Raw genomic sequence first — 118,076 nt, 5'->3', positions numbered from 1 at the left:
GCATCCTTAGCCTGGGATGGCCTACATTTCCCCAGGTGCCGAGGTCACCCCCAGGCACAGCCCTGGAGCAGCTGCCGACCCAGCGGCAGTCCCAGGAACGGTCAGGCACACCGGTGCCTTCTCCTGGAGCCTGGTCTCATCAGATCAACCTTGAACACACAGATCTCGGGGCTCCCCGGAGGTGGACAGGTGCGCTGAGACACCAGGGTACCTGCCATGGTCACCCGTCTGGTGCTGTTTCTCTCAAAGCCTTCATGCTTCCCCCCGTGGGTGTTGCAGGAATTAGATGAGGTCCTGTCCTGAGAGCGGTTTGTCAACTCCAGCTGTCCTGCCCGGGCAAGGGTCACTGGGGGTTGACAGGGGCTGTCAGGGGTCAGCGAGGGCTGTGTGTCACCTCTGGGGATGGCAGCCTGGGCCCTGCCCATAGGAGGCTTCTGGCTGTGGATGACAAGGTCCCAGGGCATCTTTTCCCAGCTTGGGGATGCTGGGGTGCTTTCCAACGAGGCAAGCGCCTGCACACGGCCAGGCTGCTGGGCCATCTGCTGGTTCGCTGGGGCCACCGGCAGGGGTCCTGCCTCCTTCTGTCCCGGCAGAGCCTCTCCTGCCTGGCCTGAGTGAGTGTGAGCCCACGTGTGCATGTGTCTGTGTGCAAAATTAGCTCTCAAAGGTCCCACGGGGCCTGCGGTGGACTTTGCCTCCACTCTGCAGCCAGCCGCATCACCTGCCACCCTTGATCCTGCAACTATCAGGGCCTATGTCTGGGACACACGAGGTTTGCATCTCCAGTTCTTCCTTTACAACAGATTTCCAGAAGTGGAATGATGAGACCCAAAGACTTTGGATGCATATCGTCACCTTGCTTTCTAGAAGGTGGTCCCGGCCGCACCTCCCCCCAATCCCGTCCCAGGACAGGGTGACTGGATACCATGGCGGCCTGGAAGCCTGGCGCTGGCCTGACCCTGGGACGGTGAATTCACAATGCCAGGCTCTGTGGCCCGCCGGGGGGGCCCCAATCTCAGTCTTTGAGTAAAAGGCAAAGAAGACTGTGGAGGGCAGGCTCAGCAAGGTGGAGGCACCACACCCAGTTCGTGTCCTGACACCCGTGGCTGGGCGTGGACAGGCTCCCGCCTGGGCGGACAGACAAGGGGCTCAGCCAAGCAGCTGGGGACCTGTCTCGCTCTGTCCCTGTGTCTCCCCGTGATGCTTGTAGTTAACTATGGCTTGCTTGTGGCTAAAACAGCGCCCACACACAGCCCCCACGGAGTGGCATTGCCATGGTGACCGTGGTTTCGGGTGTGGCCTCCTCAGACGCATGTCAGGCTTGCTTGGGGTTTAAATATAATCTCAGGCAGCTGAAGGGATCGAAAGCGGGACAGACTCCATTTTCCAGGAGGGGAAGTGCCTTTCCCCTCCGTGGCTTGTCCTGAGCCCCAAGGAGAGGAGCTCCACCCTGGACATACCCAGCAGGAAAGAGGGAGATGTGGAGAGTGTCCCCGTGGGCCCGGGCAATCCCGGCCCTGCACCTTGCCAGCCCTGCCACCCCGGACGAAGCACTGGGCCACCCAGACCCTCAGTGTCCTCATTCAGAGAATGGGCTTATGATGCCCACATCCTAGGGATCCTGCCAGGGGCAGGGGTGCTGGTGCCTCACCGTCCTCGCTCGCACAATGGGACAATGGCAACCGCAGGCCTCCCTGTGACAGCCAGTTGAATGCGGGAAGCTGCTGGCACACCAGCATCCAGTCTTCTGAGCAGCCAGTGTCCCGTGTGGTTGTTTCCGCCCTCCGTGCTTCCTGCCCCTGCCAGACAAGGCCTCTCCCAGCACCTGTTCCAATGCGTGCACACAGAAACACGATACGCAAAGGCGCACATGCAACACGCACGGGAACCCCGCCGGGACGCCACACGGACACGCGCTCCTGCGCAAGCAGACCCGACCCACCCGGGTCCAGCCAGGGATTTGGAGCAGGGACCATTTAATATAACGGGCGATTGAGCTGTGGACAGTGACCGCAGGTAGAAGACAGGCCGGACACCCTGGGGCTGAGGGGGAGCTTCAGCCCAGGCTGGAGTTGGGGTGCCTCCTGGGCGGGGGGTGGGGGACGCCAAGATGCCCACAGCCCACAGCCCACAGCGCCGCCCACCTGGGCTCTCTACCGCGAGCGGCGCCCCTCCTCCAGCCGTGTCCCTCCGGCGCCCTCTGCTGGGAAAGCGCAGCACTGCGCTGACGCGGGAGGGCAGGCGCTCCGGGCTCCCCGCACAGGTGCCCAGACACCTGCCGTGCAGAGGCTCGCCGCGCTGTGATGAATGATCTGCGCAAGTGTCAGCAGTGCCTAGAGCGAGAACCCCCCCCCCCCGTCCTGCAGGAATGCCATCCATACTCACAGGTAGGAAACGGTGACTGTGGAGCAGAGAGGGAATACGTTGCTCACTGGCACACAGATGAAGGCGAATGCCTCAGACACATCAACACGGAGACACACAAGCACGAGATTCAGACACCGCATTAGGGTACTCACACAGTGTACACACACAGACACACACGGAGACGGATGCACACCCCGGCCCAGAAGCCCACGGAGAGGAAGACATACCTCTCTCCCTTGCCCTCTGGGCAGGATCTTGCCCAGGGAATGGAGCAACCTTTTCTGGAAGCTCCCAGGGCCCTGTCACTGGCTCCCCACCCTCCTCAACATGGCCCTGGAGGCCCCTTGGGGTCTGATCCAGCAGCTTCTGCAGCCTCTCCCAACACCTCCAGACAACCCTGCTCCCTGGGGCCACAGAGCCTTTGCAGGAGCCACCCAACCTGCCCGTCCTGCTCTCCTGCTTCACCGCACACATCCCCGTCCCATCACCAGACGCTCTCCCAGGGACCTGGTCGGACCCGGCTCTCTCCAACAAACTGCCATGTCTGTGTGACCAATGACAGTGGCCCATCTCCCCACTGGTGTGCGGTTTCCATGACAGAGCCACATGTCTGGCTGAATCCCCACTGTATCCTGGCACCCAGTAGGCCCTTGGTCGACACCCGTTGAACAAATTAATGAGCGAGTGAAGTGGATGTTGTCTCTTGAACCAGTTTTTCCAAATCCCGTGATCTATGACAAAGAAAGGAAACACCTGCTGCCCCGCCCCTCCCCCAACAATGTGCCCAGCACACGCCCTGGGCTTCCTGACACTCTGCTGTGGTCCTCACAGCCTGGGGCAGTCCTGCACCTGGCAGGAGGACCGGGGCCCCCCACCCCCCAGGCTGCCGGAGATGCCAGCCCCTGACAGCCACTTCTTTCTGGGCAGCACCAAGCTGGCATGAATGCTGTCCGTGAGGTCTGGTGAGGAAGACAGCCCCCTGGGTGCGGTTCTGCAGGAAGGTCTCATTGGGAGGAACCCCCATGGAGGCCTTCGCTTGTGTCTGATGAATGTCATGGAGCATAAAGTCCTCCTGGCTTTCACCCTCCCCTAAAGCATCTTGACATCATTTGAGAGCATCCTCATAAAGAACACTCATGGAAGGAAATCAGAGGGTGAGCTAGGTGGGGCCTGGCCATCCTCCCCCCAACCAGTTCTGCACCTGCTCTGGGGTCCCAAGTGACAGGAGAGGGACACCCTCCCAGTGGGGTTTGTCGGGAGATGAGGGAGGCAGGGCAGCAGCGTTCCCTTCTCCCGACACCCTCCTGTGATATTGAGATTTACAGCAAGCCTCTGTCACTTTCATAAACCCTTTTAAAAAGCCCACACCCTTGTATTTTTTCATTCTGGAAATAAGTGTCATCATGAAAGCACGTGAGGTGTTTGCAGGGAGAGTTGGGAAACACAGAAGCAGCTGAGAGGTGGAAGGGACCTGCCCTCAGCCCCAGGGCCTTTGGCAGGTCTGTCCTTGGGCGACCAAGGGCACCTCCCCGCCCCACCCTCCCCAGCCCCCTTACTTGGCAGACTGGAGAGGCAGGAGCCCCTCCCAGTGCCCCCCAGCGCGGGGCCTGGTGCCGCCAATACTGAGGGTGTCCACTTACTCACTCCCTTCCTCATTCATTCCACGATGTGCCAGACACCCGGACACCATGGGGACATGGCAGTGGCCTATGCTGACTGGGTCCCAACCCCTGTCACGTGTGGGGTGGGGAGTGGTTGGAAAATTTGGGAACAAACGCCCTGTGCCTGTTGTCAGGACGCAGGTGCCGCCCGCCTGCCTGTCAGGACTATGCCCTCTATCCTTGAGGCCTTAAGGGTTGGGGGGGTGCTCAGCGCAGGTGGCTGCCCACACTCTGGAGACTGTCCACAGGCCTGGTGGGCAGGGGGATCTGCTGTTGTGCAGAGCTGTTTGGTGGGGGGTAGGATACAAAAGCCAAAGGCCTCCACACTCGAGTGCAGTCCTGGGAGGCCTCAGGTAAGTTTTCTGGGCGCTGCAGATGACCCCTGTGCCCTCGCCCTGGCCTGAGACAGGATGTGTAAGAGACTCAGGGTGGAGCCTTCCCCTGGCCCTCCTCCTGGAATAGGCCTCTCCCCCTCCCCCAACCCTAATGGAGAACACAGCCCCCCCCCCCCCAAGCTGTGCGGCTTCAGGCTCTCTTCCCGACTCCCCTCCCTAGGACTGGGGGCGCAGCAGTACAGACGCCGGTGCCAGTTTCCAGGACAGAGGTTCCGCATGTCAGCTCAGATTCACGGGTGAGGTCAGTCCCCACAAGGGTACCAGGACACTCGAATCTCCCACCCCAGCAAGGGCTGCCCTGGTTAGAAAGGGCTCAGGGGCCAGACTCGGGCTGTTGTGTCTGGTGAGACATGTCAGAGAAATGGCAATACAGTGGGATGGACATCCGCCGGCCCATCCTGCCCTGCAGTGGGCAGAGGGCATCAGGAACTGGACTCGCTGCCTCCTTCCCCATCTTTGAGGCAGGGAATGAGAATGCTAGGGAGATGCTGTGGGGGGGGGTCAGGGACCCCCCCCTCCATACGGAGATGGCCTGTGTCCACTGAGACGCAACCTCGCTCTTCTCCACCAGTCAGGACCGCCTGAGGCCATGTGCCGGGCTGGGGTCTGGACGGTCAAGGGGACAAGGCCACAGTGCCGCCCACGGGCTGGTCGAGGGGCCTCACACAGGGAGAGGTGCATCCCACACACTGCCTCCTTGGTGCTGCTCACCTGGCAGACTCCCGCTCATCCCTACGGGCACCAGGCTGCTCCCCCGGCCTAGCAAACGCTCGTACCCCCTCCCCTTCATGCCCAACTGACAGCCACAGAGCTCTATGTGCCCATGCTGGGGCCATGGAGGAATCACCTACAGGGTGGAGTGGGGGAGCAGAGGAACACAGGCATGATATTAAATGGAAACTCAAAGGAAGTGTGGGTCTGCGCAAAGGTGCTTCTGGGAGAGGGATGCCAGCATGTGCAAAGGCCCTGAGGCAAGGGGAAGCAAAGTGGCCAGGTATCTGGAGGGGAGTGAGGCAGGATGAGGACAGTGGGAGATGAAGACAGAAAGGAATGGGGCCCCAGATCCCATAGGACCTATGGGCTTTTCCTGAGAATAGTGGGCATCACTGGGGGTTTTGAACACCAGATCGATGGACATGGACCGACTTATGTTTTTAAGGAAATTGGAGGCTGCTGCAAAAACCCACACACAGAGGATGTGGCTGGGACCAGTGGTAGCAACAGAGGTGGTGGGATGTGGTAGGAGTCTGGAAATATGCTGAAGGTGGAGCCGCCAGGATTTGCAGACGGAGGCGTGTGGGGTATAAGAGGGAAAGGAGGTTTTTGAGCTGAGAGAGATCTGCTAGGATGGGAGGTGTGTGTGGTGGGGGGAGGAGTTCAGAGGAGCGATTTAGCTCAGGTTGGTGTTTGGAGCCCTAAGTGGAAATGAGATGCTGGGGTGGGAGGGGGGCATTTAAGAGTGAGACCAGGAGGAAGCAGCAGAGGGAGATGCAGGGGAGAGTAGCAGGAGAGGCAGAGAGCACCGCCCTAGGGTAAGAGCTTCTAGGAGGGGCCAGACCACTGCCAAGGGTCAATCAAGAAAAAGTCCGAGAACTGACCATAGTAGTCAAAACATAGGAGTTGGTGATGAGAGTGCAGGTGTGTGTGTGGGGGGGGGGGGGTGCTCAAGAGAAAGTAGCAGGAGGTAGAGCCGGGATGAAGGCTGCAGACTCCGGCGGTTTGGTTGTAAAGAGGAGCAGAGAAACGGATGGGTGTGAGGGGCAAGCCTTTTGTTGTTTTACCAAGGGACAGCTGACAGCCTTTTAAGTAGGTGAGAGGTGGGCTTCCAACAGGTTTCTCTGGGTCCATCTCTAGGGAGAATATGAGTTCCGTGACCATGACTGTCCACTTGGTTCTCCAGGCTCACCCCAGGGCCTGGTTCCCAGGAAGCATCTGGGGATGAGAATGTGACCTGTACAGGAAGCCCTTCCCATTGTCCAGGTGAGGCCTGAAGGCTTGGCCAGGCCTGGAGTCCCGGGTCAGAGGTTGCCAGCTGGGTGGTGTGGGGAGGGGGCGGACAAGTGGAGTGCAGACCTCAGTCTTCGGTGCCCACCTGGTACCCAGGTGAGGTCCTACAAACGCAGATCTGGGCCCCGTTGATGCAACCAGCATGTGGCCCCTGGGGGCCGTGGAGGGTGTTCAGAGGCCGCTGTCCAGATCAAGTTATTAAGACCCACGGAGTTCGGGAATTCAGAAATGAAGGTCACGGGCGACATGGGCAAATGCAGTGTCCCTGTCCGGGCCGAGGAGTGAACTGGAACAGAGGGACCCGCCAGCTAGTGTAGACAATACTTCCGTGCAATAGGATCTTGGGTTCTGCAAGGGGAGGAGGGCAGCTGAGACGGACGTCCCCGTGATTTTGGTTGAGTGCTCTGCTCCCGCCCCTCAAGTCACCGGCGACCCTTTCCCACTGTCCCCTAGACCAGCGGCTCTCGGACTCGCGTTCACCTCCGAAATACCCAGGGCTTGTTCGCACAGACTGCTGGAGTTTCGATTCCGTGAATGTGGGCTGGGGCACCCGAGATAGCTTGCATTTTCAACAGGTTCTCGGGGCGCTGCAGCGCAGGGGCCCCACCTGGGAAGCACGGTCCCCGGGGGCCCACTCCACCCAGGGGCCTGCGCTCTGGGCCGACCCGGCACCGCCTCTGGTTGCCGGGCAGAGCCGGGCCGCGCGCGCCTCCATTGGCCGCAGGTGGGCCGTGCCCCGCCCGACAGGTAGTCCGCCCCGCGCGGAGCCATTGGGTCGCCGCCGCGGGGACCCCCGGGGATTGGCCCAGGTAGTGGCCCCGCCTCGCCCTCATTGGCCGCAGGTGCCACCGCCCCCGCCCCGGGACCGCCCGTCCCGCCGATTGGCCGCCCGCTGGGCCTCGGGTCGGCCATGTTCGGACCACCCCCCCGCACCCCCGCCCCCAGGCCTGACACCGGGACTCCGTGCGCGCCCCTCGCGCGTCCCCGCTGGCCGTGTCCCCTGTCCCGCCCAGCCCGCCACCCAAGTTCCGCGGAGTTGGCCGGACCCACGCCTCTGAGTCCCGGCGCCGCGTGCGCCCTTCCGCGTTGCGCCGCCGGCCCCACCTGGCGCCCCGGCCGGCCGCTGGGTCCCCGCGCCATGGCCCGAGCGCCCAGGGCGCGGCGCTGACGGCGGCCGGCGGAGCTCGCCATGCCCAGCAGGACCGGCCCCAAGATGGACGGGAGCGGCTGCCGCGTCCGCCTGAAGGCGCACTACAGCGGGTGAGCGCGTTGCGCCCGACGGCGGGGCCGGCGGGCCGCGGGCAGAGCCGGGCGCGGGGAGACGGCCCGGACCGCGCCTGCCGTCGGGGACCGTGTCGCCGCCACTGCGGCGCGGGAGGGAGGGGACGGCGAGGCCCCTCCGGGCCCAGGGGCGCCCCGGGAGGTCCTGACGCGCCGTTGCCGTAGAGGCGGCCCGGGACGCGGCGGGCGCTCCAGGCGCCCTGGAACGTCACTCGCGGGAAAGCTCGCGGGGAGGGTGGAGTCGCTGGGTCCTCTGGCGCCCAGGCTCGGAGCGCTGCGGTTGCTAGCGGCTGCGCCGGTCCCTCCCCGCCCCGGCGGGGTTTTCCTCGGCTCGGACCCGCCGGAAGGGCGTTGCGGCTCGGGAGGCGCCCACAGCCTGGGGCACAGGACGGAGATATTGCCGGCAAAGTGGGCTGGACGTTAGGGCCACAGACCTGCAAGGGCTGAAGTTTTTGCCAAATGAAAACTGCCGGCAGAGTTTTAAAAATCAGGGTTTCCTAAACTTTTCCCAATTTACCCGGATAGAGGTTTCCATTTAAGAAAAGTTTAACGACCCAGGAGAAGGTTAGGTGCAGTGAGCAGCCCGCCGTTGCGCGAAGTGGGGCGGGGTGGGGGGGGGGGGTCCTTGTAAATCTTGGGACCGGGTCTTTCGGACTCTGATCAGCTCACGTCCGCGCGCGGCGCCCTGGACTCGACCTGCTCGCTGTAAAATGGGGCGAGCGGGCACCTCACAGGGGTCAGAGGCCGGGAGCGCTTGGCCCCACCCGGGGAGCACCGGGCACTTGGCTGCCGCGGGGCCGCCCGGCTGATGGTGGGGCGGTGCCCCGAGGCAGGATCCTGCCTCCGCCCTGAGCGCCGTGTAGACGTCTCTGCTGCTGCTTCTTTACCGGTGGTCTCCCCAGAGGTGCATCTCCTGGTGCATCCTCCAAGCTGAGGAGAGGCTTGGGGCTCTTGTCTTGGGGGGGGGGCACTTTGTTTGGGGTCTCAGGTCGGAACTGCCCTGTCCCTTCTGCCATCCTCATCTGGGTCACCTGGGAGCAGGATATGTGTGGGAGAGTTGGTGACCAGGCTCTAGGGAGGAATGATTTCTGGGGGAGGGACGGCCAGCCCACCAGAAGAGGTCTCGGAGTTCCGTCTTCTGGCCCAGAAGGGTGGTTTGCCTATGTAAAACCAGTTCTCAGAGTCATCAGAGGGCCAGAACATCTTGGCTTGCTGGTCGGTGAACTGTGTGGAAGGCCTGTCACCATATCAGAGACAGTCCTCTTCCCATCCAGGAATCGTGGGATTGAGCAATAAGCCACTTTGTGAAAAATCAGAGTTGATCCTCAGAGGAAGTCCACACCCCAGCAGCCCAGGTTGGGTGGGGACTGGATCCCCGCCCCCCAGCCTGCCCCCAGACTGGGTTCAAGTAGGCACCTTCAGGCACTGAGGGGAGGGATGGAGGCAGGCAAGACGGGACTTGGGCAGAGTTCACTGGAGCCCTTGGGAGTTCTGGACTGAGCCACCGATGCCCCCGTCCCCGCCCCTGACTTTGGCCCCTGGAGAGTGCTTTGGTTACCGCCAGTAATGTGACCTCTTGAGTCTAGTTTCCCCTGGCTGATGAGGCCCCCACTCATCCTGTTCCTCCCATTCCCTACCTCCTCTCCTCTCTCTCCCCTTCCCTCCACCCCTTTCCCCCTTCCTTTCATTCTCCTCTCCCCACCCTTCCCCTGCCCCTTCCCCTCTTCCTCCTCTTCCTCCCACACTCTTCCTTTGTCCCAATGTGGTACTGTCCTCTTTTCTGCCTCAGGCCGCACTGAGGTTCCTGCCCTGCCCCAGCTCCTCACTCCCTCCCACTGCCTCTGCCCTGGTCCCTCTCCCATGCGACTTCAAACCTCGCCCTCTGAGTGGGGAGGGGTGGGCCTCAGTGCAGCCATGATGTTGGTTCTGGAAAGCACCCACCAAGATCAGAGCCCGAGTATCCAAACCACAAGGGCCCAGGTGGAATTCTGTCTCCGGATGGGGCTGTGCTGCCGCCTGGCCGCTGGGAGGTGGCTCTCAGGCAGCAGGGCTGCAGCTGAGGGTCAGGCCCATTGCAGTGCCATTCTGAGAAATAGGGGGCCCCCAGCTTGACCTTTGGAGGATGTGCTGACACTGGGGTCTAGCTAGGTCCCCACGGCGTCCAGCAGCACCTGTGTTTTGAGGGGATTTCTGGGTGATGCACACTGGAGTTAGAGACCCCACTTTGCCAGGTTGAGTCCCAGATGCCCACTTCTCTGAGCTCACGTCACAACCATGCGGGGTCTTGCCTCCCTCCAGCTCAGGCCTGGGCTACTGTTCGCACCGTCAGCTTTGGCGGGAAGGTCTGATGAGCCAGCGGGCTGATCTGAACACACCGTCCACCCGCCCTGCAGCCCTCCTATGTGACCTTTTGAATTTGAACCTGGTGCCTGAGCAAGTGCTCGCCCGGCTTCCACTGTCCCTTTCTGATATCCCTGCCTCATTCTTACCTGCCCCCCCCCCCCATTTAGGCACATCCAGGTGCAGGATAGATCTTTCCTTTCTGTGCAGGGGCATTCATGGTAGTCATTAAAAAACAAGACTGTGGTCAGTGGTTCTGTGGGGGGGGGGGGTGTAATATTTTGTTTGGGAAAATTTTCATTTATGTAATCAATAACTCAGTTAATCAGTATTTAATTTGATTTAAATGTGCTCCTTGGTGAAACATGTGCATCCTCTTTGCCCAGGGACATCCTGATCACCAGCCTAGACGCAGCGATGACCTTCGAGGAGCTCTGTAAGGAAGTGAGAGAGATGTGCAGTCTCCACCAGGGGCACCCGCTCACCCTGAAGTGGGTGGACAGTGAAGGTAGCGCCCTTGGTCTTATGTCCGGCGGACTGTAAATCTCTAAGTCTTCCGTGTGCAGGAAGTTAGATCAGCCCCTCCGTGGGGAGATTTAAAACTAGGGGATTAAGCTAGTTAATAGCCATCGTCCCCCGCAGGGATGCTGGAAATCACTTCCTCAAGAGGCCGGTCAAAAAGGAAGCTGGGTTTGGGGGTTGGGGAAGGGCAGACTGGGAGGGGGCTGCAGGGGTCTCCCTGTCCCCACCTGGGGCCAGCCCTTGCCCTCCTTCCCTGTTCTTCCTCTCTCCTGTTCTGGGCTTTCCAGTGGGTGATTTGGAAGGATAAGTTCTTTTTTATTTTCATCTTCTCAGGGAGAGCTGGAGGGTAAGTAGCTAGGGCCCCATAGTGTCCTTCCCCCTCCCGTTCCTTCCCCGTCTCCATCCTTCTCTCTCTCAGTCAGACACACATCTGAGAAAGCTGGGGGGTGGGGATGCAGTCCAGCTGCCAGCTGAGGACACAGGGGAGCAGCAGCGTCAGCCCCCTGGGGCATTGGTGCTGTGCGGTTCTATATTCCTATCCAGGATGGGGGCAGGGAGCCTTTTCTTTCATCTAGGACTAACCTAGGAAGAATGTCCTTAATCCTGTCCAAGCCATGAGAGTTAGCACGGTTTACATCTGCAGGTGGACTTCTCAGGGCTCATTCTGGGGAGCTGCCGGTTCTGATGTGGGCCCCTGGTCCTGCTCGCTATTCTTGGGTCTCCCAGCTCTGCAAGGGGTGGCTGGACAGGAGCAGCCAGGCTTTGCCCTTCCCAACCTGAGTTGGACCACTTTGCCTCAGGCCTGCGGTGGCCTCAGTGATGTCTCTTGCCCCACCTAGGTGACCCCTGCACCGTGTCCTCCCAGATGGAGCTGGAGGAGGCCTTCCGCCTGGCCTGTCAGCGCAGGGATGAAGGGCTCATCATTCACGGTCAGTGGCAGTTGGAGGGGTGGGGTGGTCCCACTGTGGTCTGGGGAGACGGAAGCCTAGCATGGTTTCCAGACAGCCTAGGGGACTAGAAAACATGAAGGATCATGGTTTAAAATCTTGGGATTCCAGAGAATTTAAGGATGTTGAATACAGTGCAGTTTGGGTTTGTTTTTTCTTTTACATCTTATTAACCCAAATAAAAATTGCCGTAGCTGGTAAAGAGTCATAAAAGCCCTTTCTCACTGGACACAGGGGCCTGGGTTCTGGTTGCCGGTCCTCATTGTCCCCGTTCCCGGGAGGCCGACATCACTGGGTGCATCAGAAGCCTGGGCTCTCTCACCGGTCTCCACCTTTTTGGAAGCTGAAAGGGTCCCGGCCCAGAGCGTATAAGGGCAGGTGGAAGGGGGGCCGTGCATAGTACAGTCAGGGTGGACGAGACCTGCCCTGTACCTGTCTCCTGGCTCACAGCTGTCCTCAGCTTGAAGCTCGGAGCTGTGTTATAGATTGAGTCACGGGAAATACGAATTATTACGATTTCAATATAGTCTGAATTGGGGGTTTCAGGCTGCCCCCCAACACTCTTGGGGTCCTGTGGGGTGTCTGAGCATGGTTCCGACCAGCCCCGTCTGCATTCTCTCTGTGCGGCCTAGACTCTCAGCCGGGCGGGTGGGCAGGGACGGCGGGGCCCAAGCTTGACGCCGCTGGGACCGGAGCTCCCAACCAGCGGTGTTCTGTGGGACAGTCGTTGTCCCTGGTGCGGGGCTAGGAGCCGGTTGCAGGGTCCAGCTTCTGCAGCTCTGTGTGTGAACGGGGTTTGCAGCGAGAGCCCCGGCCCTGCCGGCGTCTGATCACGGTGCCGAGCCTCTCAACACTGCCGGCTGCTTTCAAAAGCCGGTGTTGTTTTCTAGATAAGGAAGTGGTTTCTTCAGCTAAGTTGTAATACTTTTTAAGCTTCTTTTTTAATAATCTGTGAGGGAAACCCAGGGTCTATTTTAAGATATTTAATTTTGAACTCCACCTTGAGTGCGAAATAGAATCCGGTGTTTCGAAGTCCATTTCGAAGCAGGCGCAGCTCCTAACTTTCTGTGTTAATTTACGGCTGCGAGTCAGGAGGGTTCCTGGGGCAGCTGTTGTCTAGGCCCCCACACTGCTTTGCCCCCCAGAGTTTTTTAGTGCACTTGGAAGTCCTTTAGAAGTCCATTTTGACGTTGGTGTCCTTGGGCTTCCGTGCTTTTGCCACAGTGGGTGTCTCGTCGGGGTAGGTTGGTCAGCAGCGTGGGCTTCGTGTGAAAGCTCGTCTGGTCAGCCTGACTCGGCGCAGGACCTTCCACAGGACGCGCTGAGTGACCGACTGCTCTTTCTCTCCCTCTGTCCAGTGTTCCCCAGCATCCCCGAGCAGCCAGGCATGCCTTGTCCGGGAGAAGACAGTGAGTACTGCCGTTTTCCTATGACGCGTGTTGCACGTTGCCGCTTGAGTTCTTGATCCTTGCTGTCAGGACGGTGGAGACGGGTGCCTTTTGTGGGCCACGGCTTAGGAACGGTTATCCTCGCGAAGCGACTAAAGGCAGAGTGAGTGGTTGATGTGCCCTCATGTGGGGTTTTCGCGGGTGCGCCCGCCTTGGCCTGTGTGTGTTCCGGCTGGCAGGTGCTGCCCTCAGACGCTGCTGGGTCCATTGGCGCCGTAAGGGGAAGTGCAGGAAGTGCCTTGATCTCCCCAAGTAGGGAGGGCCCGGCTGGGACAGCTGGAGACCTGGTCGTTTACGCTCTCCGCAGTCCTAGTGGCCCCCAGGGATGCCGTGGGAGCATCCTTTTCATCTCCCCGTGGGTCTGTTGAGATGGGATGAAGTCCCAGGAGCAGTGGGTCCAGAACAGAGCTTCTGATCTTGTCCCGGGGACCGTCGGAGCCCGAGCAGGTCAGAGCCGTTCTGCTCACTCTGTCCTTGAGGGCAGAGCACCCATGTGGGGCATAAATTGCTCACCAGCCACCCAGACCCTCCTCTGGCCTGGGGCTGTGCCGTCTCGGGCAGAGGCCGTGCCAAGATCGTGTCACTCACTGGGCCCCTGGGGAGATGGTAAGTGGGCAGCTGTGTGCATCAGTCTTGGGTTTAGGAAAGCAGGGGGGCTGAAGATAGATTTGGGGGCCCTTAGCATATAGGAGAGGGTGGCTGGGAGTGGCCTGGCCTTGTAGCTCCCAAGGAACACACGGACCCTGAAGGAACAGCCAGCAAGGCCGTGGGGCCATGTAGACCGTGGCGTCCTGGCCACAGTGAAGCAGGTGGTCTGATGAGGCCAGAACGCCGGGGCTGCCTGCATCTGCCGCCACGGCCAGCTGATAGGGCGGTGGACACGAGGGGGGTTTCGGGGAGAGTGCAAGGAGGCACATATCCTTCACTTAGTCCTGCTTGTGCCTCCGCACAAGGCAGTGCTTGGGCTCGGTACCCCCCACCCAGCCCCAGGACGTCCTAGCTGGGAGGCAGATGACAGGCCAGATAAATACGTAAATGCTCCGAGTCAGACAGTGATCAGTGTCGCCCAGGTAGCCATGTAGCCCGAGGTGGGGGGGGGGGGTGGAGGCTGGGAGGGGCCTGCTGGTGGACAGTTGGAGGCCAGGAAGCTGCACTGAGGGGCTGTCCCGTGGGAAAGAACGTTCTAGCAGTGGCCCTTCCGGGGAAGTGGAGGCCAGTGGGGCCCACCCGGGCGAGGGCAGAGGACGCTTGTGTGCTTGTATGGCTTTGCTGAGCGTGGGACTTGGGAGCTGCCGGGATGTGGGTCGGGAGAGGTTTATGAGGTGGGACATGCAGGGTCCCTGCCACAGGTGGAAGTGGGAGTGGCTGGCCAGTGATGGTGTCACTGTGGGGGAATGTAGGGAATGTGAACTTCAAGAAAGCACCGTCCTGGGCTGTTCCGCTGCCGGCGGGTCCTCGAGATGCTTACCAGGGGCGGCTCTGTGGCTTTGAAGACCACTCAGAGAGTTGTTGATCATTCCACCAGCCCTTGGGAGCGCCAGGTCCCAGGGAGGGGCTGAGGGTGGTTGACGTGTCTCTCCCTGCCCACGATCCCTGCTCCACACGTCGGCACCCGAACACCAGGCACACAGGAGAAGGGCGGCCTCATCTCTCTGGCCAGGGGTGTGTGAGGAGAACGCCTGCCTCACGAGGGGCCTCCGGGGTTCCTGGGCTCTTGGAGTGTAGGTGTTTTCCCCTGTATTTTACTCTTCTGCTTAATTTTAACGTCCCCACGGTGGACAGGGTGTGCTGTGTGTTTTTGGTGCCTGTGTGGGCATTCATGTTCAAGTTTTCTTGGCCTCGAGCAGCATGCCTGATGCCAGGGGAGCAAGAAGGGTCGGACAGGTGCCATGTGAATGGCGCCCTTGAGCTGTGTCAGGACCGCATGAAGCGGGCCGGATGGACTGGCAGACTGTGGCCAGAGATGGACAGGCAGCAGGAATGCGGTCCCGTGGTGGCACCTGGGCACATCCAGCTGGAAGGGCCACCTTACACCACCTGGACCCGTGTCCCCTTTCAGTTGAACACCTTCTAGCACCTTCTGTTCAGGTCGTGAATCTGGATTTCATCGGTTCTATAGACCGATTGTGTAAAGTGGGGCACATGGGCGGCTCCGTCAGTTGAGCGTCTGACTCTTGATTTCGTCTTAGGTCATGATTTTGGGGTCATGGGATCGAGCCCCAAGACAGGCTCTGTGCTCAGCGGGGAGTCTGCTTGGGATTCTCCCTCTGCCCCTCCCCCGTGTGCATGTGCACATGTGTGCACGCTTGCATGTGTGCGCATTCTCTCTCTCTCTGGAATAAATAAATAAATCTTTAAACAAATTGTGTAAAGTACAGGTAACATAAAATGTGCTATTTTAACCACTATGTGGTGAATGATTCTGTGGCATTTAGTATACTCGGTGCTGTGCAAGCCCTCTACCTACTTCCGGAACCGTTCCGGAAGGTCAGCAGCCATCCCCACTCATCCTCCGCCCAGCCCCCGACCGTCCCTGTGGATTTACCTGGTTGGACTCTATCACAGAATCATGCGGCATGTGGTATTTTGTAATTGGGTTCTTTTACTCAGCACGATGTTTTCGAAGTTCATGCCTGTTACAGCGTGTGTCAAAACGACATTCCTTTCTTTTCCCAATTTTTTACTGTGGTAAATTACATACAACGTAAAACTTACCATCTTGACCATTTTTGAGTGTGCGGTTCACTGATGTGAATACGTTCACGTTGTCGTTCAGCCGCGACCATCCGCCTCCTGAACCTTTCTCATCTTATGAAATCGCAGCTCTGTCCCCATTCAACAGGAACCCCCAGCCCCTGGCTCCCACCCTTCCACTTTCTGTTCGGTGATTCTGACTTCTCTGAGTGCTTCTGAGTACCTCGTATAAACGGAATTGAACAGGATTTGTCTTTTGTGACTGGTTGTTTTACTCAGCATGCTGTCCTCCAGGCTCATCGGTGTCGAAGTGGACGTCGGGGTTTCCTTGTTTCTAAGGCTGAGTAGTAAGTATTCCGTTGTATGGACAGATCGCATTTGGTTTGTGCTGCCGTGAACATGGGTGTGCAGATATCTCTTCGAGAGCTGCCTTCCACTTTTGGGGGGTGTAGACTCACAAGTGCATCCGCTGCACTGTATGTAACTCTGTTTGACTTTTCAAGGAGCCTCCGCACTGTCTCCCATAGTGGCTGCTCCAGTTTGCATTCCTACCAACAGTGCGTGGGGTTCCCGATTTCCCCACATCCTCGTCTACACCTGTAGTTTTCCTGCCATCCCCGTGGGTGTGAGGCGGTCTCCCATTGTAGTGCTGATTTGCATCTCCCTGATGCTCCTTGAGCGTCTTTTCCCAGGCTTATTCCATTGTTATGTCTTCTTTGGAGAAATGTCTGTTCAAGTCCTTCACCCATTTTTGAGTTGGGTTGTTAATTTTTTTGTTGCTGGGTTTTGGGAGTCTTCTTTCTACCCAGGGTTTTAGTCCCTTATCAGCTATATGGTTTGCAAATATTTTCTCTCATCCTGTGGGTTGCTGTTTTCCTCTGTGGATCGTGTCCCTTGATGCACAGAATTTTTAAATTTTCATGTGGTCCAATTTGTGTGTTTTTGTTTTTGTTGCCTGTGGTGTCACATCTAGGAAATCACTGTCAAATACAATGTGGTCAAGTTTTATCCTGTATTTTCTTCTAAGAGTTTTATAATTTTAGGCTTTACATTTAGGTTTTTGATGCATTTTGGGTTAATTTTTGTATATGGTGTGAGGTAAGGGTCCAACTTCATTCTTTTGCATGTGGATATCAAGTTTTCCCAGCGCCGTTTGTTGAAAAAACCAACCTTTCACTATCAAATGATCTTAGCCCTCTTGTCAAGAGTCATCAGACACCACGGGAGGGTTGGTTTCTGGGCTCTCTATTCTCTTGGACTTCATGTCTGTTTTTATGCCAACATCACATTTTTTTGGTTACTGTAGTAAGTTTTGAAATGAGGGAGTGTGAGGCCTCCAGTTTTGTTCTTTTTCAATATGGTTTGGCTGTTCTGGGTCCCTTGAGATGGTTTTTAGGATGGGTATTTCTATTTCTGCAAAACATGTCATTGGGATTTTGATAAGGATTGCATGGAATGTGTAGGTTGGTTTGGGTGGTATTAACATGATGACAGCATTAAGCATTCTAACCCATACACATGGGACGTCTTAATTTTGTCACATTTAATTTCTTTCAGCACTGTTTTGTAGTTTTCAGTGTGCAAGTCTTTCACCTCCTTGGTAGGCTTATTCTTAAGTATTTTATTCTTGATGCTATTATAAAATGGAACTGTTTTTTTTTTTTAAGATTTTATTTATTTATTTGACAGAGAGAGAGTGAGAGAGGGAACACAAGCAGGGGGAGTGGGAGAGGGAGAAACAGGCTTCCCGCCGAGCAGGGAGCTTGATATGGGGCTGAATCCCAGGACCCTGGGATCACAACCTGAGCCAAAGGCAGACCCTTAACGACTGATCCACCCAGGCGTCCCCAGACCTGTTTTCTTAATTTCTTTTTTGGATTGTTCATTGCTTGTGTATAAAAATGCAACTGAGTTTTGTGTGTTGGCTTTACATCCCATTTTACTGAACTTGTTGATTAGTTCTGACAGCTTTTTTGTGAAATTATTAGGGGTTTCTCTATCGTCTGCAAACAGAGATCATGTTACTTACCCCTTTCCAATTTATGTGCTCTGATTATTTTTTTTCTTGCCTAATTGCTCCTGCTAAGACTTCCACTACTGTGTTGAATAGAAGAGTGGGCGTCCTTGTGTTGTTCATGATCTTGGAGGACGAGCTTTCAATCTTTCACCACCCCGTGAGATGTTTGCTGGGGGTTTTTCATATTTGGCTTTTACTCTGTTGAGGTAGTTTTCATCTGTGTTATAATGAGACATGTATATGGTGTTTGTCCCCGGTTTCTGTCAAAGCTCCTAAATCCCTTTAAGTCTCCTGAGTGGTGGGAGTGTCTTTTATCATTCATTGAAAGTTCCTCTGGCATACACTTGATTTATGCTAATGAGGTGATTTAGGGTGGGGCCTCTGGATAGCCTCAGGATGGGGTGGTGACAAGAAAGACCTTGTGGCTGGAGGATTGGAGTTTCCAACCCTCCCCTCCGACCTCTGGGGAGGAGAGAGGGGCTGCAGGTTGAATCAATCAGGTCTATGAAACGAACCTCCATAAAACCCCAAAAGGAGGGTTCACAGAGCTTCTGGGTTCATGAACACATGGAGATGCGGGGAGAGTGGCTTGCCCAGGGAGCGCGAAAGCCCCATGCCCTTCCCCCATACCTTTCCCTAGGCGTCTCTTCCATCTGTCCCTGAGTTAATCCGGCCACTCTAGCAAATTAATCACACCCAGGAGGGGATTGTGGGGATGTCCAGTCTATAGCCATTCGGCCAGAAGCACAGGTGACAGTCTGGATTGGTGACTGGTATCTGAAGTGGGGGAGGAGGGTGGTCTTGTAGGACTGAGCCCTTCACCTGTGGGATCTGATGCTATCTTCAGGTAGATGCTGTCAGAACTGAGTTAATTGCGTGGTGGTATGGGGAGAAGGAGACGCATGGTGACTTATGTGCCTTGTTTGTTGAGTATTTTGTTTGTTTGGTTTGAAAGTTGAGGGACGCCTCCATTGGTTGAGCATCTGCCTTCGGCTCAGGTCATGATCCTGGGGTCCTGAGATCGAATCCTGCATCTGGCTCCCTGCTTCGTGGGGAGCCTGCTTCTCCCTTTCCCTCTGCCCCCTGCTTGTGCTCTCTCTCTCTGACAAATAAATAAATAAAATCTTAAAAAAAAAAAAGTCGAGTAACTTTTTGTCAAAAGGATGTGGAACTCAGTTGTAGTCGGAAACTCTGTCATTTAGAAATTCTGCAGCAACTTTTGCCTTAGCTCTTCTAACACTTTTAGGCCTAAATAAAAACTGCCTATTTGTGTGTTTGTTTTTATTTTGATCTTTTTTTTTAAGACTTTATTTAAATAATCTGTCATAGAGAGAGAGCGCGCTCGCACAAACGGGGCAGAGGGAGAGAGAGAGAAGCAGGCTCCCTGCTGAGCAAGGATCCCTATGTGGGACTTGATCCAAGGACCCTGGGAGCATGACCTGAGCCAAAGGCAGCCGCTCAACGGACTGAGCCACCCAGGCGCCCGTGCTTGTCTGTTTTTAGAGAGAGCACACTCATATGAGCAGTGTGGAGGGACGGAGGGAGAGGAAGAGAGAATCCCAAGCAGGCTTCATGCCCAGTGCAGAGCCCGACTTGGGGCTTGATGTCATGACCCTGAGATCAAGACCTGAGCTGAAATCCAGAGTCGGACGCCCAACCGAATGAGGCACCTGGGCCCCAAAAACTTCCTATTTAGATTGGAAACAGGAGTGTCCATTTCTGTAATGTGAACCTGTCTCAACCCAGACAACTAGTCTGGTCTCCAATGGCTAGAACTTCACGTGTGCCTAACAGAGACTGGAGAGGTTCAGTGTTTAGCTGGAAGTCAGGCTGTGTGAAAGGCCCAGGTCGCTCGAGGAATTCGTTACATGGTTCCAGTGTCCCCACAGCTCCATCAGCAACCCTTTGTCAGCCAGCATTTCCTCTGTCCTCCCTTCTTCTCTGGCTCCTCACCCTCCGCCATGTTGGTCTCCCCCTTGTTTAGTGCGTGTTTTTATCATGAAAGGATTTTCAACTTCTCAGATACCTTTTTGGCGATGACGTGTGGTTTTCTCCTCCATTCTGCTCATGTGTATTGCATTGAGGGGTTGTCGTCTTGGGGCCATGTTTGCATTCCAGGGGGCAGATCCGGGTTGGTCCTGGGGTGGATCAGTTCTCACTTTGGCATCAGCGATCATAGGACTATTGGTCTATCGATAGTTTTCCCTTCCTGTGTTGTCTCTACCTCGCTTTGGTATCGGGTTATGCTGGCCTCCTAGAACGAGTGAGGAGAGTTCCCTCCTCTTCAGTGTTTTGGAAAAGTTTGAGAAGGATGATGTTAGTTCTTTAAACGTTTGGTAGAATTCGCCAGTGAAACCGTCTGGTCGGTGATTTTCTTTCTCGGGAGATCTTTGATTACTGATTCAATCTCTACTAATTATAGGTCTGTTTATATTTCCTATTTCTTCGTAATTTAGGCTGGGCAGGTTTTGTGTTTCTGGGAGTTTGCTCATTCCCCCTAGGCTGTCCAGTGTGTTGGCGGGCAGTTCACAAGCTGTCTTGCAATCCTTTTATTTCTATGGAATCAGTGGTAGGAATTGTACCACTTTAATTTCTGAGTTCAGTAATTTGAGTCTTTTTTCTTTCTTAGTCCGTGTGGCTAAAAGTTTGTCCATTTTCTTGATCTTTTCAAATAACTAACTTTTGGTTTCATTGATTTTCCCCCCTCTGCTTCTATATTTCCCGTTTTGTGGATCTCTGCTCTAACCCTGATGTCTCCTGCCTCCTGCTGGCTTTGGGTTAGTCTGTTCTACTTTCCCAGTCCTTAGGTCACGGAGTTGGCTGGCTGGCCACCGGTAGTGGTTGAGGTCGTGGTTCACAGGTTGGCTGTCACAGCCGCGTGGCCCCACACCCCATGTCTCTGAGTGTTCTATCTCCCTTGTGATTTCTCCTTGGATCCATTGGTTGTTCAAGACTCGTTTAATTTGTAGACGTTGGTGACTTGTCCAGTTTTCCTTCTGTGATTCATGTCTAACTTCATCCTGCTGTGGTCAGAGAAGACACTTTGTATGTTTCTCTTTTAAAATCCCCTGAGACTTGCAGCCACAGTGTGCCCTGTCCTGGAGGATGTCTGGTGAGCTCCCGGGAAGAACGCACACGCGTGCGGCTGTCGGGCGGGGTGTCCCGCGTGCGGCTGTCGGGCGGTGTGTCCCGCGTGGCTCCGTCGGGTGGTGTCGGTTTATTGTGCAAAGCCCTCTCTTTCCTTAGTCTCTTCTGTCTGGTCGTTCCTTCCTGTTTATGACTGAATCCTATTTCATTGCGTGGCTTTCCTGCAGTTTCTTATCCCTTTGTGTGCGGATGGACACGTGGCGTTTCCACCTTCTGGCCTTGGTGACTCATGCTGCTGTGGCGATCACGTGCAGGTTCTGGGGTTCGAAGGTACTAAACCGGGAGTCTTGTTCTGGCCACACCACTAACCAGTTTTATATGTTGAGGCATCATCCGAGTAAACTGTCAGCAGGGCCCCATGAGGGTCACGCCTTCAAAGGGAGCCTGACTTCAGTCCAGTTCTGGGCCCTGTGCGGGCTGCCCTCCGTGGGCCGCGTGTTGCCTGTCAGGTGCGAGTGGCAGAGGTGAACGTGCTGTAGAGGTTTGGCTGGGAGGCCGGGCTCCCTGCTGTCATCAGCAAGGGCCCCATAGGAGCCGAGAGATGGAGGAGGGTCTCTCCCACCACGTGGCAGCATATTTCTAGGGTGTTCCCGGGACAGGTATGTGGCATGATAAGGAATTGACAGTCCTGGCGGTTTGGTGGGCCACGGCTCTGTGGGGAAAGGTGGGCTGGCCGCTGAGGTCCCTGTGGGGACCCGCAGTGTGGCAAGCCTGTGGTGGCTCCAAGCGTAGGAATAACGTGGCGGCTCTGGTCTGAGGGAGGCGTGTCTGCTGGCTGCCGGCAGAGTGCACCAGGCAGCCCAAGGCCCAGAGCAGCATGGACGGCAGCACAGAAGGGCTCTGTGGCCTCACGGTCGCCTCCAGGCCACGGGTGCCTTGGGCCTTAACTCCCTGTGTTTCTCCCCGTGTGCTCGGTCGGCCACCCCCATCCTCATGCTGGACTGGCTCTGTGGGGGCACCGGTGCCGGCTGTGGGCATCTTCCAAACCCTCCTCTGTCACGTGCCTTTTCGTGCCTCTGGTCACACGGAAACGTTAATCTTTGAGTTTTGCATGTTCAAATCTGTTGATATTTTCCTTTCTGGCTACCCCAAAGGGTAGAAAAATTTTGTTTCTTGCATTTTGGTCTTTGATGCATCTGGAATGTGAGTCTGTGTCTGGGATAGTGTTGGCCTGGGTGTCTGGTGGGACACGTATCTGTCGTGAGTGGTCAGCGCTCTTGGGCTGCAGTCGCAGCAAAGCCAGGTCTTCGTGCTCGGCCGGAGGTTCCGGGAGCCTGAGTTTCTTCACCTGTAAGATGCAGCAGGTGCCTTACTTGCGGGCGGTGGGGACGTCAATCATGCACTGCACATGCCTGGGCCATGGCTCCTGAGCAGTCCCCATCACCGGGGTGTCACCAGGTGGAGGGGGTGGGGCTGGTCCAGGGAGGGAGGGGCGCAGGGAGAGGCAGCAGTCTGAGCGTGAGGCGTCTGTCCTCCGAGAGAGGATGCCTTCCGACTCTGCTCCTGGTGGTGGACGCAGGCCCGTGTTGGCACTTCCCTCCAACTCCACTCCTCTGTCTTCACACAGCTCCTCCCCCGTGTGTGTCTGTGACTCCCTTTCTTGCCTGTAAAATGGGGTTAATGGGACCGTATATAAAGTAGTGTTTGCAAGGGGCTCCTGGGGGGCCCAGTCGGTTCAGCGTCCAACTCTTGATTTCAGCTCAGGTCATGATCTCAGGGTTGTGAGATCGAGCCCTGTGTCAGGCTCCATGCTCAGCGTAGAGTCTGCTGGAGATTCTCTGTGTCTGTCCCTCCCCAGTGCCCTCTCCCCACCACTCATGCGTGTGTGCTCATTCTCTCTCTCTCTCTCAAATAAATAAAATAAAATAAAATAAAATAAAATAAAATAAAATAAAATAAAGTAAACCCTAAAAAGCTCACAGTGTTTACAAAAGCGCCGAGCACCAGCCCTTCTACGGAGCAGGTGGCTAGTAAGGGGCTGCTGGTGGCACTAACAGGGTGGCAGACTTCAACACGATTAATAAGACGGGTCCCCACCTTGGCAGTGAGAGCAGCTCCTGCTACCTGGTGCTTCTAAGTGGGGCTTCCTGGAGGAGGAGGAGTCTCGCAGGACTTGCCACATGGAGCTGGACCCTGCAGCCACTCTCCGTCGTCAGGCAGGGGTGTCTCTGCCATGCCGCCCACAGGCTCTGGGGACCCTTGTGTGTGGCTGCTGGCCCTGGCAGTGTGCGTCTGGGCAGGGGCCCCAGTGGGACAGGGTGGTCCCGAGAGCTGGTTCCCACCGGGTCAGGCCCCCTTGGCCTCCCTGTGGCCTGTGGCGGAGACCCGGGCCACCTGCCCGGGAAAGGGTGATTGCACTAAGGCTGAGCAGGGGCAGAGTGGAGCTGGTCCTGATTCGGCTGGACTTCTGGGTCCTGAGGGTCCATGGAGAATATACAAATCTGGGGGTTTCGGTAGCAGAAGACCCTGTCTTCAAAGCCAGCAGTGTCCCACAAGGCCACTGAGACCTGGCACACCCTGTGCTCTGTCACTGATCCTGGCCTGTCACGCACCTGAGATGTCCCTGGATAGGCCACTGGCTGAGGGGGCGGCACCCGCTGCAGCCTGCCCCCTGGGGAGAGGCGTCCCACGTTCTGAGGAGCTGGCAACACCAGCACTCCACGGTGGCCTGTCTTGTCACCCAGGGTGGCTGTGGTGGTGGGTTCTGGGGCTGGACCCCCTGTGGTCAGAGGGAGGTTGTCCCTGGGTGAGGACCCCGAGAAGTGGGCCCCTGTCCGGCTGTGTGGTGTCAGGCAGGTGGGTGTGGCCCCCTGTGCTTCCTTTCCCTGTGAAGGGGTCTATAGTAATGGCCACCTCTCAGGGTTGCGTGAGCATTCACAGAGCGTAAGGGCTCCAGGAACACGCTAAGTAAGGCCCAGTAAGGCCAGCTCGCCCCCACCCCCAGCTGGTCAGGAGTGCTGAAGCCCCCGAGTTGTCATCTGCAGGAGGGGGAGGAAGTAAGCAGAGCCCCGGGGGGTGTGGGCTCTGGATTGACCAGTTGGTGGAGCAAGGACTTGGGGGCCAAAGCCCTCGGGAGCATCCTCCAGGCCCCAGGTGGGCGGGTTACTTCGGAATCCTTCTGAAATACATCTGTTTGCCCCTCGTGTTTATAGGTATGTCCGTTGTCTTATTAAAAATCCAGTTTCATTCAGCTTTGTCTCAAATTACTTGCAACAAACTGGAAAAGCTAGTTATCCACCGAAAATAGGCTTCCATTAAAATTAGCAGTCTGCCAGTGGAGCCTGGGTTTTCTAGAGTTCTCTGAAGCTGGGTGTCTTGGTCTGGATTGGAAGCGCACATGCTTGGCTGGAGGACGAGGGCTGTACCATGAAGCTGTGGGCTGAGGGTGAGGTTGTGGGTGAGTCTTGACAGTGGACTTGGGAGACGTTTGCATTTCCCATTGAGCCCACTGTAGACATGGTGGTTGAGTTATTTCATGATTCCGTAGTCTTAGTCAGGGGTCTGCAGGCTTCCTGGAAAGGCTCAGGTGGTAAATGTGAGGTCCGTGCTGTGGCAGCCTGGCTACCGTAGTCAAACAAATGAGCCGTGATGGACTTTATTTACGGGCGCTGAAATTTGTGAAATTTGTGTTGCGTGTGATTTCCACGTGTCTCGAGAAATTACAAGCCATCCTTACCGTGTTGCTCTGAGCACTGAGCCCTGCTATTCACCAGCCTCTTTTCCAGTGGCAGACACTTGGGCCATTGGCCTCGAGTGGCACCTCTAAGTGTTAAGTTCACGAGGCACACAGTGGATGAAATGTCCGGGCACGGCTGGTTGGCTGCCGGGTGATTGGAGCTCCAAAGTGACTTCAGGCCCCACCTGAACACCTGAAGGAGCTGGGGTTCGAACCCAGAGTTTTGGCCCCGAGTCTGTGACATGCACAGGAGTGAGTATGGATCTGGGAGCCTGGTGTCTGCTGAGAAGTGATGGGCGGGGGTGGCTCAGGCCAGGAGTGGGCGTCTCCCAGGCCCACGGTGTGCTGATCTCAGTGTGTGTTTGCTGGAGGGGGGGGAGAGGTTTGCCTGACTTCCCAGGCCCCCTGGACCTCTTCGGGTCAGTGCAGGTCTGGCACCTCCAGGGAGCCTGGATGAACTCCCCGGCCTAGGCTGCTGGCATCTTTTTCCTGGGTGTTTTTTGAAATTGGAGGGAATTGGGGTTGGGCTCCCATCTAGCCACAATGGCCCGATCCATGGCTTCTGCCCTCCCTCCCCTCCCAGGCCACGGCACCCAGGCCTCGGAGCCCCTGAGCATTCGCACGGGAGCCTTCACGGCCTCTGTGGACACGGGCCGGAGGTCACTTGCAGTCAGGTGGCTGCGCGTCCTCGCACCCCGCCCGGGGGCCTGATCGGGGGGCCCGGCCAGCTGGGCTCCGTCCCCACGGACGCTGCCTTCGAGAGGCTCTCGGGCTGAGCCGTCCTCCTTTGGGCCGCTGCCCCGCGTTCTCTTTCAGGACCGTCCTAATGCAGAGATGCTTGTTTTCATGTGACGTCAGCTCCTTGGTATCCAGGCCGTGTTTTAGTTGGTGCCTCAGCTGCCGGCTCCAGCTTCCCAGGGGAGCCGGGTACCACCCGGCCTGGAGACATGAGGAGGCAGGGATGTGAGAGGCGGGGGACGGGCCGGCCAGCCTTCCTTTAAATATCTGCTCCTCGCCTGTGAGCGCACCCTGCCCATTGTGGGTCCGCGGGGAGCGGAGGGCAGCGTTGGCGCACTGAAGGGAAGGAAGATGCCTCCCTTCACGCCCACCGCTCCGTAGAGCATAAAGAACCCTGTGCTGAGCAGGCGGGAGAAGAAAGCCCGGTGAGTAATGCACATCGCTCGTGCCTTCCCGGCGCTGCAGGCCGTGTGCACGGCGGTGCTGCCCGGCGGCTGGGTCCGGGGCAGCGGCCTGGCCCGCAGCCTCGGCGCTGCACAGATGTTCCAGGCACGGGCGCCCGTGCGGCCAGCCTGGGGCAGGGATGCGACCGCGAGGCTCTGAGCCGCGGAGGGGGGTGGGGGCAGAGCAGAGAGAGGCTCTTGTTTCTGAGGTGACAGATTTTTAGCAAAACAGGCCCCGGAGGAGCACGCCCCACGAGCGGTGCGGCCGATGCGGGGGTGCCGGAAGGAAATGCATCCCCGGACAGCGAGGCCTGTCAGCGCGGCCGGGCAGCCCCGGGACAGACGGTCTCCTGCTGCTCCGGCAGCCCGGCGTGGGGGCTCTGGCGGAGGGCAGTGTGGCTGCGGCGCGTGCTGGTACGGGGGGAATGTGCGGTCCACCGCGGCCCGCGTGAACGTGCGTGTGCCCTGCTCGCTCCTCAGTCTGCATTGCTGCGAGCCGGGGGTCCGTGATGCTGGAGGCTGGAGCCCCCGGCCACGAGGCTGGCGGTGGCGGCCAGCACCTGCTTCCCTGCACCGAGCTCCGCAGAGCTGCTCCCGCTCTGCGTGCCTCTGCCAGTCCTGGCCCCGTGTTTGCGTTGACGACAGCGTCGTGTCGGAGTCTGGGTGGCACGGCCGGTGTTGACGTGCCCAGCTCACTCTGCCGGGGTCCTCGGGTGTCGGCGATGAGCGTGGTGCCGGCGTCCGGTTTTCCGTTCTGAGATGGTCGGAGGTAGACCCAGATGCGCCTGGGGGCTGCTCGGTGGCTGGTGGGGATGTGGGAACGTGGGTGTTTTCTGACATCCATTTTGCAAGGTGTTTTTGTAAAAAACAACCCCAGCAGGCACCCCCCAGCCCCAGGCTGGCGGGGAGCTGATGGCCTGGGTGGACGGGCTGCTGGGGAGGATGGCCCCTTGTGTGGATGGTGCTGGGGTGACGGGGAGGCCTCGGAGGAGCCTGCCCCTCCCCCAGGAGCAGGAGGGACCGTCGGCCGCTCAGTGCCGCCAGCCCGGGTCGCAGGGGTAACTCGTTAGTTTTGGATCCTAGAATTATGAAATTCAGGGTGTGTTGATGGGTGCGTGGGAGAGGAGAGAAGCAGGGGTGTTGGCTCACGTGTGTGCTTGCCAATGAGGAGAAATTAGCTGTGTCATAGTTTCTTGGGATGTCTGGGACATCTTGGCCTCTTTCCTTCCGTGTGGTCACGCGCTGCCGGTGAGCGGCCGATGTGAACCCTCCCGGGGCTGCTACGCTGCCAGGGGGACCCGACGAGCGGGCCGGAGCAGGTGCTCCTGGGCCCCGGGACCTCGGCGGGGTAGAGTCAGAGCCACGAGTGGGGTCAGCTGGGGGAGCGCATCCCCCAAAAAGCCCCACGGTGTGTTGCTGCTGTCAGGTGGGGCTGTGGCCCTGTGTCACCCACGTCTGTGTCCCAGTCGGATCCGCGTGCAGTCTCCTGTTCCTCCCGTGTTGGTGCATCAGCCACCAGCACGGTGCCTCACAAAGTTCAGAGCCGCTGACGGTTACGTAAGGAGTTCTAGGTGCTGTGTGCCCAACTCTGAGGTCCTGCTAACCTTCCAGACATCACCCCCAGGGCTGCCTGTTAACCGGTCGGTCACACAGAGCCGCTAAGAGCCTTGGGTGGTTCCGTCCTCCTGTGGACGCCACCGTCACCCTGTCCGTCGGTGTCAACGTGGTGGGGACTTGGGGGTGTCTGTGGTTGCAGGGGAGACTCCCTGCTCCAGAAGCCCCCCCACATTTCTGTCTCGTTCCCTCTGCTGTTTGGGTGGTGGCGAGGGCTACATCTTGTCTGCTGGGTGTTTCTGACCACCCAGATGTTACAGAGCAGAGCCGTGGAGGTCAAACCATTGGGTCGAAGCTCAGGTCAGCAGGTGCCTGCGGTCAGGCTCCAAAGTCCTGAGGATCCAAAGATGAGGCAGCAGCTGTTTCCTTTACTGACCGGGAGCCGTTTCGGGGAGGCGCTGAGCCGGAGGCTGTGCTGGGGTGAGGGGGTCAGCCCCGAAGGCTGCTCTCCAGAGCCAGGCCAGGCCCACTGAGGGCAAACCTCCATTCCAGGTCTGATGTGTCTTTGGTGTTTATACTCAGAGGATGTAACCTTCTGTGGCTCCCCGTCCTCGCTTGTGGCAAAAGAGGAGTTGAGGGGCTGGGGTCTGGGCAGGTCTGGTCTGTCTTGCCGAATCCCTGCTGCCACTGGGCCTTTGCTTGTGCTGTTTCCTTTGCTCTTGCGGGGTAAATGGCCCTTGGGGTCACTGCTCCCACAACCACTACTCCATGAGAGTTAGATGGGCCTTGCGTGCCCTCGCAGGCCCCCGACTCCTGGCCCTCTGTAAGTGTGTGTTGCTTCATGGGAGGAGCAGAAAAGCTCTTTCCGAGGTAAGCTGTCTGAACCAATCGCTTGTCCAATGTTCAGATTGCTTTTGGTAGTAAAGGTACAGCACGGAAGACGGCTCTGCTAAACCCCCACAGGTGTATTTGGAATAGCAGCTGATTTTTAGGGTCCTCCTAAGCAGGTGGAGTAGCGCACCTCATCTATGACTGGTGTCTTTTCCCTTTTCTGTCTCGGAGGCCTCCAGGCCAACCCAGCCGATCCCACCCCACCCCGGTGGCTGGACTGTGAGCCCGCGGGCGGGTCTGCCGTTCCGAGCGAGGTTCAAAACCGGGCAAGGCGGGAGAGCCGCGTTGGTAACTAACCAATCCTCTTCCAGAGGTTATTCCAAAGGAGCGTAAGCACAGTCAGACGGCTGACGCAGCTTCACGTCGGTGCGCGTGCTTGCTGGGTGAACAGGATGTTGTACCCCCAGTGTCCGTGCATGGAGGGGACCCCGATTTATGTTTTATTGCTCAGCTTGGTGGTTTGAATGTGTCTAGTTTTTTTTTTTTTTAAGTTTGCTTCTTTTTTAAGCTGCTTCTATGGGAAATTTAAAAAGATTTGATTTGTAACGAGATGGAGCCTCGTTGCGTGTGTGGGGAAAGTGGGTGGTCGGTGCCCACCAGGGCTGTCTCTTCTCTCAGCCCCTGGTGGCCCCGTGCCGTGCCTCTGTTGACTCATTTGTGAGATGGGATTGTGGAAGGAACTGAACGAAGTCGTGTCACGCGTAGAAAGGCTGGACGTGCCTTGTCAGGAAACCATGTTGTTACTGCTAAATGCTTGTGTGTGAAGTTCACGTTGTACGTTATTTTCTTATGTTGAATTTGATTTTGAGTTTGACGTATTTCTATTTTAAGGTGTTGAATAGTCCTACATGGTTTAAAAAGAGAGAACGGGTGTCCCTGCCCCTCCCGCCCACCTCCTGGAGGGGCTCACTTTCAGTCTGACAGGGTTCTTCTTGGCATTTATTTCCAGATTTCTAACTGACACATCTATGCTGGTCTTTCTAGACTTTTCTGTTTGGGACATTACCTGTTCCCCTCTGTCTCTGGGATGGGTTAGCTCTCTCTTCTTCTGCCCCCAGAATAGGGTTAGGTCACCGTTTATTGTTTAATCACCAAGTGTTTACATTATGGTGATTTACAAAGGTATTCACAAGCCACTAGCATTACTTTTTTTTTTTTTCTGTATAACTTTTAGTTTTTCTTGGGGATGATAATTGCCTTGCTTTTTTTTTTCTTGGTATTTTCTGGAAGTCTTGTCTCAAATTTGCCATAATTTTTCCAGGAGGGCAGCCTTCCCTTGATGCCCATGCCACATCCCTCCTGGTGCCCCTGGGCCTCATCGCCGTATGTCCCGGGCCCTCCCTTTGCCATCATCCTGGGGATCCCCTTCCCCTCTTCTCTGCCTGCTTCCTCCATCCCTAGGTCCCCCACCCCCTTTCTTGGCTTAATCTCTGGTTCAGACATCCTCCCAGACCTTCTGAGAAGGGGGGCCCTGGAGGTAGATTGTTTGAGATCTAGTTTGAGTTTTTACTCTAGCCGGACGTTTCATGATAGTTGAGCTAGGTATAGAATCCATACTGGAAACAGTTTCCCCCAAGAGGTTTAAAGGGATTGTACTAGCATCTTCCAGCTTCCAGTCTGATTGAGAAGTCAGGGGCCATTTTTACTTTTGTGTGTGTTTTATTTTCTCCTGAAACTGTTCAGTTCAGGATCTTTTTTTTTTTTTTTTGTCTTTATTGTTTTCAAGTTTCATTATGTTGTATCTTGATGTTGACTTTCTTGTCTCTTGGGCTGGGAAGTTACAGTGCAGGAACCGAAGGCATTCGGGTATGGGTTGCTTTCATTTGTTTCTTTGACGATCTCCTCCCCTACTGTCGTCTTTTTCTAGAGCTACCAGTGTTGGCACTCCCAGACCGGCCCTCTAATTTTCTTGTCTGTTTTCCACTTCCGTTTGTTTTATTTTCCAGGAGATACTTGCCACTTTTCGTGTCGAAACTGTCTATTAAGTTTGTTGTCTTGTCCTTTGTTTTTCATTCTGAGAGCTCTTTCTTGTGCCTGAAGGTTCCTTTTTAAAATAGTGACTTGCTCCTGTTTCAGAGGTGGGAGATCACACCATTTCTTTGAGGTTATTACTTACGGCAAGAGGCCCCATGATATAATGTAACTGTGCGAGTTCTCGAGCGCTTGACGGGTCAAGGCTCCCCACATGCAAGCTGGTGTCGCCCTCACGATGCCTGATGAGGGATGTGCTATTGTTGTCTCCTTCCCGTGGTGGAAATGGCACCTGAGGCACAGAGAGGTCAGGCGATTTTCCCAAATCACAGCAATGCACTGTGGAGCTGGGGCTCATCCCCTGCAGGCAGGGCCCGAGTCCGTGTTCTTTGCCACAGTGCAAGGTCCCCACTCTGCCACTTGCCAACTACGTGACCTCGGAAACAGCCCTGTCTACCCTGTGGTTCAGAACGTGGTAAGTGGGGTGGTGACCATGGGCGTGGCTCCCCATCCCTGTGAGGACTGAGTTAGTGCAGTGCCGTCTGACCTCGGAGCCGCGATAAACAGGCGAGGTGATGCGGTCGTGCTGTTGAGTGAGTGGTAAAGTCATCTTTTTTGGTGTTTCCTTTGGCCCTTGACCCAGTTCTGTTTCCACTGAAGTTCTTTTCTCAGTTTGCTTTGGCCTGGGAGGATTTCCGCAGCCCCTGGGTGACCTTTGGTCATCTGCCGGTGTTGACACATGGGGCACTGTAGAGCTGGTGGACATTGCAGTATGGTGGCCAGGGCAGCATCTTGCCTGGGGAGGGGCTGGGGTGTCTCACCCCTGGGTAAGGGGACTGCCACCATCCCCCAGGCTGAGCCCACGTTCCACTGGCTGCATTGGGTGAAGATGGGGCCTCCCCCTTTAGCAGCTGGGAGCCCACATTGTGGGCACCCCACTTCCTGGGGCATGGGGCCTCCGACTCACGGGCCTTTTAGGGTTCAGTTCTGCCCCGTCCCCTGCCGTCCACCTGCTTTCCAGGTTCCAGCGTGGCGCTGCCCCCTCCTGCGCTTCTCTTCTTATTGCTGTTTTTCTCCTTCTGGCTTTGGTCTTGGGAGGGAGTATGGGGAAATAATTGTGCTCCCCATGCTGTGTTTATCTGGACACCATCGAGATTATACCTTCCTGAGGCTAAATTACGCAGGAGAAGTGGCGCTAAAAAAGGTCTTCACAGGTGGATGTGGGCGTGCCTGGGTGTTGTGAATCAGCACGTCCTGAGGGGCTGAATCACTGTGGGACCAGAGGACGAGGGCAGAGCCTTAGAGGAAGGGGCTGTGACTCACTTTTCTTTGGTGGCCAGTAGTGACTCTCGTGCAGGGGCTGCCTCTCCAGCCCCTTTCCCCGAGTGGGGTTTGAGAAGATGGAGCTGGGTGGACCCACAGGTGCTTCGGCCGCACAGGTGTGTGTGTGTGTGTGTGAATAGATTTTATTTTTTCGAACAGTTCTGGGTGTTCAGAGAAATTGAGAAGATAGTACAGAACACCAGTCTCCCCATTATTAACGCCCATGTTAGCGTGTAGTCAGTTACAACAGACTAACCGGTGTCGTTACGTTACCGTTAGGTGAAGTCTGCGCTTTATGTAGATTTTCTTAGTTTTCCCCGACGTCCTCTTTCTGTCCCAGGAGCCCACATGACAGACCTTCAGCTGTCACCTCTCCTTGGGCCCCTCTGGGCTGTGACAGTTTCCGACTTTCCTGTTTGGGGATGACGGTTTTGAGGAGCGGTGATCAGGTGTTTTGCAGAACGCCCCTCAATTTGAGTTGCTCTGATGTTTGTCTCACGGTTAGACTGGGGTGTGGGTTTCGGGGAGGAGACCCTGGACGTGCAGTGTTCTCTCATTGCACTGAATCCCTGGTCCCTGCTCCCGACATGGGCCGTCACTGTAGTGTGACCTAGGTGGCCCTGCTGGGGCGCGTCTGCCACGGACGCTGCTGCCCCCTTTGGAAGGATGTCACCACACAGCCCACACTTGAGGGGAGGGAGGCGCACCCCTCCTCTCTGAGGGGGTGTCCGGAGGTCTGCTCGGGAGGTTTGACGCCTCGCCCCCAGCCTTTGCTCGTGCGGACTCATGGACGTCAGCCTCCGACTTTGCTCATGTCATTACAGCGTTGGCTGTGGGTTGGACCCGGGAGTGATGACGGCCAGACCCCGGCCAGCAGGGGCACGGCTTGGAGGATGGGCCTGGAGCCCACATGGGGAGGGCAAGGCTGGGGGTCTCTGGCCCCCTTCCAGCCAGGTGGGAGGAGGAGCAGGACGTGGACCCACAGGCCCAGAAACGCTGCCCGACCCCCAGCCCTGGTCGCAGGCTCTCCTCACGTCGTGTCGCCTCCGGAGTTCTCGAGCTGTCTGGGTTGCTTAGTCCGGGGAGCGGTGACAGAGGCAGTGTCCAGGTCGGCCTCGCGGAAGCTCAGCCCTGTCGGGGCACTGCTGCAGACGGGCAGTCTTCTGCTTTGTAACCCTGGTCCCTTCACTTGCATCTCGTAGTTCTGTTCAACGGTGACATGAGAACAGGCTTGGTCGAGGCTCTTATGGTTCCAACTGAATTTCCCAATGGGACACCCCGTAGTTGCGCCAGGAAGGAGCCCAAGAACCTTCTCACATGGCTCTCCAGGCGGACACGAGCGCGGGACTGCCCCAAGTGGCTCCGTTGACTTCTGCGAGCCTGATGGCGGCGCCCACCTGCTCCGTGTGTCTCTCGACTGCCTCATCCCTGCTCTGGTGCCGGGTCACCGGAGAGGGACCCCGTGCTGCATGTCACAAGGCGTCCGTGTGCAGGGCGGGGGGCCGTTCAGGAGGACGGGTCACTTGCATCTTTCAATCATCTGTGGGACCGTCTGCCTAAACAGAGGGGAGCAGATCTGGTACGCTGCGCTTACCCCGGTCTGGAAGGAAACGAATTTGTGTGGAGACTACAACTGATCATTTCATGAATATGAGATTAATTAATCCTGGGATACAAGCAGCGGTGTGCTGGAAATGTTCTCTCTGGGGAGAGAACAGGCAGACCTGGTTTGTCGCTTTTGCCGGCTTCCTTGTAGATGGATGGCCAGTGCTGATGGCCAGCGGCCGCCACGACATGGCAGAGGGCCACCTGGGTGAGAGACGCACACTTGGCTCTGGAGAGCTGGACGTGCCCCTGCCGCTGTGCCCAGAGGGAGGCTTCTGCGCTCAGAGGAGGTCGGGAAGGTGATGTGGAGACCGGGTCCCATTTCGTGGGTCACGGCAGCTCTGAAAAGGACACCTTTCTGATTGGCTCTGGGCTGTCCCCCTTCAGCAGGGCGCCCATAACGGTTCATAGTGAGCAGGGGAGCCAAGTAACGAGCAGCCTCCGGGACAGCGGACCCTGAAGGCGGCAGGTGGGGGGCCGGCGTGCTCACCTGGGGTGCCCCCCCATCCCCTCTTACTTTCCTCTTCTCCTTCTATCTCACTAGGTCTGCATAGGAAGTGACGTTTAAGGCTGTCACACTAGTTGCATCTGGGTCTTGGCCGGGACCCCGCGGAGGGAGGAGGTGTGGCTACGAGGGAGGGTCCGGCATCGGCGGTGCAGACCTGGGCTGCCCAGCCATCTCGTCTCCCGCACAGAACTCTAGCCCCTCCAGTCCCACCCTGCCTCCTCCAGCCTCCACGCCTCCAGCCGCCACACGGTCCTCCGTGCGCTCACGAAAATTCCTGAGGACCTCAAACAGCTTTCAGATATGTGGTTTTCATCAAGTGCGGACTGTGTTTGAAACTTAAAATGGGAAATAGTAACTCATTCAAACATTTTAAGCCTGTTACATGATAACATAAGTCACGTTAATGAAAGATTTTAATGTACACTGAATTTTAATGAAAAATGACTCCTCTCCAAAAAAACCCCGATAATCGGGTGTGAGGATGGACACGTGGCTGCGGACCTCGGGCGTCTGGCGCAGGGAGGACGGCCGGACGCCCCGCGAGCTTCTGCATCAGCCTGGGGCGGCCGCGGCGTGTGGATGGAAGCGAAAGAGGAAATCGTAGCATTTTGAGAAGCTTGGAGTGTTTGAATAGCCTTTTCAGATACACGTGTGTATTCTTTGCTATTTCTCTAAAACTCAGCAAGTGTTTGTTTCCGACACATTCGTTGCCACGTAGAATCTGAAACCGTATCTTAGGTTCAAACCCTGCAATCTCTTCCATTTGAATGGGTTCGTGACCCATGTGTGCTTTTGTGACCTCACAGGCTGCTCATCTGTCACTGAGTTATGCAAGTCTCCCAAAGGTGCCCTGGGAAACCCCCTCCACCGCGTGGGGAGAGTGAAGGAGGCAGAGACCGGCTTCCTGTGGGGATAGCTTGCAGCCAGGGTGCTCCCACGGGGGTTCCCAGGACCGCAGGGGCCCCAGGCTCCCCAGGCTCAGCCAGCTACTCCCGCCCCGTGCAGGGCAGGACACATGTGGCTGGCCGGCCTGCAGCCTGCTGTCTGGCTGGGGGACGTGGATGGGGAGGAGGGTGCTGAGGACGTTTTCTGGGTGTCCCGCCACTCAGGTCACCCACAGTTGGGTCTGCTTGGCCACACGCCATCATCACCCAGGGCGAGTTAGATGTGGGGCCAGGTACTGGACGTGAGGCATTTCACAGGTGTGCTGTTGGCACCCCACGGTGACTGACCTGAGCCTGGACTGACTCTCCCCACCCTACCCTATGATTGCAGGGGTGGGGCGGGGTAAGGGATGAGGGAGGGAGTCACGTGCACACAGGTTCTCCGGGGTCTCTGAACCAACTCAGGTGGGCACAGCAGCTCAGTGGGGAGCCGCGTGGCAGGAGGGCAGGAACAGACTCACGGGAGTGGTGGGCGGTCCCGGGAGCCGCGTGAGGGTCCTGCAGCTGTGGGTGGAGGCAGGCTGGGGTCTGCTGTAAGTCCCACCAGCCAGCCCTTAGTTTTGTCATTAAATTGCACTTCCTTGGATGGTGTTTTGTTCAACAAAAAGTTATCGGTGGTATTTTTGATATTTTTGCACACTTGCTTAAAGGGAAGACAAGGACATGGAGTTTCCTGTGTTCTCACAATCCCCGTGATTTTGGGGGGCACATGGCACGGTGAGCCGACACCTGGGGCCTGGCCGCAGCCAGTGACACACCCACCAAAGCCCGGGTAGTAGGAGTTGGGGTGCAGGTGTGTTCCCAGACCTTCAGAACCGGGGCTCTGACGGGTGGTCCTCTTGGGTCTTCCCTGTGGCCCCACAGCCCGCCAGTGGCAGGGCCCAAACCCACACTCTTTGCCATGGTGCCTGCAGCCTCCCGCCTTTGCCAAACCATGCTTTTGTTCGTTGTGTTTTTTTGAAAATTCTTTTTCTCTGACGATGTCTGTGCTAAGCCGATGGCACGGGTGATTTTGCTTCAAGCACGAGCAGCGTCGTGCGGACGGTTTCGGCATTCCCCAGTGGCCTTGCCAGATGCAGGCGTTCCTGTTGCCGTGCCGGAGTGCTCAGGGGCCCTGCCCCAGCATCAGTCGGCATGATGCCATAGGGAAGCGTGTCCCTTCTCCCCAGCCAAACACACATGCAATACCAGTATGGACTGGGAGATTTTCTAGAACTTGAATGTATTAACACTTCCACCGTGTTGAGGCTCAGAGCCTCCCACAACTGACCGCGGTGTGAGCTCCATGAGCTCTGACACTTCCCAGCGGTTTTGAGCCTTTCACCACTTCTGCACGCGGTCGCCTCCGGGATACTGGGGGCCAGCCTGGAGCGGGCCGTTCCCTCAGGGAGCCCCCCACGCCGCGCCCCCACCCCGACCACAGAGCCCCCCTACCGCCCCTCCCCCATCACAGAGGGCCCCCCCCCCCCGCAGACCCTCCAGGACCACAGAGGCCCCCGCACAGCCCTGGCCTGCTCCCCACTGGGTCCAGACCTGGCGGCCAGAACCAAGGTGGGGCCGGGGTTTCTCTGCTCACTGGTCTGCGGACTTTTTGTTGCATGTCTTTGGGGGTCAACTCGAATTCATCTGTCGTCATCTTCCAGTGGTGGTGTCAGCCTAGTGGTCAGTGGGGTTTCCTTTCTTCTGTTTACGTAGTTTTAGGGTATTTCCCGTCCTTGTTTGTCTTACTTATGGGCTGTATAACACACTAACCTGATTCAGACATAAAAACTACACGGAATGACGGCTCGGTCCTGTTTGGTCATTTCGCTGACCTGCCGTCTTCTCGTAAACACAGGAACACGTGTGTGCGTTGATCACTCCTGCCGCATAGAAGGTCTGCATGTGTGTGCACTCTTCTTAACGTCTTGCACCCATCCGCGTCTCTAATAATAGGAATGTGTGTACGTGTTTAGGATGAGAATAGAGATCAAAAGAAATGAATTTCTAAATACCAGTGAACATCTCAAGTGCTGCAAAATCCAGAAAAATAGCATGAATTACCCTCGTCAGTAAACACCTGCTAGGCGTGACTCTGGACTTCTTCACCCGGTTTTCGAACGGTGAGCGCTGGCGGTGTCCTCAGCGGCAGGTCTGCGGTGTTTTCTATAGAGAGAACTCGGTGATGGTGACCTCAGTGTTCCTGTGCCACAGTTGACAAAATTTTACTTTCCGGCCACTTACAAGATCCTTTCCTTTCAGCCTCATAATTATTACTGGTAACGTCACATAAATTTTTAGGATTGTTCTGAAATTTGGGGAGAATCCCAGCCAGTTGCTCTCACGTAGATCAGTAAGACTTGAGGCCGTTCCAGTTTCCTCGTGGCGGAACTCGTCCGAAGTGCTCTGTGGGGTGACCATGCTGCATTGCCTCGTGGCCAGAGCCCTCCCCGGCGGGACACGTTCGCTGAGTTCTGTGTTCTCTGCATTCGCGTTGTGAGGTTTTAGCGATGTGTGAAATGTAGGGCCCGACGCAGTATTTTTGTGGAAATGCACAAAAGACAGCTCGCCACGCGGAAGTGCCGGCCGCCTGCGGTCTTGCTGAAGACTGGCGCCCACCAACCTAGGGATTCATACGTGTCCTAAGGCACGCATGTCTTTATTGTTATTAACTGTCATTTTTTGGAAGATTTTGCTTATTCAAGAGAGGGAGAGAGAGCACAGAGGGAGAAGCCGCCTCCCCACTGAGCAGGGAGCCCGACGCGGGGCTCGATTCCAGGACCCTGGGATCACGATCTGAGCTGAAGGCAGATGCTTCGCCGACTGAGCCCCCCAGGCGCCCCCATTATTATTAATGATAATTTGTATTCAGAATAACTAGTTCTGCTTCAAAACTGGGAAGCAGGTGACTGGCGATTGGTGGTCGTGCCAGCGTCTTGGTGGACAGCGAGTCCCCAGCCCGCGCGATGCCCCGCATCCACCCACCCTCCTCGGGCAGCTTTAAAAGAAATCACGTAATATAAAATTTACCACTTAACCTTTTTTAAACGATTCTTTTGATTTAGTTTTTATTGTTTTTGAGCTATTTAGGTTCACAGCAGAGTTGAAAGGAGGGTGCAGAGATTTCCCCTATATTCCAGCCCCCGTTGGCGCACAGCCCGCCCCGTTATCGGCACCCACACAGGGTGCGTTTGTGACTGTCGGCGAGCCTGCCGCGATGCGTCATCCTCCCCCAGAGCCTGCAGTGACACTGGGGTCACTCTCGGTGTTGTGCAGCGTGCGGGTCTAGACAAGGGTGTGAGGACAGGCATCCATCACCGTGATGTCTTACCGAGTGGCTTCACTACCCTGTAAACCGTCTGTGCCCCGTCTGTTCAGCCCTCCTCTCCCAACCCCTGGAACCCCGGGTCTTTTTACTGTCTCCATAGTTTTGCCCTTTCTGGAACGTCACATGGCTGGGATCATTCCGTGTGCGGCCTTCAGGTTGGCTTCTCTCACTTGGCAATATGCACTCAGGTCTCCTCTGTCGTTTCATGGCTTGCTGGCCCCTTTCTCTGTAGCGCTCAGTAATGCCTGTTGTCTGCAGATACCCCAGTTCGGTTACCCATCACCTGCTGAAGGGTATTTTGGTGGCTTCCAAGTTTTGGCAGGTGTCAGTAAAGTGGCTCTAAATGTCTGTGTGCGGGTTTCTATGTGGACAGAGGTTTTCAGTTCCTTCGGGTAAATGCTGAGGAACGTAGTCGTGGAGCTGGAGTCTGTTCGGTTTTGTAAGAAACCACCGGACTGTTCCCCAGAGTGGCTGTGCCACGTTGCATCCCACCAGCAGTGACTGAGCGTTCCTGCTGCTCCACGTCCCCCCAGCATCTGGAGTTGCGGAGTTCTGGGTTTTGGTCCCTCTGCTGGGTCACCTTGACCATCTCAGCGTACAACAGTTCAGAGCTCTTAGCCGTGCTTGTGTGGTCGTGCAGTGGACCCTAGAGCTCTCTCCTTGTCGGCTTGTCAACACAGAGCAGCGCCGAAACGGGAAATGAAAGTGGGTTTGGAGTGTCATGGCTCGCAGGGTAAGGCTTTGTCACAGGTAACCGGTGGACAGCCGGGAAGGGCCCTCCACAGGGAGAGAGCCAGACCGTCAGCACCTTTGGACGGTGTCCCGAGATGCCAGGTGGCTCTCGTGACGAATGCGCCTCTGGTGAAGCTGATTTCAGTGATGCCCTCGTTTTTGCTGTACTTATTTGGGTCTCATCCCATCGTCCATAAAATTTTGGTGGTGTGTGTTACGTCATCACAAAGCTTCATTGTTAAAAAACGGATGAGTAACTCAGAGGCTTTCTTCTGGACCAGCGTTTCGGGAGGGGGAAGGGTTTGTGCTGCGAGTGGTCTCCTCGGGACACACGGCAGACTCTTAGGAACAGGGCACGGAGCCCCGTCCCGCCGGGCCACGGAGAGAGCCGGCACAGAGCGCTCTCCAGCCTCGAGGTGGGGCCCAGGGACAGGCGTGCGGGGCCGGCTGCCTGGTGACTGGCACGTGTTGGCTGCCTGGACACATGGTGTGAAGGCGTCCTTTGTTCGGACCAGAGCAGGGCTGCTTCTGAATAGCCACTTTCTCTGCCTGCCCTGTGCGGTGGCGAGGAGGGGCTCTGCGTCAGATGCGGCGCAGTTCAGCCTCTGGTTCGGCTGCTTCCCTCCGTGTGGCCTTAGGAGGTCACTTAGCTGCTTCTTCCTCCACCTGACCCCAGCCCTGCCTCCCTCCCCCGGATGACCCACCTCTGCAGGCTGAAGGAGCCTGTTAACAGGAGCCCTGCTGGCCCTCTACCCTGCCTTGGCCCCGCCTCGAACCCCCCTTCTCTCTGGTCAGCAGGGTCCCCTCACTGCCTTAGCCCTACCTCCGTCTGCCTGGACAGCTCATGCCAGGAGGTCAGCATGCTCCCCCATTCCCTGTCTTCCTACCCTCCCCCTTCCACCCCATCCCCTCTCCACTCCATCCCCCTTCTACCCATCCCCCTTCTATTCATCCCCCTTCCACCCATCCTGTCTCTGCCCCATCCCCATTCCGCCCATCCCCCTTGCATCCCATCCCCTCTCCACTCCATCCCCCTTCTACCCATCCCCCTTCCACCCATCCTGTCTCTGCTCCATCCCACTTCTACCCATCCCCCTTCCACCCCATCCCCCTTCCACCCCCTCCCCCTCCATCCCCATCCCCCTCCACCCCATCCCCATCCCCCTCCATCCCCATCCCCCTCCATCCCCCTTCCACCTCATCCCCCTTCCACCACATCCCCTCTCCACTCCGTCCCCCTTCTGTCCATCCCCCTTCCACCCATACCCTCTCCACCCATCCTTCCTTCCACCCATCTCCTTTCCACCCCATCCTTCCCTCCACCCCATCCCCCCCACCCCATCCTTCCCTCCACCCCATCCCCCTTCCACCCCATCCCCCTCCACCCCATCCCCCTTCCACTCCATCCTTCCCTCCATGTCCGCTCTCTAGTTTCTGCTCAAAGGCCTCCCGCTACATGAAGGCTCACGCCACCCCCACCCTTTGTGGCCTCTGCAAGGGGGTGTCCTCCGTGGACGTTTACTGGACATCTTTCAGTGAAGGTGCCACTCAGGACAGTGATGGATCTCATGACTCAACTCCCCCTCCTCCCACGGGGGGGTGTTTCCAAAGGTCTCTGTGTCCTGGTAATGGTCAGGGGTGGGCTGCGTCGGCACTGTGTGCTGCTGGGTGGAATGTCATCTCTGCTCCCTGGGTCAGGCTGCGGGAGACCAAGCGGCCTGGGGTCACATGTGCGGCTCAGCCACTTGGGAACCTTCACGGCTGTGGTATCTTCGCCCAGTGTCTCAGGAGGGACAGTGGTGACCGTAAGTGGACATGTTGGCAGCACCAGAAGGAAAGGACTTGGCACACAGTGCTTCTCCGGGAGGCCCCTTGCACACGTGGAAATGAAGCTTTGAGTCTTCCCATCCCTGTCCCCACGTGTGGTTCTATTTTGTGGGACGTGGTGTGGCCGGCCTCCCTGAGATAGAGTCTGCCCAGGATGGACCTCACGACCCAGGACTCAGTATCTGCTTAGAGCAGGAGACGGGGAGGGGCTTTTGTTTTTGCTTATAACGTTTAGTTTCTTTGTGTTTGGACTTCTTTCCACACAAATATTTTTTTTTTAAGATTTTATTTATTTATTCGACAGAGATAGAGGCAGCCAGCGAGAGAGGGAACACAAGCAGGGGGAGTGGGAGAGGAAGAAGCAGGCTCATAGCAGAAGAGCCTGATGTGGGGCTCAATCCCATAACGCCGGGATCACGCCCTGAGCCGAAGGCAGACGCTTAACCGCTGTGCCACCCAGGCGCCCCTCCACACAAATATTTTAACCATATTAATTTCACTTTCTGTACAGTTTGCAGAACCTCCTTTTTCTTGACTTTATGTTCTAAGAAATTATTGAATACACTTTCTGAATACCATTTTCAAAAACTGCCAAATGTGCATGGTATGGATATCTTTTAATAAAAGGGTCGGAGAACTCTAGTTCACCATTGTTTTTTGGTTTGTTGTTTTTTTTAATTGTGGTAAAACACACATAATATAAAACATACTGTTTTAACTGCTTTTAAGGGTACAGTTCGGTAGTTAAGTACATTCCCATTCTTGTGCAGCTGTCACTTCTGTCTGTCTCTAGAACTTTCCATCTTCCCAAACTGAGACTCTGCACCCATGGACACTACCTTCTCCCACCCCGCCCCACGCGCCCTCCCTCCCTCCTGTCTCTTCTGGATTCTCAGACTCTAAGTAGTTATGGAAGTGGAATCGCACAGCTTGTGTCCTTTCATGACGGCTTATTTCACTGAGCGTCAGTCCTCAGGACTCACCAGTGTGGCCCACGTCAGCCTCTCCTTCCTTCTTGAGGCTGGATGGTATTCGGAGGGTGGTTACGCCATGTTTTGTTTATCCATTTGTCCACTGGGGGACCCCTTGGCTGCTTGCACCTGTTGGTGGTTATGAACCTTGCTGCTATGAACATGGAGTACAGGTGTCCCCTCGAGACCCTGCTTTCTGTTCTTTTGGGGACACGCCCAGAAGTGGAGGGCTGAATTGTGTGGTCCTACTGGCTTAATCTTTGAGGAGCTGCTGAACTCTTTCCTGCAGGGGCCGCGGCGTTTTGCACTCCTGCCCACCAGCGTACCGCGTTCGGTTTCTTCGTATTTCCACGAACACTCAGCTGTTTGCTGTTTTTTCTTTTCTTTTTTAAAAATTTTGCTTATTTATTTTGAGAGACAGCACAAGCGGGGGGAGGAGCAGATGGAGAGGGAGAAGCAGGCTCTCCGCTGAGCAGGGAGCCCCATGCAGGACTCGATCTCAGGACCCCGGGATCATGACCTGAGCCCAAGGCAGACGTTAACAACTGAGCCCCCCAGACGTGCCTGCTGGTTTTCATAGTAGCCCCTGTGATGGGTGTGCGGTGCTGTCTCACGGTGGCTTTGATTTGCGTTTCCCTGGTACCTGGTAACGTTGACCATCCTCTGTGTGCTCTTTGGCCATGTGTGTATCTCCTTTGGCGAAATGTCCGTCACGTCCTTTGCCCATTTTTAAAATCAGGTTGTTTGCTTTTTTTGTGGCTGGGTTGTCCTGGTTGGGTTTTAAAGACAGACCATACACCTTACATGTTGATCTTTGCCCTTTCTGCTGGAACCCCCTGATTCCCACCTGGAGGAAGCAGGCCACACGGAAAGCACTCTGTTCCCGGGTAGAGGACAGACGAGCCAGCGTGAGCCAGCATCTGTGGTGTCATTGGAGGAAAAAACCTTGTGCAGAGTAGAAAGTATTGTGCGAGGAGGGGCCTGTGAGGGCAGCGGACTGACCCCTCCTCGCCTCCCCTCCTCGCCTCCGGCAGTGCAGTGAGCAGTTGGCAGGCCCTTCCTCTCTTCCCCCTGGATGCTAGCTTGCCTGCAGGGTCCGGTCCAGCTGCCCCGGTCACTGGTCAGTGGGTCGGTGTCCGACCCTCCCCCTTATGCTTAGTCATTGCAGGCCCCCCCACCCCCCAGCATGTTTTCCTGCCTGAGTTGAGTCCCCCTCTGTGTGAGGGTGGCAGGGACGGTCCCCAGTGCTTCCTAGGATGATTCCACACAAGGGAAGACTCAGGACCGCAGGGGTCCCACCTCAGGTGCCCTGCATGCTGGGGGGGGGGGGGCCTGGACACCCCAGCTGGGAGCAAAGCACCAAGTGGTCTGTGCTCTGAATGACCGGCCATTCCCCGATTGGGCCTTACCCTTTCTGGCAGCAAGTGCTGGGCCCGTAAGTGGAGGGTCACAGGTGAATGAAAACCACCTACATTTTCCTAGCTTTTGGATTTTAAAGAAACCATGAGGTCCGGTGGCCTGGAAGCTCTGTGGGTTTATTTATGTAAACCTCGTTCACATTGTTGTTCTCAGAGGCAAACAAAACAAGCATAATTTATTCACGGATTTTAGCTGGTCTGTTTTTGTACAAAGGGAGCTTTTAAATTTAATTATTTTTTGGCATTAGAAGACGGTTCATCTGAGGAAGTGGAGGCCCCGGTCTTCAGGTGCTCACACTGCGAGGACCACAGGGAGGGTGGGGGAGGGGCTGGGGGCTGGTGGGATGTGAGGGACTTGGGGGCGGGGGAATTTCATTCCCAGCCAAGACATTAGACAGACCTACCATCTTACGGACCGCAGACCTGTGCTCCTGACACACCTGCCTCCCTCGTGTGAGCGGGAGCCGCCTGCCACGCTCCCTTCGCGGCGTAAGAGCCGGGCCCCACGCAGCTGCCCCAGCTACAGGCTGGCGCCTGGAGACCCGGGCTGGCACAGAAATGCCTGGTGGGTTGTTTTAACAGAAGCACGAGAGAAAATGCAGCGCCTGCAGGGGATCCCGCCCTGAGAGAGGCTGCAGCTGGAGCACCAGGGCTCCTGGCACCCTCCTCAGCGTGACGGGCATGGACGGGCCTGGTGCCGGGTGGACAGGTGTGGACTGTGCGGACAGGGACAGGCGGGTGCACACAGATGGAGGCGTGTATGGATGTCGTATACACAGGTACGGACAGTGTAGACAGGTGTGGATGGGCCGACCCGGCTGCTTCCTGGCCTCCCCGTGTCCTCCTTGCTGCCCCTCAGGGATTCACTTGGAGCCCAGCACCTCCTGGATCCTCCAGGTCCCTGGGCAGGGAGGGTCGCCTGTGGGGGTGGGACCCCAGCCTGCTCCGTGGGGGGACCGCCTGGGTGTAGACCTGTGTGAGAGCACCAGTTAGAGGGGACTTGGGGTGTGGGGGGTGTCCTGGCCCCCGTGTTTATCTCCCATTTTGAGTTTGAGGACCATGTCTCTGGACACCCTGTACCCCTATCTATCACATCTGGGGCAGCTTCCTCCCGCAGGAACCTGCTGGTCCTCCGGAACATTCTATCTGATGCCATCTTGGAGTGCTTCTCCTTTGCCATCACCTCCTGTTAGAGCAGCAGCCCCTCTCCGGGACTCCATCTCTGGCTGCACTGTGAGCTACATGGCCCTGGGGCCCGTGGCCTCCCTGTGCGGTCTCCTCCTGTATGAAAGCAGCATGCACGCACTGTGCCAGCGCTGGCCCTGTGGGGGATACAGCGGGCGCTGTGGCGGAGTCTCTGATGGCATCTTTCCCGAGGCTTCTGCGGTGGCCTCCCTTCCTGCCCCCAGCGGTCCCCCCACCCCTTGCTGTTCTTGGCCTCGAATTAACTCGTGCTGCTGCGTGTTTCTGGAAGCTCCATATTGACCTCCCTCACTCTGCCTTATGAAAAGCTCTGTCCCGATTTGCCCATGCTCCCCACCCATTTGAGGGGCGTGCCTGTGCCCCCATGTGAGCCAGGATGTGGACACGGGTCATGTGCCCCAGCCTGCAGTGCCTGGTGGGTGGGAGCTCCTCCCCTGAGGCCGGGCTGCTGGGTGTGTTGGTCACCCGGGGGTCCGTGCACATCACCCCTGCATTGCGGGCTGCCTCAGCCCGGCCCCTGGCCACACTGTCCCCGGGGCTGTGCCTTGTGCCCTGGTGCTGTGGTTCCACACAGTGGGTGATGTTGTCTGCTTGACATCACGGTGCTCTCCAGAGCCTTTTTGGTTCTGTGATGGTCCAGCTCTGAGATCCGAACCTCTGGTACTTGGCTGTCCTGTTGGCTTTCTTCGCTTTCCTGGCGGGAGCCCTGGGGGTGTGTTGTCAGCTCTCTGGGCGTGGACGGTCCTTCCGTGGTTTGGTGGCCGCAGTGGCAGGCTGAGTGCTTCTGGGGGAGGACACGCTGCTTAGGAAAGCTGCGCACCAGTGTGGCGGGGTGCCTGCTACGTGGTGGTCGAGTATTGATGCCCACCGCAGGTGTGTGGGAGCCAGACTGCTTAGGGAGGTACAGAGAAGGCACTCCTCCCAGAAGTGGCTGGCTTTCCCGGTCACTCAGGAGATTCTAAGGAGGAAAGGAGCAGTTTTGGTTTGTACGTTCCCCCCCAGCACGTGCCTTCTGTGCCCGCTGCCCACGGTCGGTGCTGGAGGTGGCATCCAGTCCCCGGCTCCACGGGTCCTGCTGTGCCCACCCGAGCCTCCCTGCTCCTGCTTCTCTTCTCCCTGGTGCCCACATGGTCAGCACTACCTGGCCAGCGTGTGTCAGTCTTCCGGGCCAACTGGCCTGCCGAGGCCCTTCCTCCTGGGGAGGCATGCGGTGGGGAAGCAGGCGGAGGGCCCTGGCTGGCCCCGAGACGGGCCGAGCGGCACCGCGCCTGTCGTGCCTGCATCTCACTCCCTGCTGGGGTCCTGGGGGTGGTTGTGAAGACGCCGCCCTGTACTCCCTCCCGAGCCCCGTGACTTTCTGCCTCTGCTTGAGGCGGGTGGTTCTGTGTGTGCCCGAGACTCCTGCGGAACACACCAGGGGCTGCGTTCGGCATCCAGAACAGCCACCGCCCGGAGGCCCGACCCCCGGGAGGCTCGTGGGTGGCAGCATCTGCCAGGCCCCACTTCCTGCGCTGTGACCTTGGCACGTCGTCTCTTCTCCGGGCCTCAGTTCCCCCAGGTGGCAGATGTGGACCCTGAGTGGATTACGCGCAACAACGTAGAGACGCACTCAGCGCCAAGCGGGTCTTCTGCAGGCACTCAGAATGGCAGCCACTGCATGTCAGCGTCGGTGATGACCTCCGTGAAGGTCTGTGACGACCCTCCCGGAGGGAGCGCACGACGGCTTTGGTGCTGCTGCTCCCGCGGCGGTTACTGTGGGAGTCGGGAACGAAGGTCCCGGGCGGGAGGCTGTGAGCCCGGGGATGTGGGTCGGGGCGTCTGCCACACAGGGGGTCGTGTTTGCCAAACCGGGAACCTTCGTCAGCTCCTGGGTCCCCTGTAGCAGAGACTCAGGGAGCACTGTGGGGGCAGGCCACTGTGACCTCGGCCTGGTGTCACCACACGCTCACACACACTGCCACAATCACGCACGGTCACACGCTCACACACACACCGACACACACTCTCACCTCATACTCACATGCTCACACCTCACATACGGTCACACACTCTTTCTCACTCAGGCTCCCACTCTCATGCATGGTCACACTCACACACTCACACACTCACACACACACACCTGGGAACCGGACACTCACGCGGACAGGCTTGTTTGCTGGCAGCACGGGGAGCCTTCAACGCTGGAAGCCATTACTTAGCTTGTGCTGTATTTTGCAGTGTTTGGGGAAAAGAGCAGTCAGAAGGGTTGATCGGCTACCATTCATGCAGAACTGGCTTGTGTAAGTGATCACAACAGAGGTGGTCCTAACAGTGCTTGTCCCCAAGCATGTCCTTTGACGTCACTCAGCAGCGTCCTGACAGACATGCGCCCATCTGCACAGAGGAGGCCCGGGACCGCCAGCCTCAACTGGCCTCAGCTGGCCTGGCGACGAAGGGCGGCCTGAGGCCCGGCCAGGGAGCAGCAGAGCGGTCGGTTAGGATGCTGCCGACCTACCAGGAGAACTGGTTCCAGGTCTGGCCGCTGGGGCCCGCCTCCTGCTGTCACGGTTCTGTCGTCTCTCCAGGGGAGAAAGCAGGTTTCTCTTCCTCCATTTTGACAAAGATCCTGAGCTCTGCCCTGACGTCTGTGGCTCCTCCTGGGTCCTAAGCCGTCTCTGACCCTTTGCTGTGGAAGGGGCCTGACGCCCTGAGCGGTCTGGGTCTGGTGTGGACTCGGACCCGTTGGCACTCCAGTGCCACAGCCGTGGGGGGCAAGGCTGTCAGGTGGACACTGGGGAGGGGTGGCAGAGCCGGCCGACACAGGCTGTGGTCCCTCACTGCCAAGGAGCTGGTGGTTTTGGAGAAAGTGCTTGCCCTGTCGCCCAGGCTCCCGTTCATTCTGGGAGGGGCTGAGATCTCTGCTTGTCAGGATTGTGGAGGCTTATGGGCAGCCTGTGTGTAAACGTGTGTGCCGGGCCCGTGGCTGCCCAGGAATGGCTGGGCTGTCTTATGTTCTGGTGTGACCGAGGGTTCTCTGGTCTCTCTATGGGACTTTGGAGAAGCCTGGAAAAAACTGGGCCATTGGAGGATGCGGGAGGTACGGCAGGGTCCCCCAGTCAGCGGCAGGGGTCCCTGGCGAGAGGAGATCTGCAAGCAGAAGTCTCCACTGGCTGGCCTTGACCCGGGGTGTTCAGTGAGCAGCTTCTCACTGGGATGCAGCCCTGGGATGCAGGCCTTCAGACCATTTCTCCAAGCTTAGGAGATGCTTCAGTTAAAGAAAAACACCTCTGGGGAGGTGTGAACATGCGGTGTGCTAAATTTCAACGTGGGCTGTGACCCTGGCTCTGAATAGAGCAGCCCCAGAGCCTTCTCTGTGCACGGGGGGCGGGGGGGGACGGGCAGCTCTGTTTGCACCCAGGCGGGGTGCCGCGGCTCCACAAGGTGGCGACCGGGACCTCGGGAGCCGTGTTACTTCCGAACCTTCCTGAGAGGACAAGTGAGCCGTAGGTGAGAGGGGGTCGGGGTTCAGTTTGAAAACCAGCTCCCCACTCCTGCCCTTGAAGCCTCTGGTGGGTCTCCCGCCGACTGGGGCTTTTCAGCTCTGCTCTGTCCAAGCAGAAGGAGAAGGACCAGGGCTGAGGCTGGTGGTGGAGAACCACGGCCGGACCTGCCAGCCTCCAGGAACTTGTTCATACGACCTCTGTGCTGTTACTTCTGGACCAAATCACCAGGCTTTTACGGCTTTTAACCCAATAACACAACCACCCTCATGTGTGTTGTGATTCGGGGTTCTGCTGGAAATCTGCTCCTGTAGCCACACAGCTCTGTGTGACCGGAAGCTTCTTCGTCCCCATTATGGCCCAGGCAGGGATGCCCTTCTCCTGAGCCACTGGGCTAATAAATTAGGAAATCAGGGTAAAGTGCAGTAAGAGGTGGCTAGCAAAGCGGCTCCTTTCTCCCTTTCTAAGATTATCCTCAGCATGGCATTCTGGAAAGTCTCCTTCTCAGAGCCCTGTCGTTCGTTCGTTTGTTCGCTCGTTCGCTCGTTCACTCGCTCATTCATTCATTCATTCATTCATTTGGTAGTTCGTTCTCTTGCACATTTCCTGCACATTAACGGTGGTCCCCACACGTCAGGGCTGGGTAGATGCCGGGTAGAGGCTGGGAGAGCCCTGATCTGGAGGATACACTCCTAATCCCCCCCTTGTTAATGAGCAAACATGCAGAAACAGATAATTTAAAGTTCTAAGTTATAATTAGCGTAAGTGGCCGCCACAGCGGAGCCAACACAGAGACACTGGGTGGGGCAGGCAGGCCACGCTCCCGGGACAGCCCGCAGAAGATTGACTCGTGGGGTGAAGCTCTGTGGAAGACTGGGCGGGGGGGAGGGTGTTAGTCCGGTGAGGGGCCCAGCATGTGCAAAGGCCCTGTTAGGAGAACCTGCTGGGCAGAGCAGCCTTGAGAGGCGAGGGGAGGAGACTACACGACGTCTTTGGCCACCCGTTAGTGGTGCATTTCGTGAGCCTCTAAGGAGTTAATCCAACAAACTTGAAACGTGGCTCTGACCTACTTCCTGCTCCAATGAGGTTGAAGGTCCATGGTCCATGTCTAGTTAAAGCAGACTTACAAGGAGCAGAAAAATCTTGAAATACATTTTCAAAGTAACGAAAGGGAGATTAGGGTGCCCTTTTGTGGGAAAAGACAAAGCTCAGTATTGAGCACCCTGGCAGCGATGGGCCGGGTTTGAGCCAGCCCGGGGAAGCCGTCAGCTACTTCTGTCTTCTCAGAGGCCCGCCCCCCAACCCTGTTGAATATTAACTGTCCCCGGTGTCCTCGTAACACAGTGACTGTCAGTCTCCACACCCCGGCCCAGAGGTCATTCTCCTCGCTCTGGCTGACCCTCCCTCTCCTCTGGTGACCTGCGGTGCTGTCTTCCCTTGCTTCAATTTCATTTTGCAGCGGTAGAGGTTATTTTGCTAAAATTATTTCAAGACCTGCCACATGGAAAACCACGCAGGGCCATCTGCAGTCGCGAGGATTCCACGGACGTGGCAACTTTGGTGCTGGTGCGACTCACCTTGTCCCCCAGCTCACCTGGCACTCACCAGCTGCCAGCCAGGGCCTCTCATCTGCCCCTGTCCCCGGCCGCCCCGACTGGCCGCTCCTTCCTTCTGCTCTTCGAGGTCTGGGTTTTCTCCCCGGGCTCTGCCTCTGGATCTAAATGCCACATCCCATCCTCTCTGAGGACAGCCTCATCCAGATGCCAGTGATGGGAAGCTCACGGGCAGTTTGCAAGGTGGGCTCCCTCCACTTTGGAGCCTGGAAGGCTGCTTGGGGTGAAAGTGGGGGGATGAAGGAGCAACAGGCACGCTGGTCGTCTGCCCTCAGCACTGCCCTCTCCTCTGCCCTGTGGACCAGCTGCCCAGCGTGCGTGTCGAGGGCACGCTCCAGCTTACCTCCTCTCGTGCCCCCACTGCCTCCACTTGCCCCAAGAGAAACTGGGGCCGCACCCAAGAGGCAGGTCAGACTCCTTCCTGATAAGGAGGGGATCCCAGGTAGGGCTTGGTCGGTGGGGTGCTACGACAGCCTCTCTCCGGGCATCTCCTGTGTCTCTCACTGGCCAGCAGGTGTTACATGGCCTTTCCTTGCCTCAGTTTCCCGCTCTGATGTGACCTGCATGGGGGCAGGAACTCCGTCGCTTTGGATGAGCTGATGCACAGACCCACCAGCTCCATGGGGCACACGGCAGCGGCCACACTGGATGGTGGCTGTTGGGGGCCCTCGTGGCCCTCCTTACCGAGGGGAGTGGGGGCAGCAGAGGCCCCCGTGGCAGGGAGTCGTATTTGGAGGGAGTTTTTGGTCTTGCTAGAATTTCCATTAAATAAAGGATCACACTTTTACTTTTTCATTATTGATCCGTAATCTTCACAGCACGCTTTCCTGGGGGGGCCATGGGAGGCTCTCCCTGCGGTGCTGTCCTGTCTCCTGGAAGCCAGGGGCTCCGGTGGGTTTGCCTTTCTTCCTACGTCTGACTTTCTAAAATAAGCAGGACAAGGAGGAAATAGTTACTTCATTTTGTAAAAAGACATTCAAATGATTCTTCATGAAGGGATCCTGAGGGGTTCCTCTGGGACTGGCCTGGCCCCTCGAGGGATGGGAGGGGTCTTCTTTCCCACGCGGCATCCCTCTAGCAATATGGAAATCCCACCCCCCCAATTGGATTTTAGTTTTGGCAACGCAGGGCATCCCCCCCCTCCCCCCCCCCCCCGCCAGTAAATTCTTAAAGCCTTTTAAAAGGCTTAATTTCTAGGAGAAACAGGTCCCTTTTGTGTGTTTAATTACTAAAGCTGTTTTGAATCTCAAACATAATTTAAGAATCTAAAAAAATGCACTGGCTAAGTCCTCTAGCTGGAGGGAGGCTGGCGGGCGCCCTCCTTCCTCACTCTTCCTAGTGGGACCTTGCAGTGGCTGACACCCCCAGCCTCTGCCGTCCCTTTGACCCTGTCATAAAACCCCAGGGGTAACCTTCACTGCGGGAGGCTCTGAAGCTAACTGACCTGTTATCTTTCTGGTTTGTCCTTCTTTGGCTTGCTGTCTTGCTTTCCTCCATTCATTTGCTTAAGCTCAGCTGTTGTGACTGTGAGCCAGACAGCTTCAGCTGCACTTGGCCTTTGGCCACTGGCTGTGGGACCCAGAGCAAAGGACTTCCTGTTTCCCATGCCTCAGTTTACCCCTCTTGTAAGCCAGGGTGGTAGGAGTGTGCCTGTTAGGGCTGGCAGGTGGGGCTGGTGTGACGGTCCAGCGCCGGGCACCTGAGCCTCAAGCCCCTTTCCCTGCTCCGTGCTGCTCTTTCGCTCTCAGCGTTGAGGATTCCCCACTGTCCCTCACCCACTGGAACAGGCCCCCAGGACGTGTGTGTGTGTGTGTGTTCCTGCCCGCTGTGTTGCCTTCGTGTCTGTTGCTGTTACTTGGAGGTTAAGGATCAGGCAGGCTTTAGAAATGCAGAGCTGACCAGGAGTCCAGACGGGGCCACTCTTGGGCCAGCCCTGCAGTCCTGCCTGGAACATGGAGATGTCAGCAGCTGGCTCCCAGGAGGCTCGTGGCAGTGAGAAGATCCAGGTGTCCTCCTTCTGCAGCCGCACGTCGCAGGCCCCTGGTGGGCATACAGTAGATGCACAGAGATACATGGGAGATATGTGACAGGTGTGTAGTGGGCACAGTAGATGCATAAGCCATCCGTAGCAGGGACAGGAGGGGTATAGGGTAGGATAGGTATGTAATATCTATATTATATGCAGAATAGATACAGAGCAGAGACATAGTATATCTGTGGCAGAGACACATAATGTAGCAGAAATGCATTTGTAATAGAGACACAGTAGATAATAGCAGGTATGTAGCAAGTACAGAGCCATAACCCATAGACAGTGGCCCTGTGAACAACATGGGTTTGAACAGCACAGGTCCGCTTACAGGTGGTTCTTTCGGATACAGTACGCAATGCTGTAAATGTATCTTCCTTCTGATCTTCTTACTAACATTTTCCTTTCTCTAGCTGACTTTATTGTAGGAATGCAGATGTCATACACAGAGCACACAAAGTATGTGTGAATCGATTATTTGTTATCGGTAAGGCTTCCTGGTCCATAGTAGGCTGGTAGTAGTTAAGTTTTGGGGGAGTCAACAGTTACACATGGATTTTTGTCTGTGCAGGGGGCTGGCGCCCTAACCCGTCTGTGGTTCAGGGGTCAACCGGGTCACGGGTGTGGGGCCGAGATGCATACTGGACACGTAACAGGATCGGCACATCTAATGATGAGTCATGAATGTTACGCGTGGGGATTGGGGATCGAGCCACGATCTGTGCAGTTCCAGGGCCCTTTTCAGCAGAAAGGATTGTGGATAAGGGGTTGGAAACCAGGGCTATTTCCTTTCCCACTTTTCATTTTACCAGACACAGAACAGCCACTCTTCCTGTTCCTGCTGTTGGGACAGAACTTCTGAGGGGGCACTAACGTCAGGCAGAGTTTCAGGCCAGAGTGGCCGGTGGCTCTGCCTCCAGCCCTGCCCCTGGACCCATCCCTTTGCTCTGCCCACCCACCCCTGCTGCCCAGGGTCTTGTGTGGGTTTACAAGTCCTGCCTGCAATATTTTGTTCTGTTTTTGTTTGTTTGGGTCAACCATAGATTCCTAGAAACTTTGTGTCTTTTTTCTTTATTTCCACTTTGTAGAAAATAAGTCTAAAAATCAGCCCCTCTTCCCCCCGCACCTCGCCGAGGGTTCAGAAGCAAAAGTAATGGCTGACCGCAGGGGCAGATGGCCCAGAAGGGGCCCCACCAAGGGATCACGGGACCCTCCCCACTTTTTCTTGCACGGTTTTTCTTCTCTGAGGGAGGGGCAGAGCTTCTCTTAAAGGAAGATGGGAGTGGGGCAGGTGCCCCCTGCTCCCGTGTGTGCAAGGGTGGTTTTGGGACACGGCCGCCTCCCTCGCTGAGGGCCTGTCGCCCCGGCACTCTGTCCGACCATCTCTTAAATTTGAATCACACTGATGTGATAAATACATTTTAATATTGTGACAGTTAAAAGCCTTTCTCAGTGGAGAGAGCTACAGTTTGCTTTCTTGGGTCCCTTTTAGAACAAGGCAAGGCATAAATACTTGAAAGTCAGTTGCTGTTTGTTTAATGCACATTTATTGAGACCCATTGGGAGATGGAGATGAGACCGTAATTCCTGCCCTCGGGGGGCTCACGGTCCACAAGTGCAGCACAGTAAGCGGTGGGGCCGTGTGGGGCGGGGACAGTGAGGCGAGTGCCAGCTGCCCCTGGCTGTGCCTGCACCCGTGCTTCCTGGTGGCTGCCTTCCTGGGGGAGAAGGGCAGATCCCCTTTCCTGGGTCGGGCACCAGTTGTCCGTTTCTGGTTCCTGTAGTGAGGCTTTCTGGGACAGCAGGGTGAGCTCCGGCCTGGCCCCCACATGGCTTGAGGTTTGGGGGAGAGAGATCCGCTGGGGGTCTCAGTGGTGGTCTGGGGTGAGGCTGGCGCGTGCAGGGTTTGAGCTCATGCCTGGCACTGAAAGAGGTGCCATCTGGGCTTTCTTGTGCGCTTGCCCGGATGTGGGGACGAGGGAAGGGTAGGTGGGGCTTAACCATCGGCAGCTGAGCGTCAGAAATGGGGGCAGACTGTTAGGGTGTGTGGCCCCTCTGACGCTGGGCACTTGCCCTGGAGCCGCAGGGAAGATGGTCAGCTTCGCACTTGCAGAACGCCTGCTCCCCAGGACCTCCTCCAGGTCTGGTTCAGGGACTGGGATGGCGCCACGTGCCCATGTGGAGTTGTGTTCTAGAGGGGAGAGAGCGAACAGGCAGGTGTCTGGAAGGGCTGACCGGGGGCTGCTCCCTCCCTGAGGGGGTACCCTCTGCTTCCTAGGAGGAGAGGGAGCCAGCTCTGCCCAGTGGGAGGGAACAAGGCATGACTGGAAGGAGCTCGGACACTGACGTGGCAGGAGGTGGGTGCAAGGGGGTGCTGTGGAGAGGTGGGAGCCACGTGATTGGACATGTGGTATAGGGGGTCACTCCATGCCCGATGGGGCTGGTGGGGCCAGCAGACCTGTGCGGCCCACAATTGCCCACCTGGCCAAAAACAGTAGCAGGAGAGGGTTGAGGAGAGGTGCAGGTGTCCCGCAGTGGGAGAACATTGGCGGGACCTGGGGGGCTGGGGGATGGCTCCCGTGTGAGCAGGTGGGGGTGAGGTGAGAGTGGGTGAGGAACGTGGACGGGCGGTGCGTGCAGTCTTCAAGCGAGGGCACAGCTGCAGGACCGCAGGTGCTGACTCTTCCCTCACAGCCCGTTTGTCCGATGGCATCTGGGGATTTTGTTGAGTGGAGGATGGCCGGCCACGTCCACGGCAGCACCGAGCTGGCACCTGGCTGACTCGTGTTCACCGGTGGCCGCCCCAGAGTGCGTTCAGACTTGGTGACGCTGTTTCGGCAGGGATGCTTGGAGACATGATTCACGGAAAGTAATTTCTCATCACAGCGCCCGGCCACTCTGTACTAAGGTGATTTCCTATCAAATGGCCTTAATGACACAAGCAGTTGCGTCGTGGCCTCACTGACCCCTCCCACGGGCGCCGGCACCGTGTCTACACTCTGAAAGGAGTTGGTGCTCTTGTCCTGTGCTGGTTCTTCAATCCAGAAGATGACCAGGGACAAGGGGCCTGCAGGGTATTTGCAGACAGAGTCCAGCAGGGGCTGAAGGTGTGGGGGAGGTCGTCGCGAGCATGCCTGGGGCTCACTGTTAACAAAACACGGCTGTTTCCCTCTGGTTGGTCTGGAAGTGAAGTGAGGGCAGTGGCCTATTGTTCCAGTGTCATCTTAGGCCTTTTTAAATGTCCAGGCAAACCGGATTTGGGTTGAGGCAGCCACATGGCTGAGAGCTTCCCAGAGCAGCCTGCGGGCCCTCTGGGTCTTGTCTGGGCGCTGCTCTGGGGGCCGTGATCAGGTGGCTCCAGGAGGATTTCTCTGGGACGTTCAGTAGTCACGAGACGAGAGTCCTTCCTCCAGGGTGGACAGGGCTGTGTGGGGGGGGGTTGGGGCGAGCCCTGAGGGAAGGACCCTCCGTGGTCACCAGCGTGGGCAGCCAACTCTCACGGAGCAATTGCCCTGGTCCTCCTTGGTCTCATTTGCACTTGGCTTGTTCCTGAGGCTAGAAGACGCCAAGCTCCCCGCCCCCCCGCCCCAAGCTGACTCTGTGGCCCCACCGACCTCTGGTTCTCATGAACGCAGAGCCCTCTCCCCCAAGAGCTGGCTTTGCAGAGGCTGGGTCTCTAGCTCAGGGTGGGTGCAAGAGCCAAAAAGTGAAAATGAGTTTCTTTTTTTAAAGAAAATTTTTATCATGAAAAATTCCAAGCATCTACAAAAGTAGAGAGAATTGTGTAGTGAAGACTCACGCACCCCCTTCTTCATCTCCATCCATAACTTCTGGCCAACCAGTAACCTACCCTTTCTCCTAGCCCACATCCTAGACATTCTGTCATCCATGGACAGATACTTTAGCAAAAATCTCTAAAAGATAAGCATCACGTAATAGCGCTGTCTCACCAACACAGGAAAACATTTATTGTCATTTTTTAATATTGGCAAATTAGTAGCCAGTATGCCAGTTTCCTGAGCTGCCTCCATTTCTTCAAGAGGACTTGCTATTGAATCAGAACTATAATCAAGAAGGCACGTACCTTGCAGCTGGAAGTCACGAGAGCCCAGAGGGTCAGCCCCCGTGGCTCTGCCTACGGAAGCGCAGCACAGTGTTGGAAGCAGCCATTGTGTTGTGCGCGTACGGTCTGTGTCATCGATCATGTGTGCCCACGCTCCATGTGCACCGGGGGATCCCCCACCCGGTCCCCACCCTTCCTCCCCCCGCCAGCTGCAGCCCCACTCTCCATCTCTGTGATTTTGGTGTTCTGTGAGTGGCGTGGAAGTGGAGCTGTTCGGTGTGCGGTCTTTGGGGACGGGCTTCTGACACTCAGCTCAGTGGCTGCAGATCGGCCCCAGGAGAGTAGTGCGTGGCCGTGTGGCTGCCACACACCTCGTCCAGCCGCTCACCAGCAAGTGGTGGGTGCGAGTCGCACAGCAGCTCCCTACAGACCCTCCATAGACAAGCTCCCCACTCCTCCCTGCCGCGGCACCGAACCCCCGCATGCACAGACCCGGTGGATCTGTGGGTCTCAGGGTTCTTTCCAGCCTCTTTCGGCCGCAGTGAACCTGCAGCAGCGATCCTTGTACACACCAGACCTGCTTTGCTTCTTTGGGGATGATTTCTAGCAGTGGGTCGAGTGGCGGATGCCCATGTGATTCTGCTCAGGGTTGCTGACTCCCTGTATCGGGCCACCCGCTCCTGTGTCCACCTGTACCGTGCAAGGTGCCTGCCACCGTCTAGGACTTGGGCCAGTTGAAGCGACGGAGCTGTCCTTCTGTGATTGTGGAACTGGGATGGCTGGAGAGCCCATCCTTTAAGTAGCGCGTCAGGGAAAAAGGGATCGAGGTAGACCCCTCCCGTGAGTCCTCGCGGGATCCCCTGGGGGATCTGTGGTCCTCCTGGGCCTGGCTGAAGCCTGTGGTGAGCTTGCCCTTCATTCAGTCTTCTCTTCACCTCCTCCTTAGAACTCAGCTCCAGTGTCTCCTCCTCCGGGAAGCCTGTCTGGCCCCTCCTGCCTCTGTGCTTTCCAGCTACCTCAAAGTCAGGGACCCTCCATCCCTGGGACCACACATCGACCTTGGTGGCTCCTGGAGGCCAGGCCATACTCTTGCCACCTCTGGGTCCCTGGTCCTGGGTCTGCGCTTACGGCACTTCTGGGTCTCTAGACCTGGGGCCACATTGTCGTCACCTGTGGGTCCCGGTCTTGGTAGAGCACTGCTGTGCCACCGGCATTCATGATAGTTTGGATGGAGTAGGTAAGGGAATTGGTGGTGGCTTTGGTGACCGTGGTGAGATGGGGGTGTCCACAGAGTTGAGGCCCCCGGGTGTGACCCCGTGCCAGAGTCTCCGGAACAAACATGGTTGTTTGGTGCCGATGAGACGCGGAGGGCGGGGTGAGTGAGGGTGCGCCCTGAGCCCTGGCACCATCTCTCTGGCTCTGACACGCCCCCTCCTTCTTCTGTCTCAGGGTCCTTAACTTAGTCACTTCTGCAATGTCCCATTTGCCTTGTTACATGCCGTACTCACGGGCTCCAGGGACTGGGGTGTGGACGTCTCCGGGGGCCGTCATTCAGCCAACCACAGGGGCTTCTCAGTTGTGGCTGTTGGAGGTTTCTGGCCCCGCTGGTGGGAGCCCAGGAGCCACCTCCTCCGTCCCTTGGCCTTGGGTAGCCTCAGTTTGCTCATCTGTGAGGTGGGATCCGTGCTACCTCCTCCTTCCTCCTCTTGGGGTTGTTCTGATCGGATGTGGTAGTGGGAGTCAGACATGCTAATTGTAACCCCTGCGCTGAGCTCCACCAAGGGCCAGTGGGGGAGGGGGGAGCCACGTGGAGCTGAGCCCCTGGAATGGGAATTGGTGGGAAGGAAGAGAGGGGTACCAGCAGTGACCATGGTGGCTGATACTGGCTCGCGCTCAGGGTGGCGTCAGGGGAGGTCCCAGCAGGGGCCTGCGGGCCGTGTGTGTCCCTGAGATTTGATCCTGCTGGTGCTGGGAGCCTCGCCGGGAGGCTGCTGGCCAGGGCAGGCTGGAAGTGGTGGTGGGGGTGAGGGTGAGTCCGGGAAGGTCCAGAGGTGGGATTGGTGGACTTGGCCACTGGCAGGGGTGCCGGGGGGGAGTGTGTGGCCCAGGGAGAGGCAAGAGCCCATCAGGATGGGCGTTTTTTCAGGGCTCCATGAGTGAGCACAGCAGACAGCAGGTGGGCCCGAGCACAGAGAGCTGGGGACGCTGGCTCATCCTCAGGCCGGGGGGGCCGCGTCTGTCCACAGCCCTAGCTGCCTTGGAGGGGCTCCACCCTCAGCCCTCCTGCGGTGACTTCCTCAGCGACTTCTCAGGATCCGGTGGCCACTGGGTCACACCTTCGGGGAGCAAATCAAGCCTCTGGCCTGGTACCGAGGTTCCACTGGCCCTGGATACCCTTGGTTCCTCGAGAACCCTTCAACCCTCACTGACCAGAAACCCCGCACAGGGATGGGGAGGGCTGGGGTGGTGGGGAGTGGAGCCCTACAGGGCTGGGGGTATAAGCACGTGTTGGGGGTGCTGGAGGCTCAGAAGCTCAGACGTAGCCATCTGGGTCCTCTCCGCAGGGTGCCACACCTGTCATCATCATGCAGTTCATGAGAGCACTTGCTTCCCCCCAAACCCTGGACTCCCCTCAGGGCAGATTCTGGGCACATTTGCACTGCACCGCCCGTTGTGAGCTGTGGGCTGTTTTCATGCCAGCATTCAGATGTCCGTAAAGTTGCATGGATAGGTTGAGACAGGGAGCCAGTGTGTTCGCAGGGCCAAGTCATTCCAGAAGGTTCCAGACGTCATGCGTGTGGGCCCTGGTGCCAAGCACAGACAGACCTGGCCAGCATGGTCCAGCAGGGCACATGATGGAGACACACCTGCTGTGCCCCAGGGTAACCAGAATTCGGATGAGGAGGGTCTCACCTGTGCAGAGGCTGGGCGGTTAGGGAAGGATCACTTCGGCTCCCATACTTCAGCTTGGAGGAGCGAGCAGGTCGGGAGGGCAGGAGGCAGCCATGAGTGTGTGCATGAGGAAGGAGCCTTGTCACCTGGGGGAGGCGCTGCAGCTAGGGGGTGATCGCCTGCTCTGCGGGGAGGTCCTGTGTCTGTGGAGGTGGGTTGGCGGGGTCAGAGCCTGCCACAGGGCCGGGCCACGGGGGCTGCGCTTGGTGTTAGGGGTTTATGGAGGGGAGTAAGATGGGGAGCAGCTGAAGTTGGGGGGCAGTGGGGCTGTCCTGGTCAGCTCAGCAGCCCTAACAGAGCAGACCAGGACTTACAGATGTTTCTTTCTCACCGCCTGCAGAGGAGGTCTCAGAGCGGGGTGCCCGCAAATTGGGTTCTGCGGAGGGTGCCCTCCCTGGTGAGCAGACAGCCTCCGTGCGGGGTCCTCTTCAGGGAGGTGGAGAGCTCTGGGCTCGCCCTGTTGTAAGGGTGCTAATCCTATCAGGGGCTACCTTCCTGACCTCATCTAGACGTAGTCACCTCTGAAAGGTCCCCCTCCCAGCGCCATCACAGGGGTGCCCGGCTCAGTACAGGAATTTGGGGAACAGAGACATTCGGCACACAACAGTGGGTGTGGTGGGGAAGGACTGAGAAGGTATTTTGGGGGCCACCTGCGGAGGGCCAGGAGAAGACCGGACAACTGCGGAGAAGCTGGGGTGGGGATGAGAGCCAGGGACAGGTGGGGACTGAGGGACATGCCCTGGAGGCTGCATGTGCCCTGAGGGGCCTGTGGAGAAGCTGGGTTCTTGGGGGAGGCGCTGAGGAGGGGCTGGATTTAGGGAGACGGGTGTGGCTGGAGAGTATGTCTAGTCCAGGGTGAGATGGAAGGAGGGAAGGAGGAGGGAGGGTGGAAGCAAGGGACTGACGGAAGAGGGGCAGAGGGAGGAAGGGGGGGGGGGAGGAAGGGACGGCGTGGGGGGAGGCAGGAGGTCTGCTGGGGGGTCTGGCGCATCAGACCAGTGCCTCTATCCTCACTTTCAGATGGGCTCCTTAGGGCAGGGAACCACCCTCTTTGCCCCTGCCACCGTCACTGCTGGCTGCCACCAGCCTGGATTCTGGGGACACTCACGCTTCAGCCCTGGCCCCACCTTAAGTTACCGTGTGGACCTCGGCCCTGCTGGGACAAAGCCCACCCTTGCCAGACCCTCTCTGAGCTCCTGATCCAGAGGGTCCAGATCCTTTTTCCAAAACCTTTCTTCCTTATTATTTGATCCCCAGACAGGGAATTCACAGAAATTTGGTACATATGTGCATCCAGCCCCCATTCAGCCATCTGTCCATCGAGGTTTGCAGATTTCCACCTGAGAGAAGAAGACTGGCACCGGTTTTCTCCTGGAAGAGTGGGGAGCAGACCGCAGCTTGTGTCCCCACAGCTCTAGGATGAACCTCTCACTTCCCAGCATCCCTGAGACCAGGGTGCGTCTTGGAGGTCTGCGGGTCCCGGTTTACTTGGCAATGCTTTTCTCTTGCTTTGGTGGCACGCACAATAATGGTGTTTCTAGTCACTGGCCTCTTGATTCGATGAGGAATGTCAACGAGCTGAGCTGGCATCTGGGGCAGAGGGGAGGGTTGGGCGTGAGCATGGGATGCAGGCACAGAGGTGCTTGTGGTCTGGTCCCAGGAGGTGGGGTGATTTTGAGGGATGGCAGGTCTGTGGTGTGGCCAAGGAGGAGGAAGGTCCAGGTTACCAGTGTTGAGAGAGAGAAGGGGACCCAGTGCCCAGATCTTTGAGGGTGGGAAGATGACACTTGGAGAAGGGGAGGGGAGTGGCCAAGGGGCAGCCCACCGACCATCCATGGCCCTGGGAGCTAGGCACCGGGTCGAGGGCCCCGTGGGGCTGGCTTTGGGGGGAGAGGTGCTATTTCCACAGTGCCTGGGTGGCCTGTGGGGGCGTGCAGTGAAGCAGATAATGGGGGGCGGGCACCGCGGGGACCGGTCGTGTTTGTGGGAGAGTTGGAGCCATCAGGCAGAGAACCGTGCTCCCCAGCCTCTTGTGATGAGGACATTCCCGCCCGGAGCGGTATGGGAGGACAGGAAGGGCACGCTCTGGGGCTTGACGGACCAGACTTGCGGACAGAGATCTGCCTCAGGGGCTCCGGGCGCGGGGCTGCCTGTGGTGCTACCCGGGCGTCTGTGCTCCTCAAAGTGACATCAGTGCACTGTCTGGTGAGGGAAGGAGCCTTTGGAATGAACGAAATGCCTGTTTTGTTGCACGAAAAGAGTACGGTAGACGTTAGCTCTTTTTTAGAAGTGCTTTTATTTGATACAGTTTACAAGGATAATCAAATAACAGGTTGAGTTTTGAGTGTGGGCCCCAAAAGTTAATCTTAGCAAATTTAAAAAAGTAATCGTCATAATAACAAGCCAAAAAAAAGCTAAGAACACAGTCCAGGAGGCACCTCCTCGGCCTGCCCTGGTTTGGGGGGTTTTAGCTTTTCTTTAGGGAGGGGTGTTATGGTCTGGTGCCTCCGTTCTCTGGTCCCATTTTCTTTCTTCATTATTTTTAACCAAAACCAAGCATTCCAGAAACGGTAAACTCCAGAGGGTGCAGCTGGATGTGTTTTTACAGAAGAGCCCGTCGGCTTCCAGCTGTTCAGGGGGTACACCCCACCTGTGCCCAGACTCGCCTCCACAGCGCCCCCTCCCCTCCCCCGGCGCCCCCGCCCTGCCCCCAGGCAGCCTCTGTTCCGCCCTCTGCCAGGGGAGTTTTGCTTGTGTTGGATCTCTTCGTCCTGGAGTCCTGGAGTCGCACAGGATCTCAGTCACCATCCTGTTGCTGAGACCTCCCTATCGTGTTGGTTATGGTTCAGGGTTACCGTTCCCTTTGCTGGGTCCTCTCAAAGGTTGCGGTTTTCGGCTCCTGCCGGGGTGGGGGGGGGGCTGCGCACCCCCGTGTGCGAGCGTGCTGCTTGCTCGCACACACGGACACACGCTTCATCTGCGTGCACACTAAGCCGCGGGGTCTGTGTCTGTGCAGGTTATTCGGTTCTGCCGTCTCCTGAAGTGGCACCGGTTTGCACAATGCACAGCTCTCCAACATCACCGGTGTGGACTTTGTCCCATACCAGCAACCAGGGGTGACCCCAACTGCGTGTCCTACAGTTTAACTCAATTCCGACGTGTCTACCTGGGGTTAGTGCAGACCCCCCGGCGTGAGGGCTCGGTCCACAAGACAGCCCCAACTCCAGACGCTGCCCTATTCCTGACCGACCCACGAGAAATCAGGTGTTGTTCCCAAGACCCCCTTCTCGGGTTCAGGAATTTGCTAGAACGGCTCACAGAACTCAGGAAAACACCAATTTGCCAGCGTATTATAAAGGATGCAACTCAGGAACGGCCTGATGGAGGAGATGCGGAGGGCTTGATGGGGGGGGGGGGTGCTTCCTCGCCCTTTCCAGGTACAGCGCCTGAAGCCCTGCAAACCCGGGCAGCTAGGGATGTTCATGGAGGTTTCATTACACAGGTGTGATGGATGAAATCATCGGCCATTGCTCATGGACTCAACCTCCAGCCCCTCTCCCGTCCCCAGAGGTGGGGCATGGGGCTGAAAGTTCAGACCTGCAGTCAGTCTTGGTCTTTCTGGTGGCCAGCCCCCATCCTGAAGCTGCTGGGGCCCGGGCCCTGAGTCATCTCCTTAGTGCACAGAAGACCCCCCATCACTCCCGAGGGGCAAAAGCTTTGGGAGGCGTGTGCCAGGAGAACACACCTGTATAAACGTGAATTCATCAGACCTCCTCCAGGTTGTGGAGGGTCCCTCTTACACACCTTTCCCAGCACACGGGGTTATCAGAAGCTCTTCTTCTGTGCCAGCAGGGCCCGCGTAAAGTGGCCTCATGTTCTGGCCTTGACTTGCATTTCCTCTGAGATGAGCACCGTCCGCATGCCTCTGGGCTTTCCTGCGGACCCACTTTGGTGAAGTGCCTGTTCAAGTCTTCTGCCCAGTTTCAGAAGCAGGGTGGTTTAAAAACAATTTAATTGGCTGTACATCTTTTTTTTTTTTTTAAGACTTTTGTTTATATGAGAGAGAGAAAGAGAGAGAGAGCATGAGCAGGAGGAGGAGCAGAGGGAGAGGGAGAAGCAGACTCCTCGCTGAGCAGGGAGCCCCACACAGGGCTCCATCCCGGGGCTCGATCCCAGGACCCCGAGATCACGACCTGAGCGGAAGGCAGACGCTTCACCGACAGAGCCACCCAGGCGCCCCTAGGCGGTATATCTTTTTTATTGATTTGTAGGGGCACTTGATGTATTTTGGATATGAGTTCTTTGATCATCAGAAATTTGTTCCTGCAGTCAGCAGCTTGCCTCTTCATTCTTTTGATGAAGAAAATGGAGTCTTACGTTACAATTAGTGCTGTTTGTACTGCGTTGAAGAAATGCCTCTTTGCCCCAAGGGCCTGAACATCCTCCTTCAAGCCACGGTCGCAGGGGTTCATTATTCCTGAGACTCCTGGGAGTGAACTGTGTGTGTGGTGTGAGGTAGGGGGTCCAGGTCATTGGCATCCTTGGTGATAACCAGTTGGTCCAGGACCGTTGATTGCGAAGCCCATCCCTTTCCCACCACATTACAATGGTGTCCTTGTCATAAATTAGGTGACTGTCCGTGTGGGGACCTATTTCTGGACTTCTGTGGCACTGCTCTGTTGTACCAACCAACATCACACGTTTTAATTCAGCTTTAATAACCATGAATATCCTATGTTGTAAGTCCTCCGTTGTTGTTTTCCTCCGAGATTATCCTGGCCGTTCTCTGCCTTTTCCATGTCTGTATAGATTTTCCAAGTGGCTTATAATTTCCCAAAAACCCAGTGAGGCTGTTTGTTTGTTTTTAGTTTGGATTGCATTTGAATTTATAGACGAACGTGGGAGAACTGACGTCTGTACGGTAGTGAGGCGTCCAACCCAGAGCGTTCGCTTACCGCTTCTTTCCACTCTCTCAGGAACATTTTATGGCCTTCTGTGTAGCAGTCCTGCAATTTTTGTCGGAGTGCTTCCCTGGTATTTAATTTTTTATGCCATTTTAAATGCTGTCACCTTTATAGTTTTCTGTTTGTTCGTTGAGAGAACTGCAGTTAATTGTTTTATATTGACTTGTCCAGCAACCCTGTAAAATTCACATGTGAATCCCAGCTCTTTATCTGCCGACCCCCGTGGACTAGCATTCTGCTGTGCAATGGGTCTTATTTCTACCTCTCCAACCCCGAATCTGTTTATCTTTCCAAAACAATATGGTCCAGAAGTGGTGGCTCAAAACTTCACCGTTAAGGATATTTGTAGAATGATTTTTTTTTCTTTTGTAAATCCCCACCATTAACAAATTAAGGAGGTTCTATCTTTTTCCTAGTTGAGAGTTTTTGTCCTGAATTGTATTCGATTTTATCAAATGCTTCTTTTCTTCATCTGTTGACAAGCTTCTCTCTTTTATTCTATTAATAAGGTGAATTAGGGGTGCCTGCGTGGCTCAGTTGGTCAAGCGTCTGACTCTTGATTTCAGCTCAGGTTGTGATCTCAGGGTTGTGAGATCGAGCCCCACATCAGGGCTCCCTGCTCAGCGGGGAGTCTGCTTCTCCCTCTCCCTCTGCCCCTCCCCCCACTTGCACATGTGCCCTCTCTCTAAAGTAAATAAATCACTTTTAAAAAAAGGTGAATTAGGGGCGCCTGGGTGACTCAGTCGTTAAGCGTTTGCCTTCGGCTCAGGCGTGATCCCGGCGTTCTGGGATCGAGCCCCACATCAGGCTCCTCCACTGGGAGGCTGCTTCTTCCTCTCCCACTCCCCCTGCTTGTGTTCCCTCTCTCGCTGGCTGTCTCTGTCAAATAAATAAATAAAATCTTAAAAAAAAAAAAAAAAGGTGAATTAACTGATAGACCTTGAATGTCAACATTTGGTTGTGATGAATTACCTTTCCTATATTTCGCCAGATTTAATTTGCTAATATTTTGTTTGGTGTTTTTGCAACTGTATTTGTGAAAGAGATTGGCCTGTAGTTCTTCTTGTAATGTCATTGTCAGAATTTAACATGGAGGTATATTGGCCTTATAAAATTAAATGAGCTTTTTTTAATTCTTGAGAAGATTTTATGTAAGATTGATATTTCTAACTTAATTATTTTTTTAAAAGATTTTATTTATTTATGTACAGAGAGACAGCCAGCGAGAGAGGGAACACAGCAGGGGAGTGGGAGAGGAAGAAGCAGGCTCCCAGCCGAGGAGCCCGATGTGGGACTCGATCCTGGAACGCCGGGATCATGCCCTGAGCTGAAGGCAGACGCTTAACGACTGCGCTACCCAGGCACCCCTCTAACTTAATTATTTGCAAGAATTCACCAGTAAAGCGTTACGGGCCTGGAGTTTTCTTTGTGGGAAGGTTTTAAATTCTTTGTTTAATTTTTAAAATAGAAATCAACTATTGAGATTTTGTATTTCTTTTCTTGTTATCTTCAGTTAAGTTGTGGGTTTTTTAAAAAGATTTTTTAATTTATTTATTTGAAAGAGAGAGAGAAAGAGAAAGGGAGCACAAGTGGGGGAAGGGACAGAGGGAGAGAATATCCAAGCCGACTCCTGCTGACCATGGAGCCTGACTTGGGGCTCGATCCCATGACCCATGAGATCAGGATATGAGCCAAAACCACGAGTCAGATGCTCAACTGACTGAGCCACCCAGGTGCCCCAAGTTTAGTTGTGCTTTTAAGGACTTCTAAAAGTCTAAATAATATTTATTGACATAGTTCGTATCTTCATTGTGTTTTAAAATATCTTTATGGGGCACCTGGGTGGCTCAGTCAGTTAAATGTCTGCCTTTGGCTCAAGTCATGATCCCAGGGTCCTGGGATCGAGTTCCCCATTGGGCTCCCTGCTCAGCAGGAGGCCTGCTTCTTCCTCTCCCACTCCCCCTGCTTGTGTTCCCTCTCACTGTCTCTCTCTTTCTCTGTCAAATAAATAAATAAAATCTTAAAAAAAAATAAAACACCTTTATTTTTAAATTTTTTATAAAGATTTTTTATCTTTTCATTTGAGAGAGAGACTGAGCGTGCACAAGCAGGGGGAGCAGCAGGCAGAGGGAGAGGGAGAAGCAGGCTCCCCACTGAGCAGGGAGCCCAATGTGGGACTCGATCCCAGGACCCTGAGATCATGACCTGAGCCGAAGGCAGATGCTTAACCAACTGAGCCACCCAGGCGCCCCTAAAATATTTTTAATGTCTGTAGATGTTATCAAAGTATTAGGGACTTCTCTTTCTCTTTTTAATTTTGTCACTTTCTCATCGTGTGTTTTGTGCTCTATTAGACGCATACAAATTTAGGGTCATGATATCTGCTTTTTGGATCGACACTCTTATCATCATGAGATGTTGCTTTTTGAGATGAAAAATATTATCAGCCTGTGAGTCTCCTTTGCGTGTGCGTGTGTTGGGGAAAGGAGGACTTAGTGTTTATGTGGTATCCTTTTCCTTTCAACTGTCCTGTGTCATATGCTGGAAATGGGTCGTACTAGCAGAAGTTAGTTGTGTTTAGTGTACTCTGGATAATCCATGTCTTTTAATTGAAGCATTTAGTCCATTTACGTTTAACACCATATTGGTATGTTACAGTTTAAATCTCCCGTCTTAGTGTTCATTTTATAATCCACCCATCTGGTTCTTTTCTTGCCTGCCTTTGGTGCAATCAAGTATTATTATTCCATACCCCCCCTTATTAGCTTTGTTAAGTAATACTTAAAAAAATTTTTTTTTTTAATATTCTGGCTCCCTTAGAAATTACGAAACACATTCTTGGAATGCACCTTAAATTAAATACTTGTGCTATTTCCCAGGTAAAACAAGACCCTTACAACACTTCAGTTATATTCAACCTCTGTCAGTTTTTATGCTATTGTTGTGTGCAGATGTCACATATATTTTAAACCCCACAAATCATCATTAATATTGTTTTAGGGGCACCTGGGTGTGGCTTAGTCGGTTGAGCATCTGACTCTGGATTTTGGCTCAGGTCGCGATCTCAGGGTCGTAAGTTTGAGTCCCACGTCAGGCTCCACACTCGGGGGAGTTTGCTTGAGGATTCTCTCTCTCCCTCTGCTCCCCCCCCCCCATTCTCTCACTCCCTCCCTCTCTCTCTCAAAAATAAATCTTTTAAAAAAATATTGTTTTAAATGCTACCCATTCCAATTTTCCCGTTTATTTAACCTTCTGATGGGCTTCATTTCTTCCTTCATGATCGTGCTTATGTCTGAGGTCGTTTTTCTTCTGTCTGAAATACTTCCTTTAGTATTTCTGTTGGCATAGATTTGCCGACAATTAATTGGTTTTTGTTTGTGTGAACATATGTTTCTTTTGCATTCATTTTTGAGGGATATTTTTCACTGGGTGCACAAGCGTAGGCAGTCCTCATTGTTCTTTCAGCACCTTTGGTACATTGTTTTCTGGCCTTTGTTGTTTCTGTTGGAAAGTCACCTGTCCATCTTGTTGTTCCCCTGAAGGTAATGCTTCTCTCTCTCTCTCTCTCTCTCTCTCTCTCTCTCTCTCTCTTCTTTCTGGCTGCTTTTAAAATGGTCTTTGTTCTTCTATTTCAGCAGCTCTGTGAAAGAGAGGGAAGTATTGAATTTATCCCAACTGAGGTTTGTAGAGCTTTTTGGATCTGGGGCATAATGCCTTTTGTCTTTTTGGAAAATGTCAGTCAGTATCTTTTCAACTACTGCCCTGTTCTTTCTGCCTTCTTCCCCCAGGACTCCATACCCACATCTTTTCACCAAATCCCATATGTCTCTTATGCTCTTTTCTGTTTTTTTTCCATCCTGGTTTTCTTTACCTTCTGTGCTTCGATCTGGGTATTTTCTACCGATGTGTCTTGTTTTGTCTAATCTGCTTTTAAATCTTTCTCCTGAGTTATTGATTTCAGTTACTCTTTTTGGTTTTAAATTTCTGAAATCCTGGGATATTTAGTAGACTTCTCTCTTTTATAGGTCTAGTTTAGTGGTGAAATCCTCTCATCTTATCTTTTTAAATACATTTGAATATCTGAATTACCTGAGTCTATTTCTGTTGACTATTCAAGATGCTTCTATTTCTTGGCCTGCCTGGTAATTTTTGACGGAATATCAGATACTGTATTTGAAAAACTGTAGGTATTCCAAATGATGTTATTTTCCTCATGAGAGGATTTAATTTTATTCTGGCAGATGGAATGTGGACAGGTTACCTTGATTCTGCTCAAGCTGGTCCATTTCCCATTTTCCTTAAATATCTTTCTGTAATGTCAACCCAGAAGGTCTGGGAGTTTACCAAGACCGTAATCCCCAGCTCTTGTCTCCCGAGCACCATGAGTCAGCCAAAATCTCTACCTGGGCTGGCTTTTGTTTTTTGGTTTTTTGTTTTTGTTTTTTTTTTTTTCATTTAGCAGCTGCTTTCTGCTTGGCTTCTTGGCCTCTCGCTTGTGCGCGGATCCAGCAGATGCCTGGTAGGGAAACCACATGCTGGGTTACAGGCTCACTTCTCCACAGCTTCCTTTTCTGAGGGGTCTTGAGAGATCCTCTCAGGCAGGGGTGACGTGGGCCTGGAGGGCAGTGCATCAGCCCAGAGGGGATTATTCTCCAGCCTTAAGATCTAATGGGATTTGCCTTGCTAAGCTGTGGGCTCACTTGGGACCCATGACCTTTCCTTCTTTCTTGTGTCTCCCTTTTGGAATGGGAGGGGCCTGTCCCGACGCTGTATTTTGGAAGCCTGTATCTTGTTTGGTTTCACTGGCTCACAGCTGGACTGGAATTTTGTCTCTGGACGAATAGTACCTGGAGTCGCACCTTTGCCTGATTTAGATAAGACTGTGGACGTCAGAGCCGATGCTGGAATGAGTTAAGACTTTGGGGGCTGTTGAGATGGAATGAGTGTATTTTGCGTGCAAGAAGGACATGAATTTGGGGGGGGGGTGGCTGGGGCAGAGTGTTATGGACTGAATGTGTCCCCTCAGAACTCCTGTGCCTAAGCCCTATCCCCCACTGGGACAGTATTTGGAAATGAGGCCTTGGGGAGGGGATAGTTGAGGTCAGAGGGCGGGGCCCTCCTGATGGGATCCGTGCCCTTACAAGAAAAGAGCCGGAGATCTGTGTCTGCCCTGGGAGCACATAGTGAGAAGGCCGTCTTCAAGCCAGGAAGAGCCGTCGCCGGCACCGACCGTGCCGGCACTCTGACCTCAGGCCTCCAGCCTCCAGACGGTGAGAGCTCACTTTCAGTTGCTTGCGCCCCAGTCTGTGGTGCTGGCCCAGCATCCCGGGCTCACTGAGAGCTCCTCAGGCTTGGGTGGTTTGGGCATCCTGAGCCCCGGTTTCTATCTCCAGATGGACGCCCCGAGCTGCATGTAGGTCTTGCTTTCTGTTTGGACCCCAAGATCTCACAGCACAGCCTGAGGGCGCGGGGTGGGCCTGGTGACACCTCCCTCCCTCCCTTCTGGCATCGTCTGCCCTCCTCCCCCCGCGTCCGCCTGTGACGTCCAGGCACATTTTCATTGTTGTAGTTTCATTGCTGTTGTGGTTTGTTCTTGGAGACGGGTTCAGATTCCGGCCCAGCGGTTCCTGGTGCCAGCCCACGTCTGCCGGGCCCATCTTGCCAGTCCGAGCTGCTGCTTCGCTGGGCAGCAGGTGGTTCTGGTGCTCCTGCCGGCGTGGCTCTGTGCTCTGTGCCTGGGCGCGGTCTCAGCGGTGGGAGAGGCGCCGGTCCCGCTGCAGCCCGGTGGGCGCTGGGCAGCTCTGAGCACTTTCCATTTAAAGTGAATCCATGGGGGAAATCTTCCACACAGAGATGAGTTGTGTTCAGTATGAATTTATTTATAGTAGGTTACTTGGAAGTTGGTGTACATTTTTCCATAGAATCTTTGTGAAATATTGGTCAGCCATTTCATTAAAACTTGACTTGTACCATGAAAAATTAAGGTATTTGTGATAAAATGATTAGAAAGTTGAACTGTTGGGATGCCTGGGTGGCTCAGACAGTAAAGGGTCTGCCTTCGGCTCAGGTCATGATCTTGGGGTTCTGGGATCGAGCCCCATGTTGTGCTCTCTGCTCGGTGGGGAGCCTGCTTCTCCCTCTGCCTCTGCCTGTCGCTCCCCCTGCTTGTGCTCTCTCTCTGTCAAATAAATAAATAAAATCTTAAAAAAAAAGAAAGTTGAACTGTGACAATCCCTCCCCCTTAAAACACCTCTTAGAATTGGTTTTCTTAATGGGTACTGACAGTATTTGGTGAGGAAGAGACAGCTCTGAGAGCCCCTGGCAGGGCTGTGACCCTCTCTTCCTGGGCAGGAAAGGGGTCCAGCCCCCCGCTGGCCTCCAAGTCCCAGCAGGCTTTCCTTACGGGAGCATCTCTCATTTTAAAAAATCAGCAGCCCGATCCCCAGACACGTGCCTGCACACGCCTCTCACCTCACTAGGTTTCTCAGTGGGGGTGAATCAGAGATTGGTTTCCAAAGCAGGCGACCTGTGTTTGCACAGGCCCTCCCACAGGCCGTCAGCACCTGTCTGTCCTCCATGGGGCCTTTTCCTCCGGAGGGAGCGGCTTCCCCCATCAAGGAGCACTTTGCATCCCCTTCCCTAACCACTGCCTGCCTTCTCCACCACGTGTTAGCACCTCTCCCATCCGTGGCAGCCTGGCGTTCCCCGCTCTGCTGTTGCCGCCTCGTGGAGCCCATGCCAGATGCCCACTCTGCCGAGGGGAAGAGGAGTCGGTGGGGAGCTCCTGAAGGGGCTGCTGAGCCTCGAGGACCGTGGCCTAGTCACCGGCACGTGGGCATCGTGGGAAAGGTGTGTGGCAGAACGGCTGCACGCTGGGCCCAGAGAAACGGGAGCCGAATGCTGCCCCCCGTTCCCCTCAGTGGAGAGGCTCACCGTTATGTGGCTTGTACACAGTTTCAGCTTGAAAACCACAGTCTGCAGGCAGGTGCGGCCCCGTGATGTAGCCTGGAACGTGGGGCTGCCTTGGCGCTGCTGAGTGGCAGTGCGGGCGGGCGCCGTGGAGGACCGCTGTGGCTGCAGACGGGCAGCTCGCCCGAGTGAGGCCCCCACAGAACGTGTCCAGAGGAGGTGGTGCCCGGGTGGATACAGCTGAGCCCGGCCCAGGCTCTCTCTGTCTGCCTACGGCTGTCCTCAGCTTGTGGATACGGCCCTGGGGCTGCCCCCATCGTGTCCACCGAGCCAGGAGTGACCGGGCCTGGGGTCCCTGCCCCCTGCCCCCTCGGGGAACGGGGCGTCCCGGCCTGGGAGGGAAGTCCCTCTCTGCAGCCTCGTGGGGCCATTTCGGTCATGGGACTGCCCTGGGCTGATGACATCACTGGGGGTCACTGCTGCGACTGCTTTAGAGCAGATGAGGTCAGCACCCCACCCCCAAGGTTTGGGGAGCGATGCCAGGACCACACGAGGAAGGACAGGCGGGTGTCGGGGGCAGCCAAGGTGGGAAGCGACCTTGTTCCCGTTTGCTCCCGGGGAGGAAAGCCGGGACTTAGAATGACCGGTGCCTCGCAAACATGCTGGGCGATGAAGCCTTGCCCCACAGCCCCGCCGTCTGCGGTGCCCACCCCGAGGGCTCTGACCACGTGGCTCATTCGTGCCCCCGCCCCATGGGGCGTCACTGCCAGGCTGTCCCCTCCGAGTCCCTGGTCCAGCCGACTCATGCTTCTCTCCAGCATATTCATTGTGTTTCCCATCATTTGCCATCAGTTCCAAGAGGACAGACTTCTGTCTGTTTTCTGTCGTGTCCCCCGTGCCTGCCAAGGGTACTGACTCTCCAGGGAGGAGCTGATGCGGGCAAGCAGGACGGGGCGCTGGCACGGAGGTCGGTCGAGCACCTTTGTTGTCTGCCGTGTACTTCCCTAGACTTGTGGTATCGCAGTGACAAAGGCCGTGTCCTGTGTGCTGAGGCCTTGTCGGGAGGAGGGGGCTCCTGCGGTGCAGGCAGAAGCCAGGCTAGCGCGTCACGTCTGTGGGAGCGGGGGCCGTGGCTGACGTGACCCGAGAAGGCCACCTCCTCCCACACCGCGTGGCTTCCTGCTGCGTGATCCCCAGACCATTCCCGGGCCCCCTTCTGTTACATGGCTCTTCTTCACTCACCTTTCAAAACCTGGTGCACTGTAAATGACATTTTCAGCTGGGAAACGGGTGGTGGCCAGAAGCAGGCCTGTGACTGGGGACATCCCTCCCTGGAAGAGGTCTGCGTCCTGGTCGCATCCTGCTCCTTGCTGGCCTGGGACAGGAGCCACGGCTGGGTCTCCTAAGTCATAGGGGCTGTGTGTTCGTCCACACTCTCCGCTGTCCCTCGGAACCTCCCAGCCAGGGTGCCCACTAGGCTTCACAGCAGCACCAGAACCCTCCCCTGCGGCCAGGCTACGGTCCCGCCCGAAACCCCAGACTGCTGGTTTTAGAAGGTCACGTGGTAACGTGTAGTAGGAGCCTGTGGGTGGAATGTGCCTTCGGCAAGAACAGGGAGTCCTGGGGGAGTGTGCTGTGAACCCAGACACTGGCAGGGTGCTGCGACGCCGAGCTCGGCCCTGCAGGGCCTGCGGCCACCACCTTTCTCCCCCGACACACACATCTCTGCACACAGCCCTGGATGACCGAATGACCGGGGCATCTTAGACGTCCTAGCCCTGGGACTGTGTTCTTTGTCATTACTGTTTTATGTTAGGTATTTGCCCAGAACGATCCAGGGTACTGAGACCTGCTCAGAGAGACCGGCGGTGTCTGCCCCAGGGGCACAGAGTCCAGTCAGAGTCGCGGTCGGGGAGGAAGCTGGGCCTGCAGGTGGCGGCACCCACTCCACTTCCCCCGCATTGGCCCAAGGCCACCTCACCAGCTCCTTGGCCCCGCTTGGGGCCAGGTCACTCAGTGGGACAGCCCCCCGGGGGGGGCGGCATTTGGCTGTCCCTGTGCGGTGCTCCCCACGTGTGCCGCATTGTGGGAGCACTCCCTGTCCGGCTCGGAGAAGCTGCGGGGCCGTCTGTGCGGCGAGCCACGGGGCTGTGCTGGTCACCCCGGGCCCTGGTCCGTTTCCCGTGAACAAGAGAGGCTTTGCCCGCCGCGCTGCCCTGCCCCGGAAGTTCGGCACAGCCCACGCTCGTCCCCGTACCTGCGGGACGTGGGGTTTTTCACACTGTCGCTCCACGCGCATTTCTTGTCAGAGTCCTCACAACACTGCATTGCCATAGAAACGGAGCTCGTTAAAATTCCCTGCAGCCTCCTAATTATAGAATTTCAAAGACAAGCGAAGAGATCCTTCCAAGGGTTGGAGTTGAGGCTGAGAGGAGGGGGAGAGCAGCCCACGCGCACCGGGCACCTCTGGGAGCTGGCTGGGCGTCTCCGTGATTCCCAGTCCAGAGCACAGGCACCCAGGAAGGGCCCCGGGCAGGCACACTCTGACCTCGGAGCGCGGCCTTGACCACACAGCCAAGACAGAACCTCAGACCCGCCGGGATGCCGACTCCCCATGGAGGCCTTTCCTGCCTGCCCGACGTTGGTGGGACCCCTTTCAGCGGGCACCGAGATCAGCGGGATTGAGGTGGACACAGAGTGGGGGCGCAGGGCCAGCGTCGTTCCTAGAGCACCTGCCCGTCCTCACACACATGTTCTCTGAGGACATGTGCTCTTTTCTTCCTTTTTACACTCCGGCTGTCACTTCAGATGAGTAGGGGCTGTGACTTTCCAGGCAGAAACCCAGAATCTGCAAGCATGACGGTTGTCTGAGCCAGTGGCCCATGAGGCTGATGGCCCTGGCCTGCTAGGGCAGAGGATGGCTGGGCCCCTGCCGAGCTCAGGGGCTCAGGAAGGCGGAATGGGCACCATCCAAGTGTGTCCAACCCTGCACGTGGGGAACCTTCTAGTAAAGAGTCTGAGGTTTGAAAGTTTCGGGGGTTTTAGGGGCTACCATGGTGGGAATATGGGTTTTCCAGGAAAGGTGCTCAGTTGATTCAGAAGTTAAGGAGGTGAGGGGTGCCTGGGCGGCTCAGTCAGTTAAGCGTCTGCCTTTGGCTCAGGTCATGATCCCAGGGTCCTGGGATGGAGCCTGCATTGGGCTCCCTGCTCCGCAGGAATCCTGCTTCTCCCTCTCCCTCCGCCCTGATTGTGTTCCTTCTCTGTCTGTTAAATAAATAAATAAATAAATAAATACTTAAAAAAATAATTAGGGAGGAGGTAAGCCCAGTCCAGTCTTGAGAGAAACAGCAGGCAGACCCCAGGAGAGGGGCATCCGACACAGCGTCTGACCCGCGCTGAGGTGAGGTCGTCAAACCAGGGACAGCTGGGAAACTGCCACCACCCAAAGGGGCCTGAGCCAGCAGGGGTGAAGTACCATGTGGGGCTCTGGGTGGCATCTGGGTCAGAACGAGGACATCAGAGAGAAGCTGAGGAAATCCGAATAGAGCATGTGCGTGAGTTAACGACAGCGCGTCAGTTGTAACAAACGTGCCTCACGCTTGTAGGATGTGAGCCGGAGAGGATGCCGGGCGTGCGCTCCGTGGGCTCCCGTGCTGTCTCTGCAGCTCTCCCCTAAGGCTGGGACTGTTCTGAGCCTTGAACTGTGTTGAAAAGGGAGTTGAGGGGGCTGCCGGCTGAAGCCCTGGTGTTCATCTCCGTCTTGGTGAACGTCAGAGGGAAGTCAGGTGTTAACGGGAGGGGAAGCTGTGGGTGGGTTACGTGGGAGCTCTCTGTACTGTCTTTGAACTCTCTGTAAGTCTGAAATAAATTGCACGTGCGTGTGCATGTGGTTTTTTTTGTAAGTGAAGGATGTCCTGCTGTCCCTTGTGGTTCTTTATAACTCACCTGACCGTGGCTTTCCGGGCAGTGGCCTGGGCGTGGATCGGACACCCCAGGGGCTCCCCTGCCTTTGCCTGAGGTGGTGCCAACGACATGGTGCCTTGCCAGGGTCTGCAATGCCAGGGGCTCTGAAAAAACGCCTTCCTGTCTCTGCATCGGGTGGGGGTGCTGGTAAATACCCTCTTAGAGACCGTGTGTGAGTCGGGCTTCTCCAGAGAAACAGAACCGATAGGGTGTATATACAGAGAAAAAGAGCTCTGTTGTCAGGAACTGGCCCATGCAATTAGGGAGGTGGGCAAACCCAAAATCTGCAAGATCAGCGGGCAGGCTGGAGACCCCAGGAAGAGCCTAAGCTTCAGTTCAAGTCTGAAGTCTGGGTGCTACAGAATTCCCTCCTGCTCAGGAGACGCCTTTTGTTCTAGTCAGTCCTTCGCCTGATTGGACGAGGCCCACCCACATCATGGAGGCCAGTCTGCCTCATTCATATTCCACTGATTTAAATGTCAGTCTCATCCAAAAGCACCCTTGGGGCGCCGAGTGGCTCAGTTGGTTAAGTATCTGACCCTTGATCTCCCGAGGTCTTGACCTCAGGGTTGCGAGTTCAAGCCTTGCATGGGGCTCCATGCTGGCTGTGGAGACTACTTAAAAAACAAACAAATAAAAGCAAAAAAACAAACACCCTCACGGAAGCATCCAGAATAACATTTGGCTACATGTCTGGGTGCCGTGGCCCCGCCCAGCTGACACACAAAATGAACCACCCCCTTGTGGCCCTTGCCCAGAGGCACCCAGACACGTTTCCTGAAGCCCTGCTCCGTCTCCAGTTAAAGGCGGCGGCAAGGTCATTCTGCCTCACGTGAACCTGCCGTGGCTGGGGGACAGCCCCCCGGCAGGACCAGCAGCAGGGGACAGGCCCTTTCTTTGCCTACTTAGGGCTTTGTTTCTTTGTTTAAATTTGATATGCTTTATTTATTTATTTATTTTTAAAGATTTTATTTACTTATTTGACAGAGGAGAGAGACAGCCAGCGAGAGAGGGAACACAAGCAGGGGGAGTGGGAGAGGAAGAAGCAGGGTCCCAGCGGAGGAGCCCGATGTGGGACTCGATCCCAGAACGCCGGGATCACACCCTGAGCCGAAGGCAGACGCTTAACGACTGCGCCACCCAGGCGCCCCGATACACTTTATTTAAAATAAAATTCAGCACGCGTTCCCAGCCCCCCTGGCCCCACCAAAAAAAAAGTTTCAAATGAATTCTTAAAGAAAAAATGAGATGGAATTATTTGAAGATCAGTCGGAGGGAAATAATCTGAAATTAGTCTGTAGCCATACTGTTGCTGCTACCTCTGGCCCTCCCTCTGTTTTTACAGTTTTCAGTGTTTACTAAAGGTTTAGCGTGGGCTGAGGCACCCGGAGGGCGTGTCGCCCGTGATCCTACAGAGCTTTCGTATAACGGACACGTGCGGCCCTAGCAGCGGCCGGGATAGAGCTTAACGGGTAGCCGTCGGCCCAGGGGCTGGCCCCAGAGGCTACGCTGTCCTGAACTTGGCATTAGTCTTCCAGTTACTAGAACAACTTCTTCTCACGACTATGTGTCCTGGAACAGTTAGCCCCCCTCAAGTGCTCTGGATCTGGGGGGCCACGTGCAGCCTTTGGTCTTGTCCCCTCAGTGAGTTTGCCTGCCTGCCGTGCACCGCTCACACCCTTGGCCTCTGCTAGGCCATCTTCGTGTTTCTTATTTTGGGCGGCTTTCACCACATGTGAAGGCTAGCTAGTCGGGCGTGTTTGTAGATTTCCGTGTGGTACGTGCACGGGCACAAGAAAACCAGAGTGTTGGCCCTGGTGTGTCCCCCGCGGGTCAGCTCAGCTCCCTCTGTGTCTCTGCGTCCCCCTGTCTGTGTCTGTCACTCAGTGCCTTCTCTCTGCAGGACAGCTGGGGGTTGTGAATACCACATGCAGGGAGGGTCAGGGGGCATGTGTGGGGACATGGGGACAGTCAGTCCTGTGGACATCAGCACGGACCTACCCCCAACCAGGCTTCCCCCAGATCAAGCCAGGTAGGCTGGAAGGGCTGGATATGGCAGGATACGCTCTGTCATCTGGACAAAGGCCCTGGGCGTCACCAGGGACTCCTTAGAGCCGAGGGGCCCGTGGACTGAGGGTGGTCCTTGCGTCCCGTGGACCCCAGGCCTGAAGCCGAGGTGTGGACTTGCAGGTCGGGGAGCAGGGGGGTGAAGGCTGGTGCCACGTCCCGCCCGGCCCTGCTCTCATCTGGGTGTTGGCGGAGAGTCTGTGGCAGGAAACCTTTGAGGGGTCCTGGGTGATGCGTGGGCCTCTGCCAAACCCCCAACTGCCCACCGGCCGTGGGGCTCCTGCCGTGGAGGAATCTGGACGTCTTGTTTCCCACTCAGTCTTCCATTTAGAGGGAGAGAAGCAGGCTCTCCGGTGGCTGTGACCTGATTTCAGCACGGTCCCCCAGAGCTGCTAATTTGCTTGTTTTAAAAACATTTCGTTTCGTTAGTTTCCACATTGGTGTGCATTTGTGGCCCTTCCACGGCTCATGAACGTGGCTTTCACTGCGGGACTTTATAAAAGCACAAAGCTTCCCGTTGTATCCTGAGTATTTTGTTTGTACCAGCGTTCGCTTCAGAGTGTTTGGAAGGAGCAAAGTTACGAGCATTTTTAGGGAAGAGTGAAACCAACAGTTCTAATTAAACGTGTACCTGCAGCATTTTTGACGAGCGGTGTCCTTCTTACAAGTTTGGGGTACGGAATGCATTTTTGGAAAGCGGCGTGTTTGGTAACCCTCGACTCCGCGTGTCTGCCTCACCTCTGCCCTGAGATCTGTCAGGCGGTGGGGGGGGGGGGGCGGGGGCGGGACGGGACACACCGGGTGGGGGGGGTCCCTTGCGTCCGGGGGGGCAGGACGCCCGGCCACATTTCGGGCAGACCGTGGACTCCATGTGGCAGCTGCCGCCCCTCCGTGACCGGGGAGGCATGAGCTCATAGCCTGTGTGCACCGCACCCCAGTGTGGAAAAGGGGGCCTGGTTTCCGTGTCCGGAGGGAAGGCGGGTGGAAAGGAAAACAGGGAGGCGGGCTTGGAAGCACATTGGCCTCCGATGACGTTCCAGCCGGACCCTCACGGGGGCTGCCCCGCTGCTGTCCTCCCCGCCAGGTGGCCGTCCCCACGGGACCTCGGGTGGGGTGGGGTGGGGTGGGGCTGGCCGGCCGGCCGAGGGCTGTTTCTTTACCCCTCTGTGCTGTCTCCCCTAGAGTCCATCTACCGCCGCGGAGCCAGAAGATGGAGGAAGCTGTACCGTGCCAACGGCCATCTCTTCCAGGCCAAGCGCTTTAACAGGGTGAGTGCGGCCGCCTCGGCCCCCGGCTCCCGGGCTGTCACCGCCCAGCCTGCGCTCCGCGGACTCTGTCTTGGCTCAGACACTTACCCCTGCAGCCCTTCTCTGGGGACCCATTCCCATGGGCAGCTCACGCTCCTCACAGCTCTGTGCGTGCTGTCTCCCCACCGGGCGTGGCGCTCTGGGCACAGGGACCCTGCACACAGATTTATTGCTTATTGTAACTAATGACTGGAGGAAGGTCAGCTAGGGGAGACCTAGGGGCACTGTCAGGGCCCAAGAAGGAATGGGGCGTGTGTGTAAGGGACGAGAAGGAATGGTGGATGGCAGGAGAACACGGGGTCCAAGGAATATCGGATGCCTTGGGGGAGGTCAGGCATCACCCAGCAAGGACGTATGAGAGGACCCCGAGTGCCAAGTGCTGCTGGAGCGTGAGGACAGGGGTGAGGTGCATGGACAACAGACCTTCGTCCCATCTCTGGGCGGACTGATGGGGTGTGGATGGGAGATGCTGCGGTGAGCCAGCCGGATAGGATGGACCCTGGCAGCTGACAGAGATGGAAACGTGCCAACCCCCAGGATGCGAGGCCCCTGCTGCCCCCACCCCGTGTTTATTTTACCAGCCAGCTGTGTGGCCAGGTGGCTTCTCTTTCTGCACATCTGGGTGCTGGCTGGGTTCTGGACAGAGAGGGGTCTCAGCCAGATGGGACTGGCCACCCTTCGGGACATCAGACAGAAGGTTCTAGGAGCCCCGCCCCCCATGCTGACTTCCGGTGAAACGCTGTTTCCTTCATCGCAGCTGACTCATTGGTCCAAGATGAAGCCCACCCACCCAGCAGTACGGACCAGGGCCGGGGCAGCACAGAGGGACCTGGCTTCTCCCACTCTGCAGATTTTAGGAGAAAAACCCATTGCTTGGATTGCAGGGTGCTGACCGTCCCACTGTCCCCCTGCCTGCCCCTCCTGCTGCCCCGTCCCCAGAATCAGTGAGAAAAGCTTTTCCTCCCGACAGAGAAGCGGGGACTCAGAGGAGTCCCCCCGCGACCCAGTCCCACCCTGTCACAGATGTTTCGCTGCCCTAGAGCACCGAAAGTAGGCTCCCACAAACACGGGGAGGCTGAGGAGGGCGCTAGTCCAAAGACCCTCGGGCCTCAGACCGCTCCGTCGCTCACAGAGTGAGGTGGCAGAGGGGCCCGCAGTGCACTGGCGACTCGGAATTCCCACCTGCTTGTCCTTGGTCCTAAGGTGTCCTGCCCGGACCCTGGAGGCTGGGTCTGCACCCTTCAGCGTGTCATCACAGGCTTGCGCAGTGCACCTCCACCTGTCACTCGAAAGGGTGTTTTAAGAGCTGCACGTTTGGTTCTGCAGGAATGAGCAAGACCTACAGGGGAAAAGCCCACGAGACATCGTTTCTCATGTTCTTCATCAGTGACCCAAGGGCAGAGAGTGAGCGGGTGGGTGTCAGTCACATGGCTGGGTCTCCCCACCTAGATCTTTATTTACCCTTGACACGACTTTTCTTCTGGAGCAGTGAGACAGAGTTCCACTGGTGAGTCAGAGGGAGAGATTCAGCGGGTTTCTGGAGAAGAAATGAAGACCTCCCTCCTAGAAAGGAGACACCAGTGCCATGGTTGGGGTGGGGCATGAGGGGGAGGTCAGAGCCTGGCCCTGGGAACCCCAGGGCGTGAGCATTTCCTGTAAATGCTGGTCAGGGGTTTCTCCTAGGCTTTTTGGCCCAAGCAAGGAGAACAGGGGTTAGCAAGCAATTCACGTCAAGGGCCAGAGTAAATATGTTAGACTTTGTGGGCTACCAGGTCCCTGTTGCAGCTGCCAACCCCATTGTAACGTAAAAGCCGCCACAGTGGGTAAACACATGAGTAAGGCGGAGTTCCAGTAGAACGTTACTTATAAAAAATAGGGCCGCACTTGGCCCACAGCTGTAGTTTGCCTGCCCCTGGGCTAGAAGATTGGAGTTACTACTTGCTGAATGGATCAAGGCCCAGCATGAGACCCCCTCCCCAGCCCGTATTAGCGCGAAGCAGGATTCAGAAAATGCCGGAGGAGTGAGGCCGCCCCTCCCGCCCAAGGTAGAGCCGTAGCTTCCTACACCTTGTATGGATAGGCCAGGATGCAGGGAGAGTCTGCCACCTCGGCTGGACCTCCCACACACTTGCAGCCCGGATCCGCAGGCTAACGGGCCAGCCCAGGAGGGCTCCCCGGGGCCAGTAGAGATGCGGCTCTCAACAGCCCAGCCTCGGACCCCACAGGTGGACCAGCAGGACGCCCGAGCTCACCGTCAGGAAGCACAAAGCACAGTGGAAGTGGGGTATCTGAGCAAGAACCCACAGAAACCCAGACCAGAGGCTTAGACGGGAAAGAGGTCGGCGTGACCGAAAAGTAGAATGCGTGATCAAAAATCGGAGCCAGGAGCCAGGTCGGCAGCGTGTAAGGAGGCTTCAAAGTATTTTCGCCCCATTGATTTATTCATTCAGGTGAACTTGAGAGGATTGAAGCTTGGGGTTTAGAGTTTATTTTTCAGTGTCACGTTTCCTGAAGTGGTAACAGTTCAAACACAGGTCTGAGCTAAAGAGCCTTCGGCAGCCTTTGGCGGCCTCTCGTGAGCGGCACGGACACAAGGGTTCCACGTGCCTCCCGTGTCCCTGGTGCGGAGCCCGGGGAGAGCGCGCCGGAGTCGGTCAGCAGCTGGCCGCCTGGCCCCTGCGTATCGCTGGGAAGGAGTCTGTGGGTTAGTAAAGACACGGAGTGGCTGACCAAAGCAGCACTGCAGATGGTCATGCAGCGGTGACCATGGGAAAGCGAGGCGCGTCCGCGCGTTATAGAAGGGAGGGGAATTGTCCTTAATGGCTTTACACGTGGTTTGTCGCATCCAGACACACAGGAGAATGAGAACCGGTCCTCATGCCCAAAGCTCTTCTCTGACTTCCAAAGTCAGGTGTTCAGCGGTTGCCCTACTCGGGCAGTGCTGGTACGAAACGAGGGCGGCCACAGTCGGAGCTGTTGGCAGGTGCCCCTGCGGCCGGCCCCCCCAGCCCTCGCCGCCGTCCGCTGCACTTCGGCCCATTTCCTGATGGCCCCACGGTCTGCGTTCGGCTGCCCGAGGGAGGGGTACTTTAGGCAACACGGAGGACTGGGAATAAATGCTTTTCTGTCCTGTTTCCAAAGTTAAAAGTAATGGGGTGTGTGTGTGTTTACTTGACCTTAGCAAACGTGTTGGGCACCCGCGGTGTGCTGGGCGCTGCCCCAGGCACTGGCCGCAGAGCTGTGACCAGGACCTGAAGCTCTGTGTGTGGGGACAGGCCCGCTCGGGCCCTGGTTTCCCCGCTCGGCGCATCGCTGATGAGGAGTCGAGTTCTCGGTGTCCGTGGCCGTGAGCACCGGGCACGTGGTCTGTCCACGCCACCACGCCCCACGCCCGCGCGCCAAGAGGATTCCATCAGCCGTCATAAATGAACTCCACTCAGTACAGTTGTGGTCCTTTTTATTGTTCTGCAGGAGTAATGAGAGACTCTCTCAAAAGAATGAAATTTGTTAACTGCTGGAAAAAAGGTCACGGGAACCGGGTGCCACTCTCGTGCACCACCTGCCACGTGTGACCAGATTTCTGAACACAGTCATCATGCACTTTGTAACAGTCAAAAATTAGGAAAACGTCACCAGACAAGCTGATGGTTACCGTTAATTTCAGACGTTTAGAGCCTTGAAGAACAAAGATTCACCACTTAAAAATCTTTAAAAATACCAAAAAACCCCAAGATAATCGCAGACTGCCCCAAGCAGTTCGAAGTTGTGATGCGTCAGAAGGCCAGGCAGAGTCGCTGTCTCCATGGTCATCTGGAGTCAAATCTGGACGTCCCCCATGCCTGTCTCAGCCTGGGTGTCTGCACACAGCCTGGCAGGAGCCGCGATCCCCTTCCAGCCCCTGAAAGCAGGGGTGGGTCCTTGCCCGAGGAGGGGTCTCATCGCCCCTGCCAGAGCGGGGTCCCAGCCCCCTCCTTGAGGCTCTCGGTTCCCCCAGCCTTGGGATGGTCTCCAATGGGGGCTCCTGAGCTTAGGTGGAGCTTGGGGTCCAGATGTGACGAGGCGACTGGGCTGCCTCCTGTCCTAGCTTCCCGTCGTCTTGGAGGAAGTCAGGGAAGATGCCACGTGCCCCAGTGCTGAGCTGGGTCCCTGGTGGAGCATGGTTTGATGGCTGCTGTTCTTGCCTGCAGAGAGCGTACTGTGGCCAGTGCAGCGAAAGGATATGGGGTCTCGCAAGGCAGGGCTACAGGTGCATCAACTGCAAGCTGCTGGTCCATAAACGCTGCCACGTGCTCGTCCCGCTGACCTGCAAAAGGCATATGGTGAGTGTGGGCCAGGTGGGGCCTGGGGGCCCAGGGGCGGGGTACCCTCAAGCTCATTGTCCACGCTGACCTTGGTAACCCTCGGGCTCCCTGTCCAAATAGGACCCTGCCACCGGTGAGACAAAAGGAGGGGGTGCCTGTGGGTTGCAGAGCCATGACCCAGGCCAGCACCCCAGATGGGGCCCCTCTTCCCAAGCCCTGTGGGCCCCCAGCACTCTTGGGGCAGGGGACCTCTGGTGGGGCCTGCAGGGCCCTCTGCCGTGCTGGGATGAAGGTATGGGAGCAAGGGGAGGCTCGTCTGGACCCCAGGCATGGAACAGTTCTAGAGGAGCTGCGGAGGGGACGCCCCGTGCCGCTCTGAACGTCAGAGGATGCGCGCCCCCACCCCGTGGGCCCCTCACCCCCAGCCTGTAGTTGTGGACGTAAAGCACCCTGGCCCTTTGACGGGTTGTTCATTTCCCTCCTGAGTATCCCAGCTTGGCTGTGCTCGTGGCACCGCTGCGCTGAGCCTGAACTGGACGTTGAGTTCCTCCCGGCAGGCACATGTCCGGGAGGGCTGGCTCATCTGATGTCTGACCCTGATATTGTTGAGCACTGGGAAGTGGGGTCCCCACGTGGACTGCTGTGGGGGATGCACACTGTCTTCCTAAAGCCCTTTCAGCCATGGCTGCCCAAACCCAGAAAGCTGCACATGCCCTTGACTCCATAGGTCCACGCTAGCCTAAGCAATAAGGCCAGCCTCAGAGATGTGATCAGTCAAGGGCTGAGGGAGGCCGACACCCGGAGCTTAGTGTTGGCCAATAGGGGGCTGCCTCAGCTGTGACATCAGCCCCCAGGACTCTGTGATGCGGCAGTGGGGGCGGGGGAGACCACCAAGCATTGTGTATAAATGCCCCATTTTTTAGAGCACCCACTGGAAAGGTCCCAGCCTGGGGTGCTGAGTGGTCTCCTGCTGTAGGGTCACAGGAGACGTCCGTGTGGGTCTTCCTGTCTCCAGGGAAGTAAGGTTAGCAGGTGCATTTGTGGAATACGTGTCAGGACATGGGCTCCAGTGTGCACATCACAGGAGGTGGTGATAGAAAGTCACACAGTGTCTCCAGAAGCCACATTGTCACACCTGTCTGGTCACTTTGTCATGCCCATCTCTTTGCAGGATTCTGTCATGCCTTCCCAAGAACCTGCAGTAGATGACAAGGACGACGTGGACCTTCCTTCTGAGGACACCGATGGAAGTAGGGGCTGCTTTCTTCCTGCTGGTGGAGCCCGGGCTCTCCACGCTGGAATTCCTGCGCGCCTCCCCTTTCTGACCACGAATCCTTTCTAGCTCCCATCTGCTCTCCAAGGGTCAATATTGGCAAGCATGCGCCCCTCACTGCGGGGCTGGGGACGTCTCTAGGGCCTTCCATCATCCCTGGGCATGGATGGCAGGGTGGGGTGGCCTTCCCTGGGTACACATATCTCTGAGAGTGGCGTTTTCCTTCAGCACCAACTTCGGGAGTTCTAGAAGATACCGTGGCGGCTGCCACAGCCAGGCCCTCCCATAGGTGGGCTGCCGCATGGGCTGGTCTCCATGGAAAGGCCTGCTGTCAAGTTGGTTCTTGAGTTTCTGTGGGATTTTGTGGGGGTTTTTGGTGGGGGAGAGACTTTTTTTAATGCTCAGAAGCATTTGGAGGAAGATTTTGAATGCTAGTTGGACCGATATCCCAGCTCTGAGCTCTCATCATCTGTGCACTATTAAGAGCCCTAGCCCTCGCCTGGTACGTGTGAGTACCGCGCCCTGAGAGCCCTTGAAAGGTGAAATGAGACCACGGAGCATAAAGCATTCAGCTCACAAAGGAGATTCCTAATAAACAACAACCCACATACCCACCTACCTCCCAGCCCAGCCAGCCAGCCAGCCATTTATGTATCTGCCCACCCACCATCCGCTCATCCCTCCACCCAGCCAGCCATCCCTCCATTCATCTCCTACCCACCTGCACACTCTAAGAACAACATCTGGAAGGCTAGACACCACCTGCACACTCTAAGAACAACATCTGGAAGGCTAGACACCCACCTGCACACTCTAAGAACAACATCTGGAAGGCTAGACACCCACCTGCACACTCTAAGAACAACATCTGGAAGGCTAGACACCCACCTGCACACTCTAAGAACAACATCTGGAAGGCTAGACACCCACCTGCACACTCTAAGAACAACATCTGGAAGGCTAGACACCCACCTGCGCACTCTAAGAACAACATCTGGAAGGCTAGACACCCACCTGCACACTCTAAGAACATCTGGAAGGCTAGACACCAAAATCTTGTGAACGGTTACTTCTCGATGAATCGCTGAGAAAACATGTCACCGACGCAGGCTCCTACGCTCCACCCCCAGACGTGCAGAGCCAGGAGGTCTGGGTGGAACCAGGAAGCTGCACTTTCCTAGGCCCCTGCGGTTAGGTGTGGCGGCTCCGTGATTTGCCCTGATTGTGGCCTGGCCTGGGCTGCGGGTGCCTGCAGAGGAGCGAGGGGCTGTGGGAGCCCCTGTCTCAATCTGTGTTCCTGACCATGTCCTGTTTCTTTTCTTTCTCTCTTCACTAGTTGCTTACATTTCTTCAACCCGGAAACATGACAACATTAAAGATGATTCTGAGGTGAGTGTGTAAAATGGCTCATTAGTATTTCCAGTTTCTTTAGAAGTTCATTAGCTCATTTCTGGGACAGTTATGGAAATTTAAATATGAACTAGACAGGTTTGGGAATTGTTGCTCACGGCGAGGGCGTGGTCTGTGGCCATGTCAGGTGCTGCACGCTGAGGGGTTCAGGGCGGAGGCCCGGGGAGTCTCCAGTGTTTAGCGCAAAAGGAATCTCCGAACTGGTAGGCGGAGGAGAGCAGGCGGGGGCGGCAGACACGAGCCCGTGCCGAATCTCAGACGTGAGGGCGCCGTGTTCTTGTACTCCTCTCGCAGCTGTGCAGACCTGGAGGGTGAGGTGTCACGGGCCCAGTGAGCCCAAGCGGCAGGCCTGGTCCGAGCCCGGGTCAGGGGACACTCTGACATCAGAATCCTCTTCGGTCAAGTTGGATAAGGACCACAGCCTTTTGTGAGGGTGAACTGAGAGCGTTTGTATGAACACCTACCCCTCGCCTGGCACATGGGAAGCTTTCCACGGCAGCGAGCGTCGGTGTGGCTCCTCCCACGTCAGTTCAGGGTGGCTTGGGCCCCCACGGTGGGCTGCAAGGAGCACACGGAGACCCCAGGCTCATGTGCTTCGAGAAAAGCTGGGAAGGCTAGTCCTGGGGAGTGGGATCACTTTGTACTCTTGCACGGCTGCTGTCGTCTGCGGGGATCCACGTGGAGGAATCGCCCTGAACTAGTCTTGCCCTTTGTCCTGTTCGCGCAAGTTTATGGCGGGTGGGCCCACGTCAGAGATTGATTGATAGATGCTCACCACATTTGCTAGTAACTTGATTCTCCCCACTCCCAAGGTTCAAATGTTTGCATTTTCGGCAAGTATCTTCTGTCTCCTGTCACAGGACAAGTGTTCCCATCACTGGGAAATTGGTACGACATGAAGCAACAACATGTTGGCACCCAGGGGCATGGCCCACGTGGGGCACGGGGCCTCTGGCTTTGGTGGGGGGGGGGAGGCGTGCAGTGTGGTGAAGGTAGTCTGTTGAGGGCAGAGAGGAGAGGGCGTGCACCAGCCCAGGACTCAGCTCTGGAAATATGGGCTGCTGCTGTGTCACAGCTCGGTCTTATTTGGGGCACCTCCTCTCTGAGTCTCCCAGAGGCTCTTTGGGGTGCAGGTATGGCACGTGGCTGCTGCAGGTTCAGGCTCCCCGGCACCTCTCTGCCCAGAGAGTGGAGCAGGTCCAGGGCTGGCTCTTGAGCAGCAATTTTGGTCAAATTTTATTTGCATAAAACCCGTTTTTTGTCTGTTGTACTTTTCCCACATCACAAAGCAATTCTCCGATTCTTGGGGGACACTGACGCGGTGTCCCACAGTTTCACTCCATTCTGACCCCATCTACCTGGAGCTAGCATCAGACCCCACAGATGAAGGGCTCAGGCCCACAAGACTGCCCCCGTTCAGACACCGCTTGTAGGCCGGGTAGACCCCTGTGCTTCTGAGCAACCAGCTCTAAATCAGGTTCCCATGACCCTTACCGTGCGTTCCATTAATCCGCTAAAGTGGCTCACAGAACTCAGGGAAATATTTTATTTACTAGATTACTAGCTTGTGCTAAAAGGCTATACTCAGGAACAGCCCGATGGCAGAGTTACATGAGGTCAGGGATGGGGGGAGGATACGGAGCCTCCGTGCCCCATCCAGGCACACCTCCACGTGTCCACCAACCAGAAGCTTCATAACGGGCATGATTGATTAGGTCATTGGCCATTGGAGAATGGGCTCAATCCCCAGCCTCTCTACCATTCCTGGAGGTCGGAGGTCAGGGTGAGACCGAGTTCCAAGCCTCTAATCACCTGGTTGGTCCCCCTGGCAACCAGCCCCCATCTTTAGGTGGCCTGGGGCTTCTCAAAAGTTGTCTCATTAACATAGCAAGAGATACCTTTTCTGCGCTTAGGGAATTCTGAGGGTTTTGGGAACTCCGCACCAGGAATGGGAGGAAGACCAAGCGTATCTGTTAGTATAAATCCCAGGATCACGATCTGCTCCTTCTGTCCCAGCAAGCCCTCTGCTGCCATTTTGTGGTCTTGCCCAGATTTGGACTGAGAGGTTCCGTTTGGCCTTGAGTGTGTGGCCAGCTCTGGGTGACGAGTGAGGCACATGAGACTGTTTTCTTGAGTGAGGAAGGCACACCACCTGGAGTTGGCAGCCTCTGGCCACAAAACCTCAGGACTGCTCCTGGCCTGGGCCACAGCTTCCCTAGAGTAACCGACAGACGTCCCCCGTGGACTTCCTGATTTTTCTACCTGGTCATTCTACGTCTGGGATGAGTCAGAGGCACTTAGGTACCTCTTGCCTTCACCACAAACACCCTTGCCAGAAATAATTCATGGGAAGAAAGCTTCTGTTCTTAATCGGATCGCCTTCCTTTCATTTTGTGTTTCCAGTAGCCCTTGCGCGGGGCTGTGGCCGGGCTTTGCGGACGTCAGCGAGTTAAGCGTTACAGCCCCCAGGAGGACGCTGGTGGGAGCGCCGTCCTGGGAGGCTGGCCCCGGGCACCCACACGCTCACGCGGCAGCCACGGGCTGTGAGTGGGGGGTCTGGGGGGTCCGTAGAGTCGGAGCCTGTGAGCAGAATTGCTCGCAGGGAGGAGTCTTTCCTTCCTCACTGTCTCTCTTGTCCGCAGGACCTCAAGCCGGTTATCGATGGGATGGATGGAATCAAAATATCTCAGGGGCTCGGACTGCAGGACTTCGACCTGATCAGGGTCATCGGACGCGGGAGCTACGCCAAGGTCCTCCTGGTGCGGCTGAAGAAGAATGATCAGATGTACGCCATGAAAGTGGTGAAGAAGGAGCTAGTCCACGATGACGAGGTGAGCACGGACCCTGGCTCACGCTTCCTTTCGGGGCCTCCTCCTGGCCTCCGGTGCCGCTTTCTCTCAGTGGAAGTAAAGTGCCTGTAACAGGACTCACCATTTTAACCGTTTTAAAGGGTATGTTCACGTGGTGTTTGGTACAGTCACGATGTGACACTTCACCTCCGTCTCGTGCCGCGACACTGTCGTCCCCCCCCCAAGGAAGCCCTGTGTCCACGAGCACTCACCCCCACGCCCCACGGCCCTCCCCCGGCACACTGGTCTGCCGTCTGTCTCTGGACTGAGCTCCCTCGACATTTCCTGTACGTGGAATCATACGCCGTGGGGCCCTTTGTGTCCCGCTCCTTGCAGTGACACCGTGTTTCCGGGTTCATCCGCAGAGCAGCGCGTATCAGAACTTCACTGCTTCTTACGCCATTTTAGGAACAGATCACATTCGGGTCATGTGTTGATAGAGATTGGGGTTGCTCCCACCTTCTGGCGGCTGTGTGGTATTTGTTCTCGCCCCTGTTTCTGGTTCTTGGGGGAGGATCCCTAGGAGTGGAATCACTGGCTCGTAGGTTAGTCAGGCTTCCCTGCTTGAGGAAGCACCGAACCGTACCCCGCAGGTGCGCGCTTTCACGTTCCCGCCAGCAGCACGCGAGGGCCCCGGTTCTGCACACCCTCTCCAGGACTTGACGTTTTCTGGTTTGCGATTATCGCGACCCTGGTGGGTGTGAAGTGGCACCTCGTTGTGGTTTGACCCGCGTTTCCATAACGACTAGTAACATTGAGCGTCTCTCTGGGCTTCTTGGCTTCACGTACTTTTGGTCTTTTTCTTTCCCAGTTGCATGCAGACTCCGTCTCTTAGAAGCAGAGGAAGGACTGATGCATGGGCAGCAATAATGCTGTTGCCGTCGGGCCCTGTAGTACATGAGGTGACTTGGTGTCCGTGGGCCCATCGGACCGCAGGAGGGCTCCCCGGCCCTGGCCCAGGCTCATGGTTTGGAGGAAAGAGCTGGGACTGAACTATGACTTTTACTTGCCCTACCAGCAGGGTGCATTTGTGCAGTGCACAGACTGCCCAACTGGCCCCTGAGTGCTGAGCTCATTCCAGACCCCCTCACTGAAACTCTGGCCAGCTGGAAAGTTAGTGGAGTGTCTGAGGTCAGGTTTGTACAACTGAAAGAAAAGGCATTTAGGAGAGACTTATTGCTTTGGTTCATTCCTGGCATCTTCAAATTGTCCCCTGTGGACCAAGATGTGGAGGTGGGACTTTTAGGTGATCTCTCTAGAAGCGTGACTCTAGGAGTCAGTGAGTGGGAGCCGTGTGTGTGTGTCCATGTCTGCGTGTGTCACGTGCATGTCTGCGTGTCATGTGTGTATCGGCGTGTGTGCCGTGTGCTTCTGTGTGTGTGCATCTGTGAGAGACCCTGTCGTCTCGTGGCCACGAGTCTGGGCCGTGGACATCGGGCCGTAGGGGCACTGCAGCAGGCTGGATGGTGGCCTGCAAAAAGATACGTCCACATCCTAACCCCTGGAACCTGTGCATCTGAACTTACTTGGAAATGGGGTCCTTGCAGATGTAATTAAGTTAAGGATCTTGGGGAGATCATCCTGGATTATGTGGGTGGGCCATGAATCCAATGAGAGGTGTCCTTTTAGAGAAAGGCAGAGAAAGAGCTGAGACAGACAGAAAGAAGGAAGCAGAGACACAGGGAAGCCAGTGGGCAGAGGGAGGCACACAAGAGGCAGGTTGTGCCCCCTCGGGGCTTCAGAGAGGGTGTGACCCTGCTGGCACCCTGATTTCAGGCTCCTGGTCAGGACAGTGAGAGGACAGGTTTGGATGTTTTCAGGCCCCTAGTCTGAGGCACTTTGTTGAAACAGCCTCGGGAGCCAAGCAGGCAGGAAGGAACAGCGGCATGCAAGCGGAGACCCCGGTGGCTTGACTCTGTGTGGGAGGGAAGGCTCAGCCACCCACCAGGGTTTTCACCTGAGCACCTGGGTGACCAGGTCCCTTTGGAGCACAGATGGCTGAGGCTGGTTGTGAGCTCTGTTGGAGGCCTTCTGTGTGGGGCATCCTGTGGGGCTACCAACCAGCTGTTGCACGTGCTCCAGGTCTAGAGCCCAGGGAGAGGCGGGGCTGGGAGTGCTCTGCACAGATGGCAGGCTCTGAAGCTGGGCCCTCCTAGGGGTCTCCTGGGGAACAGAGGGGGCTCCGGACTGAGCCCAAGGAGGACAAACCCCATGAGAGTTTGCTCATTTGTTTCCAAACACCTTCAGGGGCAGATAGCATGACTCCGGACTCTCAGCCCCTAGGAGGTAAGGTTTAACCTCATCCAGCTCTGCTTTCTGGGTTGGAACGGAATCACAAGTGACTTGACTTTGCAACTTTCCCGAAATTCCAGCATGGATTGGGAGGGAGACAGTGGCAGGAGCTGGTGCTCCAGAGATGGGCATGGGACACTGGGGAGTCTGCTTAAGCATCCATCCTGTTTCCTCGTGTCTTAAGTGGAGATGATACCAGCCTCCCAGGGCTGCCACGGGGAGCACATGAGGCACATGAGGCAGTGCATGGAGAGCCCGTAGCTCAGATGCTGACACACAGCTGGTGATGGTGATGATGATGATGGTGGTGGTGATGATGGTGGTGGCGATGGTGGCGATGGTGATGGTGATGGTGATGATGATGATGGTGGTGATGATGGTGATATGATGGTGGTGATGGTGATGGTGGTGATGATGGTAGTGATGATGGTGATGGTGGCGATGGTGGTGATAGTGATGGTGGTGATGGTGGTGATGATGGTGATGATGGTGATGGTGGTGATGATGGTGATATGATGGTGGTGATGATGATGGTGGTGATGATGGTGATGATGGCGGTAGTAATGATGATGGTGATGGTGGCAATGGTGGTGATGGTGATGGTGGCGATGGTGGCGATGGTGATGATGGTGATGATGGTGGTGATGGAGGCAATGGAGGTGATGATGCTGATGATGGTGATGATGGTGGTGATGATGGTGATATCGTGGTGGTGATGATGATGATGGTAGTAATGATGATGGTGATGGTGGCAATGGTAGTGGTGGTGATGGTGGCGATGGTGGCGATGGTGATGATGGTGATGATGGTGGTGATGATGGTGATGATGGTGATGGTGGTGATGATGGTGATGGTGGTGATATCATGGTGGTGATGATGTTGATGATGATGGTAGTAATGATGGTGATGGTGGCAATGGTAGTGGTGGTGATGGTGGTGATGGTGATGGTGGTGATGATGATGGTGATGGTGGCGATGAACATGATGGTGAGGTTGGTGGTGAAGATGGGGATAGTGGTGGTGATGTATTTCTTGGTGGGCATTTTCCTTTCCTATCTACACTGTCTTCTTACAAGCAGAGATGAGAGACATTCCTCTCTTGCCTCCCCTGCTCGAGGATGAAGAGTATTCGGGAGCCTCATTAACACGCCCTGGTTTCTATTTCAGGATATTGACTGGGTACAGACAGAGAAGCATGTGTTTGAGCAGGCATCCAGCAACCCTTTCCTGGTCGGCTTACACTCCTGCTTCCAGACAACAAGTCGGTAAGAAAAAGAGCGTGTTTCTAAGATTCTGCTAATTTCCGCATTGAGCTGCACGGCAGCTGAGTAGGCATGAGGTTTCTGCCATTGTATTGGGCTCTCTCAATTGCACGTATGGGTTTGTTTTGTTTTTTGAGTTTTTTTTTTTTCGCTCATCAAACTAAGTTTGTTGTTCTTATCAGCTGGTGTCTTGTATCAAGTAAATTTCATGGATTTGCACCTAAATTTTTAATTGCATTTATAAAATATCTATTGAAAACATCCTACTGAGTACAGGAGTAGAGGCATTGGGTTAGGTGTTGGGACGCCATAGTGGGCAGGGGGTGGGTTTCTATGCTCATGGATATTACAAATAAGCGGAATAAATTAAAAAATACCAACAATGTCACTTAATAAAATTTTATAGTGGAATCCTACTGTTTTAAAAGGCTTGAAGACCACTGGTCTGGGATAGTCAATGTATACTGTTCAGAATTCTTTTCAGCCAGTTGACTTAAACTCACCCAGTGTGTTTATTTGAAGAAATATCGACTGTATTCTGTGTCGGGGTCTTCAAGACCACCCCCAGGTTCAGCAATTTAGCAGGAGAACTCATAGGACCAGCACATAGTAGGACTCAAGGCTAAGATTTCTTGCCATGAAAGGATATAAAGCACAACTGGCAAAGGGAAGAGGCACGTGGGGTGAAGAGGGTAGTCACACAAGTCACCATCGGCCAGCAAGGAATTGTGACAACTGAGGACTTTCCTGGGGTCTAGCACGTGCCAGAATATTCCAGAAGGAAAGCAGGTGTTCAGCATTCACCATATTGTGTATGCACAGCAGACCACTCTTACGATCCAGGGGAGGTTTCATATCGGTGGAGGGAGCTGTCTACTAGTCAAGTGCCCAGACTCCAGCCAAAGGCCAGCCTCGCAAGCAGGCCTTTCTGAGGACGACAAGTCCCTGTCTGGCTTATGGTAACTCAGCTCAGCTGTAAATCAGACTAGTGACTCGTACTTCCCCACGTCCACCCTCACCTCCCTCCTGACCTTCAGTCCCTTGACCCACCTGAACTGGCTGCCACCTGTGCGTCCAAAGCACCTGGGGTAAATGGCCTTTCCCCTACATCTGTCGTCGTCCCCTCCCCGGATCTCACTGATCCGGACTCCTAAGTGTGTCTCAGGTTCCTCCCTTCTCTCCTGAGCCCTGACCACAGCCTCTTTGGGGCGTCTGGTCCCTGGTCCTCCCCTGGCTGTCAGTTCCCTCATGTTGGAGTTAAGCCATATTTTGAAAACACAGATCTAAAGTGTCTTTCTCCTGCTTCAAAGCTCCTCTGATTACTTTCCCAGTTGCTTCTGGGATGTGATCCAGGCCCCCAGGCATGTGGCTGGAGTTGCTGTGACCCAGCTCCACCCTGGGCTTCTCTGCTCTGTCCATCTTGGTCATGCCGCCAGGTGGGCCCTGCCCTCCCCCTGTCCCCCCACTCCTCCTGCCTCCGCACTTGAGAAAAGGTTCCCTCGTTGTGTCTGTGCGTTCTCCCCATGCCTCTGTGTAGCACTGACCGTGGTCTCTGGGAGTCACGGAATATGCCCAAGGGCAGACGACCCATCGCAACCCCACACTTCCTGAATGGTGAGATTCCAAAAGACTTGTTTTACGGTTGATTTTACTGTATGAACTCGTGGGGGTGTGGTGTAAAAGGGTCAGACTTTGAACCTCACTCCCGTCTTTGTCACTGGAGCACAGTGCTTTCTGCCTCCGGAGATGGTCTGCGTGTCACGTTCCCAGGTGCGCTAAGGAGAACCGAAAACAAGTTCATCCATTCAGTGTTTGTGTGTGATCCTGTGACACAGCCACTCTGCTCTTCCAAACGGACGTGTGGGAGATTCGTTTACAGCGTTCACCGGAGGGGGGGCCGCCTCCCAGGACATCACATTCATCTCTTATTTTTACAGGATCTGTCAGTCTGTCTGGAAGCTCCAAACACCTGGTTAGTCGGGATAGGGTGTCTCTCCTGGGCTTTGCCCCAGCTGTGTGTCTATGCCTGTGGCCCGCGGCACACTCCTGGAGACAGCAGGGGGTGCTTGGTACCCAGCACCCTGTGGGCAGTCACGCTGCTTAAAGAATATTTTTTTAAGGTACAATCATGTTGTTGGTACAAGTATAAAGTGAACACGTGTCACATTCTTTGTGACTCATGAATTAGTGAAGGTTGCAGATGTTACAACCAGTTCAGAGGGGAGCTCAAAGTCCTGAACAGGCCCGAGCAGTCAGCAGCACGGAGACGCGTTCGCACCGGCTGCGGGGCTGGAGCCGGGAGTGGGGGCGTCCGGGGGGCTGGAGCCAGAGTGTCCGGGGGCTGGGAGCCGGGACATCTGGGGGGCTGGAGCCAGGAGCCGGGGCATCTGGGGGGCTGGAGCTGGGAGCCAGGGCATCTGGAGGGCTGGAGCCGGGAGCCAGGGCATCTGGAGGGCTGGAGCAGGGAGCTGGGGCATCTGAGGGGCTGGAGCCGGGAGTTGGGGTTTCTGGCGGGGGGGTCTGGAGCCCGGATGACCTACCTTCCTGCCGACGGTCTCCGCTGCATGGCTGTGCATGGACGACCCTTCCAGGGTCTGGAAGGCTCTGAGAAGCCCACAGGAACAGAGAGCCTGGGAGGGGCTCGTACACACAGCACCCAGTTTCTGCTGAGGTCTGGAGTCACAGCTGGGGTGTGGGCCCGGCCCTCCTCTTGTCAGCTGTGTGACCTCGGGGTAACCTGTCTACACCCAGTCTCCTCTGGTAACAGGGAGCAGCAGGGACGCTGCCTCTTAGGGTCGCTGTGGGGATTAGTAAGACATTAAAATGTTAATAGCAAGGCCCGGCTTGTGGTAAACCGTTGATAGAGTGAGCCTCTGTGAGGGCCTCTCTCCGTGTTGGCGCTGGGCCTTTGAACAGAGGCACCGCTGACGCTGTGTCTGGGCCCCGGGAGACCAGCAGCATCCCCCATTGCGGTCGGGTGGCGATTAGCACTGCGCCGACAAACCCTCACGGCCAGCAGGACACCCACAGGGACTGAAGTCGTGAAATGTGACGAGGCCCCAGCAAGCAGAGGTGTGGGCAGCTGCAGGGACAGGACACTTGGGGAGCCCCGCCTGCCGGGGGTACGGGTGGCCGCCGCCCCGGCTCCTGGGCCGCGGGAGGCGCTGCAGGTTCTGCCCGGAGCACGTCGTCCCGAGGGCTTGCCACGGGCCTGTCTGCAGGGGCCTGGGAGCCCGACCTGCCACGCCTGCGAATAGACAGGACGGCCAGCTGCTGACCATGCTCCGAGCCGTGCCTGGTGCCCGGGGCGGCCGCGGTAGATGTCTGCTGAATGACCCAGCAGCTCATGGTGAGCACAGTTGTCGGCGGGGCCTCGGGACGGGGAGAAAGAAGGGTTTCTTCTCTCCCCCCTTCAAGTCCGGTGCCCACTCTGGTCAGCCGCGTCCTGTGCTCACGGCTCCATGGGCTCCCCGGGTTTTAAGGCACTAATGTCATCACACACAGCACAACACAAGGGCAGTGGTGTTTCCAGCACAGAAACATCTGCGCTGTGGGAGAGGCGTGCTTCGTAGCCAGACGGCCCATCCTTCTCAGACAATGGCCAAAATGAAAATTAACCACAAAATTGCTTCTGTTTGAGCTATTCCAGGAAAAATGGGCTGAAGATTGTAGCTGAGGTGACTATTTTTAGCACGCTCCCCCCCCATAAAGTTGCAGTTTGGGGACATTTGTCGCACGTAGCATGATCTCAGATCACAGATGAGCAAGCTGCCATTAAAATATTTATGGTTAGCTTGCGGCTCTGAAATACAGCCTTTTAACCGTGTGCCTCGACTTACCATACTGCCCTCCTCTCGCGTGGACGTGCACTCACTCGTGTACGGAAGAGCTCCCTGCGCTGTGGTCTGACTTCGACGCTTGACTCGATGGTTCTTGGTTCACAGTGGCGTCTGGAGATTAAATGCTGCTGAGCCGGGGCTGGCGTGTGTGCTTCCGTGTGAAGTGCCCCGGAGGACTCGCCTGCCGCCCTGCAGACTTCTCCCGGGGCTCAGTCACGGCCCGGCCGGGGTGGGACCGCGGTGCTCCAGCACTGGCGTGTGGAGGCGCTGATGGAGCGGCGTGTGGGGAGGGGACAGGCGCCGGGATGCCTCCCAGAGGAGGTGGTGTGTATCTGGGAGGAGGAGAAAGGGCCTCGGAGGTGTGGGGGGTCATCCTGGAGCGATCCGCAGCCACTTAGGCTCCAGGGAAACTGAGGCCCCGGTGGTATTCTGCGGGGGAAGCGCAACACCCAGTTCCTAGGAGGGCTGGTGGCATAGGGTCTGGACATGGGCACGGACCCACTGGGCACATCGAGGCCTGGAAGGAGGCGTCAGAACGGAGCTGAGGACCGTATGTGTTGCCTGATGCCAGGGAGTGGGTGGAGATTCTGGGGGCAGAAGTGAGGTCAGCAAGGGCATACTGGGGGACTCTGGGGGACACTGGGGTCGGCGGTGAGCTCCTGTCCCTCGGGTAGTTGTGGGTACGGTGGCTGCGGGAGGAGGTCAGGCCTCAAGCGGGGGTGATGCTTGACGTGCGGGCAGGCAGGTGAGCAGAGCCACGCTGGGTCAAGCCTCCTGGGGGGCTCAGAGGAAAACCGACTTTTCTCGGGGCCTCTGCTTGTGGAGGGAGGCCGTGAGCACAGCAGGGATCATCCGAGACCTTGGGAGTTCGGGCGTCTTCCTCTTTGAGCACATGAGTCACTGCACTTCAAAACACAATCAATTTGTTGGAGTCATAATTCAATTGAAGCCCAGAATAGAAGGAGCAGACGTTGAGTGACAGGCAGCAGAGCGCGGTGCGGGTCTTGGCTGCAGCCTTTGTTCCGACGGGCGGTGGTGGCGCCAGAGCTCTGAGTTTGCTCGCGGTTCACCTGGATCGGCTAAGATCCGGTCCCCTCCCCCCGGGCTCCCGGGGCAGGACGGCTTGGGCCGCGGACAGCCGGGGGGCGTCGTGGGGAGGAAGGATTCTTCCGTCCCAAGCGGCCTGTGACTCACTACAACAGTTAAGGAGGTTCTGGGGGGTTCGCTCAGCTTCGGCAAGTACGCGTAGAACGCACTGCTTGTAGAAACGCTGGGGGTGGCCATCACTGAACCATCCCAAGCCCGGCGCAGTGACGGAGCCCGGGCCTGGCCTCCTTCCATCAGATTCTGAGAAAGTCTTTTACCCCTCCTGTGCCTCTGCCTCTCCCTCTGGCTCGTGGTCACTGGTTAAACATTCATGCGCAGACTGTGGAGTCCGTGCGGGAGGGTCAGCGGACGCTGTAAACGCTGGTCTTATCTGGTGTACTCGCTCTTATCTGGCACTTTTCCTCAAAGGGCCACATAGTGAGTGTTTTCAGCTTTGAGGACCACACGGTTTGTATGGAAGGTATTCACAGTGGTGCAAGGACAGCCGGACACAGTACGTGAAGATAGACACATGCAGTGTTCCAGTAAAACTTTATTAACAAACACAGGTGGTGGGCTGAACATGGCCAGCTCCTAGTTTATAGCGTCACCTCTTGAGTTGAGCATTCTCTTAACTTATGGCATCGGTCTTTCCGTCTGAGCCGAGGTGTGGGGGCTGGGTACTTTATTCCATGGGGGCAGGGGTGGGGGAGATGTGGGAGAGGGTGTTGTAGGTCCTTGGCACTGAGGAGCAAGTCTGTGCCCGGCTCTCACCCGGGGGTTCTGTGAGTGTCCTCCCGTGTCCAGGTTCACACCAGCCAGCAGGGGCCGCAGCCCCTGGGTTCCCGTCTGGGTGGCCAGGGTCAGGGAGTCAGGAACTGACCCGGCCCTGCAGCCCTGCTTCTTTCCCTTCCTGGTGTGGTGTCCAAGCAGATTGTGGGAGAGTTTGGCCGAGTCTGGCCATCTGAGCTTGGGGGGCAGCCCCAGGCCTCTGGACCCATCACCTTCCTCCCTCTGGGTTGGGTGTGGCCTTGTGACCCGGGGCTGTGGGTGCAAGGACATGTACCGCTCCCTGGCCACACGTTGAACCGCTGCACGTGCCAGGCACCCTAAGTGGGAGGTGAGCCCCGTGGGGCTCGGCCGTGGCCACGGCAGCAGCTCTGAGGCACACGGAGCACCATCGTTGGAGAATCAGCGTCACGTGGCCCTGGTATAGCTTTGCTCTGAAGAAATGTCAAAAGTAGTCTTAAGGCTTATCTGTAGACCTAAAAAAGAAAAGAAGCAAACCAAAAGCCTTACATCTGTGTCTGCCATGGAAAGAAAACCGAGCTCCTCTGCTGTGACTGGGGCTTGATCAACTTTGCAGAATCCCTGGCTCAGTGACTTTCTGGGACGGACGACCAGTCTGGCTACGCCTCCCCTCAAATGCCCATGGTGGGCTTTTCTCCGGGTCGGAAAGGAAACTACCTTTGCTTCCACTCTCTAGGTTTTTAAATGCCCCCTTCATTGCTGAGCTCCCAAGGCTCTCGAATTTTCCCCAGAATTCATGTGTTTTGCTGTTTTGTCTGGAAGTGGCGTCGGGTTTGTCCCTGTTCTGGAAAGGCACCGTCCGTCACCTGCTGTCAGCTCAGGTGGGCCAGCGGCCCCGGAGACGCTTCCTGGGGAGCACACGTCAGGGTGCGTGCCTGTCCTCTGGGGGTGCAAGTGCTCAAGGGAGCCACGCCCACTGGGGACGGGACTCCTGGTCGTTGTGGAAAATCTCTGTCCTGTGCTTGGAAGTCACCCTACGGGTTTTGAACAAATGCTTTTTAAAAAAATTTTTTTAACACTGGCTGTTAGGTCCGAGGTCTCTTCCCAGGGGTGGGATGAGCACCACACGTCCCTCACGGTGGCTGGCAGCATGGACGTGCACGTGCAGACGCCGCGAGGGTAGATGGTAGAGACGTTCCGTGTCGCACGTGTGCTGTCACACGAATGCCACCACACACAACACGCATGTGAGCGGGCGTAGCTCTGCGCCGGCGAAGCTTTAGGGATGCAGGTGAATCCTGGGGCGGCCAAGCCTTCGTCGGCCTTCCAGACACACCCTTTGGAGGCGGGAGCAGAACGAGGGCTGAAGGAATCGCTCCTCGCTGGCCGAGAGGGTCGCGGTGCTCGCTCGCGGTCCAGGCCCTTCTCCATCTGCGTATTGACGGATTTCGGGTTGTTGCTCGTGTAAGCGCGTGTTAGAACCTCCGTGGGGGGCCTCAGCGTGTGCACTCGAGTGACCGCCCTCTTCCCGGCCGTGAGGGTGGGGCACCTGTGACCCACAAGCCGACCCCACAAGCTGTCTGTGCGCTCACTCCCACTCCCCACCCAGAGGAACCGTGAGCTGCCCTCAACAGGGTATTTCTGGAAGATGGTGCGTGAATTTAATTTTGAAAATGACATCTTATTGAGCGTGCGAAAAATGTTGTGCGGAAGGATCCACATGGTAGAGGGTTTGGAGACCGGGATGGCGTGCGGTCCCGGTTCCTTAGTCACAGGGTCACGCAGAGTCACACAGGGTCATGTTGGCCCGCCCTGGCCCCAGCCACCCCCAGGCCTTCCCCCTGCCTCCAAGTCACCCCTGCGCTGGGACAGTCCGTCCAGTGGCCAGGTGCCAGCCTGCAGCCCCACCCCCTTCTTTCTGCCCTGGTGTCCGGACCTCTGCACGCTCGTTGGCTGTCCTTAGTGCCTCCTTACCGCGCCGCCCCCCACCCGCGCCACTGGGGCTCCTGCCCGGGGACAACACACCTCCTTATGCCTCCCCGGCCTCCATCCAGATTTGGCGGCCAGAGCAGTCACTCACCAGACGCGGCCACCCCCTCACCTGGCCCGTGCATCTGTGCACCTGCTCTTCCGGCCCCTCGGCCTCCAGGGTGGTCCCGCAGCTCTGTGTCCGGCCCCTGCCTCTGCCAGCCCCGTGGGGAGAGCATGTGCCCCTGTGCTGGGCGACACGAGCAGCTGAATGGGAATTGTCATGTGTGTTTTCAGTCAGTTTCCCTACGTCGGGATCAGAATGGATCAGAACAAGAAACCCCGTGGGCAGGGTCTCTTGACATCTCCCAAGAGATGCCCCAGGGACCTGGGTACAGAGCCCGTCTTTTCAGTCTGGGCTGCTTTCCTCACCAGCCTGGGCGGGGTCAGGCAACCCCGGGCACCTCCCTTCCTCGGCCTCACAGGAGAGCTGACCTGCCAGCAGCCCAGCTCGGTTGTTCCTGGTCATGGGGCCTCCCCACGTTGAACCTGCCCCCGAGGAGGTCTGGCATGGGCCGCATGGGGTCTCAGCCCCCACCGCCCTCTCTCTCCCTCAGGCTGTTCCTGGTCATAGAGTACGTCAATGGCGGGGACCTCATGTTCCACATGCAGAGACAGAGGAAGCTTCCAGAGGAGCACGCCAGGTGGGTGCTGTGCTGGTGGGCAGGCAGGCGCGGGCCGGGCAGCGGGGCCCTCCTCGGAGGCCTGGGGTGAGCTGGAAGGGAGGTGGAGTCTGGGGGGACGTGGCAAAGAGGGCGCCGCTGTCCCCTGCAGTGCGGCTCAGGGGTCCTACGATTTGTGGGTCCCCTGAGTTACAGAGCCTCAGAAACGGCCCGTCGGGTCTCGGCCCCCAGAGCAGGGTGGCGCATCTCCCGGAGAAGTGGGTGCTTCCTGGGAGAGTGTGTGCACAACGGCGCTATGGGCGGTTCTGCCTTTCCCTGCTTCCAGAACCGGGGTGGGGTTGCCACGCGTCCCAGCTGCAGGCTCCCCCGAGTGGCATCGTGCCACTTGTGGTTCTCATTACACGGTTACAAAGCAGGGCAGCGGCTCTTGGAGAAGAGTAACCCGTTTCTCTTCAAGTGACAGTGACGCTAAGGGCCACCCGCCCTCCGGCCGCCTCGGGAACCCTCGTGTCTGCGCCCTGTCCGCATCATTCCTGTTCCCGTGGGTCCCCCCGCTCCTTACTTCCTCACCTTTGAAACAACTCCGTGCGGGTTTTGAGTCACCTTAGATCGTTTCAGGGGAAATGCAGGTAGTAAGTCAGGCATCGCCCACTCCCCACACACTAGCATTTTCTTTTTTAATTGTGGACAGAGCATAAAATTCTCCATGCTATAGCCATTTGCAGGGGCTCAGCGGCATGAAGCACATTCGCATCGTAGTGCAGCCGTCCCCACCATCCATCTCTGGAACATTCCATCTTCCCCGACTGATGCTGCCCCCCCGGCCTCCCCAGTCCCCCCTGGGGACCTTCTGAGGGGAATCCGACAGCGTCTGGCCTTCTGGGACTGGTTCACGTCACTGAGCAGAGTGCCCGCGAGGTCCGTCCATGTCGCAGCAGGGCTCAGTAGCACCCTGTTGTGTGGAGGGACCGCGCTTTGCTTGTCCGTCCATCCGACGATGGGCACCTGGGTGGTGGTCTCCACCCTTGGCCACAGGGAATAGTGCAGTTGTGGATGGGGCCGCGCACACATCTCTTCAAGACCCTAGCTCATGTGCCGTTTCTGGGTTTAACTGGGGCACCTCCGCGCTGTTCCCACAGCGGCTGGGCACATGAGTGCCGGTTTCCTCGCATCCTCGCCAACACGTCCTGTTGTCTGTCTGTCTGTGGGAGTGGCCATGCTAGGAGGTGGGAGGCAGTCTTGATCTGCGTTTCCCTGACGACGAGGACGTTGAGCATGTCTTGTGGTCGTGTTGGCCCCGTGTGTTCCTCGGCAAGAGGAGGACGCCAGGGCGTCTGCTGGGCGAGCCGTGGGGCCGGTGGCAGCCCCGCCGTTCCTGCTCGGCCTGCACGGGGCTCCCACCCAAGCTCCGTGTTGGGTTCCCTCTGCTGCCCCCAGATTCTATGCTGCTGAGATCTGTATCGCTCTCAACTTCCTACACGAGCGAGGGATTATCTACCGGGACCTGAAGCTGGACAACGTGCTCCTTGACGCCGAAGGCCACATCAAGTTAACGGACTACGGCATGTGCAAGGCGAGTGCGCGGTCCCCGGGTGATGCCTCCACGCGCTCAGAGGTGCCGGGGCTCCGGGGCCAGGCACCTCTGCCTTCACTGTCCTCAGCTGGCTTTCTCTGCTGCACGTCATCCCACCAGTGGGTGCGTGGTGGGAGCTGTTCTGCCCTCCTGGTAACTGACTTGTCCCCACAGGAAGGCCTGGGCCCTGGTGACACGACCAGCACTTTCTGCGGAACCCCGAATTACATCGCCCCAGAAATCCTGCGGGGGGAGGAGTACGGTGAGCGGGGCTGCCGGGCAGGTGGGGGGCTGCTTGCTGGCACACGGCAGGCAGGTGCGGATGAGGACAGGCCCTGGCCCCCAGGGGCATCCTCTTCTCGGGGATACGGTCCCAGAGCAGAGGGGGCCAGGTGGACCTGCCCGGGGCTGACGCTGCCAGGGGTCCTAACCTGGACTCTGGGGCTCTAGCCCAGTAGCCAGGGAGAGCGGTTTTATTGTCCGGTTACAACTGAAACACACACCCTTCACTTTGTGCCCGGGCCCTGTCGCCCCCTGGCCTCAGCCCTTATTTGAACCTATGTGGCCCCCCTCTGTCCTGGGTGTCTACTCGGGTGTCCCCTGGTGGAGGACACTGGATAGGGTTCCTTTTATCAAGGAGCCCTAAGGGGTGGGGAAGGAGGAAAAGCCACACACATGTCCACAAATGCCCCCAGCGGGTATGCTGCCCCCGTCAGTGGGAGAGTAACCGGGTGGGACAGGGTAACCCACCTGCGGCCCCTGTGGACAGCGTTTCTGCCCCTCTGCCTTCTCTGGGTTTGAAACCAAAACAAGATTACTCTGTGTGTGTGCGTGTGCATGCATGTTCGTACGTGTGTGATGCATGTTTGTGTGATGTGTACACGTGTGTGGTGTGTGTTCACGTGTGATGTGCGTGTGTGGTGCAGGCCTGTGCATATGTGCGCACCCCACACACTCTTGTGTCCTAGTGTTTTCAGTGAAGCATATCACAAATACGCCATCAAATATTTTTAAACATTTTCTTTGCCATTAGGATGGGGGCTGGCTAGGTGGGCAGTGTCTCGGGTCAGAGGCACCCGCGAGGCTGCCATCCCTGGAGTCGCTGAGGAGCCAGACAGGGAAGGACAGACGGCAGGTGGAAAGACCAGAATCGAGTGCCCAGAAGCCGGCCTGGGACGGGGGGTCCCGTAGGGGATGGGGGCACTGCTCCGGAGGGTCTAAGGGGCTGCAGGGACACTGACGCCAGGCTCTCCCGGTCCCGTTCCCCGGTGCAATAAAATACACCCTGAAACGGTGAATGCAGGAAAATGTGGGAAAGACTGCTTGCAGCCTTCGAGAAAGGGGTTTTTCAAGCTTTGGTAGTAAGCCAAAGGAGAGTGAAAAGGACGGTTGCCCTGCAGGCTTGCTCAGCTTCACAAGTCTGTGCGGTCAGCGGCGCCACAGGCAGGATGAAAAGGCCAGGTGACAATCTGGGAAACCAGCAGAGTGCCAGCAAGGACGTTAACGGCCCTGATGTGAAACAGCTTTGCAGCTAGTTAAGAGAAAAAAAGTCAAGGGCCCCACGATGGTGGGCAGAGGGGGAGGCGAGGCTGCCCAGGGCACGTCGAGGCACCCAGCCCAGCCCTGGCCAGAGCCGTGCCCGCGGCCGCGTTCCCCTGCCGACCGCCCGCCGGCCGGGCCTGTGTCATCCCTCCAGGGTTCAGCGTAGACTGGTGGGCGCTGGGCGTTCTGATGTTTGAGATGATGGCCGGACGCTCCCCCTTTGACATCATCACCGACAACCCCGACATGAACACAGAGGACTACCTTTTCCAAGGTGTGTGGGCCGCAAGGTGTCTCCCGAGGGTTCAGGTGCTGCCCCCGCTGTGTGTTCGGGTCTCCCCCCACCTGCCCATCCCCCACAGGCAAGGTCGGCCGTCCTCACAGACCCGCTCACAGGGAGGCTAAGACGAGTTTGGGGAAGTGGGAGCGGCCGTGGGAGAGCGGGTTCACCAGGGAAGACAGCCTGTCATGATTTAGCCCAGACTCCTTCCTGCCCCCCCGCCAGGTGTGTGCCCTGGAGGCATGGGAGGGCGGGGCCCTGACCCAGCTGTTTGCCACCTGCCAGTGCAGGACACCTGCCCCTGGGCCAGAAATCACTGCCCTGGGATGCTGGCGCCCAGGGACACGGTTGTCCCCGCAGCGCCCTCTGGTGGTCACATGCAGAGGCGCCCTCATATGTGAGGAGGTTGCTGGCTACTGCGTGATCCTGAGCACGTTGGGGGGGGTGTCCCTCTGTGGGGGAGAGACCCTGCTGGATGTAGGGAAGAGGGGCCAGGGCACTAAAAGCGCCCTGGACACTCCTGCTCAGAAAGGGTTTCGAGAGCCCTGCAGACCGCCCAGCTCCTCCCGCGGCTGGGCAGAGCAAACACAGCAGGGAGCGTCGGGAAGGAGCCAGACTTCTCACCAGGGCCCCAATCGTTGCAGTAATCCTAGAGAAGCCCATCCGGATCCCCCGATTCCTCTCGGTGAAAGCCTCCCACGTCTTGAAAGGATTTTTAAACAAGGTACACCTGTGGCCGCCGTGAGGGCCATCCCGCGTGTGGCTGCCCGGGGCGGGTGGTTGTTCCCAGTGTCCGCTACGGGACACCTGGGGGGGGGGGGCTCTGCTTCCTTATTTGACCTCTGCCCTGTGAATCGTCAGTCTGTAGTCATGCTTGCCGAAACATAGTGAGAAATTAGGCCCATGAGAAATTCAGTGAAGGTGACTCTGCTCTTCCGCTGGTGGCTGAGACCGGCTGCAGGTGACGCCGTGAAGCTCTTTACATCACGGGGAAAGGAAGCCGGGTGTCCTCTGGCCTCAAATCTGGGCTTCTTTGCTCCACACTGACTGGTCCTTATTTGAACTCTTGACTCCTAGGACCCCAAAGAGAGGCTCGGCTGCCGGCCACAGACGGGATTCTCCGATATCAAGTCTCACGCATTCTTCCGCAGCATAGACTGGGACCTGGTAAAGCATGGGGGCCCGTTTGCCGCCCCCCGCCGAGGGAGGGCTGGGGATGAAGGGTGCGGTGGGGGCTGCCCTCTGGGGCCCCAGGAGTGACTGACAAGGAGCGTGAGGGGCCGTGATGAGCCCTTGGGGGGGGTGGTCCCCGGTGTTCCTGGGAGAAGTCCTGCCTGGGTGTCCCCCACCACATGCTGTGCTGCCTGGGGGTCCGGTTGTGGACGTCCTTCATCTGTGACCACACCGCCTGGTTGATTCTGCGTGAAATCCCCCGGTGGGACCCGGTTTCATGGTTGGTTTTCCAAAACCTGCCCTTGTTGGTCCTATCTTGGGATGCGGTGAACAGCGAAGGATGCAAGTGCCCTTTCCACTTTAGCGCCCTGGTTCCTGGTACTAAGGGAAGTCTGAACTGGATTTGTTGCAAAATATATAAATGGTTGCAGAGTTACTGAAATATAACCTTTAAAACGTGCTCCTCTGAGACAGAGGAGATGAGCTAGCTAATTAAATAAAGGTTGAACTTTAGCGCAAACTAGATCGGAGGAAAGCCCCGCTCTGAGGCCGCGTCGCGTCTCCCCCGCGCAGCTGGTGTGGCGGCCCCGCGGCCCGCGCTGAGGTCCACCGCCCGGCCCCGTGGGCAGAGCAGCTCTCGTCCACTCCCTCTGGTCACTGTGACTTTCCACCCACGGGACTGTGCGTTCGTGGGGTCGCGGTGAGGAGCGCGCTCAGACCACGCACCCACCCCGCCCACACTGTCCAGGCCGCGGCTGGGTGATTTCAAAACAATTCAGCGTCCTCTCCCTTTGAGCCATTAGCCACGAGTACTTAGAACAATATTCAGAGCCCAGGTACTTTCTAGTTACGAAAAAGACTTTGAGGGCACCTGGCTGGCTCAGTCGGAGCGTGTGACTCTTGATCTCAGGGTCGTGTTTCAAGCCCCTACGCCTTCAAGCCCCACGCTGGGCGTAAAGCTTACTTAAAAAAATGAAAGAAAAGAGAAACTGACCTTGACTGGCCCACTAGCACAAGGGCGAGGAAAGGTAGGTTTGGGCTGGTTTCTGACCGTTACCTGTGTAGCTCGGGACAGCTGGCCTGGAGGGAAGTGCCACCGCCAGGTGCCCACACCCCCTGGAGGCCCACACTGAGCCTCCGTGGTCCACGTACTCACTGGCCGAGCCCACGGCAGCGCCTCGTGCCCTCCCTCCCCACCCCTGCAGATTGAGGGTTCCGCAGGGTTCCGCACAGCACAGCCCCCCCGCACCACCCAGGCAGGTGTCCTCCCGCTGAGCTGGAAGAGGCCTTCGTAGACACCTCGCCCACTGTCACGGGGCTCCGGCCGGATGTCGGGCCTCAGTGAGCATCCTCAGTGGCCTGTGACGCCACATCCCCTGAGGGTGGCATCTGGTCATTTCTGGTCAGTGCGTCCTTGCCGAAAACCCTGTTCTCAAGTGCGGCCTGTGTTGGCCGTCATCAGAAGGCTAAGGGTTGATGGCGCGGATGTGAAATGAGGAAGGTGCTCTTCTAGGGTCAGTGTCCACATTTATAAGCCACGTCCAGACATGGGGGCGTGCGGGCCCACCCTTGGCTCCGTGGAGTGACCGCTGTCGCGGACATGCCTGAGCGGAAGGACACGAACTGCGTGAGGAGGCGCGTGGGGTCCCCAGCCCAGTGCCCCGTGGTGCTCGAGGGGATGCTGTTTTCAGTGGGAGGGATATGCAGATAGTGGAGGGAAGAAGCATTTTGATAAAACGGGTGCTGGGGTCCCTCCACCCTCACAGGGCTGCTTCTGGAATTCCCTCGCTGCCCCCACTGCCAGGAGAGCGGCGTCTAGGACGGTCTCTGCTTGGCATACATTCGGTGGGGGGCTTATCACCCAGAATTGGGGAAACAGAGACCAGCAGACAGGAGAAGCCGCACTCAGAGATGTGGTCACCCTGGACCCCGGTCTGCCTCTCCCACCCTGTCCTCAGGGACTCGGCTTCCAGGGTCTGGGCCTCTCCCTGCTCCCGGGACGGGACATTCTTCCTGCCTAGCCTTGCCAGCAGTGGCCTCCTCTGTCCAGGGACCTCCTGTCTCCCCGCAGGCTTCACGGAGCCCCCGATGCCCCTGACACCTCTGCAGGGCGGCCCCCCGCCCTTGCCTCCTTCAGGCCCTCAGAACTGAGCCTGCCTGGCCGCCACGCATGCCCCTTCCAGCAGCCTCTCCACTGATACCGGTGCAGCCAAGCGGCGGCCTGCCCCGGACCAGTGTCCAGGGGGCCCTGTTCTCGTGCTCTGCTTTGACTGAGGAAAGGAGGTGACGCTCGTGAGACACTCTCAGAGGGAGGCTGAGCAGCCTCACCCCTCAGACCAGAGCACTGGGCCCCGGGATGATGGGTGGGCGTGGGGGACCGTGGGCGAGCTGCTTGCTTCAGACCCAGCTGCACTTCAACTTGCTCTTTAAGTCTTAAAGCAGCCGAGACCTAAGGTAGAGAAATAGCTTAAGAAATGCGCCCTCCCGCTTTTTATCAGAAAAGATTTTATATAAAAGAATATGGGTCATTGTGTATAAACGGTGAGAAGCAACAAGGACACGCCTCGGTCCCCACGCACACGGGTGACCCACCCGCTCTGCCTGCAGGGACAGCCCGTCCTATCTGCCATGCGCCCCCTCCTAGCGTCTTCTCAGTGACGGTCTCTGGCACCGGCCGCCATGCCAGCCACGTCCCTGTGCGTGTTGGGCAGCCTGCAGGAAGGACTCGTCCGTGTCTGGGACACCCCTGTGTCTTCCACTTGCCGAAGTGCGGCCCGTGTCGCGCACGTTCCATGCCCACTCTGTTCCTGTTGTTGTGACTGAAACAGCTCGTCACGTCGGCCTTGGACAATTCCATGGCCTGCACGGGGACAGGTGGAGCCCCACACGGCGGGTGTTTCCAGGCTCAGCCCTACCAAGGGCCCAACGGGCCTGGGCAGCATGCCGTGTGCTTCCTCTCGCTCCCCGGCCTCGTGTGTGGCTGTGTGGCAGGGAGGGGACCCAACGCGGGGCAGGGACCTGTGTCTCTTGCTCACGGCTCTTTGTTAGTTCTTGGGGATGTGCCTGGCCCGACACAGGTGCATAGCACACAGCCGTGATGTGGGGTTGGGGGGGGCGGCTTGCACGTGTCACGGAGGGACTGAGTGAGCGAGGCCATCACCGTCCTCACCCGTGTGACGTGGCGCTGAGGGGTCCCTGTCCTGGGCACTCCGTCTCTGCCCTCTGGCACGAGCGTGTCTCAGCCCCATAAAGGGTGACTTGGAAGTCAGAGTCTGGATCCTGAGAAGCCCTGTTTCCTGCCTGACAAGCATCCCCTTGTGGTTAGAAACAGAGGGTCAGTGATGGCTTTTGGGAAGGAAGGTCCCAGCGGGATGGGGACTCACCAAGCAGAGATGGGCAGTGGTGTCCCTGCCAAGTCCAGGCTCTTTTATGACCAGGGTTCCAAGTTGTAAGAAAGAAAAAACTCCTGAGACCAGCCTCGTTCAATTTCAGGGGCCGGGCCATAGGGGTGCAGACCCCCGGCGTGGCTCTGTCCCGGGTACGGGGCCCACGCGGCCTGTACTGCCGGCATTTGTAAACTCAGGATTTTTCTGGCCTCACATACTTCTTCCTGGACTTGTGTTTAAGAGAAAAGAAAATTGGCCTTCAAATACACGACCTATTTAAACACTGAGTGTCTTCCTATTCTGTTCTGTGATTTAAGTCCCTGTAAAAACCGAAATCCGGTAGAGATGACAGTATCGATCTGACTTCTCGCGTTGTCCTTCCCAGTTGGAGAAGAAGCAGGCCCTCCCACCATTCCAGCCGCAGATAACCGACGAGTACGGTCTGGACAACTTCGACACCCAGTTCACCAGCGAGCCTGTGCAGCTGACCCCAGATGATGAGTAAGGCCTGCGGGGGCAGCTGCGAGGGTCGGGACGCCCTGTCCGCCATCTTCCCTGTCCTGGTGGGCGGCGGGCTGGGGAGCGGGGGGGCTGACGCAGGTCCCCACGCTCTGCCTGTGCACACAGGGACGTCATAAAGAGGATCGACCAGTCCGAGTTTGAAGGTTTCGAGTACATCAACCCGTTACTGCTGTCCACCGAGGAGTCCGTGTGAGGCCGTCTTCTCCGCCGTGGACACGTGTGTGAATGACCCCTTCTGTCTCTCCGTAACCACAGCGCATGCATGCCAGGCTGGGCGCAGGGCGCCGGGCGCGGCCCGGGAGGGGCACTCGCCGCCGAGACCGCGGACGGGGCGTCCAGCCGGCGCTTCTCGGAGCGGAACAGTCTTGCGTCTGGGCCCGCGCGGCCGGCTTCGTGCTGGAGGAATTTGCTTCTTGTGCCTGTGCCGCGGAGGCCCCGCGGTGACCGTGTCCGAGGGAGAAACTGCCCCACGATTTCGAAGGTGCACACTTTCCACAGAAACAGAACTGACCTGCTCCGCCAGGAGAGTTAGCCTGTAATGTCCTGAGGAATAAAATGTGCCCATGATGTCGAAGCCTCCCTGGTGCCTTTTTTCCGCGTGCGGCACCTGCCCAGCGTCACAGGCGACACCCACACGGGAGGCGCCGGAGCGGGCGGGGTCGTGTGCCAAGTCGAGGCTGGGGGCTGGGGACGGGAGCCCGAGTGCCTGCAGGGACGGACCCCAACGAAGAATTGACAAATCTGGAACTTCTTCTAAATCCCGGTAAGTTTCTGTTGTTAATATTTAACGTGTATGTCACACCCCTGCGTCGTCGTCTAGTGCGGAGGCCACGCCGCACCCAGACCGGAGCCGCTGGCCAAGCAGCGCGTCAGGTGTCGAGGAGACCGGATCCTGGATTCTCCCGTGGCTCCCCGCAGCGCCCGGAGGCCACGGAAAGTAAGGAATCGAAGACGAGATCTGCACGAGCTATCTCTGCAAACACTGAGCAGCGCCTAGATATCTTGTATTAAATCGTCAAAATATTTTTATCGGCAGTGGTGCTCAGAATTAGAAAATGTAGAAAGATCTGTGTATGGGCGCCCCTAGCCTTACATAAGAAATCCAGAAGATCCACGACCATTCTGCACGTTCCTGACACAGCGCTTCCCGTGGCCTGTCACCTGCACGTGGCGCATGTCCCTCCGTCACCCTCCTCCCTGGGTGAACGCAGAACTGAAGGTTTTCTAAAAGGAGGTAAACCCCCGGGGGCTTTTAAAATCTCTACCCCATGAAGTGTGGCAGGAGCCGCGGGCAGAGCGTGGGCGGGCTCCTCCACCCTCAGGACACCGAGTGTCCCCGCGTCCCTCCACCTCACGCGCCACGTCCCGCACACCCTCCTGGCTGTCTCCATCGTGTGGCTGCTTTGGGGCAGGAGGTGGTGGTGAGAAAAGTGGAAACGAAGGGGTGTCTGTGTGGCACTCACCCCCGCCCTGCCCTGACCCCAGCGGGGGAGCCGACTCTCAACGCAGTGGTGGCACCGCGGGGGCACCAGCCCGACCCGCAGCCCAGGCCTCGAGGTCTCTGGACCCTCCCCCCCTGTTGCAGAGCAGCTTTTCTGTGACACGGAGACTTGTCTCCACCAGCACCTCAATTGCACCCACGAAAACTTGCCTCCACAGACTGAAATTAGGGACCCAGAGATCCTGAGAGCCAGCTTCTCGATCTCACGGGGGTCCCAGCCCGGTGCTGATGTGCGGGAGCATGGCTCCTGAGGGACAAGCGGTCACACGGGACTGGTGAGCGGGGCCCTGGGATGAGCTGATGTCACACAGGGAGGGAGAGACCCCCGTGTGCCCAGGAGGGGATAACAAGTGACCGCCGAGAGCCCCCCTTCCTCCTGATAACGGTCACTTGCTGCCCTGGGCACAATGACAGTGTGCGCTCCGACAGGACGGGGGCCCTGAATTTGCTGAGACTGAAAGCATTTATTTCATTGCTACCAAACAGCGGCCCGGGTCCAGCTGGGCAGCTGCTGTGCAGACGTGTGCGCGGGGTCAGGCTGGTGGCTGAGGGGGACACGTGCAGCCATCTGCTTGATCAACTACGGGAGGGGGAGGTGGTGCCGCAGTGGGGATTGGAAGCAGCAGCCCTAACGTTTGCGGAGCAGCATGGGTCGTCCGGATGGTCCGTGGATGGAGACGTGGCCGCGGCCGTGGCGGTGAGCGGGAAGTGCCCGTCGCCGGCCGTCTTGCTCCTGCAGCGGGCGTGTGCACCCTCGGGCTGAGGCCGTGCAGGCTTCGAGCTTCCACGAAAGACTCCGAGGAGCGCGCACCTTCTCTCTGCTAGAAGGAGGTGTTTCCAGGAAGCAGCAGGTGTGGAGGCGTTGTAGAAACTAGCCTTTATTTAGAGTGGCTTTGGGTTCACGTAAGCCGCAGGCCATCTGCCGAGGTTTCCCACGTGCCCCTGCCCCCACCGTCACCCTCCCCTCCCAGGGGCCATGTGTGGCCGTGGATGAACCGCGCCGACACGTCATCGTGCCCACGACGCCGGGTTCACGTCTTGGGGGTGCAGAGCGCGGTTGGGACAAATGGTGACCTGTATCCACCAGTGCAGATCACGCAAGTAGCCTCGCTGCCCCGAAAGTCCCATGTGCGCGTCCTCGGGTGACTATGGGTCTCCTTACTGTTTCTGCAGTTCTGCCTTTTCCAGAAGCCCCTAGAGCGAGGGTCATACAGCGTGCGGCCTTTGCAGACAGGCGTCTTTCCCTTGGTCACCTGCAGTTAGGTTCCTCCACGGTCTCTTTGTGGATCGTGACCGGCTCCCTGCCGCCACTGCTCTGCGGCCACGGTGGATGCCACCAAAGCCCAGCTCTTCCAGAATCTGTGGGCCGGCAGCACTGGAAGGAAAACTACCTATAAACGCTCTTGTGCCCCATTTTCTACTTGCCCTGGGAAGCCCGACCACCACCTGGCCGGGGCGGGCTGTTCTGGCAGACTGGCCTGCCTGCTGCCCGTGGCGCCTGGCCCGGTCCCTCCCGCTTGTCCCCGCCCGCCCGTCGGTGAGCTGCGCGGGCGCCTCACGGCGGCCTGCCCCGCGTAAGGAGCAGTTCCTCGGGGAGTTAAAACCCGGTGCGAGTGCAGTCCGTGGAGACAGGAAAACGTGCTACCCCGCCGACGGCCCATCTGTAGACCCGGCCAGTTCTGCTCCGGAGTCTCAGCTCCTCCACCTGGGCCTGGGTCCCTCTGCTGAGCGGCTCTGCCAGTTCGAACGGCAGGCAAGCACTCGGCTTAACGTAATCCGAAAAGACAAAGGGGCCCGTGTTTCGCTCCCAATACAAACACACAACACCGGGGTCCACACTGAAGTTTACTACAGCGGTCGAAGCGGGAAGGACACGGTTCAGGCAGAGGGAGTCTGGGCGTCCTCCTGGCTGGACTCGCAGGGCTGTCGGCTCACCACACCACGTCTTCTGTGCTTCCCGCCAGGCACTGAGCGAGGTGGCTGTCAATGTCCAGTGGGGCCAGACTGCAAGAGGGAGGAGACGGTCACTCACGCACAGGTTAGTGCTGACACAGGCCACCTGGCCACGGCACCCGCCACGTACTTTCACGCCCTTCCCTGGTGCGACCACCACAGCAAAGGTCAGCCAGAGAGAACCCCGCGACAGTCTCCACAGCTGGTCGGAAATGGAGGAAATGTCCAGGAGGGACCATGCCAACCAGAACGGGCCTTCCCAAACCCTGTTCCCCGGGGATGTTTCCCGGGGCCAGGTGCTCAGCGCAGCCGGACACATGCATCGGGCCTGTCAGACACGTTCCCAAGGCTCACCCGGGCTCCTGCGTCTGAGGCTGGGGGGGGCATCCTGTATCTGAATGAGCCTCCCAGGGGATTCTGGAACCCACTCAGCTTGAGAACCTCACGGCTCCCGGTGAACCTTGTTCTGGAGCCTGAAAGCCCGCCCGGCAGCGCACAGGACGGCGTCGGCGGGTCCTCTGCCAGGCCTCGAGGTCGAGAGCAGCCCTTCTTCGCGCCCCGGCCGGCCCTTGGCAGGGGCTCTGTCGGGGGTCCGCAAGAAGGTCACTTCCTCTCCTCCGAAAACAGCCCCACTTGGCACCCCAAAAGGGAAAAGCACGAAGGCCGGGGCCCCAGAAGCACAATTCCTATCCGTCACGAGAGGCAGGGAGACGAAGCGGGTGGAAAGTGGGCCGCCCGCGTCTGAGATGGTGTTTTCTTGACGTGCAGGGACCGAGTCCCCTTAGGGAGGGGGTTCAGTGAACCTGGGCTGCCAACCTACAGCTTTGGGGGCTCCCAGGCCTGCGGGTTGGCCTCTCAGGGTCCAGTGGGGTGCGGAGAGGGGTCTGGACTCATGGCACAGAGCACTGTCTATCCCTGATCTCATCTGACCCCATGAAGGAGGGAGGGCCAGGCAGGACCATCTCCGATGGGCTTGAGGGCCGTGGATGGACAGCTTCTGGCTGTGCTCCAGAGAGTGGCAGTGCTGGGGTGCTCAGCAGAACTGCTGGGGGACACACCCTCGCAGAGCAGCCGAGCCCCCCGGCTGCAAGCGTCGATGCTCCTTGGGTCCACCTTGGGTCCACCCGCTGGCTGGCCTGCCCTCAGCTCCTCGGCCTCCTGCTATCAGCCAAGGCCAGTCCAGACCCCCCGGCCCCACAGCCCTTCTTATGCTTCAGACGGGCCCAGCCTCCCTGTATCTCCCTGGGCTCGGCCACATGGGTGATGACCCCCTTCACATTGGGACTTAAATGTCCCCCACAGCCTGTGCCCCAGACCGGGCACATGTCATGGTGGCCGGGGCCCCACCTGCACCTTACAGAGTGGAGCTCACCATGCCAGTGTCGCCTCCATGGCTTCCCCCAGTGGGGCACCCTGGGTCTCTATTAGCTGGCAGAGGGGACACCCCCTACATTGCCATGGGTCCCGTTGGACCCTCTGGAAACACCTCTGTGCCATGGCCTCTCTGAGGACGTTTGCCCAGATGGCTTCTCCCCACCCTCACAGACCTCCCAAGATGTGACCTTCCCTCCGCCCCCGTCTAGAGCCAGCCTGGTCAGCCAGCCAAGTTCACGGGCCGGGATGGAAAGGCCCGTCCGTGGAGCCTCACTGCAAGACAGTGTGGACCACGCACTGCCTCTCACCCTGCTGCTCTGTGCCCCTTCTGGTGGCCGTCAGCTGCCCTCAGACTCTGTAGGGCTGGTCAGTGTGCTCTGAAGTCCCTGGGGCCCCTGGATGCTCTCTCCAAGGCTGCCAGAAGATTCTAAGGTCTGGACCAGGTCACCTTGTCTGGGGTTTCCAGGTGGCATCCCCTAGGTGGGGGGGAACCTTCTGGGGCCCTGCAGACCCGCCCCTAGTAAGAGAACTTGGTCTCGGCCAGCCCTGTCCCGCCCACTGAGTTTCTGCAGCAGTTTGCCCCAGCACGGGCCTGCCTTGCCATCACATCGAAGCCCTGTGCGCAGACAGTCGGCATGGCTACAGGACAGGAAGCTGGGCCCAACACCCTCCACCAACGTCTGACTCAGACACAGCAGCCCACGGGGCCTTGGAGCTGGTAAGACGCCAACACGCAGGCTCTCCTTGCACGCACGGGACACAACTCAGATTCGGCTTCAACCTCTCCACGTCAAGTGGCCTGTGGGAGCCCGTCTTCTGCGCCTCCGTGGCTCGCGGGCATCAGAGCACACAACACGTGCACATGGCAGCAAGCAGCTCTCAAGGGGACAGGGTTTCACCCCGTTTGTCGAATCCACTCTGTAACCATCCGTCGGATCCTCTGAGTGACCTGAAATGCTAAGGCTTTGAGAAGAATGGTGGGCTCATCCCGCAGCACCGGGTCCCCAAAGCACACACGCCAGCAGAAGCCCTCTGGTCACCAGCTGCCTCCGTGGCCCAGCACCTGCTGTCACAAGGGCACAGCATGGCTCCAGTCTCTGGTTCAAAATCCCAAGTGGGGCACCCAGCTGGCTCAGTCAGTACAGCAAGTGACTCTTGACCTCAGGGGTCATGAGTTCAAGCCCCATGCTGGGTGTAGAGCTTACTTAAAAATATATATTTTTTTAAATAAAGCTATTATATATTTTTTAAAAATCCCCAAGAATCACTAAAAGCTGGCACTTTCTAAGGAAAGTCACAAGACAGCTGGCCAGTTCAGTTCCCATGTGCACATGCTAGGCTGTCTCCCGTGGCCCAGGCTGTCTCCGTGCCCCAGGGCCCCAAGCATCCCACCAAGGGCCCGCACCTGTTTTCAGTGCCCCGTGTCTCCCCAGTCACTGTGAGGACCTGAGGGGTGTGTCCTGGCCCAAGGACCCTCTCCTTTGTAGTCTGGTGGAGAACGTGCCAGCATTTCAGACACGCCGAGGCCTGGACCCCACCGCTGACTCCTACTTCGGAAAGAATGAGGCAATCTGCCAAGCCTTAATGTAACCGCTTAAAAAACTCAAAACTGGGGGCGCCTGCGTGGCACAGCGGTTAAGTGTCTGCCTTCGGCTCAGGGCGTGATCCCTGCGTTATGGGATCGAGCCCCACGTCAGGCTCCTCCGCTAGGAGCCTGCTTCTTCCTCTCCCACTCCTCCTGCTTGTGTTCCCTCTCTCACTGGCTGTCTCTATCTCTGTCAAATAAATAAATAAAATCTTTAAAAAAAAAAAAAAAAAAGAGGCCCGGCGGATGGGTTGAGCTCTTTTCAAAAAAAAAACCTCAAAACTGGAACTTTCTCTCTCCCTGATGTCTCTCGCTGGGAGTCTCTTTTTTAGACCGTGTAGAAATGCCAGCATTCCAAGGACAAGCCCCCTCCAGAAGATGAGGAAAGGCGGGCTCCCCTGACAGCTTCTGCCAAGAAAACAAATTTCCCTCCAGGGCCTACAGTGGCGTCCTCTGTCCCTGGGGTTCTTGGACTAGGGGTGAATCAGGAAGAGCACTGTTTTCAAAGAGTGGTCACTGCATTGTCAAAACAGGCAAGCCAGTCAGTATTCGCAGCTCACAACCATCCCAAAACATGGGCATGGGTGAAGGCAGTGCAGTGAGAAGCTGCGTCTGGAAACACTGTGCAAATCCTCCGGTGCTCCGGTGGGCCACTGAGGGACCTCCTCCAGGCCCGGCTGTGGCTCCACCCGCTGGGGCTTCACCCACACGCACTGTCCCCGTGCAGGACAGCCACTGCCTCGCCCAAACCAGGCTGCTCCCGCCTCCCCAACCCTGGGTGGTGCGGGCACAAGGAGATAAGTATGGGGGTACTGGGCTCACCCCAACAGCAGGTTTTCGAAGCCTTGTTCCGATAACAACGGTGCAGGCTGGAGGAGCCCAGACACTTGACCACCAACGGGAACGTCATGTCTCTGAACGAAAAGTAGCATCTACAGATCCTTGTGGGCAGGCTCTGCTTGTTTTTCTGAGCCAGGGGTTTGATGGTGTTTGCTTGGCCATCAGCTCCGTGGCCCTCACCGTCCAGGATGGTGTTTGCTTCTGGAAGACCAGGGGTGCGGCCCATGCCTTGCACACCGTCTCTCAGCCACAGGAAATCCGGAGCTGGTCCACTTACTGAAACGTGCTGTCCGTTCTCTACATCTGACCCCTGTGACCCCCACACCTGTGTCCTCAGCTGTGTAACACATGGCCCACACGCTGGGGAGTTTGGGTTTAACATCTCAGCAAAACCGGATTCCATTCCCCTTACTTAAAAAAAGATATAAAGAAGGGCGCCTGAGTGGCTCAGTCAGTTAAGCAACCAACTCTTGACTGCTGCCCAGAACATGATCTCAGGGTGGTGGGATGGAGCCCCCCTCAGCAGGGGGGCTGCTTGTCTCCTTCTCCCTCTGCCTCTCCCCCCCACTCCTGCACACTCCCCTTCTCTCTGTAAAATAAATGCATCTTTGTTCTAAAAAAGGACATAAAGATATACAATGAGTTCTTAAAGTAAAACGACGTCTGAAGGCACAAAAAGGCTTCATTTTTAAAACCTACCCCAGGGAGTTCCGGTGGGAGGCTTTCCACAGGAAACTGCTTGGTGACCCACAGCCTGGCAGGCCCTGGAGCCCAGTCACCACCAGGTTCCCCGTGACCTGGAGGTGCGGAAGAGGCGCCCCGCTCCTGCGGCAGGCCGCGCCGGGACACTGCAGCCTGTCCCCGGGGCTCCGAGGGATGAGAGCGCAGGTGGACCCCCGACCATACACCACTACGCTCCGCTGACTCGTACCTGAAGAGGCCGAAGCGGAGCTCGGGCGCCTCTCGGCCGCCGAAGAGCGGCCGCGCTTTCCCAACAGGGCTGGGGTCGGCGGAGGGGATCGGAGGCCGGGGCCGCGCGCACTCACCTGGGGGCGAAGTCGGCCGCGCACATCGGGCAGCTCCGCAGGGTCGGCGCGGCCTCCCGCAGCTGCTCCCGGACGCCCGGGGTCGCGAGGGGCTCAGGCCCGGGGCGTCGCTGCGGGGACCGGGAGGGGGACCCCGAGCGACCCCGGGCCCCAAGGAGCACCCGGTAGGAACGGCCTGGGCCCCCGCCTCCCCTCGGGGCCGGTGGGAAGGGCGTCCAGGAAAAGGTCCGGGCTCCCACGGTGAACACCTCGGGGGACGCGGGGCGCTCGGGAACGCGCCCCGGCTCCTGCCAAACGGGGTCGTTGGGTCTTGTCAGCGGCGCCCGGCGCCTCCCCGGCCAGGCCCGCGCCCCACTCCACACCCGGCCGCCCCGGGGCCCCACAGCACACACCGGGCCGCGGAAGGCGGGCAGCGGCGGCAGCTCTCCGTCGGGGCTCAGGTCCGCGCTCCCCGCGCGCAGCAGCTCCGCCCACGGCCGCGCGCACTCGCCGCCGTCCCCCGGGAGGGGCCCCCCCCGGGCGCTGCGGGTGCGGGGAGAACTCAGCGGGGGACCCGCCGGGGGAGGGGGGCCGGAGGGGGGGTGACGACTCCGAGGGGGCGGGCGGGCGCGGGACCGAGTCGGGTTCCGGGAAACACGTGGACCAGCCCCCCCCGCCCCAGAGCGGCCGGGGGAACACTGGCCTCCCCTCCCACCCCCGGCCAGCCCCACGCACGCCTCTCCCCGCTCACACACACACACCCTCTACCCCCGGCCTCACCCGCCCCCCGAAGACGGCCTCCGGCGGCGCAGCCCCGGCCGCGGCCTGCGCGCCGCCTCCATCCACCCCCCAGGCGCGCGTCCGGCGGAAGTGAGCGGCCGCCGGGGACCCCGCCCCCGACACAGACCCCGCCCCTCGCCGGGACCCGGGACCCCCGCGCCAACCTCGTGTCTGAAGGCCCGGTGGACGTGGACCTCCACCCCAGCGCGCCCGCCCCCTCCATGTGCGCGCTGGGACCCGCCCCTGGCCCCCCACCCCACAGCTGCTCCTGGGCCCGGGGCCGCCTCCCCTTTGTGACACTGGCGGGGAGGAAGGTGTCCTGACCTCCACACCGGGGGTGACGGAGGCCACGGTTCCTTCCTGCACCAGAGGTGGGACTGAGGTGAGGGAGCCCACGGGCCCCGAGGGAGCTGATTTCCGGCTGACGAAGGGATGTGAGGGGGACCCATCTCCTGCTGTCATCCGGAGGCTTGGGGTCTGCAGGGGCTCGGGGAGAGGAACTGGGCGCGGAGTCAGGCCACGGGATCCCCTCCGCATCTGCTCCGGCAGCTCGGGCAGTTAAAGCCCACCTGCCCCATAGCCGGGTCTGCTTGGGTTCCACCACTTCCCACACCACCAGACAGCTCCCGGCCTCAGTTTCCAGCTCTGTGGAAGGGGGATTCCGCCGGTCCTTCTTAGGAACGTGGTGTTTCCCTACTAAAGGGAGGAACTTGGTTTTCCGAGTTAAGAAAAAAAGAAGAGGGGCAACAAAGTCCAAGTGGCCAGCCAAGGCCGGGCGTCCTGGGCCAGGGTATGGCGCCCGCGGGGGGCGGGGGGGGGGGGTGTCCTCCAGGTGCCGGGCCTGTGAGGGGCTTCCTTGAGACCAGGGGCCCAGGTGCTCTGGCCAAGCGACTACTCCATCCACCACTTGGTGGCAGCAGATGCCCAGGGCAGCCTCTCCTCTCCTGACCCTGCAGAGCCCCTGCACTGTGGTGGGCCCCTGCGTGACCCCCGCCCTCACCAGGGCTGGGGTGTGTGGAGTGTGCTGGGGGCTGGGTGGCAGGAACTCCCCTCCACAGACAAGCAGATGTCACTTGGGGTGTGGGGACTCCCTGGCTATCCCCAACCCCAGCAGCTTTGGGGCTCTGCTCTGTACCCCCTTCCCCAGGGGTTCCCACAACACGGTTCCAACATCCTCACCTTGGCCCCTCTGCAAGCCACCATCCTGCCCTCCTCTAGTCCCGGGTCTTGGGCATTCCCCTCACTGCACACTCCAGTCCCAGGGCTCCCCATCCCTGAGTCAAGGTCATCCTTCTGTGGCACCGAGGTCACCCTTCATCCAGTTGCCAGCGCAGACCTCCACAGCAGGGACAGGCTCGTTCACCAAACACTCCCTGAATATCTACCTATGTCGGATTGTTCTAGATTCTGGAGACCTCCAGGGGAGAGAGACGGGGTCCTCACCCTCAGAACCTGCCAGCCCGCCAAAAACAGAGCCCGCGTCCATAAAACGAGCAGAGCCACCACGCAGGGCGGTCCCAGGAGTCCCTGCGGGACGTGGCCCGCA

The 118,076-nt window shown here is 57.3% G+C and overlaps 2 protein-coding genes across 23 annotated transcripts; one reads left to right on the top strand and one right to left on the bottom strand.

Moving 5' to 3' along the window:
- Positions 1 to 7,388: 7,388 nt before the first annotated feature.
- Positions 7,389 to 108,039, top strand: PRKCZ (protein kinase C zeta). The gene is made up of 18 exons (XM_045803458.2): positions 7,389 to 7,690; positions 10,438 to 10,559; positions 11,413 to 11,502; positions 12,879 to 12,929; positions 77,159 to 77,244; positions 81,471 to 81,602; positions 82,756 to 82,834; positions 84,194 to 84,246; positions 86,910 to 87,098; positions 90,576 to 90,673; positions 98,931 to 99,017; positions 100,434 to 100,569; positions 100,744 to 100,831; positions 102,266 to 102,385; positions 103,036 to 103,115; positions 103,469 to 103,558; positions 107,336 to 107,451; positions 107,578 to 108,039. Exons 1-18 carry the CDS (start codon positions 7,620 to 7,622, stop codon positions 107,663 to 107,665), a joined length of 1,776 nt encoding a protein of 591 aa, XP_045659414.1. The 5' UTR covers positions 7,389 to 7,619; the 3' UTR covers positions 107,666 to 108,039.
- A 1,896-nt stretch (positions 108,040 to 109,935) lies between these two features.
- On the bottom strand, positions 109,936 to 116,615 carry FAAP20 (FA core complex associated protein 20). Of its 22 annotated transcripts, none has more exons than XR_006780667.2 (6): positions 116,531 to 116,615; positions 116,164 to 116,293; positions 115,772 to 116,058; positions 115,425 to 115,656; positions 114,708 to 114,926; positions 110,806 to 113,363 (listed from the first exon to the last, which is right to left on the bottom strand). XR_006780667.2 is itself a non-coding variant. In XM_087858539.1 (5 exons), the coding sequence occupies exons 1-5, from the start codon at positions 116,590 to 116,592 to the stop codon at positions 115,177 to 115,179; spliced, it is 849 nt and encodes a 282-aa protein (XP_087714665.1). In that variant the 5' UTR covers positions 116,593 to 116,615; the 3' UTR covers positions 110,806 to 115,176. The 22 variants fall into 22 exon arrangements, 12 of the variants coding, with proteins under 12 accessions (XP_087714667.1, XP_087714665.1, XP_045659418.2 ...); XR_006780669.2 differs by having other exon boundaries at positions 110,806 to 113,263; XR_006780670.2 differs by having other exon boundaries at positions 110,806 to 113,249.
- Between the last annotated feature and the right edge of the window lie 1,461 nt (positions 116,616 to 118,076).

Source organism: Ursus americanus, chromosome 33 (genome assembly GCF_024610735.1).
Source record: "Ursus americanus isolate L20-20 chromosome 33, mUrsAme1.1.p, whole genome shotgun sequence".
In the NCBI taxonomy this organism is placed as follows: Eukaryota; Metazoa; Chordata; class Mammalia; order Carnivora; family Ursidae; genus Ursus; species Ursus americanus.
The sequence above is the reverse complement of the archived record's forward strand: the minus strand, read 5'-3'. Positions and strand labels throughout refer to the sequence as shown.

What these genes read in the sequence shown, in the direction of transcription:
- FAAP20 (XM_045803459.2), bottom strand. Translation starts at nt 116,592, where the DNA reads ATGGAGGCGGCGCGCAGGCCGCGGCCGGGGCTGCGCCGCCGGAGGCCG. An exon ending in TGCCCGCCTTCCGCGGCCCG is followed by an intron (nt 116,059 to 116,163) that starts GTGTGTGCTGTG and finishes CCCGTTTGGCAG; the next exon opens with GAGCCGGGGCGCGTTCCCGA. An exon ending in GCGGCCGACTTCGCCCCCAG is followed by an intron (nt 115,657 to 115,771) that starts GTGAGTGCGCGC and finishes CGGCCTCTTCAG; the next exon opens with GTACGAGTCAGCGGAGCGTA.
- PRKCZ (XM_045803458.2), top strand. Translation starts at nt 7,620, where the DNA reads ATGCCCAGCAGGACCGGCCCCAAGATGGACGGGAGCGGCTGCCGCGTC. An exon ending in TTCTGAGGACACCGATGGAA is followed by an intron (nt 82,835 to 84,193) that starts GTAGGGGCTGCT and finishes TCTCTTCACTAG; the next exon opens with TTGCTTACATTTCTTCAACC. An exon ending in AGAGGACTACCTTTTCCAAG is followed by an intron (nt 102,386 to 103,035) that starts GTGTGTGGGCCG and finishes CAATCGTTGCAG; the next exon opens with TAATCCTAGAGAAGCCCATC.